Genomic DNA, 125300 nt, shown 5'->3' on the forward strand with positions numbered 1-125300 from the left:
GCAGCCAAGGATGTCGCTTTAAAATAGCGCTGAGCCTGGCACATCCTGGGCTATATTGGACGGCAGGAAGAAGCTTTGAGTCCTGTCTGGCAAACTCTGTGTTGGGGTGAAAGCCTGGGTGCCCATAGAAAGGGCTCCGAGTGCCACCTCTGGCACCCGTGCCATAGGTTCGCCACCACTGGTATAGAGCATGTCCTATATTCTCCAGTATTTTCTGTTCTGTATGCTCCATAGAAGTCAATGGGAATCTATACAATACAGGTTGCATACGTACTGCATACGGCTGGGCACCGTATGCTGCTGTATATACATGTAGTATCCAGAATCAGAGGGAGGTGCATTCAGTCAGCCAGCCAATAGGCAGCCATCATTTTCCAACACACCATATTTTATACGAATATGGTGACATAGGTGCACAACATGCAATAAAGTGTTGCATTTTTGCACTGTGTGATACTTTAAGGGGAGAATAAAAATTTAAAACAGAGTCTTGAATGAATACCACCAAAATAAACCATGGACACATACTCATAGCTCCGGGCATTGTGACCAGCAATCTTCTTATATTTGTTAGCCTTGGCCTCCTTCCTTCTAAAATAAACTTTTAGAATTTCCAGAGCCCCTCAGTGCTGTAGCTTCACAGGCTGTTACAATGAGCAGAGCATATCTGCCCTAACCCTGTACTTCCTGATGCTGCCAGATTCCACAGGCAGAGAAAGGAGGGAGAGAGCAGGGGTTTGGTGAGACATGTTTAGTTCATTATAACTGCACTGAGGGATTCTGGAAACACCTACCAGATCCCCTCATTAGCATATTTTAAAAGTTGCTTTTTAGAAGGAAAGAGGCCATGGATAACAAATTACCATAACCATGGTGCCTTGATCTATGCTTGATTTTGATGGTACATTTCCACTAATGCCGGTTTTTAGTGGACAACAAAAAATATTCAAAGACATACGGTACGTTCCATTAGTATTAAAATTGCTCCTTTAATCTATGTAATTTTCTTTGCAACATGAAATATCTTACACATGTGAAGGTGGACAGGGAGTTAAAGTAACAAAGGAAACAATTATATATAGAGAATATTAGGTTAATTGAATTCATAGATATTCATTCAAATTATGCTTTATGGTGAACTCATAAAAGGGTTCAAAGCTTTATATGACTGCCAATTGTGATATATGGCCGGGCTGCACACAGATAGAGTAACGCTTAGCCTTTTTTGTGCTTAATGTATAGACTTAAATAATGAACTGAAAATTAGAAATCTCATTCTATTAATAAATGTGACCTATTGTATTCAAATAGACATTTAAAGAGACATTTTTGTATAGAGAAATGTAGGTGCAATTATCATACAATATGCATTCTGTAAAGACATGAAAAGTCTAGAGAAGGCAGAATGAATCATATAAGCACAACTAGCGCCCTTGATTTGTTATCCGTATTGACATAATTTCAGGAATAGATGATTAAATGGTACATGACAATACAATTAGGGAGAAAAGGAGAAGGTAAACACAGAACCTAAATAACAACATTAGGAGACATTAGTTCTGAATGAATTGAATATTCACAAGTTATAATCTGAAGGGAGTTAAATGTACGGATCGGCAGGATGTTTACTTATGTGCTGTTGTCTGACGGCTTGTGCTCGTGATTTGTAGCCTTCCTCAGGTACCTCTGATGTTTTCAGTATGATACCATTACAAAACTTGGACATAAGTTTTGTAATTTCTTCAGTCGTGAAATAAGTTGTGATACATTTTCGGAAAAATGGTTTGGTGCCTTTCTTGCCCAGTCATTCTGTCTCCATGCTATTAACCTCTAGATCAGTGATGGCGAACCTATGACACGCGTGTCAGCACTGACACGCGTAGCCATTTTTGGTGACACGCGGCCGCCCAGCGCCCGCGGTCCACCCCCCCTCCATGTGTAATGTGCTGTCCCTGTGTAAATGTCCCGCCCCCGTCCCTGTGTTTCTGCCCCCTGCTTACCTGTCAGGCGCCGGGTTGGTCCGCCCACCGTCTGCAACTCCTCCGGCTCCTCCAGGCTGCAATGCGCGCTGCTCGTCACGTGACTGAGGCGACCGTACGTCAGGTCACTTCAATCACGTGACCCGAGGCGCGCGGTGCAACCTGGAGGTGCCGAGCCGTCTGCAGTAAAGCTACAGGGAAGAAGACATCACTGGGTAAGTATATAAGTTTATTATTATATTATATTTAAAGGTAGGCGGCTAGGGGTATTTTTTGTAGTAAAGGGAGGCAGTTAGGGGTATTTTAGTAGTAAAAGGAGGCGGCTAGGGATATTTTAGTAGTAAAGGGAGGCCACTAGGGGTAATTTAGTAGTAAAGGGAGGCCGCTAGGGGTAATTTAGTAGTAAAGGGAGGCCACTGGGGCATTTTATTAGGGAAGGAAGGCCGCTAGGGGCATTTTAATAGTAAAGGGAGGCCGCTGGGGTATTTTATTAGGGAAGGGAGGCTGCTGCAGGACATGTTATTAATAAGGGGAAGCCCGCTGCAGGACATGTTATTAATAAGGGGAGGCCGCTGCAGGACATGTTATTAATAAGGGGAGGCCACTGCTGGACATGTTATTAATAAGGGGAGGCCGCTGCTGGACATGTTATTAATAAGGGGAGGCCACTGCAGGACATGTTATTAATAAGGGGAGGCCGCTGCTGGACATGTTATTAATAAGGGGAGGCCGCTGCTGGACATGTTATTACAAAATTAGGTTTTTTTTCTAAACGTGACACAGCACCCGAGTTTTGCTTGTTTTTTTGGCGAATTTTGACACACCAAGCTCAAAAGCACTGCTCTAGATAGATTTTGATTTGAGCTAACACATCTGCCCAGCGGTTTAGCAAGCATCTCTTGGCTACTACCCTGTTTCCCCTAAAATAAGACATCCCCCGAAAATAAGACCTAGTACAATTTTGTTCAATCTTAGAAATATAAGGCCTCCCCTGAAAATAAGACCTAGCGGCAGCCATTGCGGCGGACCCCCATGTCGTATTTTAGTATTAGTAGATTTTTTAGATGCTGCAAGAGGTTGTGACATACGGGAAGAATAACAGAATAAAATCACTGACTGTTGCAGGACAAATACGCTACAAGCTGCTACATGGACATGCTCATTTAAGGAAAGTTCTATTGCTAAAGATGAAAGATTGGGGCCAAAAATTCCAATAGTTCAGAGTTTGGAGAGTAATAAGGATGTTTTAGAAGTTTATTTTTTTTTGTTCACCAATAAATGTAAATTCTTGTTCATGGAAAAATAAGACATCCCCTGAAAATAAGACCTAGTGCCTCTTAAGGAGCAAAAATTAATATAAGACACTGTCTTATTTTCGGGGAAACAGGGTAGCAGAGTATTATGTACAATTGGTGGCAATGACTCTCCGCTCTACCCATATAAGAACTATAAAAGCTGCTAAAAAGGAAAGCTAAAGCATGAAATGGGAGTGTGGTATAAATCCCATTTTGGAGATTTTGTTATTCTGTCGGATGTGTATCAGATGCTGTTGAACGCATATATGGCTGCATGCATTAATATGTAGAAGAACTGCCCCCACCTTACTATCCATACTGTATATGTCTACGTACCCCTGCCCAACCCTGTAGAATACAAGATGGAAAATCATTTACTCTCAATTGCTTTTCCCAACACAAGAAAGTGAGCAGGTTCTCCTCTTTTGTGCCTATGAACATGTATAATATTGATATGGATCACCTTATTCCTGAGCCCCTTAGATGTCTAGCAAATGTGTTAGTGGATATTTTGCTTGCTAGTTGTACATTGCATGGCAGGTTTTTTTAGATCCTAGATCCTCTTTTCTCATATTTGTGGCATAGAAACATATGAAAGAAATGTGAATGCAAGTATTTACCCAAAAGGAAATGTAGGAAGAAGCAACAGGTTCTCTTTAAAGGGAAACCCGCAGCAGATATTAACCCACTATGCTACCACCGATATGTTATCAAGTAGATTAACATGTTCCTGGTTTCTTTCATGGCCAGTGGAATCATCCAGAAAACAAATTTGAGGTGAGATGTAAATTGATTGTTATAGATGCAGTAGCAGAGATTTTAGCACTGAAGTCAATCTGCTGAATGTCATTGTATTTTTTCTTTGTTAAAAAACAAAAATGGTGGTGTGTGATAAATCTCTGTATGGGAGAGACTTACGCCGCGTAAGTGTAAATGTGACAAACCCATGCCAGTGTAAACACAGTGTAAACGCCACTTAAAATGTAAGCGTAAGAGTGACGCAAAAGCAAGTTACATAAAAGCGTAAACGTGATGAAAAAATCCCATATGTGTAATTCTAAATGCAATTCAAACACAGAGCAAATACCACATAAAGGTAAATGCAAAACAAGCTCCATGCAAGTGTAAAAGCAACCCAAATGCCATGTAAACAACGCATATACGCAAAATACAGACAGTGTAAGTGTAACTGCAAATCAAACGTCATAGCGTAACTGCTATGCAAATACTTCGTAAGCTAGACAAAAACACAATGCCGGGTGGGCGCAAAGCAAGCTTAAACGTAAGTGTACATGCTAAATAAATGTAAACGCCACATAAAATTCAAATTAAATACAAAGGCACGTAAACAGTATGCAAACGTCACGCAAGTACAAAGTAAATGAAAAACCTTATATAAAGATAAGTGTAACCGTGACGCAGGCGCCACTTAAATGCAATGTAAAAATAATATAAATGCAAACGCCACCAAAATGCAACGCAAATTCAAGTGCCATGTCAATTGCCTGCCACTATTTGGAAAGTATGAGAGAAGATTAGCATAACACACGTCTCCTGCTCCAGTCCCATCTCCTCCTCTCTGACCAAACACAGATTATAAAATAAGTTACCGGGACTGATATCTACGCAACAATGGGGGGCTAGAAAGAAAATTCTAAGTGCTCCTGAATCTATGTAGCTGCCCCTACAGAATGGTATGATAATCTCCATATAAGTAATGTGGTGAAAGGTCCTCTTTAAGTCTCCAGTTCAAGCCCATTCACGGTCTTCCTTTTGAGGTTTTTAGCAAAAAAGAGATATTGCAAGAGAACGGTTATATTGGGGGTCATTTACTAAGGGCCCGATTCGCGTTTTCCAGACGTGTTACCCGAATATTTCCGATTTGCGCCGATTGTACCTGAATTGCCCCGGGATTTTGGTGCACGCGATCGTATTGTGGCGCATCGGCGCAGGCATGCACGCGACGGAAATCGGGGGGCGTGGCCGAACGAAAACCCGACGGATTCGGAGAAACCGCCGCATTTAAAAAAAAATTGTGCCGCGAAAATTTCACTCACCTTCATCCAGGATAGGCCGGTGTATTTCAAGGCATTCCAGCGGATTTCAGCGCAGCAGCGCCACCTGGTGGACGACGGAGGAACTACCATCATAAATCCCGTCCGGACCCGAATCCAGCGCAGAGAACGCGCCGCTGGATCGCGAATGGGCCGGGTAAGTAAATCTGCCCCATTGTGTACAGTTACTACTGACAGATGAAGAGATGACATCTAAACAGTTGAGCCACCCTGTCGGTGATATGCTGAAAAGAAAATGACTGTACCATTAGGGCATAAAAGTTAAACCTTTTTAAAATGTTCATGCAAAGACAGGATGTGATTATAGGGATATTATAAACAAGAGAAGATAATCAGAGTTTATTTAATGTTTGTAATATGCTAGGTGCGTGTGAATAATTACACTCCATCATCCAAGGCTGAATTCATTACTTGTCCTATTTTTGAAATGTGTACTTTTGCTTTTATGTGAGTGGAGATGTGTGCGTGATGTGTGATACATGACTGCACTTAGTGCACATGTTGCTGAAGATCTGATGAGAATGACAAAACAAAGAACATCCTTAAACACAGGATAATGCTGATGGAAATATTCGGGATGGCAGAACTTCCACTACATAAACATCTGGACTCATCTCAATTTACATTCGATAATTTGCCATCTGTCTAAATGTTCTTTGTATTGTTTGTTTGGTTTTTTGGATTTTTTTTTCTTGATTTTGTTCTTTACATTTTGCTTACATATTTTTTTCCTCCTATTATAGTTGTTTGAGGTTTAATTAGTATGTATTTCATTGCCTATGAAATGAGATGCGTTTATTGTGTCTGGATATGTACTGACCACAAAAGCATAAACTGCCAAAAGTAGACATGCAACAATAAGTCTGTACTTTTATTGTAGGAAAGTGTAACCAAAAAGTTTAGACCTTTGAATCAATTGTACAGAAATTAATAATGCAGGTAACAACTGTACTCTTATACTTATATACTTCATTAAGAAAAACAGTCTCTCTGTGCCTTTTTTCTGCTTCTTTCTCCTTTTGAGAGCAACATATGTGAAGTCCATCCACTTCAGACAGATAAGGACATGATCTCTTTTCATACCTAGAGAATGTTTCCCTTGATGATTCAGCTCTGTAAGGAGAATAGAAGATGCAGTGATAAAGCTAAATCATTTTTTTCAATGTTCTCAAAAATTTTTGTTATGCTTTAAAAACAGTTCCATAAGGGAGGCTGTGACAAGATCTCTGGGCTCTTTTTTCCATTAACAGTAGAGAGGACACCTATTACCTCAATATTTTAACTTCATCCATTATTATTATTAACAAATCATCAGAATTGTGTTTGGCTCTTTTCTATAGAATAATAGCCTTTGAGGGTTTTTTGACCAAAATATGATGTCACTTAATCAGTTCTAGCCTTACTTCTAACCACTTCCTTACTGGAGACACTCAATTACTTGGAGTTTACAGAAAATCAATTCAGACAATAAACACTGGAGCTTTGTGTCTTTGCTTATGCATCTTGTAACATGCCAGCTGGGTGTCAAATCCTAAGTGAACCGTCTGCATTCCAGGAAGTAATATATATGATGTTTACTTCAAGGGAAGTATAGGCAGAATGATATCTATGTCAATACTTTATAGCTGAAAGGTATAACAACATTCACTTCCTCACCTTTATTATCTTTTTTTCAAATGTGCCAAGTGTTATTTCTCAGTCTGAATCAGGTCTGAGCAGCTCTAACACTATACACAAAGGCGAGGACTGTAGGGACAGTAGAGGAAGACTTCTTGATGCAACTGGTCTATTGACTGGGAGAGTACATCACTCTACTGCCCAAAACTGGACCAGATAAGATCACTACCACAAGGCTATGAATGCGGTGCTGTGCCTATACATATTATAGGGAACAAAGATGCTCAGGGTCCGATCGCAGACTGGAAGCAAAACACCATCAGTCTGTGATGACTGGATTTTGTGTTTTTGAGAATAGGAACAGTAATAGTAAAAAGCGACCACCAGAAGCACTGACAGGAGATTGTGCCACTACCTCCAGTCTATAGACACAGAGGGGGTCATTTACTAAGGGCCCGATTCGCGTTTTCCCGACGCGTTACCCGAATATTTCTGATTTGCGCCGATTTTCAATGAATTGCCCCAGGTTTTTGGCGCACGCAATCGGATTGTGGCGCATCGGTGCAGAAATGCACACGACGGAAATCGGGGGGGCGTGGCCGAACGAAAACCCGATGGATTCGGAAAAACCAGCGCATTTAAGACAAAAAATTGGTCGCACGCGCCATACTTACATGCACCAGGAAGAGATCAGTGAACTCCGACGCAACTCGGCGGACCTCGGCGCAGCAGCGACACCTGGTGGACATCGGGCGCAGGATCTTCATGAATCGCCGGAAGCAGCCGCGGCTGGAACGTGAATGGACCGGGTAAGTAAATGTGCCCCATTATCTAGAAAATGAAATGTAGAAACAGGGACACTATAGACTCAGGAAGCACATTGTACTAAACAATAACTTACCTCACGCTTAGATTACACAATATTTTTGTATTTTGTGTCTGCATCCATGATTTTTGACATTCCGTTTCTGTTTATTTTTATGTCTGAAGAAAAAAAAATTGTTTCCCACAAATTCCCCATCAACAGTTAACACTCAAGGAAGACTTCCCTAACAGTAAACAGATCACATAAGGACTATCATCTGTGTGCCGTCCATTTTATTTTGGGGATCCATAAACTTCTATGAAAGTGCATGGACCACATGTGAGAAAAAATAATGCTGCCATTATTTTCACACAGACCACAAGTCACTGAGAAAAGATGGACAAGTGAAAAGACACATCGGAAAAAACCTCCACAGCATATGAACCGGAAAAAAAACTCATCTGAAAAAGCCCTTATTCTGATACCAAAATATTGTTTCAAGGTATTACAGACTTCTGTAGACAGGCTAAGAAGACCCATCTTGTATACATTTCAAATTTTCAAAGTTTCAGAGTACTTACCTTTCCCGCTGTCACACCCTGCAGAAGCTTTTTGTCTTCATGTGCATAAACTGTGCTGTCAATTTGTCATTTTGGTTTGACGACTTTGCACAGTAGATCACAAGTTTACAGCTATAAAGAGTAGAATAGAAAGGAGCCATTGATTTTATTTACAATGTTGCAGTGTAGATGAGAGTGAAGCAGGTTGACAGAACTTATTCTTTCTTTAGGGTATTCAGACATTTTCAATGCAGCATTTGAAAAAGCTCTTAGCAGGTAAACTGTATATGAGTTTATCAGCAATTTCTTCAGAACTTATTACATTTGTCAAGGAGACCGCTATTACCTTGACATTAGGTTATACATACATTGTGCCACAGCAGCTATGCTTGGCTCAATCCACAGCTGTCAGGTAGTGCACATGAAATCATGCCTAGGTACATCAGTAAAACCTAAAAAGGCCTGTAGATACTGTAGACCTTTTGGATGTCCCTTCAGCTTTGTCTTCCCCTCCATCCTCTGCCTCTATACTGTTTACTTGCACTTTTCATGTCACTCAATTGACTTGTTTACCTTGCTGCTTCCAGTCTATGACATTACATTTAGGCATGACCTAAAGTTTAAACCTTTTGCTAACTTCTGTTTCACAAACTAAGACTTTGGACAATGATTACATTTATTTTAAAAATTGTATATATTCTAAAGCAGATTAGATCATTGTAAAAGAACACTGTTCAAAATTGGATAAGACTTTTAGGGTGCATTCACTCATGGCATTTTGAAATTAGAAAGCAAAGCCCAGCGCAAAACAGCAAATTCTGGTTACCGATTGCATGCTTTTGTCTGGAAACGCATATGTGATTGGGCGGATCACCGCACACAGGGGTTTGCCTTGGGTTTCAAAACACAAGGCAAATGCCACATATGAACATAGCCTCAGATACCTGAAAGAGTTGCTAAAATGTTGTGCTGTTCCAAAGTGACTGAAACCTTCTGGCAGCATATTTAAGGGGTGACCTTAACAAACATAATAAAAAAGATGGTTGTTAGAGTTGAGAGATCCCTAGTGCTGTCATTCTGCTCTCTCCTCCCGATACCCCGACAATTCTTATCTGCAGAAGACGTGCACTGTTATATACATATTATGCTGTACAATGTACATTGAATATGTGTGCAGCCAGGATAAGACCAAGTACATGTCTTCATTTTCTCACTACACTGCAATAACTGGTATCCTGGTATGGATTTGGACTGCATATTTCCTACATCACATTCCCATCAAGCAGATGCTGGATGCACTGTAAAAAACAAACCTAATCTAAGAAGGACTCACCTCTTTGAGCATCTTCTGATTTGGTGATTCCTAAACAATGTAAGCTGTGGGACATTTGTAATGGCCATATTATTCAGTTAAAAGATGGAGTAGTATGTAGTAATGTAGTGCTGCACTGTACTATGGCTATACAGAAGCATCCAAAAGTCAACAAAAAGTATAATTACAGAACAGAAGCGTAGGTTCTAACCTTTTGGCATACACTATTTACAATTCTTTTATGGGCAGAATATAGCCGTATACATCTATGTTCCTTTAGTGACATCAGGTGTGTAAGACAGAGAATAAGAAATGTCCTTAATCTCTGAAAGTAATTATCAGGGACTATTCTCTTACAATCTACATTACCAGAAAATATATAACGTGCTTTAAAAGAAAGTTTTCTTGCCAGACATTAACCCTAGAAACGCTGCATACATATAGTAGAAGCTTCCTTAACTTACCATGCAGAACAGAGAAACATCTCTCAGGCTATGTCCAGGGATCTCACCTCGGCTTCTCCTGCAGGGCTCAAATCTGCCCTCTATGGGTCACTTAGATGGTAGCAGCTGATGAGTTACTTGCTAGCTTTGAATCCACACAAAATATTAATTAGTCCCCCCCCCCCCTCCCTTTCCATAAGCCTCTCCCAGCTGCACTTATAGGTTGCTGTGATTCCCTTCCCACACACACAACTCCTCCTTCAGCATCTCCAACTCTGCACAGATTCCTCTGTGAGCTCCAGAGCTGAGCACAGGAGGCTTGAAGCTTGTGTGTCCACAGCTGAGGACATTCATGTACCCCTAGAAATCCTGTAGGAGATCAGGCTCTCCTTGCCAGTAGGCTGCCCTGTCCTGACCCTTCTCCCCAGCCTTACCAAGTGCTTGGAGCTGTCCCAGGTGCTGAAATCTGCCACTTTGACCTGTTGTGCTGCATCTTGCAAACTTCCCTGGATGTGGCCAGAGGAGACCATGGATATGCTATGGCAGGCTAGCCCTGCAGCAGCCTGGATTGTGGATGTGAGCTGCTGATGGTGCACTGGAGATGTGAAGAGGGTGCACATATGAATGTCTCCTTCACTCATTCAGGGCTGAGGAGGAAGACAAGGGATGTGGTGGATTTCCTCCAAAGAGTCTTTTTGGCCTCGGGAGATGTTACTGATCGCTCTTTTGATTGCTTTGAAGGAATCTATGGCAGCACCGACCCCTACAGCTGAGGATATAAACCGAGGAGTAGTAAGTGACCAGCTGTAATGGGGAGGGATGGGGATTTTGGATACTGTTGCATATGAAGTATACAGTGATAGTTGTTCATGTTAAACCCTGTGTTTGCTGGGAACTGGGATAAATCTGTTCTTTTCTGACAAGGAAAGGAATAGAAGAGCAAATGCAACTTTGGGAACCCATTAGCCTGCCAGTGAATAGGAGCAGATCTCCTTAGATAGAAGTGCTGCTTGGCCATGCAGAGATCAATCTGCATTGGTAGATGTGAGATTGAATATGGAAGCAGAAGTGCAGGGGTTAAGGTCTCCCCCACAGCTGCTCAAACAAGGTTTTACATGGCAGAGCACTGATAACTGCTAAATAAAGGCAACACTATCCATCCATCCATCTATCCATATCACATGTATCACATGTAAGATTTAACCCCATGTAGGGTCGGACACTACAAATGAGCATCTGCAGTTTTCATGTATGATTCAGATTATATGATGCGCCTTCCAAACACTTTGGTCAACACTAAGTGGTCAGTATTCGATTATAGGAAAGTTATGTTTTTAACCCCACAAAGACCAAACATAGGTTTTAATTTTTGGATAGTGTGCAGGTAATTCACTGCTCACACACATGTTTTAATGAGGATGATGTAACTGTGCAGTCACTGTAGATCTACATGTGCAGCAATGGGTTAATATGGCTGCTTAGGCATTCAATAGATGAGAATACCACCCGTCAGAAGCTTCTCTTCATACTTGGTGGCACTTTGCATTTAGGATATGTTCCTGCTCCACCTACATGTCATTAACATAAAGATGTCCTGAGTTATTACCAAGCAATTCATCTTTAGTATGCTGTAGAGATAGTTTCATTGACAAAAGGGGACACATTAAAAGGACAGCGAGGGGATCACATCCCTAAATTGGCTTACTGCCCCGGGCCTCTCACTAAGGAGATTGAATAAGATAATAGTCCTTCAGCCTGTATAATTATATGCATCTATATTTCCAAAATTTTAAAAGCACTTTCTAGATACAACCTATTGAAGAGTAATGAATAGCATTATTTCAAAAATGTTCTCTTTGACCTTAGTGCTACACATCTGTCTAGTTATGTGTTACCTCTGTACTGTCATGGCAATGTTGCTCGGCATCCACTTGGGGTAAATTCATGTACTGTGTTTATGATTAAAGCCTTTTTAACCATTTTACATTCCTCTTGAGTGGAGGTTACTTTGTGGTTAAAGATTTGCACCCTTGTAGTAAGGTCGCCCTTAGCTCACATTGATTATTTTACCAGGTAGTCTGGCCGAACCGTGTTATTTAGGTCACAACAAATGTCAGTCAGGCTGTGGACATATCTGTAGTCCTGGTGTTCATTAATCTTTTATCACCTTAGAGACCTGTATCCCTCAATACTAGACAAGGCACAAGCTGTGAGTGACTCTACAAGATGCTACATGCCCAGACAGCTTTCGGCAGATTGGGTATAATATGACTTCTTTTTCAACCACAAATGATTTCACCCAGATTTACCCAGCAGTTACATCTGTAAGAAACACATTGCATAAAATGTCCTGTAATAATAATCTGCATAGGAACAAATAATAATAATTAAGCCATTAGACATGGTCCAGCTTTATATCTGGCCACAAATTGAGGTAACTCAGAAGCATGCTTCAGATAATAACACATATAATAGTTGCCTTCCTTTTGAACTACATTTTTCAAAGAATGTCATAAGCCATTCAAGATCTTTATGAGAGCACTTCTAAGGGAATATAGTAAATTCATTTTTAATGCATTTAATTAAGCCTGAAAAATTGTCTGGATTACTTCTAGAAGAGCTACATTGCTAAAGACAAGTCATAGAATCAGTTAGCTAATAAGTAAGCTGAAAATGTCTATATCCTTAAGAAGGTTAGAGTTTTTCTTGATATTTTGAGACAATCACTGTCGTCTGATAAGCGGAATGTCAAGAGATTGCTCTGACTGATTTTTGGACCACATGTTGATAGATGCACCTGCCCCATCTGATGTCTGCCAATGGAAAAAGGGCAGCGCGACAAACATATTTTGCTTGTATTGTACTTTATGCTTCCTATGGACGTTCTGTGTCAAGCTGACTCTATCAGTGCCATGCAGTGTTTCTATGATGTGCTGTTGAGTAACAGATGGAAGTTCATTTTAACACTAATCTTAGGCAGACTAGACCTGGTGGGTAATTTGATCAAGAAAGAAGCAGAGAAAAGAACAGCTTAGTGAATTATCCAGCTTTCCTAATATAAATGAGGCCCCTTGCTGTTAAGAATTATACTAACTTGTAAAATTCAAGAAGGATCTTCCATAGTGGCTCCCTTAGTTTTATTGGAGGTGCCATGCTGTCTAAACAAGTGAATAAACAAGTGAAGGGCAATGTTTCTACCCATGGTGATGACTGTGTAGATGTAGTACAAATCTTTTGATGGGAACATCTGACTTGGTGGTAAGTGAGGCTTTCTGCCCTCCACTTCCTTGTAATGGTTTTGGAAATGAATCTGAAGAAGCTTTCAAGGATTTCCTTGGATGTGTTTTTGTTTTCATCGAAAATCCTGTCTTTCAACCGTTTCTGAAATTGGTTGTTTTATGTAGAGACGCAGAGGGCATACATTATGAGTTGGCTGCACCCACCACTTCCCTCATTCACCTTCAGATGTGACTGGATTAAGGTTTTCTTGGTAATTGACTAGCCAGACTTGGCAATAATTGCTAGGTGCCCCACAGTTTTCTTCAGAGAGACATGTTATAAAATTGGAGACAAAATCAAGCTTAGCACAGCTCTGTTCTAATCACTATCCCATCATGTGCCTAGTAACCGCTGGTTAAAACCTCACAGCAGTCCTTCAGTTGTCTTCTAACTCTTTCAGATATCAATCACAGTTCATTAAACTCCATTGAAGCCCAAGGGAATGGGGACATATTGGTAGATATTGAAATGATGCTACTTTCAGCGGCAAATGGGTTAAACCATTATTATCCTGCAGCTGAAATAATGAAAAAGAAGTCACCCACGCAGCCCATTCTTTAACGGGTAATAAGGCAATAATGAAAAAAATATTTGTCTAAAATGTATGGAAAGAACAGTCATAGTATAAGATATCAACAACAAAATTGAGGTAGAACTATGCATTTCACATTCTTTATATTTATATGTGTGGAGCATAAGATTAGGTGATGATTCCAGTAAGATATGGCATGTGAAGAGGTGGAATTATGGTCCATCATGTTATGTTCTGCGCTAGATTGTAATTGCAAGATCAGAGACTAGCAGAGAGCCCTTCAAAACTGAATGGGCTGGAGCTAGTTATATATGAAAAAGATCAATCTCAGACTACGGGTATGATATTACCGAACTGAACCCATTGGATTGTAATAGGCTTTTCAGCCCTTTAAGCCCTTGGTCTACTTAGAAATGACTGGGGATATGTAAGTTAAAGAAACTTTGATTTTCGAGATGGCTGAAATCAAAAAAGTAAATAGTTTTGTAACAGTTTTATTCTCAATATCAGAATATCAGACTTAGAAAACACAAAATACCAGCATGTCCTATCATCCATGACTGTTTCAGTGCTACAAATCATGGGAGGTGTTCTGTCCTTCTCTATGTTGACACCACTTCAAAGAAATATATACATATATACTATTAGGTATGTTTTATGTTATGGTTTATGTAGGTACAACCGATGCTATATGTTCAAATAGAACATAAAGCAAGACCCTTTAACCTAATAATGATGGTTTCCAATAACAATAAAGAATCAGGGGCTTAGAAACACTTTCCACAATGGTGGTTGGCATTATCAGAGGCATAGTAGAATGAAACCCAGTGGATATGCTCTCTGTTGTTGGGTTACATTCAATGGGATATTCTCTATGTAGTTAGATTACACTCAGTTGGATATTTTTTCTACATAGTAAGGTGACTCTAAGTGGGAAAAGCTTTATGCAATCGGGATATGATTTTCTGTGTAGGCAGCTTTTCCGTGTATTAGTGTGACTCTTAATGGAAAATGTTCTATGTAACTGGCTGACACTATATACTGGATGTACTCTATTTAGTTGGATTTCACCCAGTGGGATCATTTCTATGCAGTAGGGTTATCCTCAATGGGATATGCTGTAAGGACTATGGTGAAACTCAGTGGCACATGCTCTGTATGACACTGTGATGTGTGCTTAGTGTACATTTGTCACATAATGTTACATATGTTACAGATTCATCTGTAACTGAAGTATATTTAGAACCAGTAGCTAAAGATTATTCTATAAAGCATGTGACATACATATAGATACATACTGTTATACTGGTGTAAGCATAACTTAAGATTCATGGAGCACTTCTGACACATCTCTTGTCCCCCCCCCTCCTTTAGAGGGGGTAATGTATGGGGTATAAGCATATATTTAATTTTATTCCTCACTTAGCTTATAAAATTAGTGCTTTAGAATGGGTTTGAAAATGAATACTGTTTGTATTTTTATCTCTACCAACTTTTACCTCGGTTGCTAATTTATATAAGAATATGCTTAAACTTGGTTGTTGATCTAATTTGTGCAATATTTTATACTATGTTTCTCAGCCAGGGTCCAATAGGTTGAATCTTACATTGGAGTCTTTTTAGGGGTCCAGGTCATGGCAATGAGATTTTAGTGAGAGAGGAAAAGAAATAAGGGTTCCCTGGAACCTCTGTGGTTATAAGATTAGGAATCTGTTGTCTATGATAGAAAAGCATTAGTGACTTACTATTTAAAAAAGTTAGAGGTTGTGTCTGATATTGTAGTTCTTTTCCATGTTATTAAGTGCAAACCACAATCAAGGGACAGACATGGCATTATTTTTGGTTTAGAAATCTCTTTAAGAGTAACATTATGATGATTTTAAATACTAGGCACAATGTCTGTTTTCGGTGGAGATAAATGGAAATAAATATACATAACCCCTACTTTTTCCTCAGTAGAGTTCATGTGTGCTGAATTTCACTGTGATAGCATGATACGGTGTTTCATGGGTTAATACTTCTGGCTTATGCTACATAGCGGAATGGCCATGCATATGACAGGCCCAGGACATTCTGTCACTTGCATGGAGCTTCTGTGTTTCCTCTGTAATCCAGACTTTTCTCCACACTGGAGGATCAAGCAGCAGGTAATTGGCCCTGTACATAGCAGACAGCGGAATTGGATGGCGAGATGTCTTGCATACATTCTAGTATAGTGACACAGGGTGTATCTATCAGCTCTAAATAACAAGTAAAGCAAGTGCCTTCATGGTGCACATAGTGTCTGTCTTTATAAATCATCAATGTTCTTTTACATCCGGTAATTATTTCCTCTGTAACATGGAAACTCCATAGTAATATGCACGGAGAACAGCCTAGATGTTGGACATGCTGATAAAATCCCTGCTGATAAGTGGTATATCCAGAAGATGGTGAGCGAAGTCCAGGCAGAGCCAATTTTCTTTCTTATTCTTGTGCCAGTCCCAGAAATGATGAAATTGTGTCTTATTATTTCATGGGTTTGTAAATGGTTTGTAAATTCAATTTAAGATGCCTTTAAGAATGTGATCTTGCTGTTACTGTGGAAATTACTGAGGAAATGACCTTTTGTCATGAGGTGAAGTCAGTCCCTTGGATGAATAGCATTTTTTGTGGGAAGATGCATTGGATTGTCATGTCACACACACAAAAGGACATGTCCCCATGGTGCACTTGTCAGCTTTTAAGTAACACCAGCATCTCTGACCTGTGTTATGTGTGGCAGGACACGTTCATTTATTATGCAGCCATGCTTGCTTAGCTTTACTCCCATTGTCCATCTGGGAGAAGATGCTCTTTCCAAACAGGTGCCAGATGTATTGGCTTGCTCTTTATGTAATTAAATTCATCTGTCAGGCGTTAGTGATGTCTCCTACAGGAGCCACTTCCAATGCTGAACATGAAGGCTGGAGATTTCATTGTCTCCCACAGCCAAGGTTGATTTCACTCCTGTTGGCAACATGCCCCAGGCAGGAGATAAGGGCAAGACCCAGAATGGGGTGGGTTTTACTACCCTGTGGCTTGCCAAGCGATCTGTTCAGTGCAGAAGGTGCTTGTTCAAACACTGCTAATAGAAAACCACAAAACATTAGCACTTCACAACAGCAGTGTGTTGGCATGTAGAAAACCCTGTCCAGTCAAAGCTGCGACACGCTCCAACATCGACAGGAAATGAGTTCTGAAACAAAAGCCAGCATTACCAGTTAATGCCGACCTCTGAGTTTTGGGCTCTCTTGTATTGTTAAGGTGTAATCTGAGCAAGCAAAATATATCCAGATCATGTCCGACTTATCAGGCCATTTATATTCAGAAAGATAAATCAGTGTAATGCTAGAAACGGCAGATGGCTGAGCCCCATGGCAATGCCAGCACTGTCACTGACCCCTTTATGCTCTGAATAAAGATTCCTTACACTCAGCATGTAGACATTCAGTCAATCTATATTATGGTAAGTGTTGTCTGATGAATGATATAGAGCGATTATATAGAGAGATGTGGGAAACCAGTTGTCAAAACATACAGCTTTGTGTGAAGATTAAGATTATATTATATCACACAAAAGAAATGTTATGAATTGTTCCATTCACCAAGACCAAGACCAAGTGAATCTCAATCACAGATATATACCCTTTGTGAATATATCCTTTGAATGCTGAATATATCAGTATCAGACAAAACCTTGCTGGTGATCTGTATTATAACAAAGAAAGTTCCACTGGAAGTCACTATAATATTGTAGTTCCTACAAATAAAAAGAAGATAAAGGTGAAGCACTTTGGAGAGTAGATGCCTATAGTCCAGAATCTTGTGTGTGGGTGTATGTGCATAAGTAATACTGTATACCATTGTATCCATTTATTATATGCAGAATACTGTGTGTCGTGATAACCATGGTCGGCAGAGTCTTTCTTCTCCCTATTGTGCGTCCTTATATACATGTTGTATTTATTCTTTGCTGGGGTCTGAATCTTGTTTTTTACAACAAATGCACATATGGAACAGATTGAACATATGGCTGTGTCAACAAGCCCCGATACACACCAGTTATGAAATATCAGCAAAAGTAATGAAGATAATGGGTGGTGAAACCAAACTGATTTGCACGCAGAAGAACACTGCTTTGGTGGTCACTTCTCACCCATTCCTGCTGAGGGCTTGATAGGAGATGTCACTGGTATAGCAGATTTGTAAATGACAATTACAAGCCAAAATAGTCAGATAAAACTATTTTACTAGCCTTTAGAAATATTGGTTTGGAAAGGTGTAGATGTATTAAATGTGTCTAAAAAGTTAGACTAGACCGTCGGACTCATCAAAGTCTCTGATGCTAGAAGATCTGGCATACTTTAAGACTGTCTTGTCGTACTTTGCAATTCCAATAATTTTTGGCACATACAACTTTCCAACAAAGCTGCATAGTGATTTTAATTATATATGAAATTCTTGTCTTGTCTTCTCTCAATCTGTAAATTTCATTAGCTGTAAGTTTCTTTAAATTAGGCCCTGACCCAGCTCATCCCATCTACCAACGTGATAGTAAGACATTTCCCTGATCATGTCAGATCTCTTAGAAAACGGCATTGTATAGATATGATTGACATATACAGTCATGAGGAATAATTACTATACTGTTCTGTGGTTCTGCATCTCATTACGCACATTGACAATGAAGCCAGGAGTTCCCAGAAAGTGCAATCCTATGAAAGAAGTCATTCTGAATACTATTTACAGATGACTATATATCTATGAATCACCAGTATCTTAGCAACAAACATCCTTGTACTGAATGCAAAAAGTTACGGAGACCTCCCACATTCCACTAATTCCTGTAAAGTGACCGCATTAGCTCATTCTCCCTGACCTCTTTGCTGGGTTTGGACAGCTGTATCCAGAGAGACACACAATAGGGGATGTGACTGTATGAATAGAGATAGGAGAACATTATGGATGGTGGGTCATCACTTGGACATTCTTACTTAAAGTTTCTATTATTAGAGAAGAGTCTGAACTATTTATACATGTTAATAGGAAACTAAAATCCTGTGTATTCCCTTAAAAAAGAATCCTGGTGTCTGGATTTAGGGTGCGTTTTATGAAACATAATTCGTTCTTGAAGAAATCAGCAGTAGTATTGCTTTTTCTTTATTATTTTGCCAGTAAATCTCCACCATCCTTTGCTCTTCTTTCTCACCTGACTGTATTGCTGTCACATATCTTCTGTCATTAGTATTCCGCTAAACTTCACAGTTAAGCTTTTACTTACCAGAAACATATTGTAATTATGTGGAATAATATCTTTATCCATATGTAGCAATTTTCTTAGCTCTAATGTGAGGCACCAGAAGGATATTTCAATTTTGATGTGCCCAAAGGGTAACTAACGACTTGTCTTTGATTCTTAGTGACATCGCCACTTGTGTTTAGATATTTTTGTCTCTAAGAATTGTCCCTGGGTTTTATTGAGACCAACTGCAGAACATCATGTTTCTTGTTCTGTCAGATGCAATTCTCGCTATCTGGTTTTTACAATGGCTGATTTATACGTTAAAATTTATTGACTTAAGATTATTCAAAGTTCAATCATGATCATGTCATGATGTGAAAGTCAGAATTATATGTCTCTATACAGAGCATTGGATGGCTGGCAGTAAATTGTCCTTGGAAGTTGTTTTCAAACGTTTTCCATCTAGGAATGAAAAAAGTCTCTATAAAGAGTCTTTTTGTGGAGAAACTTGCAGTCAGAATGTCAATGTCCTAGTCACCCTTCAACAGTTCACATTTACACTGCTGTACAATAGAAGACGGCATAAAATGCAGATCAATGCTGCACCTTGAACTGCCTCCAAATCAGCTGTGCAGATGTATTAAACTGCGCTATGTCCTGAGAGACTATGTTATACAGGCTTGCTGCAACTACAATAAACATATACTCAATAGGATGAGGCTGATCTTTGCAGTGATGAAAATTCTATAATAGTTTATGGCTATACATATATAATTATCCCTAACAACCAGCCTTCTTTCACCCCCACTTTCCAGAATTTCCACTTTTTCAGAATTATTTTACATTTTTTTTAATCAGTCCTACAAGCAGGACCGGATTAAAGGGAGGGCACCCTGGGAACCCCACCACATTACTCATAAGAGGGCCCCCACCAAAAATGAATGATAGTCAGCTTACAGCACTGAGCTGACTGTCTCTGTAAGAGATGGTCAATGGTGGTGCCAACACGCTACATGTGCGACTGCCTCGAAAGCTGTGACAGTGTCTCTGTCAGTGACAGCATGCCCACACAGCAGTACTCAATCACATTCTGCATGCAGTCTGCTTTTCCGGAGCTGCGCTACACTCAGCGGGATACCTGCTCCCTGCTTACTACCTAAAACTAATATGTTGAATTGGTTGCCAGCCATGTCCTCCAATGAGGAGATAGAACTCTCAGGGAAGCAGTGTCACATGGGACTGTGTGGCAACCAGGACAATTAGTCAGTACTATTACCAAATGTAAGTAGGAGAATATTCTGAATATTAATGATAATTTAGGATACTAATGTCTACCCCTGTCTGGGCAGCATTCAATGGGGGTCCCCACCAGATTTTGTACCCAGAGGCTCAACCTAATTTAATCTGGTGCTGCGTATAAGGGTTTGTTTTTTGCATATTCATTTGAATTTTTTATTGACACCATTTTGGAGAAAATTAGCTTCTCCAAATCCTGGGGAAAAGGTGTTGAAAAATATAAATCTAACACAAAGGCAAGTCTGTGCAGGGAAAGAGTTAAAGCTGCATTGGTATTGTAGATGATTCATTTATGTGCATCAAATGAAGCATCAGTAAAGCCCAATACATATATTGTCTTAAATATGTAAATATATTCTCATGCTGTTATAATATTATAATCTGTTAGTGTCAGGTTCGCTAGGAAGAATGCTGGGAATTCTGGTTCTTCTGCTGGTGCCAGCAGCGTTCTCCGACCCCCGGCGCGTATCCGCACAAACTCCACCTCTCGTCCCGGGCAGCGGCTGCTAAGATCTCGCGCTGTCTAGGAGTTGTGTTCGGAACTGCTGGGACTTGTGGTACCTCTGCATGGTGCCTGGTTGTTCTGCACCATGAGGGGTTAATTCCCAGCAGCTGTCCAGCTCCTATCAGGTTCTGGAGGTGGAGTTCTGGCTGCATAAATTGCAGCTTCACTAGTCACCTGTGCCAGTGTTTGAAATCCCTTCATCACTCGCTTGCTGCATTAGGTTGTATTGCCCTGTATCTGTATCTATGTTGTTGTGACCTCGGCTAGTTTTTGACATTGACTCTTTGCTTACTGATTTTGTTCTTGACGTACCCTCTCGTTGTAACTCCGGCTAGTTTACCATTCTTTTGTGTTTTATGTTTGTCAGTCTGTTTGTGTTTCCCTTCCCACACTTATCCAGTGTATTTCGAGTCTTCAAGTAGTCGCCCCACGGTTTAGCGTGGGGGGGCTATAGGAAGGGACAGAGGTTGGGACAAGCTCAGGGCACACTATCCCCTGTCTTCTGTTTTACCCAACCCTAACAGTTAGCTTCCTTGTCTTTTCTACAACTAGCGTTGTTTGGAGTTTATTTTGTCTGTAAACAAATAAACAAATTGTTATCAATCCTTACAGAGTTTTATACTTGGATTTAGAACACCTCAATATTCATACAACCCACAGTAATTTTGGTAGAGATACATCCAAACTCAACGACCCTTACTTTTTGCAAAGAGCAGGCCCAATACATATTGGGGCAAATTTACTTACCTGGTCCTGTCGCGATCCCCAATTCGGATGGTCCAACGAAGATGAAGTCCGGTGAGATTTGAGTCCGGCGGACCCTTAGTAAATGAGCCTCATTGTTCCATAGATCTGGATAGGTAGTAACTACTTTTTTTTTGTAACTTACATTTTTATTAATGTTTACAAAATAATACATAGCATATAAATATGATTCATGAACATGTACAAGAAGGCTCCATTACCTCACAGGACATATAAATAGTTGTATTCCATACATAGTATTCATGCTCTTGTTACGCGTAGTGCAAGTACAAGTACTCACTATAAGGTTCATGTTTTCATGGTTCTTCATAAAAATGGAGTCAGCATTGAACAGAAAAAAAAGAACTTAACAAAGCTAAACCTAACATTGCCTACACTAGGTTACAGGTTTGTGCATTCTATGATTTGCCATACAGGTGGTCCCCCACTTAAGAACACCTGACTTACAGACAACCCCAAGTTACAAATGGTTCTCTGGATGTTAGTAATTTACTGTACTTTAGCCTTAGGCTACAATAAACACCTTTAACAGGTGTAATAGGTGTCTGCAATGAAGCTTTATTGTTAATTCTGGTTCTTATGATAATCCAAAATTTTTAAAATCCAATTGTCACAGACAAAAAAAATTTGGCTGTGGTTACAATTATAAAATGTACAGTTCCGACTTACATACAAATTCAACTTAAAAACAAATCTACAGAGCCTATCCTGTACATAACCCAGGGACTGCCTGAATTTTGCTGTTCAGTGGTTCTCCAGGATGGAAATTTAAAATAGGGGAGATAGAATCAGCTAAAAGGGTCATATTTTTCCCATTAGATTTAAAAGTTTTACTATATCCTTGGTTGCAAGCTATCATATGCCCCCTTTGGATAATTGAATCTTATCTTTCTTTCAAATTCAGCAATGGTAGGGAGAGTTTCACTTTTCCAATTAGAAGCAATGGCATTTCTTGTTATGTCAACGGCAATGGTTATGTCTTGACTTGTTAATTGTTCCATGTTTAGGGAGAGTATGGCAGCCCCAGGGGACCTGGGCTTTGGTTATATTCTTAAGAAGGTTAAATATTTGGAACCAAAAATATGTATCCTGGTACTTAAAATACATGTTGGAGGAGCAACTACTCCTTTTAACATATAAGAGTCTCACTCTTCCTCCCATCCCCCTTATTGGGAAGTAGGTTACAAAAATGAACACTATGATGACTATGTAATTATTCACCTATTGGGCAATAGAGTAATATACTGATAGGTTTAGCTAATTGTTGGCAACTCTTTATGTACCCTGATTTGTATTACACCCAATGGCTAGCATGTTTGTAGCTTGAGAGCTTCTATATATGGCTTGTATATGTATTTATGACCATCACCACACGTTTCTAGCTTATGTATTGATCATATGTATTTATTTAAATTAGGTATATCTTGATTTATTAAAGTATTTGGTTTTCATGTTTTGACCGCGGGGTGATGGTAGGTCCTTCATGTACTGTATGTGTTCTATGTGCATATGGACTATATAGTGGAAAGTCAACTACTTAAGAAACCTCCCTTGCTGATAATCCTGCATTTCTGTGGCCAGCCATGGTTTCCATCAGTAAAATTATCTTTGGTTGTCCAAGATTAGAGAAGACAGACACAGACCAGGTTAGGTTTGCAGTGGTCTTAGCATTATTTAATAAGACTGTGTTTTATACTCATTCTTGCATGTATTCATTGACTGCTCTATGTTTAGATTCACAAGACAAACCAGACAGAATTAAGCAATTGTCCGATGATCCTAGACACATGAGGAGACCATCACAGCTGAGCAGCTCAGTCATTCCAGTCTTCTAAACCACGCAAGGGACCACATTCAGGTTTTGCTGCCCTGTGCTGTATGTAGAGGCTTCATTAAACTGACCTTTAGCTCATTCCAATCCAGAATATTGTGCTAGTATCTTACTGACCATGATCTAAAGCCATACATCCAAGGCAGAAAAAGCCTTGTGGAAAATGAATCAGTGATGCTCACATGTAATTGTATAGCACCTGTGACTATGCTCAACAAAGGTTATATGTTATATTGCTGCACTTTTCAGCAGTAGATAGACTACTCAGCACACGTAAACGGCAAGTAATGTCATTGTTTTTGTCTGAATATCACATAACCGTCTACTGGAATGCCCATATAGTGGCTATATATATTTATGGGACAGCAGTCTATCTAGTGCTCAGATTGACAGCTTCACCTTTTGTCTCTTTGTTCAAGCCAAACTTGCATGTGGTTTGTTTTTAATGAGAATGTGTTGCCTATTTTTGTTTTGACTCAAAATTGGCCAGCAAAACATATCACCTATTAGGGCAGATTTATCAAGCTGTCTAAAAGTCAGAATATTCCAATCACAGCTCAGCTTTCATTTTATCAGTGCTCCTGAATATTCTAAAGGGGAGCTGTGATTGGTTGCCAATGGCAACTAAGAATATTCTGACTTTTAGACAGCTTGATAAATCTGCCCCATTGTATCTTCTATTTACACACCATGAATATTGGGGGGATCAATCTTCACTGAGTTCTCTAACAACATTTAGTGATATGCTTTACAACAGCCTCATGGCCATAGGCAGCAATCGTCCTTACATCACTGATAACGATCTAAGGAGAGTTTTCTAGCCATGCTCTTTGTAGCTAAAGTAGGAGATTTATTAAGACTGGTGCATTGCCCTCTTACACCCTCTTTTTAAGGCTGTGCCAGTATTCTGGTGAAGATTATAGCAAACTTGGCTTATACTCAACACAGCCACAACAGTGGAATGAAGGGTACAAATGGGCAAAAAGTATCATTTTCCTAGGTGAGCAAAATAAACTATTACTTTTACATGCCTTGTATGCGAGAAAACTGGTCACGCCATGAAGGTGTAGATAAATAGAGATGAGCGAACACTAAAATGCTCGGGTACTCGTTATTCGAGACGAACTTTTCCCGATGCTCGAGTGCTCGTCTCGAATAACGAACCCCATTGAAGTCAATGGGAGACTCGAGCATTTTTCAAGGGGACCAAGGCTCTGCACAGGGAAGCTTGGCCAAACACCTGGGAACCTCAGAAAAGGATGGAAACACCACGGAAATGGACAGGAAACAGCAGGGGCAGCATGCATGGATGCCTCTGAGGCTGCATAATCGCACCATTATGCCAAAATTATGGGCAACAGCATGGCCATGACAGAGTGACAGAATGAAGCTAGATAGCATCTAAAACATCCAATAATTGACCCTGACACTATAGGGGACGGCATGCAGAGGCAGCGGCAGCAGGCTAGAGAGTGTCATGGCGACATACCCTAAATGGACTCAGGCTTCAAACCAATGGGTGGCAGAGAGGAACCAAAGGAGGTGAGCAAGAAGCGCTCAAATAATATCGGTACATGATAAAAGTTTGCCAGTATATTTTGTGGATTACACAGCAGGGTGGCGACAAAGTTAACATGGAAGCCATGAAAACAACCCAAAATTCTGCCTGACACAGCTCGTTTGATAAGGGGACGATGTATGGAGGCAGTGAACTAGTAGTAGATTAAAGGTGCTGCAGTTAAAACTATGTTAGTTGGATCTTGGCATGGAGCTGGCGCTCCGCTGCCAGGCGAGCTTTCGCCAATCCAAGCCCCTGTCTATAGGCTACTCCCCAAACAGCACTTCTAAGAACCTTTTGTATAAGATCAAGTGTAGTAGCGTTCTTATAAGTTTAGGATATGGCGGGTGAGGGGAATGTAAACAGATGCGCAAGAAGCGCTGAAATAATATCCCTAAATGGTAAAAGTTTGCAAGTATATTTTGGGGATTACACAGCAGGGTGGCGACAAAGTTAACAACTTTGATGTGGAATGCCCTGTAATAGCTCTTGGGCGGTGTGCCTTTTATCGCCTAGGCTCAGCAGTTTCAGCACCGCCTGCTGTCGCTTAGCGACGGCACTGCTGCTGTGCCTAGAGCTACCGACTGATGGCGCCATGCCCACGGATGGTAATTCGGAGGAGGAGGAGGTGGAGGAGGGGTGGGAGGAGGTATAGTAGGCCTTTGAGACCTGGACCGAGGTAGGCCCCGCAATTCTCTGCGTCGGCAGTATATGACCAGCCCCAGGGTCAGACTCGGTCCCAGCCTGCACCAAGTTAAGTGTAGTAGCGTTCTCATAAGTTTGGGATATGGCGGGTGAGGGGAATGTAAACAGATGCGCAAGAAGCGCATGATGCGCATGGAGCTGGCGTTCCGCTGCCAGGCGAGCTTTCGCCAATCCAAGCCCCTGTCTCTAGGCTACTCCCCAAACAGCACTTCTAAGAACCTTTTGTATAAGATCAAGTGTAGTAGCGTTCTTATAAGTTTAGGATATGCCGGGTGAGGGGAATGTAAACAGATGCGCAAGAAGCGCTGAAATAATATCCCTAAATGGTAAAAGTTTGCAAGTATATTTTGGGGATTACACAGCAGGGTGGCGACAAAGTTAACAACTTTGATGTGGAATGCCCTGTAATAGCTCTTGGGCGGTGTGCCTTTTATCGCCTAGGCTCAGCAGTTTCAGCACCGCCTGCTGTCGCTTAGCGACGGCACTGCTGCTGTGCCTAGAGCTACCGACTGATGGCGCCATGCCCACGGATGGTAATTCGGAGGAGGAGGAGGTGGAGGAGGGGTGGGAGGAGGTATAGTAGGCCTTTGAGACCTGGACCGAGGTAGGCCCCGCAATTCTCTGCGTCGGCAGTATATGACCAGCCCCAGGGTCAGACTCGGTCCCAGCCTGCACCAAGTTAAGTGTAGTAGCGTTCTCATAAGTTTGGGATATGGCGGGTGAGGGGAATGTAAACAGATGCGCAAGAAGCGCATGATGCGCATGGAGCTGGCGTTCCGCTGCCAGGCGAGCTTTCGCCAATCCAAGCCCCTGTCTCTAGGCTACTCCCCAAACAGCACTTCTAAGAACCTTTTGTATAAGATCAAGTGTAGTAGCGTTCTTATAAGTTTAGGATATGCCGGGTGAGGGGAATGTAAACAGATGCGCAAGAAGCGCTGAAATAATATCCCTAAATGGTAAAAGTTTGCCAGTATATTTTGTGGATAACACAGCAGGGTGGCGACAAAGTTAACAACTTTGATGTGGAATCCATGAAAACAACCCAAATTTCTGCCTGACACACCTCGTTTGATAAAGGGACGATGTATGGAGGCAGCTATATGGACGACTTTTGGAGGTAGCAATGGAGACAACGTGTGGAGGCTGCTATGGAGACAATTTAATTTGGATAGTGCCTGTATGTGGCAGTCCCAAACATTTTTCAAACCAGAGGAGCAGGTAGGTGGCCCTCCAGTAAAATGGGATAGATTGAGTGCCTGTATGTGGCAGTCCCAAAAATGTTTCAAACCAGAGGAGCAGGTAGGTGGCCCTCCAGTAAAATGGAATAGATTGAGTGCCTGTATGTGGCAGTCCCAAAAATTGTTCAAACCAGAGGAGCAGGTAGGTGGCCCTGCAGTAAAATGGAATAGATTGAGTGCCTGTATGTGGCAGTCCCAAAAATTGTTCAAACCAGAGGTGCAGGTAGGTGGCCCTGCAGTAAAATGGAATAGATTGAGTGCCTGTATGTGGCAGTCCCAAAAATGTTTCAAACCAGAGGAGCAGGTAGGTGGCCCTCCAGTAAAATGGGATAGATTGAGTGCCTGTATGTGGCAGTCCCAAAAATGTTTCAAACCAGAGGAGCAGGTAGGTGGCCCTCCAGTAAAATGGAATAGATTGAGTGCCTGTATGTGGCAGTCCCAAAAATTGTTCAAACCAGAGGAGCAGGTAGGTGGCCCTCCAGTAAAATGGAATAGATTGAGTGCCTGTATGTGGCAGTCCCAAAAATTGTTCAAACCAGAGGAGCAGGTAGGTGGCCCTGCAGTAAAATGGAATAGATTGAGTGCCTGTATGTGGCAGTCCCAAAAATGTTTCAAACCAGAGGAGCAGGTAGGTGGCCCTCCAGTAAAATGGAATAGATTGAGTGCCTGTATGTGGCAGTCCCAAAAATTGTTCAAACCAGAGGAGCAGGTAGGTGGCCCTGCAGTAAAATGGAATAGATTGAGTGCCTGTATGTGGCACTCACAAAAATTGTTTCAAACAGAGGACCGGGTAGGTGGCCCTCCAGAAAAATTAAATGCATGAAGTACTATAGCAAGAGCCAGTGGGCCCTGTCAAAAAATAGCCAGTTTCCTCTGCTTTACTGTACAAAGAGGAGGAGAAGGAGGAAAATGAGGAGGAGGAGGAGGAGTGGATCAATTATTCAGGTTGAGCTTCCTTCACCTGGTGGAGATTGGAAATTCTGAGAAATCCAGCCTTTATTCATTTTAATAAGCGTCAGCCTGTCAGCGCTGTCAGTCGACAGGCGTGTACGCTTATCGGTGATGATGCCACCAGCTGCACTGAAAACCCGCTCGGACAAGACGCTAGCGGCAGGGCAGGCAAGAACCTCCAAGGCGTAGAGCGCCAGTTCGTGCCACATGTCCAGCTTTGAAACCCAGTAGTTGTAGGGAGCTGTGTGATCATTTAGGACGATGGTATGGTCAGCTACGTACTCCCTCACCATCTTTCTGTAAAGATCAGCCCTACTCTGCCGAGACTGGGGACAGGTGACAGTGTCTTGCTGGGGTGACATAAAGCTGGCAAAAGCCTTGTAAAGCGTACCCTTGCCAGTGCTGGACAAGCTGCCTGCTCGCCTACTCTCCCTCGCTACTTGTCCCGCAGAACTACGCACTCTGCCGCTAGCGCTGTCAGAAGGGAAATACTGTTTCAGCTTGTGCACCAGGGCCTGCTGGTATTCATGCATTCTCACACTCCTTTCCTCTCCAGGGATGAGAGTGGGAAGATTTTGCTTGTACCGTGGGTCCAGGAGAGTGAACACCCAGTAATCGGTGCTGGAATAAATTCTTTGAACGCGAGGGTCACGGGATAGGCAGCCTAGCATGAAATCTGCCATATGCGCCAGAGTACCAACGCGTAAGAATTCACTCCCCTCACTGGCCTGACTGTCCATTTCCTCCTCCTCCAACTCCTCCAACTCCTCTTCTTCTGCCCATACACGCTGAACAGTGAAGGACTCAACAATGGTCCCCTCTTGTGTCTCGCCAACATTCTCCTCCTCTTCCTCCTCATCCTCCTCCACCTCCACCTCCTCCGATATGCGCTGAGAAACAGACCTCAGGGTGCTTTGGCTATCAACAAGGGAATATTCTTCCCCCGTCTCTTGTGACGAGCGCAAAGCTTCCGACTTCATGCTGACCAGAGAGTTTTTCAACAGGCCAAGCAGCGGGATGGTGAGGCTGATGATGGCGGCATCGCCACTGACCATCTGTGTTGACTCCTCAAAGTTACTCAGCACCTGACAGATATCAGACATCCACGTCCACTCCTCATTGTAGACTTGAGGAAGCTGACTGACCTGACTACCAGTTCTGGTGGAAGTTGACATCTGGCAGTCTACAATCGCTCTGCGCTGCTGGTAAACTCTGGATAACATGGTCAGTGTTGAATTCCACCTCGTGGGCACGTCGCACAACAGTCGGTGAGCGGGCAGTTGGAGGCGGCGCTGCGCTGCCCTGAGAGTGGCAGCATCTGGGCTGGACTTCCTGAAATGCGCACAGATGCGGCGCACCTTCGTGAGCAAATCAGACAGATTGGGGTATGTCTTGAGGAAACGCTGCACTATCAGATTTAACACATGGGCCAGGCATGGCACATGTGTCAGTCTGCCGAGTTGCAGAGCCGCCACCAGGTTACGGCCGTTGTCACACACAACCATTCCCGGCTTGAGGTTCAGCGGTGCCAGCCACAGATCAGTCTGCGCCGTGATGCCCTGTAATAGCTCTTGGGCGGTGTGCCTTTTGTCGCCTAGGCTCAGCAGTTTGAGCACCGCCTGCTGTCGCTTAGCGACGGCACTGCTGCTGTGCCTAGAGCTACCGACTGATGGCGCCGTGCCCACGGATGGTAGTTCGGAGGAGGAGGTGGAGGAGGGGTGGGAGGAGGAGGAGGCATAGTAGGCCTGAAACACCTGGACCGAGGTAGGCCCCGCAATCCTCGGCGTCGGCAGTATATGAGCAGCCCCAGGGTCAGACTCGGTCCCAGCCTCCACCAAGTTAACCCAATGTGCCGTCAGCGATATATAGTGGCCCTGCCCGGCAGCACTCGTCCACGTGTCCGTGGTCAGGTGGACCTTGTCAGAAACGGCGTTGGTCAGGGCACGGATGATGTTGTCTGACACGTGCTGGTGCAGGGCTGGGACGGCACATCGGGAAAAGTAGTGGCGGCTGGGGACCGAATACCGAGGGGCGGCCGCCGCCATGAGGTTGCGAAAGGCCTCGGTCTCTACTAGCCTATAGGGCAGCATCTCCAGGCTAAGCAATCTGGAGATGTGCACATTAAGGGCTTGGGCGTGCGGGTGGGTTGCACTATATTTGCGTTTCCGCTCCAGCGTCTGGGGTATGGAGAGCTGAACGCTGGTGGATGCTGTGGAGGATCGTGGAGGCGACGATGGGGTTTTTGTGGCAGGGTCCTGGGCAGGGGGCTGACTAGCAGCTGACACAGGGGAAGGAGCAGTGGTGTGCACGGCCGGAGGTGAACGGGCTTGTTGCCACTGAGTGGGGTGCTTAGCATTCATATGCCTGCGCATACTGGTGGTAGTTAAGCTAGTAGTGGTGGAACCCCTGCTGAGCCTGGTTTGGCAAATGTTGCACACCACAGTCCGTCGGTCATCCGGTGTTTCCTTAAAGAACCTCCACACTTCTGAAGATCTAGCCCTCGCTGCAAGAGCCCTCACCACGGGAGCTTCACTAGTTGACAGTGGCGCTGATGCACCAGCTCTGGCCCTGCCTCTCCGTCTGGCCCCACCACTGCCTCTTCCAACCTGTTCAGGTCGAGGACTCTCCTCCGTCTCAGAAGCACTGTGTTCACCCGGCCTCTCAACCCAGCTTGGGTCTGTCACCTCATCATCCTCCGATCCCTCAGTCTGCTCCCCCCTCGGACTTCCTGCCCTGACAACAACTTCCCCACTGTCTGACAACCGTGTCTCCTCATCGTCGGACACCTCTTTACACACTTCCACTACGTCAAGAAGGTCATCATCACCCACAGACTGTGACTGGTGGAAAACCTGGGCATCGGAAAATTGCTCAGCAGCAACCGGACAAGTGGTTTGTGACTGTGGGAAGGGTCCAGAAAACAGTTCCTCAGAGTATGCCGGTTCAAATGCCAAATTTTCCTGGGAGGGGGCAGACTGGGGGGGAGGAGGCTGAGGTGCAGGAGCTGGAGGAGTGGCGATTTCGGTGACATGGGTGGACTGCGTGGAAGACTGACTGGTGGTGGACAAATTGCTCGAAGCATTGTCAGCAATCCACGACATCACCTGTTCGCACTGTTCTGGCCTCAACAGTGCTCTACCACGAGTCCCAGTAACTTCAGACATGAACCTAGGGAGTGTAGCTCTGCGGCGTTCCCCTGCTCCCTCATCAGCAGGTGGTGTCTCACCCCGCCCAGGACCACGGCCTCTGACCCCTGCAGTAGTTGGACGCCCACGTCCCCGCCCTCGTCCTCTACCCCTAGCCCTCGGGTTAAACATTTTTAAAATGAGAGTTATAACTTTATTTTTTTTTTTACTTTTTTTTGTTTTTTTTTGTGTTTTTTTTTGTTTTTTGTGTTTTTTGTTTTTTTTTGAGTTTTTAAAACCAAACAATGCTATCCTATTGCTATGGCTATTTTCTAGCCAAGTATCAAAGGAAGCACAGTACTATGCCAGATGAGATGACACTGAGTTATTGCCTAATAGAAATCCAACCCCTACTGAATTTTGCCACTTCGGCCTTTGCTATGGATATGTGCGCCACTAAGCGCAGAACACAGCGGTCGCAAGTCCCACTACAAATTGCTCAGAATTGGCAAGTACATGCACTGCAGAAACTACAGCCACCAGCAGATCAACCAGAAATCAAATATATAGAACGCTACTGTAGGCTTCAAGATCAAGAAGCTGTTTGTATTCTCCTATGGCTATTTTCTAGCCAAGTATCAAAGGAAGCACAGTACTATGCCGGATGAGATGACACTGAGTTATTGCCTAATAGAAATCCAACCCCTACTGAATTTTGCCACTTCGGCCTTTGCTATGGATATGTGCGCCACTAAGCGCAGAACACAGCGGTCGCAAGTCCCACTACAAATTGCTCAGAATTGGCAAGTACATGCACTGCAGAAACTACAGCCACCAGCAGATCAACCAGAAATCAAATATATAGAACGCTACTGTAGGCTTCAAGATCAAGAAGCTGTTTGTATTCTCCTATGGCTATTTTCTAGCCAAGTATCAAAGGAAGCACAGTACTATGCCGGATGAGATGACACTGAGTTATTGCCTAATAGAAATCCAACCCCTACTGAATTTTGCCACTTCGGCCTTTGCTATGGATATGTGCGCCACTAAGCGCAGAACACAGCGGTCGCAAGTCTCACTACAAATTGCTCAGAATTGGCAAGTACATGCACTGCAGAAACTACAGCCACCAGCAGATCAACCAGAAATCAAATATATAGAACGCTACTGTAGGCTTCAAGATCAAGAAGCTGTTTGTATTCTCCTATGGCTATTTTCTAGCCAAGTATCAAAGGAAGCACAGTACTATGCCGGATGAGATGACACTGAGTTATTGCCTAATAGAAATCCAACCCCTACTGAATTTTGCCACTTCGGCCTTTGCTATGGATATGTGCGCCACTAAGCGCAGAACACAGCGGTCGCAAGTCCCACTACAAATTGCTCAGAATTGGCAAGTACATGCACTGCAGAAACTACAGCCACCAGCAGATCAACCAGAAATCAAATATATAGAACGCTACTGTAGGCTTCAAGAAGCTGTTTGTATTCTCCTATGGCTATTTTCTAGCCAAGTATCAAAGGAAGCACAGTACTATGCCGGATGAGATGACACTGAGTTATTGCCTAATAGAAATCCAACCCCTACTGAATTTTGCCACTTCGGCCTTTGCTATGGATATGTGCGCCACTAAGCGCAGAACACAGCGGTCGCAAGTCTCACTACAAATTGCTCAGAATTGGCAAGTACATGCACTGCAGAAACTACAGCCACCAGCAGATCAACCAGAAATCAAATATATAGAACGCTACTGTAGGCTTCAAGAAGCTGTTTGTATTCTCCTATGGCTATTTTCTAGCCAAGTATCAAAGGAAGCACAGTACTATGCCAGATGAGATGACACTGAGTTATTGCCTAATAGAAATCCAACCCCTACTTAATTTTGCCACTTCAGCCTTTGCTATGGATATGTGCGCCACTAAGCGCAGAACACAGCGGTCGCAAGTCTCACTACAAATTGCTCAGAATTGGCAAGTACATGCACTGCAGAAACTACAGCCACCAGCAGATCAACCAGAAATCAAATATATAGAACGCTACTGTAGGCTTCAAGAAGCTGTTTGTATTCTCCTATGGCTATTTTCTAGCCAAGTATCAAAGGAAGCACAGTACTATGCCAGATGAGATGACACTGAGTTATTGCCTAATAGAAATCCAACCCCTACTTAATTTTGCCACTTCAGCCTTTGCTATGGATATGTGCGCCACTAAGCGCAGAACACAGCGGTCGCAAGTCTCACTACAAATTGCTCAGAATTGGCAAGTACATGCACTGCAGAAACTACAGCCACCAGCAGATCAACCAGAAATCAAATATATAGAACGCTACTGTAGGCTTCAAGAAGCTGTTTGTATTCTCCTATGGCTATTTTCTAGCCAAGTATCAAAGGAAGCACAGTACTATGCCAGATGAGATGACACTGAGTTATTGCCTAATAGAAATCCAACCCCTACTGAATTTTGCCACTTCAGCCTTTGCTATGGATATGTGCGCCACTAAGCGCAGAACACAGCGGTCGCAAGTCTCACTACAAATTGCTCAGAATTGGCAAGTACATGCACTGCAGAAACTACAGCCACCAGCAGATCAACCAGAAATCAAATATATAGAACGCTACTGTAGGCTTCAAGAAGCTGTTTGTATTCTCCTATGGCTATTTTCTAGCCAAGTATCAAAGGAAGCACACTACTATGCCAGATGAGATGACACTGAGTTATTGCCTAATAGAAATCCAACCCCTACTGAATTTTGCCACTTCAGCCTTTGCTATGGATATGTGCGCCACTAAGCGCAGAACACAGCGGTCGCAAGTCTCACTACAAATTGCTCAGAATTGGCAAGTACATGCACTGCAGAAACTACAGCCACCAGCAGATCAACCAGAAATCAAATATATAGAACGCTACTGTAGGCTTCAAGAAGCTGTTTGTATTCTCCTATGGCTATTTTCTAGCCAAGTATCAAAGGAAGCACACTACTATGCCAGATGAGATGACACTGAGTTATTGCCTAATAGAAATCCAACCCCTACTGAATTTTCCCACTTCGGTCTTTGCTATGGATATGTGTGCCACTAAGAGCTAAACACAACGGTAGCAAGTCCCCCTGCTAATTCCTCACAAAATGGTAAAAGATGCAAATTAAAATAAAAAAAGTAGAACGTTATTGTAGCCCTAAGAAGGGCTGTTGGGTTCTTTGAGAATCACTCCTGCCTAACAGTAAGCTAATAGAACACCCTAACGCTTTCCCTGAGCAGCAGCAGCTCTCTCCCTAGCGGCATCCAGAGACAGAATGATCCGAGCAGCGCGGCCAGCGGCTAGTCTATCCCAGGGTCACCTGATCTGGCCAGCCAACCACTGCTATCGACGTGTAAGGGTACCACGTCATGCTGGGTGGAGTGCAGAGTCTCCTGGCTTGTGATTGGCTCTGTTTCTGGCCGCCAAAAAGCAAAACGGCGGGAGCTGCCATTTTCTCGAGCGGGCGAAGTATTCGTCCGAGTAACGAGCAGTTTCGAGTACCCTAATGCTCGACCGAGCATCAAGCTCGGACGAGCATGTTCGCTCATCTCTATAGATAAACTGTTACATCTACTGTCAGTAGTGCAATGATGGTATTCTCCACTTACGATCCATCCTGGGATATAATCAGGTGACTTCTTCTTAGAAAACCACTACAAAATTAGCAACTCTCCCTCTTTTATTATGTTAATAAGCCTCCTGAGTAGAGACAGAACTGCAGAACATAGTACTTTTTAAAGTATGAAAAGTAACATGGAAAAAAAATGTCTGAGCATTCACAGCACCACCTTGGGTCTGGTTTCTCCAAACACTATCGGTCATCCCGTATTACTAGGAAATGTTACGATATGTGCAGCTCTACTTTTGATCTTCAGCAAACCTAAGTTATTACCCGTTGCTGGCATATGAAAAGGGTTTGTCCAAAAGGGACACATTAAAAACTAAATTTGATGCGGAAAAGCTTGTTAATATTTAATTGATCGTGGTAAGCACTAGGAAATAGTGCATTTCAGCAAAGTAAAAGCTAGAACGTGAGAGACCTATGTCACATTAATCATAGGAAAAGAGCCTGTCTGTTAGTAATGCAGTGCATCTCAAAGCTCAAGTTCTTTGTTGTATAAAATGCTATTATACACGGAATAACTAATGCCTGCGTTCATTTACAATACACGCTGTTTTAATTCAGCATTAAATGCAAACACAATATTCAGATTGCTCTTGTTATTTAGAACTATACCTGCAATCTACGTTTTACCGTAACCGTTTTTGTTCTTCACCATTTTCTTTAAATTATCTTTTGATCCAATAATTTGTGACCTTCTTCGGCTAAACAATAGCATTCAGCATCAGCTCGATAAATATTACCATAGCTCCCTCTAGTGGATATCAAAAAGATATCAGCATAGTCAGTTTCTAGCTTCAACCAGTTCTATTCTAGATTATATTCCCATCACATCTACCTTGAAGCTGGGATCTTTTATTTTCGTCTCTTGAACTGTCACTGTTGCTCAGGATGTTAAGCAGAGGATGTTCTTTGTATAATGAGAGTGTTTAGCCTTTCGAATTCCAAGTAGTTTTTTTCCTCAAAAAACTTAAGTCCAGATGTACTAGCTTCTTCCCTTTTTTTGTTTTGCAGTGTAGTAGTGTATCCAAAATAGAGAATACAGATTAAATTATGGTCTCTGTTAGAAGATATTTGAATATGTATAATGTATTCCAACGTCTGTTATTTATACTTCATTCTTCCTCTTTGACTGCTTTTTTTTTTAAATATATTGGGTAAAGCAATGATCCTGGAATTCTGTTTAACTATAGTTACAATAAGGGAGTCCGGGGTAGTCTAAGACACACCTCCCTTCTTCTCATTGGTTCAAGCTCTTCAGTAGTCTGAGTATAGAGAGATGATTTATATTACTGTCCAATGCCAAGCTCAGAGCTGACATAGGCAGCAAAAAATATTGGACAATGTCCAGCCCAATAGACCCATAGCCCTAGAGCAGTAACATGAGCAGTTTTAGAGATATTTCATGAATCCAAGGTTTTAAACGTTGAGGAATAAAGAGCTATTGGTCTCTCCCAACCCTATAACATGACCTTTTCAGATTGTCTGTAAAAGCTCTTCAGTAGTCTTGGTTTAGAGAGACAATTTACAAACTGTCCAATGCCAAGCTCTGAGTGATACAAAGAATACTGGATGACACTTGATGTCTAGCCCTATATACCTACAGCCCTAAGCAGTGGCCGTTTTAGAGATATTTTGAATACATGTATTCAAGGCTATGAATGTTGAGGAATAAAGAAACTTCATTGGTAAATATGATTTGATTGTTAAATGTGGTCTCATTGGGGTTTACAGATGTTAGAACTTGCAGTTCATTGAGTGAACCAGCTGTCTGAGTATTGCTGACTCTCCAGGGTCCTTCACCAAGTTTTTCAGATTACTTGAGCAGTAGCCTCAGCCAAACTGTTTAGAGCTTGGCAGCAGCACAAACTATAATGTTGATTCCCAGTAGTGAAAAGCATCACATCTGTATACCTTCACTACTGCAATTGCAGAACTTAAAGGGAACCTGTCACCAGGGACCTCATTTTCACTGAAAACAGATTGTAAAAGCCCATTACACCTGCAGTGCAAAAATGCCTCTCTGCCTTTTCTAAGCATTTGCATTACAATATAATTGTGTGCTATAACTTACTCTTGCATCCTGACTAAACCCTGGGGTAGGCACAGGGGCTGGACTTTGGTTTGGATGCATTTCAAAAAACAACATGTGACTTGTCTGAGCTGCAGGCTACCTCCATCTTTGTGCTCCTGTACAGCTATGTCCCTCCCCCACTGATGTCATCTCACCAGGCTGTGACCTCTGACAAGGAGCAGGAGGTGGAGCTGTACAGGAGCACAAATGTGGGGGCTAAGAACTGAGGAGTGAGTAACACAGACACGGCAAATGTCCCATGGGACTAAGTAAGTAAGTTATAACACACAATTATATAGTAATGCAAATGCTTATAAAAGGCAGAAAAGCAGATTTGCATTGCAGGAGTAATGGGCTCCTGCAACCTGTCCCTGGTGACAGGTTCCCTTTAAATAACTAAAAGAAATATATTGCTTAAAGTAGTTTATAGACACTTTAACCACTCGTAGTGCCACTATGCAAAACCATGTGTTTCTGGTTTACTGAATGAATAAATTAAGTGAGTGTGCCAACCCTTAGCAGCATACATCCTTTTTTATAGTGATAAAGTTATGGTAGTTACTAAACTCTTACTTGACCGGTCAACAGTCATCAAGGGATGTATGGACAGGGCATGTGTCTGCTGTATGTTACAGCAGACACCTGACACTAACTGCCATACTCAGTGCTGGCTCTGAACGTGGCAGTCAACCTGTTGGGTCGAACCAGAAATGCCACCTAATCAGCGCTGTTGCAGCCCCCGTGACATTACTGCAGGGTTACTGTAATAGAGAGGCAGCATATTCAAGATTAACTACAAGTAGTATTGCAGTATCTTGTATTAGTGCTCAGACTCCACCTAGGGTTCAAGTACCCTTGGGGGCCTTAAATTAGAGTACAAAAAAGTTAATAGAATTTTTTAAAATATGAGAAAAAAACTAAAAATTTGAAATACTCCTTTCCCTGGATCACATTTATAAATAAATAAGACCATTAATATTTCTGCACTATCAAAAATGTGCAATTATTACAAAAGATTATACCTTGCAGTAAACAGCATACTAAATAATAATGTCCAAATTTAAATTTTTTTTGCCACCCATAAAAATTGGAATAAAAAGTGAATTGTCATCTCACACCCTGCCCCACCACCACCCAAAAAAAGGATAGCTGTGTACATCAAAGTATGAAAAAGAGTCCAACTATGGCTATGCAGTTTTGCATAACTATAAATTTAATACCTTCCTAGTGCATGCCACAGAATATTTCATGAGGATCTCTACATATGCATCTCTGTAACCTGAAAATTATAAAAGATATGGCATGTAGAGGAGGGGAATGAAAAACTACAATATAATATCTTACTAATTATATAGTAATTCTGGGGTATCTGTTCTTAAAAAGTTGAACTGTTTTTTTTATTATTCTGAATAATAATTTAGTATTATACATAAATTAGCAACTGTTACTGGTTAGGGCTGTGACCATTCCAGCACTATACAAATAGTCCAGTGGATAAGGAGGAATAGTAACACCCACTTGTCAATTTAATTATAAACATCCAACAGGTATTGCAAAGGAATAGCATACAGTGTATAAATAAGCAAAGATGCCCCTGAATTCATGGTAAATTCAAGTATATATTATAGTAGACATGGTAGAAGTGGAGTCATGTACTCCTAGTCTGTAAACCACATGCATATGCTTAAATGCTCTAAATAACGTTATTTGCACTTTTTAATAAATACATAGATGTCCAGAAGATAACTGTATCTAAGAACCATTGAAATGCATTGTTCATATGTGATTGCTGGAATAATTATAGTAGCAGCAGGGGATGAGAATACCACAGGTTTTGTCGGCATTGGTAGTTCCAGTTTATTGTGCTGCTGCTAATGCTTTTGTGAGAAATGATATCAGTATAAAACCAAAATCTAATGATTTAAGAATTATATGGTCAAACCATGTTCATAGGTAAGTAGAATATTTCTATTTCATATTGAGGTTTAAATTGCAAATGGGGTGGCAAATATTTAAGAATATAAAGAATGTTGCTGATGAAAGGTCTTTTTTTTATGCCCTGAGTGTAGCAAAGTGGCTCATTGATGCCCTCTTGACCTTCAAAACCCATGGCTACTGTCGGCCCCTACAAAGGAACCTGTCACCAACATTTACCCCTCTAAACTAGCAATCACACAGGGTAGGGCATGGGATATACCCTAGCACAGGGGCGTCGCTAGGTCAGAAGAACCGGGGCTCATGCCCCAGACCTTTTTGATGGTGCCCCGGATCTCCCTGAGTCAGCAGGACATTTGTCTCGCTGCCCGGGCATCCTCTCCTCCCTCATCACAATCGGTGTCCTCTAGATCCTCTGGAGGACCTGTGATGATGTCACCATCACATGACCTGCAGGGGGAAGCAGTGCTCAGAGCTGTACAAGTGAAGTGAGAGGGAGAACATAGGGAGATCATTACAGGAGGGCTGTGTGTAGGGACATTACAGGGGAATCTATGTGGGGGCATTACGGGATGACACAAGAAGGGCATTGTGTTTAGGTACATTACTGGGGACTGTGTGGGGGACATTACAGGAGGATATTAGAAGGGATCTGTGTTTGGGTACACTACTGGGTGACATTACAGGGGTCTGTATGTGGGGACATTAAAGGGGTGCTGTGTTTGGGGATATTACTGGAGACTGTGTGTGGCGGACATTACAGGGGGGCTGTGTGTGGGGACATTACTGGGGGACATTTCAGGGGTGCTGTGAGTGAGGTTAAAGCTTGTGATAGGTTCCCTTTAAATATTTTGAGCAAAAATAGAAAAAGACAATTAAAACGGCTTAATATCTGCAGCGCCACTGATGCCATTGTCCAATTTGTAATGTTTAGAACTGTGTGACACAAGTTAATGAGTTCTGTAGAGGCTTGAGCTGTGTATTAAGTGAAGAGGTTTCCTTCTTACTTTCAGTCTCACAAGTCCTGCTAGCCGGTCTTCAAAGTGAGAGGCAATGTTATCATTGCCTGCAGCATGAATCATACCTCAGCTGTGAGCTTTCTACCATTAGATAATAAAGTCTAACTATGGAGCATCGCTACTGGTTAATAGATTGCATTGGCCAACCAGTGGACTCATTATCAAAGAAGCCTATTTTCATATTAAATAGGTTCAGATGTTACAACATCCCGACTGGCTAGTTTAAGAGATGAGTAGTCTGAGTAACTTAAATGACATTGCTTCTTGAATGATGAGGTGTACTGCTCTGAGAGGCGTGCACTCCCTTAGAATGGCTTCAATCAGACAAATGTTACATAGGCTTATGTCATCTACAAGCCCAGGACTTGTGCAGAATTAATAAGTGAGATTTACCTCTTCTTGTGCATAGAATCTTAAATGAAACATCTGTCCTCAGACTTTTTTTCCGCTGTTCAGTTAAAAGCAAAAACCGTCAAGGTACATTGTTGCATAAAATTAAGTGTAAGGCAATTTTAAAAATGTTTTTCAGAAGATAAAATAAAGTCTTAATACAGTAATTCTAAAATAAAATGGTTAACTCTAAGTTGAGTTTAGAGGAAACCTTAATAAAAATCAAAGGTCTCCATTGCAATGATTTATTACGCTTTTAGCCTAATGAGTATTTTTACGCTGGTTGAACTCCTATTCCTGGAGGGAAGTGATTCAGTGTTTAACTATACAGACGTTCCCCTACTTAAGGAGACCCGACTCAAAGGCGACCCCAGTTAAAGACGGACCCCTCTGCCCAATCTGACCTCTGGTGAAGCTCTCTGGATGCTTTACTATATTCCTAGATTGCAATGATCAGCTGTAAGGTATCTGTAATGAAGCTTTATTGATAATTCGTGGTCCCATTACAGCAAAAAAATTTTAAACTCCAATTGTCACTGGGTTAAAAAAAAAAATTGTCTAGAACTACAATTATAAAATATACAGTTTCAAACAAATCCAAAATTGATTATACACACATTCTTTAAAGGGATCCTTTATAAACTAAACATATGGCCTTGTAGGTGACCTGCCCTGTATCATGAGCATAACTTTATTAAGAAAATGCATAACCAGATTTCAGAGAATTCTTAATTTTTGATTTGTGTCAATTTTTGATTATGGGCCTTGTGAGATCTGGCATCCTAATAAACCTTCTGGTGCAGCCACTCTTGCCCAGTTTTATAGGGGTAGCAGGGCTCAGCCAATCAAGGCTGAGTGGGAGGAGCTGGGCAGTGAATTTGGGCACGAGACAACACTTGTCAATGCTAAAATGAAAGTCTGCTTACCACCCAACTCTAAATCTTTATTTCAGCCATTTTGAAATACTGATGCAAATTACTGAACAGCATTCTGTGAAAGTTACTTTATGCTGTTCATATGCTGTACATGATCCACTGTTACTCGTATGTGCTGGTGATCTCCTAATTTCCATTACCTTGGATTGCTGGACTTTAGGGGAGAAAAGAAGATTTATTAAGGGAATATTTTTCAGTTTGTCTGTGTTGACATAACTAGTACCTGATTTCTCAATCCTTCCATGATGTTTGATAAATGTGGCACATATGTGGATGCAACACTTTTTTTCTGAAATACTTTTTGTTTGCAGTGCCATCCCCCAACTGAAGAGATAGTGAAATAATAATTTTGAGATTTTGAGGCCACTTTCCTATCACTTTTCAAAACCAGAGTGCGAAGCATTAAAAATGTGTCATATACATTTAGCATTTATAAGTTTAAAATTTGCATTTTGTAGAGTTTTTTTCAACACTGAGTAATGAGAGGGGAAACAGTTAATTGTTTCCTATAGTGGAGACCATTAATTATGGACATATTTACAATATGAAAATCATCTTTTGACTGGACTAGATTTTACTCTGCATTTGAAAAACATTTGGATTTCTTTTTATGATAGTTTACTTTGATGAGAGAGCATCTGAATATAGCAGTTCCTCAAGAGGATTCACACAATTATTATAAAAGTCTGCCTATCTTTTTACCTTTTATCTTTGAAGTAATTCTGAGGATTGTGCATTAAGATACTACAAGATGGAGAAATCAAGAATAATAATGCAGCAATTGTTCTACACATATAGGCAGAAGAGGAAATAAGAGAGGGAAAGTTATACTTAGGTGATAGAATGTTACCTTTTCCTGTTATCATTTTCAGCTGATTTGTCAGGAAAAATCGATATGAAACTTCAAAAGAGAGAAATCTGAACAAGGAGCAGAAATGTGAAAATGTAGGACCTATTTGAAGTACTTATATACTGCATTGTGCAAAAGTCTGAAAAAACTTCTACAAAGTAAGAGTGCCTTCTAACATAGAAGTGGTAATATTTAATATTTAATGAAAATATTTTTTTAAGTTACAAAATTAAAAGTAACTAAACCAGAATAAGCTAAATAATCAGGTTTTAGTGTGAACCTCCTTTGCCTTCAAAGCATCAGTTCTTCTAGGTACACTTGCTGATGAATGCTGAATGTTGATGTAACAAACCTGTCCAGCAACAGCGCAACCACAACCGGACTTGGCACTAGCTGGGGATATAACCGCCCCAACTTTCAGGAACTTAACTGATGGTCCCTGAGTGACCCTACAAGGTGACAGGAAAGATTTACTTCGTCTGGCAGCTGCTGGATGGTGAAGCGGACAGGTAACACTAAAATAGACCAGTGTTCACACTAGTCTGCAGAAAAGTGTGAAGCCAGGACCAAACAAACCTGGGAAAGGGGAAACGGGGTCACACCAGGAAGTACACAACACTGATAGACAAACAACAGATATAGGCAGACAAGCAGTCGGACAGAACCGGTTTAAAACCAAGATGGCGGCAAAGGTACAAAATCTTATAGCAATGGAATGGTTGGTAAGTGTAGCAGAGGTGAGATACACAGAATAGCAAACAACAAGATAGCAAGAGAAAAGACTGAATAACCAGCACCCTCTGAAGGAACTGGGCAGGATATAAATGGAGTAATGGACGCTGCCCCTAGCATTGACTGTTTCAGCCGCCCATTACTCAAAGCACAGCAGACAAAACAAGCTAAAACTCTTGGAGTGGTTTCAAGCAAGAAGTCTGAACCTAATCTCATTCAGAACAATTTGCAAGTTCTGACAGTTGAGCAGATTTCTGGTGTACAAGCCCTGAAATAGGCACAATTTCTACAATACGACCAGGAATTACACCTGCTACCTCCACCAAGTAGGCATGAGGCATGGAGGGTGAATTCTATGCCAGGCCAGAACTGCCCCACCAGTGTAGTGCCGCTGCCAGACAAATTCAGCAGGGGGAAGGGATACACTTTACTCCTGCATATGATAAATGTATAAATGTGCCTGATTGAATGTAAGTTTGAACACCAGGGGCAACTCTAGCAGACATAACAGTACTAACTACCACTTAATCTGTTAAACTTTTTATGCATATGTTCCCCATTCATCATATGGCCTCCCATTTCCTAGCAAATGTACAAATATATACCAGTAACCGGCAAGTGTTCCATTTACTAATGTAGGTCTGAGGGGAATGTAATTTATACGTTTTTTAGTAGGGAGAACTTGTATTTGACATCATCTTATTTGTAATTTGAATTTATGTTTTCCCCAGAATGTAAAACATATAAAAATTAAAAGTCCATCATTTCTCTTCATGTTGAGAATGGGATCCAATCCTGCTCTGTTCTACATAGTACATTCCCTCTATTATCTATGATTGCTGGGTGACACTGCTGAATAGCACACATTGAATAATGTTGAATTAGAAATGTCCATGATTTAATATACGAATGTATGTAATGAATGAATATGTATCGTCTTCTCAGAAATCTACTTTGTGTGTCAACTACCAGGAGAGATTCTACACTGATTCCTCTAATCACCCATCTCTTATGTGACATGATTTTTTGCTTTGGCTTTCTTCTTATTCTGACATATTTGCTTGTCATTTGCCTTTCTTTCTCTTGTTTCTTGCTCATCACCAATCATTTCTCATTTCAGTCACACTGAATTCCCTATTGAATTGTAATAATAAGCTTTATTCTAGTTTCCTCTATGTCATCTATTTTCAATTCTTCCCCTTATGACCCAGTTTTGTACATGGTCTTGAGTCTTGACCTCTGTGGCATTTGTACTCTTAAATCCACTTCTTACCACTGCTATCCCATTTCCTTTGTAGGTCACCCTTGGCAAAAAGATGGGATATTATTCTATTCTTTGATCAAAGAAATAAGACAATGCAGAGAAACAAAGGAAAGACGTTAATACTAACTAGTGAATAATCTCTTACCGTCTGTATATGGCAGACGGCATTATGTGCAGAAGATTTAAATCCTGATAATTCTTCAGTTTCCTGATTGATTTGGATCATCTAGATCTGACAGCAATACCAAAGCTGAAAATTAGAAGGAGAACAGGCTGTTGTATTAACCTCTCACAGCCGGACATCAACTTCTTTTATCTCGGCCACTGATCTTTTAGAATTGTAATACTTTGTTCTTAATAAGTTTAAGATTCCAGCCGTTCATTTAAAGACTTTTCTGCTCGTGCCCTGGGACCTATTGCATCAATTAGCAACATAGTGACTGGTAATAGTAAAAAAAATATTTTGACTCTCAAATAAACTTTCATAGTTCTATGCAGAGAGAAGTGGTGAAGGGGAGTTAGAGCTGTAGCTATGTGGGCTATAGGATTAGCCTCCACTATTAGGCACAAAGGCTTCTCCACCACCTAATAGGATTCCAGCATTATATATGGCACATGATAGGGGGTAGCCCATTACAGATTTAGCATTGGGGTCCTGGAGCTTTAAAGGGGTATTAACAACTGGTAATTCACATTTAATCCATCTTCCATATACATATCTTTCTTTGGTTCGATGTACCTGTTTGAAGATTATATCCCATTAATGTGATCATGTGGTACCTTGGAAATGAAGGAAAGGTGTCTTTGGATACAACCATCCATGCTGTAATCTACAAACAAATAAATTATTTTTGCATATGAAATGGCCTGGAGTTACTGCATGTCCCTCAGCTGTCCTGTCAGAGTTTACCTCCTTAAGGCCCCTTTCACACTTCTGTTTTTCACGTGCGAGTTCTGTGCATGCTTTTGAACTCTAACCCATTGTAATCAATGGGATTTTTCAGACTGTTTAAATCTCCATGCTCTACTTTTGCAAGTCATGCGCGTGAAAAACACACCATACAAGTCTAAGGAGATGCACTCTGACTGAAAACTGATTGAACTCTGATGCAAAATGTCAGTTTTTCACTGACCAAACCCTGATCGCACCCTGATCAAACTCTGACGTTATCTGCAACGCAAGTGTGAAAGAAGCCTAAGTTACATCTCTTGAGTGGAGGTCCCAGCAGCTCTGAGGGAACTGCAAGCTAGAGATACACGCTGTAGATATGAGAGTTGTAAGATACTAAAGATTATAAGCCACAAAATGACCATAAAGAGTGTCATTTCTCATGTATAGACATTAAGCTACTGATTTCTTCAACACTTGTTTAAAGGTTAGGTAAGCTAGTGAGCACTAGCCTTGTTCAGATGGCTGTGATGCAGATGCTTTGTAGTAGGAGGCAGCAAGGGAGCAAATATAAACATTTGTGCCCCATTTATAGACGTTACATGTGCCAATATATTGCTGTCTGAATCATCTCTCATTAGCCTGTCTGAATTAGTTCTTATTAAATATACCAAGCATTGCACCAATAGCAGTTGTTTATCTTTGTTGATGAATAAAGTGCAATGATTGATCCGTCACAGGGCACTTTCTAGGTAATTTGTTATAAAGGGCGAATCTCAATTAATCGCGCCCAACCACCTCCCCTCACCAAGGTTATTAATATATATACAATGCATCCTGATTTTTAGCATTAACAGCCCCTCGCAAATTAAACATATTAGAGACATGCATTTATGTATGGATTATAGTGTGTACAGCACTATCACACTATCTGAGCTTAGACATAATTCATGATATTGTGCCTATCATGAATTATTATAATAGTGATTCACATATTTACTTCACCAGAACAAACCTTAGTACATAAATACAGCACCAGCACTGAGTCAATACATAAGTACAGTACTAGAACCAAGCTTCATACAGAAACATAACACTGGGACCAATTCCTGTACCTAATCCATGCTGTCAACCCTGTAGATAGGTACTGTGCCCCCTGTATTGGCTATATACTTACCCCCACCCCGACTTGCCCAGTGGAAGAAATGGATCTGATCTGTCACATGGTCTTACTTCATGTTGATCACTGACACATTTCTAAGAAATATTTTTTGTACACAGGTCACATAGAGACCACAAAGCCTTCCTTCCTTTTATTCCTTCACTTCACAAATAGTAAAAAGAGAGAATACCTGCTTAGTAAATATGGATATCATGTTTTTAATTATGGGGTTGTCCCTTTAATGACACTTTGCTGCCTATAGCTGTATTATGACATTAATTACCAGCAATATGCTTTCACACTATCGGCAAAAAGAAAGCATCAGTCCTAACAAAGTCCTAACAAGAATCAGCGTATTCACATCAGAAACTAAATGTAATTTATTACCACCGTCTTTGTTACCGAGAGGAAAAAATGAACAGCCCCATTTGTCAATGACAGCAACTGCAACCAAATGCTAACATATTATGGAAGCTATACAATAGCTTTGTCTGACATATAAAGCATCTATGAATTCAAAGAGAATATCATGCCCATAAACTGGAAATGTTATTAGAATTATTTGCATTGTGTGATTTCTATGAGAAGCTATGACACCTTGGAGACGCTTGCAATTCATTTCAGAGTTTCATCTATTAGTTTTCTGACCATTTCATTGACACCGCTGATACACTCTTCCTAGCAATGTCCTATAATATTCTCCCCTACAGAGATCACCCACCTGAATTCTCAGCACATAGAGCATAGCTGTCACTCAGACAATGCCTGCCTAGGGCTGCGCTCTTTTGCCTTTGTATCAACATAGCACTGCCTGGAGGCAGAAGCTTAAAAAAGGATCCAGAGAGTTGATTATGTGAAGCTTGCTGACAACGGTGGGCAAGCAAGGTTAAAAGCTTCACATCTCCCCACCTGCCTCCATCTACTCTTCAGACAGAATCCATTTGGCCCCAGAGTTTTCATATCTGCAAACTATTAACTATGTGTTTGCACCTTCTAATACAGGCGGCCCCCTAGTTAAGAATACCCAACTTACAGATGATCCTAGGTACAAACGGACCTCTGGATGTTGGTAATTTACTATACTTTAGGCTACAATAAACTGTTATTATCAAATTATCAAATGTGTCTACAATTACCGTATATACTCGAGTATAAGCCGACCCGAGTATAAGCCGAGACCCCTAATTTTACCACAAAAACCTGGTAAAACCTATTGACTCGGGTACAAGCCGACCAATGGGAAATGCATTGGTCACAGCCCCTTCACCCAAGTATATAGCCAGCAGCCCCCAGTAGTATATAGCCAGCAGCCCCCAGTAGTATATAGCCAGCAGTCCCCCAGTATATAGCCAGCCAACCCCTGCCCCCCGGTATATACCCTGCCAGCCCCTGCCCCCCAGTATATAGCCTGCCAGCCCCTGCCCCAGTACATAGCCAGCCAGCCCCTGCCCCAGTACATAGCCAGCCAGCCCCTGCCCCAGTACATAGCCAGCCAGCCCCTGTGCCCCAGTATATAGCGTGCTAGCCCCTGTGCCCCAGTATACAGCCTGCCAGCCCCTGTACCACAGTATACAGGCTGCCAGCCCTTGTGCCCCAGTATACAGCCTGCCAGCCCCTGTGCCCCAGTATATAGCCTGCCAGCCCCTCTGCCCCAGTATACAGCCTGCCAGCCCCTGTGCCCCAGTATACCACCTGCCAGCCCATATGCCCCGGTATACCACCTGCCAGCCCCTGTGCCCTGGTCAATAGCCTGCCAGCTCCTGTGCCCCGGTCAATAGCCTGCCAGCCCCTGTGCCCCGTTACCGAGCCGGACCCCCGCCCCGTTGATGTAAAAGAAAAAATAATCAAAACTCACCTTTCCGGCAGCCCCCTCGGGTCTTCTGTGTGATCCCGCAGTCAGCGGCAAATCCGTGCCGTGCACAGCGCTGGCAATATACTTTTATTGTGCTATTATTACTATGCTGATGGGTCTGAAGGGCTCCTGGGGATATCAGAGGCCCTCTATGCTGCAAATTCACAGGTTGTAACAGTTTGCAGGAGCATTTCCCCCTTCCACTACGTGCTGAAACTTCCCCTGCTGGAGTGATATTAGATCAGGCAGAGGATAATAACAGCCTGTGAAGCAGCAGCATGTACGGGCTCTGGTTCTGCACTCAAGAGCCCTTTTGGCTCATAATTTTAAAAGTTGATTTCAGAAAGAAGGAAGCCATAGATAACAAATATAAAAAGATTACAACAGTCACAGTGCCTTGATCTATGAGGAAGTCTCCCTGGATTATCCATGCTTGATTTTGATGGGAGATTTTCTTTAAGCACAATCATTGGATGCCTTAATTTGACTCCTAACCAATTCTCTTCCATTGTTCCATTGTAGATTCTTTATTCCTTCATGCCTCCAGCAACATATATACAGTATATTCAAATGGAAAGAGACATCCCCAATCCCAGTGTAGTGGATGAGTTTATCTTCCGATCAAATTAATAAAATATGTCATTGATATTAAAATATTCCTTTATAGTAAAGGTGGACAAAGACCAATGATATTATAACATTAAGGATAATTGTATCATTTCATAACTGAAATCATCCGAATAGCCAATAGTTTGTCTACTATTCTGACAGATGGTTATTTTAGACACATGTTGATGAATTCACCGAGCAGTCTGACCATAAGATATCTGCTGCAGTTCAAAGCACAAGTAATCTAAATTAGATTTCAAGAGATTGTGCAAAACACAGAAAACAAATAAAATGTTTTGTAAAATCTGTGTATACCCAGATACTGTGTTCATGATCAGATGTGATACCTTAATTCACAGTAACATGATACAAGGGCCCAGATTTATCCTTAGTTATTTGTAGAGTGCGCCAGATTATTGATGCCTGATGCCTGATCTTCAATAATCTGACGCACCCTGCAGGTGCCAAATGCGCCTAAACTGAGTGTACCATTTTTTTTCTGGTGCACTCAGTTTAAGTGGCGTGTGCCACAATTATGTTGTTATGTTGGGACTTGAAACATACATGTGGCAGCTGGTTCAATTTCACTCCGAAACGCCCCTTTAGGTGCAGAGTTTTGTGTCGCAGTGGACACGGTGCAGCCGTGACAAAAAACTGGTGCAAATGCATCATAAATAGATGTATAAACAGATTACGCAGTTATTTGTGGGCGAACTGCGCCGAAAATCAGCATGGCCAGTTTTATAAATGTGCCCCGTAGAATTAAAAAGTTACCAAAATGACTGTAGATGGCCTCAACATGCAGGGTGGTGTGAGATAATGTTTGGTGTGTGCTAAGAGTAGTTTTTACTTTCTTTTGCGTAATGCGTGCATAAACCAGCCAACTAGCCACTTAAAGCCACTTTCACATGAGTGTTTTTTTCAAAAGTATTTGTGCATCAACCCAGGAATAAGTCCAAACCTGAAAAAGATTCCAAATCTTTCCATGATACATGCATATAATAGTGGTCTTGTTTTATTGCCACTGTAACTATCTATCCAAACCCAAACTTGTGTATGAGCATTTATTGAAAAGTGACCTTGCCAAGCACCAGCTCACAGCTTAAAATAAGCAGAATAAACTTGACATTACAGCGTACCAGTATAAACTGTATATGTACTGTATATCCTCTGTTACTACAGGTTTAAACATGCTCATCTACAATTGTGCAGATAGAACAGAAATTGCTATGAGTGAAACTACTGTGACGCACTGTGAAGCTCATATATTACTAGATACTCTATTATCAATTACTTTAATGTTGACATTGTACTATATAGTTGAATATATATATCACAGTTGCTTTGACATTCAATGAGCATGAGTTACAGCACTTTCTATAAGTGACCCCCACTGTGTGGAGTAACATAAATTTCTAGTGACTGTTAAGTGGAAACAGTTTATGTCCTTATAGAGAACCTGCCATCTCCTGCTGTGTAAGTGAATAAATAAGGTACAATGCAAGCTACTAATGATCACAGTCTTTTCGACTCTGTCAGTAATCTTCTGGAATGGAAATTTTTTTTCAATTGGTTGTTCCCGTTTTCTTACTTGGAATTGTCTTTTACAGACTTCATCAGTTCACAAGACTGATTTCATGGTCATTCGGTTGTCCTTGCCAAAGGCAAAATGATTTCTCATGTTCACACTAGTTACATAAATATTACCAGGCAAAGGATAATTATGGGTGGGGTTAGGTCATAGGACCATTGTTATGTAAAAATGCCTAAAAAGTAATAATATTGAGGAATGGCAAAGAAATATATTTTGTGTGTGCGGCACTACAGCTATAAAAGGGTGTGCAGAGAGGAAAGAGAGGAGAGCAAAGTGCAATGGACCTATATTCTGCATCCATCCCCTTTCTTATATTATTAGCAAGAACACTTTGAAGCACCTAATAGCCTTACACAGCAAAATAAAATCTAATACACCATGATAGATTGAAAAGTACAAGTTACAGTTTTGATAAAGTGGTGTCTCAAAATACTGTCACATTTCTATTGCTCCAATTTATGGCACTGCCATCAATCTTTCCATGGCTTATGCCAACATCATCATAACATCACAATAAGAAAGTAGCCCAATGATAGAACAATGATACCAAAATAATAATAATATTCACATTTAAATTTAACCTCCCTATGAGATCATGTAAAATAAAAATATACACTTTCTAATAAAGCCTGAAAAATCTATACAGCTATGTTGCAGAATAGTACAATGACTCGTATGAGTCTTGTTATATGTAGAATAGACATTTATGTGATATTAAAAGACACAAAAAATTTAAAGAGAACATGTCGACATACACTCACCTAATAAACCACTACTAGTATGTTGTCAAGCATCTCAACACCTCCCAGATCATGTTTCTTTCATGGACCAGCCTTGTAACATCATCCAAAAATTCTACTTTGAACTGAGATGTGAGACTTGACTTCGGGGCTGAGCCCTCTGCCTCCATGACTTTGTTCAATAAATTTCCATACACTTCAAAGTTGATTTTGCTGGTTTATGCCCCCACGATGTGTAATAAAAGAAACATGATCTGGAAAACTTTAATGTGAATGACAACATACTGGTAGTAATTTATTCAGTTAAATTCTGTTAGATTCGGTTAGTTTCTCTTTTATTTGATAACCAGAAAAATGTTTGCAAGCTTTTACAGCAGTTTTTCATTCATCCAGTTTATGAAGGAAGGCCTGAGCTGTGCCATATAGAGTACCAAGATATTGTAATTGAGGTAATACATCATTACCGTAAGTCAGAAAAATGATACTCAGCTTTTTCTCACAGAAGAATAAGAAACAGACTGAAGTTGCCCATACACATTAATGGAACATGAAAAGAAATAGAGATTTGCTAGATATTCCACTAGCGTAATAAATATCATGTAGAACCACCGCACCATAAACAATACATGATAGAGAAAGAGAGCAAAAGCCGGTGTGTATAGGTTCAGAAAAAAAAAATTTAAACAAGTTTATTGAGCACAATAGATGACAAGCATCAGATGGAGTAAAACTAATTAAAAGTTTACAAAAGACACATCAAAAATACACATGTGGACCCCACCTAATAACTAAGGTCTAGTACAACCACAAGTGATGTCAAGTAAAAGACTGTCCCAACTGGTAAGTTACAAAGTGCTGTATGGAATAGAATTATCTGTCCTGGAAAATTATACAAAGTGCTAAATGCAACACAAGGGTAAACACACAGTCATAGCATGGGGAACCCCAACCAATATAAAGTCAAATGAAATATAAGCAATAAATAAAGAATGAGGCTCCCTAATGTCAGAACCAGGTTCACAGACACCAGATACAAAATAACAGAATCATGGGATGGGACAGGAGTACTATCTCAGGCTTGTGACTGGAAGCACCCCATGCGACTTCCTCAGGGGTAAGTCACATTAATTGTGCGTCAGATGAAAGCAATTTTCAAAATACCCAACTCCTGACTCTCTCCCAGTTACAGATTTTTATTATTTTACATTTCAAAATGGCCTTTTTTATTTTCTTTTGATATGTCTAAATTTATGAAGCTGGGTGGAGTAAGAATAACATTAAAATTACATTTTTAAGTGAAAGATCATTGGAAAACAGGAAATATAAGTCTGGGAAGCTTATAACATCCTACAACTTGTAGGAGGGTGATTTGAGAGCTGGTAGGCTCCTTTTAAAAGGACAATGGGGCAGATTTACTTACCTGGTACATTCACGATCCAGCGGCGCGTTCTCTGCGGTGGATTCGGGTCCAGCCGGGATTCATTAAGGCAGTTCCTCCGACGTCCACCTGCTGCGCTGAAGAGCATCGGAACGCACTCAAGTACACCGGCCTATTCCAAGTGAAGGTAAGTGCAAGCTCCGCGACACTTTTTGTTTTTTAAATGCGGTGGTTTTTCCGAATCCGTCGGGTTTTCGTTCGACCACACCCCCCGATTCCTGTCGCGTGCATGCCAGCGCTGATGCGCCAAAATCTCCGATCGCGTGCGCCAAAATCCCGGGGCAATTCAGGGAGAATCGTCACAAACCGGAAATATTCGGGTAACACGTCGGGAAAACGCAAATCGGGCCCTTAGTAAATGGCCCCCAATGTTGTCAGTTTTTAACCCACTAAACTACCATCTCCCTGATAGCCTAGCGTTTCCTTTTTTATTTTAAAATTCACATCCAAAGTCATAAGCAAATAATCTGAAAATAGCCTGAGAAAAGCCCATTTTAGAGGTTTAGAGGCTCTAGGGCTTCATTCAATCTTAGTCTCTGTAGTACATAGAACCATGCTTTTGGCATCATATTAAATATAATAATCTTATCTTTAAAATGGCAGGAGTGTGGATCTGTGTACTATAGAACCAGAGATACAGATAGGTAAAGACAAAGTTGGAAATAAGAGTTGCAGATAAAAAAACATCCAAGTTTCCATCCATCTCCAATTCTGCAGCTCACAGAACCAGATGCAATTTGAAATAAGGGATTGTTATCTTGAATATGATACCAAAAGCATGATTCTAGGTACCATAGAGCCCAAGATAGCGGCACCTAGTAGATATGGGATAATAGTGGTTCAATGACTACAGAATACATGGACAAACTAAACATACAGAAGAAATAGGGAAAAGATTCCTCCAACAACTGATTAAGAAAACTAAAAGCATGTTAATCTATAAAATAGTGAGGAATATCTGTAGAAGATATTTTTAGATCAACTAAAAAAATGTTTGCCTTTTTGGGTCAAGCTGTTTATTAAAGGCATCTGAATTACAGTTCCCCTTTTAGCCTAAAAGTAACTCATCTACAGCCAAAAATGACTATTTTAAGCTCAATTACATGATTTTAGGGATATTTTTTTTTATTCCAGGTAAATGGCCAAGATCTAACATAAAAGAGAGAATTCTAGAAAGGACATGTATGACCCTACTTGAGGGTTCTGGTAGTTTAGTGGGTAAAAGCAGGTGACAGGTTCCCTTTAAGTCTGTCATACTGTGTCCAGGAAAATGTTTTTCAATATCCTTCTTTATCGTGGATTATAGTTTCTAGTAAGTTTTTCCAATAATGTATAGATTAATTCAATGCACTAGCTATTATGTACACTACATTGAAGGTTATACAGGAGCAATTGCCATTATGTCAAGCAGCATCACTTTTGCACAGCCATATATACACTTACCGGCCACTTTATTAGGTACACCATGCTAGTAACGGGTTGGACCCCCTTTTGCCTTCAGAACTGCCTCAATTCTTCGTGGCATAGATTCAACAAGGTGCTGGAAGCATTCCTCAGAGATTTTGGTCCATATTGACATGATGGCATCACACAGTTGCCGCAGATTTGTCGGCTGAACATCCATGATGCGAATCTCCCATTCCACCACATCCCAAAGATGCTCTATTGAATCGGGCCCTTAGTAAATGACCCCCATTGTGTCTTCAGGCTAGAACATTTGTTATTTGCCATTGATATGTATAGCAGGGGCACTTTATGGCACTAAATTATGATTAGGAGGTTAATGACATTATCAAAGTTTAGCGTCTGAAGGAAGAAGAATGTAACATACAGAAAACGTAATTGGTCTGTTGCAATGACTGTATTGTTCTCTGAACAACCTGCTGGGACCCACTTACCTTTTCCTAGAGGTTGTGAATGTTGTCTTCATTGCTATGAATATGTTATGCACCAGGCACAGTTGTCATACTTAGTGCATTTATGAAAGGGGTTATAAAATTCATTAGTTCAGCTCTTGGTGATGGTATAAAGCATGCAGACATCCTCCAGCTAATCAATAAGCTGTACGTCTGATACTTGGCTCCGCTTATATCTCTGAGTGTCAAGATGAAATACTCATTTCATAAATAATAATAGCAGATTCCCTGGAGATGGCTCCATGCTGTTTACTCCCGTTTCTTAGCTATGATGTGAAGATGAAACATGCAAGTCCACATTGATCTCCCTATATTCTTCTTCTCAAAGAATGTGCTATTGTGCACGGTGGCACAGCAGGGGTTACTAGGATAGTTATATGCTATTTGGAATCCTTTTAGTCATGGTTGCTTGAGTAGATGCTGTTGGATTGTGTCATATAGCCTTTGATTGGTGTCTTCAGAATCGATTTGCCATCTGACTGGGATTCTACAGCTATATATGTTGAATAAAGAAGAAAGAATGTGGGGATTACATCTTAGAGAGGTATTAGCAGCATGAAGCGAAATCGAGCGCATATTTACCATTTTCAGAATTGTTTTGAGGATGTTTTAACTGATTGATTATGGGGGATTTCTTTGCTTGTAAATGATGCATTAAAGGGCTCCTCACTGCCAATATGTCAAAGAACTGAGAGGAGAAATATGATGAAGTCAGTTTAACCGGATAAGAACCTGGCCCTTTTTTGTTTTTTCATTTCCATTTTTCACTCCCCACCTTCAAAAATCTATAACTTTTTAATTTTTACATCTATAAAGCTATGTGATGGCTTGTTTTCTGCGTAACAAACTGCACTTCATAGTGATGGTATTAAATATTCCATGCCGTGTACTGGGAAGCGGGAAAAAAATTCCAAATGCAGTGAAATTGGTAAAAAAAAACGCATTTGTGCCGTATTCTTGTGGGCTTGGATTTTACGGATTTCACTGAGCGCCCCAAATGACATGTCTACTTTATTCTTTGGGTCGGTACGATTACGGGGATACTAAATTTGTATAGGTTTTATAATGTTTTCATACATTTGCAAAATTAAAACCTCCTCTATAACTTCTTCATACTTCATTGTACAGAGCTGCGGGTGGTGTCATTTGCATCTTTTTATGATGTTGTCAATTATATCATTTTTAGGACTGTAGAACCTTTTGATCACTTTTTATAGAATTTTTTATATTTTTCAAAATACTCCATAGGGTACCTTAACCCTAGGTTGTTAGATTGATCCTATCATATACTGCCATACTACAATATGGCAGTATATGGGGATTTTACTCCTCATTCATTACAATGTGCTGATAGCACATTGTAATGAAAGGGTTAAAACGAGACCGCCTTGGGTCTCCGGAAGATGATCCTCGGCAAGACCCTCGGCTTTTTGAAGCTGCCTAACATCCACGATCGGTGCTATTGCATATTGCAGCAAAGACTTACCGGCTATGGAGAGGGCTCGGCCTGCGAGCCCTCTCCATGCACAGGGGCCCGACGCGCGCCGTGAATAGTAGATCTGATGGTAGATTTCTCCTGCCTGCCTCTGCCCTAATCTGTAGTTTAATAATCCTGGAGCCTAACCTAACTTTCTCATGGTAGGTTTCCTTTAACATATTAGACTAAAGCTTCTGCGTGACCAATCCTAACAGCAAGGAGGATTGTTTACCAGAATCTCACATGGATCCAGGAGACATTTCCAGAAAGAGAAAAGTTTGTTTGCTATACAAATGTCAGTTTTGAAGAATTCGTAATGGACTAAAATTAGAAAACCAGGTCTGTACTGAATATGTAAAAAAAATTTATATTCAGTTTCATTATTTATTCCAGAGGAGGAGAATAACATGTGTTTCTTTCAATCTGACTTAGCCTAAAAAGACATTAAAATGCATGCATAAAAATTCAGAAAGTCCAAATTAGGTCATGCTATGAGGATCTTAGATCTTTAAATCTCTGAGCTATATTTGCAGTGGTAGCTGTAGTAAATAAATTCTCTGAATTCTTCCAAAAATGTTCAGCCCATACATTATGTTCTGAGCATAAAATATTTTCATCATAATCCATTTCTCCACAGTTAAACTCTCTCACAGGAGATATCCCTCTCTTAATGTCTATCCTCCCATTTCTTAGGATAGAAGTATTGTCATCCTTTCTTTTTGTTCCTAAATATGCAAAAGGACATACTGTCTGCCTCTTTCTCAGAGAAGTCTGTCTTAGATGACACACATCAGATACATCTAAGGGTGCTTTGTTATTAACCAATGCAACTGTACCTGCATGGGGACTTGTGCATTGCAGATTTTCTAAATTATAAACTGTCAAGACAATGCACTCACCCACAATCTCTCTCCCTGCCTACTTGTCAGTCCCATCATAATCCCACAGGTGGTAACTGGTCAGCATTCCCTACTCTGAGTATATCCTCAGAACAGATGACAAAACAAAGAGACAAAAGGACACAAGCGTAGTCAGTAACTGTGATAAAAAACCAAGATGGGTGCTAGGTACAGAATCAAAAGGCAAAAGTATGCTTTTATGGTACAGGGAACGTCCAGAAAAAAATGCTAAAAACCATAAACAAAAATTAATGATTTTTTTAACCACCACCAAGAAAGAGTTAAGAAAATCTGATTACTAGTTATTGAACCCCCCCCCCCCCAATGATGTACCTGAAAAGTGCATCTTATCCGCCAAAAAAAAAAATCCCCCGTATTCAAAGCAGCAGATCTACTGTGAATGCCTGACCTTCCGTTCTATGCCTGACCATGTGCCCATACAGCAGTTTACCAACACATATGGGGCATCCTCATACTCAAGAGGATTTGGGTATGAAACTTTGTGCAGTATTTCATCATTTATTACTTTGTGATGGATTCATTTTTGGCCAAAATTAATATATTGTCTAAAAAGAATTATAGCTTGTAAATTACACCTCCATTTTGTTTTAACCCCTGTGAAACATCTAAAGGGTTAACACACTTCTTAAATGTTTAGAAGTTTCTAAAATGGCTAAAATTTACAGGGTTTTACTGTTATTTAGGCCTCTCAAAATCACTTAAAGCTGAGCAGGTGCCTATAAATAAGGGTTTTGGAGATTTTCATAAAAATTTGAAAAATTGCGCCCACAGTTCTGAACCTCCTAACAGCATAAAAAGAGGGAGGATGCATAAAAAGCCACACTGATATGGGAAATGTAAGTCATAAAATAACTTGGGTGCTATGACTATCTGCCTGAAAAGCAGTACATTTTGAACTTTGAAAATGAATAATTTTTAGAAATTTTTACCAAATTTCCATTTTGTTCATAACTAAACGCAAAAGATATCAAAATGTTTCTATTACTTTGAAGTACAATATGTGATTAGAAAACAGTCTTAAAATCCCCTGGATATGTTAAAGCATTACAAAGATATAACCTCCTGTAATGACACAAATTTTTAAAATCAGGCTTGGTCCTAACCCCCTTAAAATGGCTTAGAACTGAAGGGGTTAAAGGAAATCAACCACTTTGTAATATTGTATAAAAACCATGTAAAAGGTGAAGACCGGCACAAAGAAAACAGATTAATATCCAATGGTGGGTGCAGGCCCGAAGGGGTCTGACTCAAGATCCCAGGAAGATCCCCTGGTTTGTGTTTAGATACTTTTTCACAATCATATGTTCTTTAGACATAAAAGCAATGTATTTTGCCAGAAAACGTCTTTATACATTTTACTGATTAGGCTCTGACACTCTGGTAGATCTGCTTGACTACTAATTATGCACACTTTTAGCGTGCATTAGATTCCGGCCACCCATTCCCCTTCCTGAGAGCCTGACCTTGGAGCTTTGTTCAGCTCCTAATGATGCACACCCAAGGTGTGGATTAGAATCTACCCACTATGATTCTGAAACAGTATCTAAACACATACCAGGAGGTATGTTTGGTTTAGATATAGATATAGATATATCACAAAGTGGTTGATTTCCTTTAAGTTGACTGATGTACAGTAAATAATTACGTTGGTTTAAAAAAAGGGGTGCCTAATGGGATGTGATTAAGTTTGAAGAATAGCTAAAGTGCCCCATGGTTAACAGTGCTATGGGCACCATTCTTTTTGCATTGCTTCTGTGCTATGAAAGTACATTTTGAGAAATATCCTTTATTCTTTTCATTTTGGGGTTTTCCTGTCAAAGGAAGAGAAGACAAATGACTACATGTCAGCTCCTAGTGGCACTGAGCGCATGTAGATTGTGTAATTTGTTCGGGCTGAATGAGAATGTACAAACCAAACAATATATTTTTGGACAAATTTAAAGAGTTCCCGTCACTTTAACAAAGCTCCACATCAACCATAGAGTTTTTGAAATATGTAACTGCGCTTACTTTATCAGATTGCATCTCACAGTAAGTGATTCTGCATGATATGGACACATTTTACCTGTCTAGAAACACTAGTAATCTTAAAGAATGATCTAAACATTCAGTTTGCAGTGTGCATTTGAAGGTAAATTATAGGGTATAACTGATATTTATGCTTTCTCTAAGAAGTGATATACTGTAATTGTAATCTGGAACAGTTTCTATAAAATTGTGGCTTTGCTGACATTCTTGAAATATAATTTAAAGGGGGTTTCCCGATTTAGATATCCTAAAGTTCCAGCATAAACTCATTTAATGAAGATAGTGATGTCACAGTACAAGTATGGAATAATACACACAGTGATGTCACAGTACAGGGATAATACACATAGTGATGTCATGGTACATTGATAATGTACACAGCGATGTCACAGTACATGTATAATAATGCAATGATGTAACAGTAGATGGATAATAAACACAGTGATGTTACAGTACAGAGATAATAAATACACGGGTGTCTCTTCACAGGGATAAAACTGTTATATTACAGTACAAAGATAGTATGTACAGTGGTTTTCTAGTGCAGGGATAATGAACAGAGGACAGTACAGAGATAGTAAATCAGTGATGTCACAGTACAATAATAATCTACATAGCAATGTTACAATACTAACAGTAAGCTGGATGTTGCACAACAGGAATAACATATCTCAGAAATAATCCAAAAAATAATGCTTTGAGGGGATACACAGATCCATAATAACATAGAGCTAAATTAAAGTTTTCATGCCACCTTCATCTTTAACTGTATCTTATGTCTGAGCCTTGTATAATGGGCCCCACAGCAGCCGCTATCCATGCTACACTTGTAGTTATGCCCATGAAAGCATCTCCTTTCTTAAAAAAGAAGTATAGAAGTATAAGCTACATCTAAACAAACCACAAGCCTTCTGGAACAAAAGCCTTGCACCGAGGAGACCAAAGTAGAGATCTGACTTCAATGCACATTTTCATGTTTGGTGAGACCAAACACCTCATATCAACACAACTGTGAATGCGATGATTATTAGACCTTTCTAGAATCAATTGTCATCTCTAACAGCTATAGCTTGGCTAACAGTTGTTTATACAACAAGTCAATGGGGGTAGGACCACATATTATTGCAATCACATCAAATTTCTGTCTTCAAAATGTCTCAAAATTGTCACATTGGCTGATTTGTGCCAAATTTTCCAACTTTCTCCAGACAACCTCCAGATTTGTTATATGAATCCACATGTAGTAGACAGATTTATGAAGTTTTTCTTCACAAATTTACTAATCTACTCCAGTCCCCAGTGGCGCAGGAAAATTTTAGAGACCAGTTGCAACTTTTTGCCAATAGATATTAACAACTCATGGACCAAAATAAAACTACATTTATCAAACTGTGTGCAAAATACACTAAAAGAGACCTAACAAGTACCCAACTGGGGCAACTGTTGTGTCTGTTCACCACTAAAGATGTAGCGTGGGCTGTGGCAGTCATATTATGGCAGTTCATGGTTGACTTCTCTCTGTGAATCAATATCTGCCATATTCCTACATATTCAGCAAGTTCAGAGATTGAAATGGGGTACAGTAATTTCCTGGAGAGATGAAGGGTTGGTGATTCTTGTTCAGTTGTTGCTGATGAACAGATTGGTGGACATTGTAGAGGGAGAGGGAAGGTTCTTGTCGTCCCTATTATTATCTTAACATATAGCAGTAATCAGTTTGTTAAGTTTGTTGGGATAGGTTAGTAGGCTAAGGTGTGTGGGCTAGGGTTAGTGGGGGTAGGGTAAATGGGTTAGGATAGGTTTACTGGGGGTTAAGGTTATCAAGGAAAGGTTAATGGAATAGGGTTAGGTTTTTTCATGCAACATGAATTTTAGTAGATGTGTTTAGGGCTTATTTGCACAACAGAAAAAACAGCCATGTGAGGTCCATTCTTTTTTTAACTACACGAAATGCTCTTAGGCCTCTTGCACACTTGTGTTGCAGATCACGTCAGAGTTTGATCAGGGTGCGATCAGAGTTTGGTCAGTGAAAAACTGACATTTTGCATCAGAGTTCAACCAGTTTTCAGTCAGAGTTTGTTCGGTGCCTCAGTTTTTCACTCGCATTATCAATGCAATTTCAATGCTTTTTTTACACGCAGATAACGCACATGAAAAATGCAAGTGTGGAAGGGGCCTTAGGGAACCAGAGCAGACAGACAGGTGTGGTACAATTCAAGGCTCTTAGGGCGGAATGAAGCAGTGTCCACACTAACAAAACAGAATGAAATAAACCGATAAATTAGTGCATCCTCAACCTTACCTTATGATCAGGGGATGACATGGGTATAAACATAACACATGGCCTTTTATTCTAAGGAAAAAGTTACTGTTATCTTAAAAAGTAGAATATGACTGCTGTATAACCTTAGCTGAAATCCTGCCCCCTCATGAATACGCCGGACCGCTCTCAAAGCGTACGTTTCTAGTGTACTTCGCGGCAGTGTCTGCTAGCGTTATCAGAGGTTTCCGATAATGCTCACAGTGTAACTCTGCTGCGTCTGTTTTAGCACTAGGAGCTAGTGCCGTTTTAATTCATCTTTAACCCCTTCCCGACGCGCGCCGTACTAGTACGGTGCGCGCCGCGTCCGGGTGCATGGAGAGGGCTCGCGGGCCGAGCCCTCTCCATAGCCGGTAAGTCTTTGCTGCATATTGCAGCAAAGGCTTACCGATAACACCCGCGATCGGTGCTAGCACCGATCGGGGGTGCTTTCACTACGATCGCCGCCGGCAATGCTGCATGGGCGCCGCCATCTTGCCGCGGATCATCGCTCCCCGGGGGAGCGGTGATCCGTTGCCATGACAGCTTCGGGCCTCTGTCTCGTTTTAACCCATTCATTACAATGTGCTATCAGCACATTGTAATGAATGAGGAGTAAAATCCCCATATACTGCCATATTGCAGTATGGCAGTATATGGTAGGATCGATCAGACAACCTAGGGTTAAAGTACCCTAGGGAGTCTGAAAAATAGTAAAAGTTAAAAAAAGTTAAAAAAAAAAAAAATTATAATAAAAAAACCTAAAAATTCAAATCACCCCCCTTTCCCTAGAACTGATATTAATATTAATAAACAGTAAAAATCATAAACACATTAGGTATCGCCGCGTCCACAAATGTCCGATCTATCAAAATATAATAACGGTTTTTCGCTGCGTTTAACCCCTTAACGGAAAATAGCGTCCAAAGTCAAAAATGAAATTTTTTTGCCATTTTGGAAAATATAAAAAAATTAATAAAAAGTGATCAAAAGGTCGCACAGTCCTAAAAATGATATCAATGAAAACGCCATCAAAAGTCGCAAAAAATGACACCACCCACAGCTCCGTACACCAAAGTATGAAAAAGTTATTGCCGCCAGAAGACGGCAAAATCAAAAAAAACATTTTTGTACAGGAGGTTTTAATTTTTTTAAATGTATGAAAACATTATAAAACCTATACAAATTTGGTATCCACATATTCATAGCAACCCAAAGAATAAAGTAGACATGTCATTTGGGGCACACAGTGAAAGCTGTAAAATCCAAGCCCACAAGAAAACGTCGCAAATGTGTTTTTTTACCATTTTCACTGCATTTGGAATTTTTTTGCTGCTTCCCAGTACGCACCATGGAATATTAAATACCATCACTACGAAGTGCAATTTGTTACGCAGAAAATAAGCCATAACACAGCTCTTTATGTGGAAAAATAAAAAAGTTATAGATTTTTGAAGGTGGGGAGTGAAAAATGGAAGTGAAAAAAATAAAAAAAGGCCAAGTCGTTAAGGGGTTAATAACCAAATTAGAATTGGTTTGGGGTTAACATCCTGCATGCAAGACCACATATTTCCAAGTAAGTTGCCATCTGCTCCTCTATTTTTTTTTTGCTGATTTCCTTGTAACAAGCCAAAACATCTGTAACAGAAGGAAGATATTCCTTCCCAAATCCAGCGTTCCCAGCATGGAAGCCCTGCAGATAATGTGTGCTTATTACTGTTATGGGAGGCGTACTATCTCCAAAGCCCACACTCTACATGTGTTTTCTGCTCATCTCCTTTGCGAAGGTCACACTCCCTAGAATTTGTTTGGCTTGAAAACATAACCATGTCAGGTAATTCTCCACCTATAGGGTATGTTTCACTATTTTCCTTCCTTTTAACATTATAGTACTCTCCCTAGAACACTTTTCAGTAAAATTTAGGCGATACAAAGAGGGTTCATTATATGTAATATAACATATGAACTAATAGTGGAGTGTGAATTCCAGTACAGGCGGTCCCCTACTTAAGAACACTCGACTTACATAGGACCCATAGTTACAAACGGACCTCTGGATATTGGTAATTTATTGTACTTTAGTCCTAGGCTACAATAAACAGTTGAGACAGTTATCAAATGTATCTGTAATGAAGCTTTAGTGTTAATACTGATTCTTATGACAACCCAACATTTTTAAAATCCAATTTTCACAGAGACCAAAAAAGTTCTGGCTGGGATTACAGTGATAAAATATACAGTTCCGACTTACATACAAACTCAACTTAAGAACAAACCTACAGACCCTATCTTGTATGTAACCCGGGGACTGCCTGTATTTGGTAAACCTGCCATATGAGATGCCATCTGCTATGTTTTAGAAATAGGGTCTTTAGATTATTTGGACTATCTTTATAGATCTGGTAATGATCTACCTAAGCCACAGAACCACTTTTGCAGGTTTTTGGAGAAGCCAGCTAAAGGGAAAATGTACTTTTTCTGCCAAAACATGTTGGTTCCTTCATAGAAATCCCTTGTGTCATATAATCCTAACCTTTAGTTCCTGCACTTTTAGAATATATACATCTTTTATTGGCATAATAAAACAGAATGAAGAATTTGCTGCGAGATATTGTGAACTTGCACAAATGCCAAACAAGATTGATAGGCAGTAAACTTGGTATATAAAATCTTCAATTTCAATGGCTGGAAGAGCATTTCTTAACATTTCAAGTTCAAGGCAGGTTTCCTCAAGAGATATTGCATATACTGGCTAGAGTCCTGTTGTTTTGGTTTGGATTTTACTGAATTTTCAGGAGTATCATGGTATACAATTAAAGTGACCAGAGAACTTTATACCATTTTATAAGCTTGGATATTGATCTTGAGCAGAGATAACATCATCCATTCCACTGGGTAATTATAAAGTCATCTAATAAAAGTATTAGAAATAGTATTTTCATCTCGGTCTGAAGAGATTGGAATGGACATAATTAAATAAGGTTATCCTGGTGGGAGACTTATTAGTGTAGAATTCAGGAGCCAGACAGACAAATCTAGGAAACAGCGGGATCACATTTCATCTGATATTAACAGAAATTACTGGTAAACTTTAGATTATAGTGGTCATGTTTGAACATGGAATTGACTTTTTGGACTCCTGGGATTTGTTCTTCCTGTGTTATGTCAGCAGCTGTCATGTTACAGGGGGACTACTATAAGCAGATTGTGTAATGTAAACTTGCTATTGAGCAGAACATATTCACTGAGCTCACGTTGGCACTTGCAGCTCAAGGTGCAGCATATGTTAGTGAGGAACAGTGGCTATAAATAAAGGTTTTCCTGCTGCCATAATATGCTGTATTCTTGCTGACTTCATGTTGCCTCTTTCTTTGCTTCTTGTTTTTCTCTATTTTTGGTTCTTTTTTATGTTTGTTTTAGGTCTCACCCTCCTAACCATATCTTAGTTCTGTAATCCTATGACAGACTTCACACGATGGTCATGGGGACCTATATATGGCCACAAGCTTGCACTCGGATATTCTTCCCCATAGACGGCAATAGGCACACAGTGGCTGTGCACGAGAGAAGGACAGAATATGTTCTCTCTCTTTTCTCTCTGTACGGCCGTGTGCTGCTATCTCCTATGGAAGGGATCACCCCTCCTCCCATGCCGTGAGCACTATGGGCTATAGTCATGTGAATGCGGTCTTAAAGTTTAGGTTCTATTGCATGGTTTATTAGAGAGGCATTTCTTTAGAGGTAAAAAGAAGCCAGCAGTCAATGAGGCACAGCATGGACATTTCACAAAAATTTGATTTGGACCCATAAATTGCATCGATCGGGGACCGTAGCAGCAAAAGCGGCAGACAGAAAATCCTTGGTGGTACTCAACTCTCAACCAGAGCAACCAAATGAATACAAAATAGAAATAAGCAGGTCTTTGGCTTGAGAAGGCGCATAGTTGCGTGAGGAGGCCCATTGCCTGCTGTGTCTGGTATCCTCCCCGCACTGCCACATGGAACAATAGAGTTTTTCTGCTATTTTCATCCTACTCGGTGAGTGCCACTGCTTATTTCTATTTTGTATTCATTTCTTTAGAAGTATTGCTGCAGTGTGTGGCCACACACTGATTGTCTACAGCAGTGGTGGCAAAGCTATGGCACAGTTGCAGTCGTCTTGTTAGCTTGAGAGGGCTCACGGCACCCAGCTGCAGTCCCAGGCAGCCCAATAAATGCTGCTGAGTACTATTTTCAAGCAACAAATCCTGGGTTGGCTGAGACTGCAGGAACCGTAAGAAGGTGCAGGCATGGTCAGATTGTTATAGGAGCTATTGGAGATCCTGTTCTATGCACCGAAATTCTACAAGCTACAATAATAATTAAAATTGTCTTTCATTTATATTGTAGTCCTTATACCATTGAAAGCTGTGGCAAAACATGGAGCAAAAAGTTAGTAATAAGTTGAATTGTTGTGTTGAAAATTTTTCGATAAATAAGTGGTTTTTGGGTCGGGTTTGGGCACTCATTCCCTGTAGGGTTCCCCATCACAGTTCTACAACATGATTTAAGAGCTCCATGTGTCTCTGTACCACCTCCTACACACAGATCTGTCTGTATTAGATGTTGTGTGGGTGTGTTTACTTTTCCACCTAAATAAGTAAAACTTTGAATGGTATTATAAATAATATTAATATAACATAAAAATTACACAGAGTAAAAACAGTATGGGAACAAGTTAATATGGATCATCATTCCTGATAATTTGCCATTGATCTGAGCTCTGTAAAAAAACAATAAAGGTAGTATTAGACCTCAGCTTTTTACTTGCATGAACGTATGTTCCTTTTACACCAGTGAAAATTATTGACACTGCTCAAAAATTATGTGAGGCTTCAATAAGCATGGCTTATAATACTGCAGGGAGTAAATATGTCTCGCTATCTATTTGCTCTGTCCTATTACCTAGATTAGTTCATTAAAAAGTCTACATCTCTCCAAATTGACCTTTTTCTTTTGATTGTTGTGACTTCTATTTGACAATTTGACAAGCTGTCAGGAAGCATGACTTCTTCTTTATGTTGGTCCAAAACATCATGTAATTACTTGTTTTTCTAAATGCATTGCTAGAGTTGATCAAACAATAGTAGACATTCTGTTTGTTGCCATTATACAAGATTAAAATGATTTGCAAAAGTCATTTCCACACTAATAACTTTTACAGTTAATTGCTCATCAGGGATAATTAGGACAGTCTTTGAAGATTCACTTCAAGTGATATGATTATTAAAACAGAATTTATCAGCTGCCATTGTGTCTGTTCACTAATGTCTTACTTCATGTTAATGGATATCTGTACTTATTTTAGTTGAATGCATTGTCTGATTGAAGATCACAGAGTGCATTGTTTAGAAAGGGCTTTCAGCAGAGTCCATTCATCTATAATGAGGTTATGCCAATGGCTAACTGTCTATTCAGACTGGAGTAGGTCATTAAATCCATTGTTAAGTATAAGAAGAATTCCAAAATGAAGAAGTACCTGCCGTATTTGACAAAATGCCAGTACTGAAGCACTGAGCTTTTGTGCGCATGCAGTGGTCATAAGAAAGCAGAAAATTGTCTCACACTTGAAAATATTGTTGCTCAACTTCAGAATTTCACTCCATAGTGTTCTATTCAAGCTGCATATTTTAGGGAAGCTGTCAGCACCTGAATGGATGTGAGCAGAAGAATAATATGGGTGACTCAAGAGAAGGCTACAAGAGAACCCATCTTCCCTATGAAAGAATCATAAGCCCAATGGGAAAAAAAATAACACTAAGATTAAAAGAAATCTGAATTTTGAATTATTTATTTTGAGTCCAGTAAGAATTGTGATATTAATAAGGGAAGCACCTGACAGCACGGAGCCCATAAGGAGCACTGCCATGCAGACTATTTTTATGGTGATATTCTTCTCTCAATGTTTCTATGGGAGAATATTTTATTACATATGAAATGCAATGGAGCTGGATATCATGAGTCAGGGGCGCATAAAGGTACAGTAAAGGTCTCATGAAACTGTATGCAAGATCTGGTACAACTCCTTACAAATTGGAGCCTTAATATAACAATATGTGCCAATGCTGCCGTTTCTGATCTGGTGTTGTCATGTAAGATGCTATTTGATGGCAGTCAATGGTAAATGCCACCGCTAATGATTGATTTCAGCCACTGGTACTGGATAGCTATTTTATCAGCTATAAGTTGGACAACCCTTTACACCTTAAATTGGAATCCTTGGAAGCCTACAATTTTGGCAGCTCTAGTAAGTATACTCTTGTGTGTGTGGGTTGGCAGAAATTATACTTAGCTGACAACTATCTTGTGTTATTTGCAGCTTAAGCGGAATTCTGACTTTTAGAAGGATTAGAGAAAAAAAAAAGTTAGGTGTGAAATAAACATGTTCTTTTGGTTATAAATTCTTATAGTTTATATAGGATCATAGTGCATAATAAATTAAATACTATCATAAGTATTAAAGGGGGTTGAGAGATGTTCAAAAAGTTGGCTATAACCAGAAATTGTGATAATAATTGTAACATTAAGAAAATAGTCAGTACTGTACTCTCCCATTTGTTCCCCTGCCACCTACGTAGCCTACACTTATGTCCTCTCCATCAGGTTTTGTTTACATGGCTTCAATAATGATGTTTTCCCCGTATCCTCCACATTAGAGTCACTGGCCTCAAAAGCCACATGGGGTATGTGACCACATCATGACAGCAGCGATGTGTACAAAGGCCAGGAGGGCTGGACCAGAGCAACGCCATTGGAAGTGGTGATAAGTCAGACAGGTAGACAGGTATTCTCAATGTTTCACTATCCCTGTACTTTACCATAGAAGTGCCACATACAAATATGCAAGAAAATATATACAAACATTAGTAAGACAAAGGTTCCCTGACTGTTTTGGAGAGCACTTTATATTAAGAAGACAATGACCCAAAGCACTGTGTGTATTTAGCATCACGGGATACTAAGTATGAGTGATGGATGAAATGGCCAGCTGAGCCTGGAAATGGGTGGAAGGATATGTCACAGATGATTATTTTCATCTCCATATAAAACATCTACACAAATGGCTTCATTATGTAAAGTAAACAAATGGGAGGCAGCAGGGAGTCCTACAATATCTTGGACCTTCTTCTATCATAATCTCAGTCTTATAACTCATTTACTAATGATCTTATCTAAATTACCTGTAGAATTATATCTCTGGTTCTTTGAAATAAAAAGTAACTTTATACTGTGTAAAATGAAAAATAATCGGGAGACATAGATTGCAGCCAGGAAATTTATTAATGTGCATTGAACCATTGTTCTGGTAACAAAGGAAATCTCTTCAGAATTTTTTTGTCCATCTATTGTTTATAGGTTATGTAAGAGCGTAAGCAGTAAAATATTTACTGTCGGAACATCTCCGTCTTTAGCTCCCATTCCACCAAGGAATTCTACTGGCAAAGTTCTCACTTATTCTGCATGTTTTAATTCTTTACACATTTCATTCTTGTTGTTAGAGACAAACTCAGCCATTAAAGTACATGACAACTTGAAGACTGTAAGCTGTTTTTGCTGAAGAAATCCTGGGTGCTCAGGTGATGTGGGCACTTTATTAATATGCATCACCAGCTCTTCCACAGACTAGTAGAAAAGTACAGTGCGTCCCTTAGGAGCATGGAAATCTACTGCAGCCCCTGACAATACTGTTGCTAGGCATTAGACCAAACAGTTTTGGGCTCTGTCTAGCAAGGTTAGTAAAAATTAATATCCATCATGAGTCCTAAAATTCTGAGTTTTATGTTGTAAAAGATGTTATTAACTCTATATTAAGCTCAAAACAGTCCACATTTCACCGGACATCAAGCATTTAGCAAACACTTAAAAATTACACTTCTGAGATATAATGAAGTACTATGCAAAGTCAAAAGTTTACATCAGTACTTTCATCAGTATTTGTACAATTGCCCTCAATTGTCTGACTTGGGTCAAATGTTTTGGATATCCTTCCACAAGCGTCTCTCAATACTTGGTAGGAATTTTGTCCCATTCCCCATGACAGAACTGGAGTAACTGAGCCGTATTTTTGGCTGCCTTGTTCTCACCTGCCTTTTAAGATCTTTCCATAAATTTTCAATATGATTGAGAAAGGGCTTTGTGATGGACACTCCAAAGCATTGATTTTGTTATCCTTAAAGAGGACCTGTCATCCATATAAAAGGCACTAGGAGCTAGTCCTACAACAGATGTAGCTGTGTATCAGAGGTTTCCAATAACACTAGCAGTGCAACTGCTACATCTGATGTAGCATTAGGAGCTGCTTGCTCCTAGTGCCATTTTTATAGGAGACCTCTTCAAGCCACTTTGTAACCAGTGTGGTAGTAGCTTTGGGTCATTGACTATTTGGAAGACCCATTTGCACACAAGTTTTAACTTTCTGGCTGATGCCTTTCCCCATGATGCCATCTATTTTGTGAAGTGCACCAGTCTCTCCGGCAGAAAAACAACCCCACATCATGATGCTGCCACCCACCACCCCCAACTGGGATGGTGTTTAAGATTTATAACCATTTCCTCCAAATGTAACGATTGGCATTATCACCAAACAGTTACATTTTTTTTTTTTCAGCACACAGGACATGTTTACAAAAATCCAGGTCTTTGTTCCTGTGTGCATGGCTTTTCATGTTTCTTTTGGAGTAATGGCTTCTTCCTGGCAGAGTGGCCTGAAGTGCTGCTGCTTCTATTCTTTATGCATCATAACAAAATATATACAATGCATAAAAACACTTTTGATGTTTGAAAAATATTTCTTATTTTGTTCAAGAGTTTATCACATATATGAAACATTGGTGCTCCATTATGCACAATTCATATTTGTCAAGCAGGAATGCTTTCAATGCAAGAAGGCAAAATAATGGGTTTCTGTAGGGCACATGTTTCAAACTTTTGGCTTGCCTTTTTCTTTAATGTTTGAGACTTTTCATGGTGCTTGTGCTTATTTGTGACTTTTTTGCCTGTGGATGTTTCATTGTCCTGCTGGAGAAACTTCTGTGGAAAGGGTTGTCCCGAGTTAGAAAAAAAGTTCTTCTTTTCTAAACTTTTCTGCATCTTCCCTGATCATAACTTGTTGGAATTGTGGAAATCTATGTAAGTAAATGATTTTATGTAAAAATTGCCAGCAAACTTCGCATAATTACTTGGGCTTGATCATGGCCCTGTTGAGACTCCCCTCTATCATATAAATCTACAGCCAAATTTATTTGACTTTTAAATGAAGGTTTATTGTCAGGCTTTCTTGCTGTCAGTAAGATAAACAGTGTTATACTGAACTATTTTTCGTTAAACGATTCCCATGAGATCTCTACAATGGCATTACAGGCTGCTCATTAATCTGTAGTGAAGGCAGAAATTATCAGCGCTGCTGTAAGAAGAAGCATGGCTGTCTCCAGTACAAGGACGGACCTTTCTTCCAAATTAGTTACTTTTCAGAAACTGCAACAGCAAACTGTTTTCAGTTATGTAGAGTCTTGAAAATGTTAAACACCTCATTTTTCATGATAGAAGGCTCAGTGGGTGGTTATCTAAATTACTGGTAGGTTGGGAGTAGTAATCCTCTGCAGTCCAGTTAGTTTTTAATTATATAAGTCTCATGAGTGTGCTTAAATATATACTCAGAAATAGTTCATAAATCACTTGTTAAACTATGTGAGGCATGAATAGCTTAAGGAATATTAACACATAAATGCACAAATATATATACATATATATATATATACATCTCAGACATGACTCCCATTATTCTTCTTGTTTCAGCCAGTTGTCTTGAAAACAAAAATGGATAGTAATCAGTAAAAGACGTGATTAAGACCTGCTTCTTTACTAAGGCTACATTCACATGAACGTAAGGGGGACGTATATATACAACCAACATATATATGGCATATCTAATTCCCCCATACACTTCAATGGCCTCACAGTGCCGTATGGGAGCGGTATGGTGCAGTACACTTGCTCCGGCGCCGATGTATGCCCGCTGCACTACAGTAGGGCGGGCATACATCGTGTGAATGTAGCCTAACCTGGAGTCAGATACAGAGTAGTTAAGCCAGGTCAGGCCAGGCAGGTGAAGTTAAAGCAGCAAGAGAAACAACACATAAGGCCCTATGCACACAACCGTAATGGTGAAGGATTTGCCGCCGCCCACCATATGCTACACTCTAGTACATTCAGAGGCCAGGCACACTAATTGGAGGAGGAGGTTGTCAGCATTTATCCAGCATAAAGTTTGCAGAGCCATCATCAAAATAGTACATCTAGTATAGCACTTTATCATTGTAATATATATATTACTATATAATATATGTATTATCATAAGTATATCCTGTGGGATATATGTATGTAACACAAATTATTCACTTGAAATTGTCTCCATGGAGGGGCTAAAACGTTGCATCTTTGTCACTGTTGGTGAATAAACCAAAAGTAAACAAAGAGGTCTGAGATAAAGGATGGGAGCCTAAGGACCCATTAATATGTCATTAATACTGTTAAAGTCAGGTCTTACCCTGGCTGAGACACGTTGGCACAAGCCCTACCAGTCCCTGATAGTCACTGTTAACCATGTTAGTTTTTTCACAAAAAAAATTTGCAATAATATATGAAGTGTTCAAAATGTAGAAGAAAAAATGACAAAGATTTGTGTGATAAACATAAAATGTTTCAGCTAATTGGAAAAAGTTACCCCGTTTTCTTCCCAGTCTCATCTAAGCTTTGAAACATTCTGAAAATTGAGTTTCACTCATTTCACAAAAACATTCACATTGTCCTAAAACGTCAGATGAAATAATGTACATCCTGGTTCTGAACATTTTCACATATGCAAATTAAGAAGGTAACTGTAGGAATGAAGTTATGACTCAAAAAATGTTAAGTTATACTTCTCGACACAGAAAACAATATTATGTTAGAAAAACCTAAATTACTACAACAATTAACATTTTTAACTGCATTTGTCAATCTGGATTACCATGGAAACTGACAAAGACCTGATTATAACAGGGGATACTGTAAATGAAAATGGAAACCTTTTGTTCTACTTAGACAACAGCTGGAGTCATGCTGAATAAATACCACTGGAATTCAGTGGAAGGAAACAATGGCATTAAGATCATGAAACATAACGTCAAAAATAAATAATCTTAATGCAAAAACAGGGAGATCTGCTCTAAATACTGAATACATCAGAATAATTCTTCTTAAGAAATGTAAGATGGAATTGAGTAAACAGATGGGGTCAGTCACAAGGGTTACATTTGACATTTCTCTCAGTAACTCTGTCAGCAATTGCCTTGCTGTGAAATGAGAATATAGCAAGAGAAATTGTTATACGTTAAATGAAACAAAGCCAGTCATTAGAAAAAACTATTATATCAAGACGAAAACGAGCGAGACCAAGTTCTCATCAAAATTATTTGTTTGAACTAAATTCTTTATGGAAAGAAAAGAACAAATGAAAAATGAATATGTATTCAGCAGCCTTTACCCTACCCTTACAATGCCACTACAATGCCAAGCTGCAATCTTTATTGGATTCACTTCTTATTCCAAAGTGTCTAAATGTATTTACATCAAGATAAATGGGCAGTGGCGTAACTTGAAGCTGATGGGCCCCACTGCAAAGTCTGTGCAAGGCCCCTGACTATAATGTATGGTTTATAGTAATAGTCTTCTCATATGGGAAAGTGACACCTTATGGGCCCATAAACCTTTAGGGCCCGGTTGCGACCGCACCCTCTGCACCCCCTCAAGTTACGCCCCTGTAAATGGGTTTGTTTAAGCTGTGGTGTTTAACCGGTTAATGTTTCAAGACATACATGATCGTCCTAATTTTGGCACAGATCACTCCACAACATTGTCATCAGCAGCAGTAACATGCAGCCTGGGTCCTGCTGCATTTGCCCTCAACAGTGAAACCACCATTAAAGGCAATTCAACTCCCTTACTCTATAAGGAGTTTGAAGAAAAGGCAGCACAAAAAAATCTAAGTTGAACAAACTGTTTTTTTAATGCATAGGTGGCAATGTTTCGGCTCAGCCATAAACTGAGCCTTTCTCAAGTCACCTTTTTGTGCTGCCTTTTCTTCAAACTACTAGAGGATCCCTTTTTGCTTGTATTTGTTTATGGCTTTGCACATGTTATTTAGTTTCTGATAAGGACATTTGTTGTGCTGCTTTGGATCTCTTATGAACAATTACTCTATAAGGGGATTGGCATGTCTATGGTAGCTTATTGGACCCAGCCAAAGTCTAATAAGCGTTACACCAGTGTAAGCTGATATACATTTCACTGAAAAAGATAAGTATTACAGTATATCATATGAACTATCGTATCGTAGCTATTCTGTAGCGCTTTAAAAATAATAGGAGACATATACAAATAAACTACAACATTACAGAGTACAAACAGTCATAAAGAACAATAGGAGTGAGGGCCCTGCTCACAAGAGCTTACAGTCTATAGGGAACAATTCATTTATTCTTTTGTGACAATGCAGGTTTAATATTTTGAATCTATTTTGCCTGTACAGTGAATAATATCAAAAATAATTATAGAAATTGGCTGCATCCTAATATGAAATATTGGGGATAGAAGAATCAGATCGTTTCCCTTTCCTATTCAGCAAACAAGCAGCTGTCAGCTAAATAACCTCTTGGCCAACAGCTTCTAAAGTGTTTAGTTAGGTCCAAAAGTAACAGTGAATATAGCAAGTGCAGTGCTTCAAATAATACAGGAAAGAAACCTACTGCTGAGAGATTACATTATACCAGGAACCCGCAAATGGCTTTCAGCCCTCGGAAGGTGTTGATAAGTTTGCGATGTGTTACAAGTGTGGTAATAGCCATTACAATGATTTTAAGAAATGTTTCAAATGGACATAACATTATGCTGAACATGGATTTACTGAGTTCTAGATTGCAAAGCGGCTAGGTAAAAATAGGCAGCTCGGATGGGTCATTAGATTCCTATCTGCCTACAGATGCAATGTTCCTGTGATATGCATTCGCAATCCCTTTACCAGAGTTCTTTGAAGCAAACATAGTATGCAAATGTGAAAAGCATTGTGATGTATAATACTTATCATTCAGCTTATCCCAGGAGTCAGTTGCACAGAGATTTCTCCCGATAAAATAACCTGCATTAAATTATTTTCTAACTTTATGTATTTTCTGCTTTTGTTACTAAATAAAATACATTTAGATCCTTACTAAAATCTAAGCCTTACCTGGTGTACATTTCATTCCACTGTGCGAGCACTGCGGCAAACGTAATAAGAGACAGCGTCAGCAGAGGGAATAATAAGCTGACTCGATGCACCACTTTTAATAAATCCCCCCTGTCTTCATTGGATTTGAGACTTTTTGGTGAAAAGTCAGACGGTAGGTGACCTTAAAGGCATGTGGAGACTTAAAGCCATAGATGCTCCACTAGGGAATTCTGGGAAGTATGCAAATATGTTTTCCAAGGTGATAAATGAAAAACAATGCCTCCTTTTGCTACCTTGAAAGGCAGCCCCCTTAAATAGTCACAAATTTTGCACAAGTCCCAGGAGGGGACTGGAATGAATTTGCTCCTAAATTTTCAATATATTGTACTTCACGGAGGACATTCATCATAAGGCAGTGCCAGTATATGTTAAAGTCCTTGTCCCTCTGCCACTGCCAGATACATCAAGGTGTGAAAAAGCACTGGCTGCAGCAAGTGCACTGGCAAGGGGCAGGAACTTCCCATGCCGGCCCACTACACCACTCCCCCTGACACCCCTCCTCGCCACCTTGCAGATGCAGGTGACATAAAGGGGAAAATTATTGCAATCCCTGGAGGTTTGCAAGAAATTGGGATTATTTCAGGGCTTCTACACCACAATACTGGTTTATTTTATTACATTTAATAAATCTATCCACACCCACAAAAGTAAGACAAGCACCCACCGCCACGAACCCCCCAACACCCCCTATTCCCCGTCACACATATACGTTCTCCTAGTGCTCAGTTTGCCATCATGCCATATTATTTGTTTCTTTTTATTTGTTTTTATTTTAATCGATTAATTGTGTATTATGTGCTACGTTGTTCTCCCCCCATTTCATGGCTCAACAGTGTGTACAAAACAATTTCCCAAACTGGGAGTTTTATTGTATTGTATTGTATTTTTAACCTGTGGCTATTATAGAATATTGCTGCCACCCTATATCTATTACATTATGTGACTTTTGTATACATTATTATTTTAATTTAAAGTAGTTTACATGATTATTTCTACTAATACAAAAAATAAATATTTTTAGAGTAGTGCTGGGGTCACCCTTTAATAATTTTTGCATCTTTTTACAAGGGGCCTCTACTCTTTCAGCGGAATGTCTGGTATTGTATTATGTTAACCTGTATTTTTATAAAATGGTGGAATTCTGTCACATGGTAACAGGAGGGCTTTCTGATTGGCTACTCACCCAGAAACTTCTAAAAGGGAGAATGCTTAAAGGAAACCTACCACTGCTGATGGTAGGTATTGGATGTAAACACCGGGCACCAGCTCAGGGTGAGCTGGTGCCCGGAGCTTACCTTTGCTAGTGTTTTAAACCGCTATATCGCGGTTTAAACACATTTTGATGAACAGCCCCGAGGTAGCTGGTGCCCGGTGTTTACATCCAATACCTACCATCAGCAGTGGTAGGTTTCCTTTAAGTCTATAAAAAAGTGTTCCTCCTTGTGTCTAGATAACTTAGTTTTGTGTATTTCCACCACTATTGTGTACTTCTATTTAAATAATTGCATATCTGCCTGAAAGAATATACTTAAAATAAACCAAAAAGTCTTTATTATAAACTAGGATGAACCAACCGAATGTAAACACCTATATTAGGATTCCATGGCTTGCAGTTTTAGCTTCTAACCATAGGGGGAACACTTTCTCTCATGCCAAATTCTAGTGCTGATCCTATTGCCAAATATACTGCTCAGATTCCCCTGTGTTAACCCTCGTGTCGCAAAAACGCCAGACCTAGACTAGGTAGTAAAAAATATACCAATGGTAGTATGTAGCTTTTGATAGATTGCTCCAACTTAGAGCATTCCATTATATTAGTGGCACCTGATGTGTTTCCTCTCTATCCTTTCATGGAGGAGGTCAGACATCAGATTGCTGGCTAGCATTTGTCCTGTTGCCTTCCAGTCTAACTGTCCAGAATTGTTGTTATATTGACAAAAAAGCCAAGTACGGAATTGGAACGCATTTATGAAATAGCATATTTAACTATTCACCAATTAAAGAAGACTTCATACAACAACTATTATCTATTGCTGACCAGTTTGATCATCAAAGTGGAAATACCCAGCACAAATACCTAAGATGAAACCTACCCGCACCTGACGGAGGATTCTTCAATGTGTAGTAGTCGGATCTCCATTGTTATATACAAACACTACAATGAGTGGTGCTTGTATAGCACAACCCTTTCACCTCACTGTGCAGACGTCACATTTATTGTGGCCCTTTTCTCTATTCTTACTGTACCTAGAAGAGTGTTAGTGGGAGATGAGAAAAGGAGTAGTTCAGTTATCAGGAATGCAGGGTTGAAGGCTACTGTTAGGAGAGTAGCCAGGAGTTTGTGACCCTCTGAACCACCATGGGAGTTGATGGGCACCTGGTTTTCGCCAGAACCCGCCGCAAAGCAGGATGGACTTGCTGCGGCAGGGTGCCACCAGGTCGTTCCGCAGGTGCAACTAGTCTCGCGGTGGCAGTCAAGGTGGGATTCAGGAAACAGTCCAAGGTGGGATGCAGGAGACAGTCCGTGCCCGGAATGACAGCGGGGGCTCGACGCTGGAAGGAACCCTGGAACCCCTCAGCAGGGACATGGAGCTGGCAGGAGGGCTGTGTTATCCTTTAGCATTTCTCTGTGCATTTCTCTTTTTATATGTTTCCACTCACTGCAATTCAACCAATAAATTAATCTAGACTAAGCTGGCATGAATGAGCAGACCATCGTCCCCGATTATAAAATAGTTCAGGAGTCAAACAATATGCTCCGTGTTACATAAATTTCAGATGTGTGATGACAGGTATAAGTTAAAGGTGATCTGTCAGCAGGTCCCATATTTGATTCGATTTTGCTTGCATACTGTGAACCTCATGCTCCAATGTGTCATAAGACATGAAAGAAAGCGACTGCCCTGAAACCTGGAAGTCCTTTCTTTTGGTTGATGCAGAGAATTTATTGTAGGTAACTTAACCCAAAGCTGCCCCTTCTCCACTTGTCCCTGCAGCAGAAGCCGTTGTCTGATGAGACAAGAGAGATCTTCTTTTGATAAAGTGTTCATTCCAAGTACACCGTGTTCCACATGAATTCCATTTGTATAAGGTGCATAATGTACTGTTTACAAAGCAAGTGATATACAGCAAGGGGACTGCTGGCAAACACATTAAAATACCGTAATGACTAGATTTTATGCTTCCTAATTTTCCTAACTTTCTCTAGATTGTATAGTGCCTGGTGGTGAGCTCATATCACCGGCAGTAATTCTAAGTACCGACGCGTGCACCATAGGCAGAGTGACAGAGAATCACGGCGCATGCATGTAGTCTGCATCGGGATAGGAAGCCACCCTTTTCCAGCCCTGGGATGGCATGGGGATGGGAATGGGGATGGCGTGAAAGGGAAAATTATTGCAATTGCTAGTGTTTTGCAAGTAATCAAGATTATGTGGGGGCTTCTACAACAGTTTTCTGGCATATAAACCTTGATAAATGTCCCCAAATGTTTCCATGACCTTGGATAAGATATCATAGGAATCTGCATGTAACATTTCTCTTTATTTTGACAAATATAAGAGAGGAGGCAGAAATATTGCACAATGAATCATTGTGAATCATGGGAATCTTTGGTTGAGTCAGTAGAAGGGCAGATACAAATGAATAAAGAGAACAGGATATTTTATATGAGATGAGAGAATATTCAAAAGCTTTCTGTTATACAAATTTATGGTGAATGTATCATGGAAAGGGAAGAATCAAAGAACCTCCAGAGACTGCAGTGTCTCCCTTGTCAGCTGCACTAAAATAAGACTGAGATTTGTAATCTAATGATAATGACATGAAATCTTCATCCACATGGTTATCGATAAATGTGTCGTTAATAAGCTGACATGACCCAGTAGGTATCGGCAGTGCTACTTGTGTACCAACATCTTCATCAGATTCAGCTATTAACACTGCAGCTATCTTACACCTCTTTTGACAGCTCTTCCTTTATCTTTATGGGTAGCATCATGCCTGTCATGTCAAGGCACCCATGCTGCTACTTGTCTCGCTCTGATCACATTTTCTGGAATCTACATCTCACTACCAATATTCTTCCTCTTTTAATATGCTGATTTCTCCCACCTTAACTTGAGATTGTATCTCCCTTTATGAGCACATTATTTCTATTGATTTAATAATTTATATAATTAATAGAACATAATTGGTCTATTGATGGGTTAGCAAGCCAGTGGATTGTGGTATTAATTGGATTTTTTTCCCATGAATAACGACCCCCCTCTATTTTAGATTAACATTTTATTTTAGAAGACAAAGAAAAGCTTAAATGCAAAAATCATGATTTTAGCATTTAGTTTTTACTTTAGATCAGTTAGATTAGTTCATTTAGTATTTTACTTTGGTGGTTTGGGCCTTCATTACAATAATTATGTCGTAATCCTAAAGCCATAATTTTTTTTTCCAAGTGTCTATGTGGGCTTGTTTTTTTGTGTGTGTTTTTCTCTTTCCAACATGTCTTTTTCACAAATGGTGATGGAATCACCAAGATAGAACATTTAGACAAACCAAGGAAGGAATGTGTTAGAACAGGGGAGGCTAAAATAGATGGCAGAATGCAACAAATTTGCTAGTGTTGCTAGACTGGTGGCGTAGATAAAAAAAGAGATCGATAAGGTGAACATTAAAATCTGTGAGCTCTCATAATTGATGATCGTCAGTCAGAAAGCTTGTTGGTCTTTCTTCAAGGTGAAGAGAATTATGCTTTAAGTTGAACACTGAAAGGAAATCTACCATCGGGATCTACTTTCTCAAGTAGTTCCCAATGCAAATTACACAGTAGTGCAGAGGATAACGCACACTGCTGTCAAGTCTCCCTGCAGAGACTTTTACAGGCTGTTACACATTGTTGGAGGTATTGATTGCAGGAGATAGGGAGATGGGGGAAGGGCATCAGTCACAGTGAGACAGAGGGATACAGAGACTGAACTGACCCTGCTCCCAACCTGTGATGACTTTTCATATTCCTCCTGTTATTACCAGGTTGGTTGTTCCATTTTCTTATGAGCTTCATATTTATGTTATATTTTGTGCAGTCCTGATGGCCCCTTCTGTTTATTCTGTCTGTCAGTACAATAAGAGAGGTATCAAATTTGTATAGTTTATGTTCTAGTTTAATACCTTTAAAAATGTAAATCTTTCCCACCATTTTGGGAACTGTACCATCTTTTGCTCACTTTACATTTCAAAAGAGTTACAAAATTATGAAAACTTGGCGATTTGGACATTTCTTTCTGTTAAGTGGTTCACCATATGGAATATTTTTAGATATTTATATACCTGAAATAGGGGAGACCTAACATGTTGCTTGTTATTTAAATTTTTTTAACTCTGTTCTATAGAAGGTGGGGGTCTCATGAATTGTGGGGCACATTCTTCATGAATCTGGCGCTCCCTGCAGTGCCCTGACAGGGGGCAACAACTTTTCTTGGTGCACGTTTAACATAGGGCATGCAACACAATTCTGTCAGACACTGCATAATAAATGTGGCACATGGTCTGACTGTGCACCGAAAAGCACAAAATTTTGTGTTTTGGGTATAGAACAGCTAGGACACATTTGTCACTCACTTTTTATGTTTGAACATAAAATAATATGCAAAGTCCAACAGAAAACTGCCGCAGGGACTTTAATAAATTTGGGCCATTGTGTATTTTGTTATACATAAAATACACAGAACACAAAAAAATATTTTTTTTTTGCCTCTGTGTACTACCTTTAAAGTTACCATTGACTAGATTCAATCTATTTCTATTTTTAGCCAAAACCAGTAGCACATCCAGCAGAATGGACAAAGTCCTCCCTTTATATTTCACAGTCCTTTTGAATGAATTTACAGCTGAAAAACCACCCTTAGGCTTATCTTCTTACGAAGCTCCTCTGCATCACATACCTAGTCCTTTGAAAAACAGAGCCAATCAAAAGGATTTTGCTATTCAGATCACCTCTAGCCATATTTAGTCATTTAAATATGGAGGAATTATTTTTCATGCTTGTTCCATTATTACACCTAGTGATCTGCCAAGCTTTAATAGCTCCCATCAAAATCCTGTCATGGTAAAACCATGCCTAAGTGCCCAGAGTGTCATCTCAGTAAGTGATAAGATAAAGGTTTTTTGGTTATATAGAAGGGTGGACAAGTAGCAGCAAATGGGTTTTTTCAAAGCTGAAGATAGAGTCAAAATTATATTTGCACACTTAGTGCAGTGACAAGAATCTAAGTGCCATCAATATTGTCTATTTTTTGCCTTTTAAGCCAGAATATGGCTAATGGTATCACAATAGCTCTGTAATGTGGAGGAACTAGATTCAGGCACACAGGCAAAACAGTGAGCCCTGACACTGAACCCTCCCAAACAAGCCCTAACTGCTTACTCGTTTAATGGTAACCGGCGGCCAGTAACTGGGCATCAGTCCCTCCCTATGCCAAAGAGCAAAATAGGGACACACACAAAAAATGATAAGAATATTCAACAGAGCCAGGTCACAACAAATAGGGCAACACAGTACCAATTCACTAGACATAAGGGAAGTCAAGAAAACAAGCCAAGGTCAGGAAATCAGAAATCAAAGATACAAGTATCAAGGCAGGAATAGAGCTGATAAGAAACTGTTTTAACCAGCAGAGAATCAAAGGTGAGCAGGGCTGATATGTGATCTCAAAGCTGCGTCCTCCAACGAAATTGGGCCAGAGTTCAGAGATCCAGTCAGCACAGAGGAGTGTGAAACTGTCAATCACCCAGGGTTAACTTCTTCTGGAGCAAGCTATGCTGCAGGACAGGAACAGCTGTGATGCTGAATCAATTAAAACAGAACAGCAAGTAAACCCATCTTCACACTACAGAAATTAAGCAAAACACAGAGAAAATCAGCATCTCCTCATTCACAAACTATAGACCGAGGGTGACGCTGACCCTGATGTTACAAGCCCTTTCTTACTCTATTGACATACTGAAAAAACTGTTATCCATATTATAGTTTATTGTCATAGATGTTAATTGCTTCTGCTTTTTTTTTACAGGATTGGTTGACAAGATTTGGCTATTTACCTCCACCGGATCCAGTTACCGGTCAGTTGCAGACACAGGAAGAGTTGTCCAAAGCAATCAAGGCAATGCAAGAATTTGGAGGACTAAAACTTACTGGAATACTAGGTGAAATTAGTTTCTACAAACCATATTTACTAGAATTTATATATTCCAATGCAATAATAAGAACTTCTGGTCCAAAAAGGGAACAGGTTCCAAATATGCCTTTGTCATGTATCTTCCAGTGATTTTTAATAATTTCTTTAACATTATCTGGCTTCCGAGCTAGCAGTTTGTGGTGAGTTGCAGAGGGAATGGGGGTTCATATTGCACAAGTCGTCTTCTACTCAATTTCTCCTCCCATCATTTCACCTCTCCCCTGCTCCCTCCCTTGCTCCATCACTTATGTCAGTTAACTACAGCCAGCAATTCTCATTTGAACTGCCCCGTCCAGGACTCACCACACACTGCTGGCAGGGAGCCAGGTTATATTAAAGAAGCATATAAAAAACTGTGAAATTATTCAGATGCATGACAAAGGCATTTTTTAAATAAACATGCCAGAGGCTATTAGAACCTGTCACTATGTTAAAATAAATATACAGAAAGAAGTCAACGCAGAGCAATTTTTAGATTTCCAAGTAAAGTAAAAAGTATGTAAAGACAAAATGGGGTTCCAAACAGTTGCAGTGTCTACTGGTGACCAGAACCATACTGGACTGAATAGATACAAAGATTAAAATGGGAAAAAAAACAGAAATATAAGGACGTGTTACTTTTTTACATTAAAATGTTGCATTTGTCTACACCCTTGGAAATAAACAACCCTTTCTGTTCAATAAACTTTATTGAGAGTTAACACATGACAAAGTTCAAGGCATAGCCAGTATATCAAGTACATTCTGTGTCTATACATTTTCTTACAATGTGAGAAACGGGCGCCAAATATCCATCAATTGAAATAAACAACCTTTTAATATAAGGAAGTAGCACGTCCATATATTTCTGGTATTTTTTCAGCATTTTATATCATGTAAAAATGACCTTCCTGATGACAGGTCCCCTTTAAATGAGCTTAAAATTAGGAAAATACAATGCAGATTCCAATATGCCACTATGTATTTAACAAATAAAATTGTGTTTGTCACTGTGGAATGATGGACTTCAAATTGTTTTGAAATTGCCTTTTAATATGCCAGAGATTAATAGGCAGAAACAAATCTGACTGATCGAGACCAGCAAACTGCCAAAACTACTGCCTTTATAGCGGGGGGTTACACCTGCTGATGATCAATTAGTAAAGGACATTTTATAAGCAGCAAATGGTTGTTATTTCCTCACAATAAAAATCTTATCACTGGTTTATATCAGCCTTAATGCTCCTGGGTAGCTTCCAGCAGGGTGAATACAGCTGTAAGCTAATGGTAGATTTTCTTTAATTTCTATGGAAACATTAAAGGACATCTACCCCCAGATTACTGGCGGTAGAGTGTCCTAATTAGGCTGCTTGTTCCGTCTAGGGATAAGGGGACTGTTTTTACAGGTTTTCTGGCATCTTTAAGAACGGAATATTAACGTTGTAAAGCAGCAGGAGGTGCTCAGGATGACGGCGCCCGAGTGCTTTTCGGCTTTCCTGACTTTTAATTTATGCATGCCCCCTGCTGCAAGCCTCCTCCTGATGTCCGAGGATGGATTTTTTGCCTTTTTATTGGTTTAGAAAAAAATAATGTGCTCTGACATGGTCTGTAACCGGCAACCCTAGTGACAACTTTCTCTCTGCTTAGGTTTTATATATTTATCACCTTTCTATTAGGAGCAGTTCATCATCATGCCAACAAAAAATGTAAAACTAAAGATGGGGCAATTAACCATAGATCCAGGCATCGTGACTGTGTCATCTTTTTGTATTTATTATCCATGGTCTCCTACCTTCTAAAATCAACTGTTAAATTATAATGAGCTAAAAGGGCTCTGGGGGGTTACTGGCTGTTACACTGTGGTGGAGCATTTTCCCCCTTCCATTCTGGAAGATAGCAGCAGGCAGAAGGAGGGGGTGAAGTGAGTAGGGTGAAGGAAGAGACAGTTTAACAGCCTGTGTAACAGGGTGTCTTCAAGTCGATATAGAAGAAAGGAGTCTATGGATAATAAATATAAGAAGATTGCCACAGTCATTGTACCTGGATCTATGAGTAAGTGACTCTGGTTTATCATGCTTGATGTGAATGGTAGATTTCCTTTGAAAATTGCATGAATAAACTGCATCGAAATGACATGTGTGAAAACACTCTTAAGAGACAGTGAGGAAACCCCTGTTTAGGGGCAATACACAGTTTCATTCTTTCTCTTCTTAGCAGAGGCAAGGGCATAATCACAGCTAAATAATGGCTGCACATGGCTTAATTGAGAGTAAAGATTTAGGAATTCGAAAGTAATTAACTCTTTAATATGCGCTATGTGGATTAGCGTAACATATAAAGCGAGTTTATTCCTGGCAATCTTATTTCCAAAGATGTGATAACTAAATCTGGAAATGACTAATAATCTTATTAAAATCCCCCCCAGAAATTAATGTTCAAAATGTACCCATAATTTATAGCTGAAATAAGCAGCCAGGAATCCATTTATAAGGAGACATATGCATAGAAACACAGCGCTTGAAGTTTAGTATTATACATTGTGGATTAACAGTCCATAAATTTGTATCATAGAAATGTATTTTTTTAAAGCCACCAGGCACACAACCCTTGGCAAATTGAATGCTAAATTCTGCCTCCATAGTGACCATGATCTACTCACAAATTATGCAACCAGAACATTTCCCCCTGAAGGGCCATCTGAATAACCATATGGCAGAGAAGGGAATGTATTGTTACCTCGCTCTGCTATTGACCCCAGTGTGTAGGGATTCAGGTAAGCCTCCAGCTACCACCCGGACTCAATCCCCATTCATATAGTGGGTGAATCACCCACACTATATTCCACCATTGATTGGTGGAGGCACCTTTAAGAGGAAAGTGGTGGAGGCCCTGGGGTGTGAGGTCCAGGAGCCCTCCCCATAATCTTACCCTTCCTAAAAATAAAAACTTGCTACTGCTTAGCAATGTAATTCAATAGCTAAGCTTGTGGTGAGTCCCTGGGGAGAAGTCTGTGAGTGCCTGTAAGTCTCCTCTTCTCCACACTGATGCAGTAGTGATGTGTCATTCAAGACTGTTGTGTCTCTATGTGAATGATGGGAATCGGCTCCCTGTAGTGAGCCGATAGCTCCCCAATTGGCACCCCCAATTGGCTCAGCACAGCCTCTTTAACCATATTATACATTTAATAGGGAGCAGTTCAGGAGCCAGAAAAGCTTGCTTTTTGTTTTAGTGAGAGGAGCCTAATGATCTAGCTCACTAAAAAGAGCCATAATTCTCATCACTATGATGCAGGTCTCTTACCCCTCCCCACTTCCTGTCATGTGCATTGAGCAGGCAGGGGAGAGAGGGGGATAGTGTGGAGTAGAGGAAGAATGCATGAGCAGACACAGGCACACATAGCCTGCTGCTGTCCCAGGACTCTGGCGTAGAAGCCCTGAAATAAGAATGTTCCTTCTCCTGGGTTGGTGCACTAGCTGCACCCAGAGGGACAGCTGGCCTATCATGCACTGGCAGATGAGTATATGAACAATACCCCCCAAAAGATCTGTTCACATCTCTGCTAAAACTTTCTGTTATTCTCTTGTGTAATGGAAAACCATAACAGAAACCAAGTCCTGAAGGTAAATATAAGCCCTTTTGTCTTTATTAGTTTGCAATACTGGCTTGAATGTAAAGGTTCCCTACTTTATGATTCCACTATTTTAAAAAGACAAACTACGGCGCAATTTTTCCATCATAAATTACAGAAGCATGTCATGAGAAACCTTTTCATACATGCAAGTCTGAACACAAAAGAATAACAGAAAGCCGAAATGTGAACTAACCATTAACAGTGACATTTGGGATCGTAATGTTTCATATAGTCTTATCCTTATTGTCCTCCTTGGACCCTTCTCTTATTGTTGCACTTTGGAACAAGAAACCAATGGGCCACATTGCCCATTTCTGCAAAAAGTGAGTGATTAATCAAAAGTGGCAGACGGTCTCCAGTAATCTGGTGCAATCTGCACTGCTCGGGAAGTGTGCACCAACTGTTTTGGTGCACCTTTAACATAGAGCGTCCAACAATTTTGTTGCAATAATAAATGTGTTGGAATGTCCGACTGCATCGGAAAGCCACTTTAGGTATAGAATTTTGTGCGGCCATGACATTATACTGGTGCCAACACTTCACATATATACAGTTTGTAGTAGAGTAAAGATCTAGAAATCTAACAGAAAGTCATTTTAAGGACATATCAGCTACCCTTTCCACAAGCTCTGTCTCCACAATGTACTGGACATCTGAAAGTAGAATCCTATATGTTACAAAGAAATATGTAAATGACATCATTAAACCTAGTTCTGGAATTACCTCAAAAGTTATCTCATTTTCTTAAATACTTTGTAGAAGGATTAGGCAGAAGTTGCTCTATAAAATCTGTTTCTGCACAATTCCTTCCTGAATAAAAACTCTCTTAATTATTAATTAGAAATTTACAATTGTGTAGTTGTTCCTCTTTGATGTATGGAAATACAGCAGCTGCCCGCCTCTCATTGCCATCCATAAACAGCATGAGTCAGAACAGCATGTCTACTATTATATTTATCTGTCTAGGCCATGTTTGTGACAGAGCCCGCTTCCTCAGAAATAGGCTGCTACTGTACATTTATTATGGGCCTAAACAGAAACTTAACCTTTAAGGACTGAAATATACAGATAATGTACAAAGAAAAAAGAATGATCAGATGACCTTATATTTATCTTTCTGCTTTGGAGACAGTCTGTCAGTATTTGAACTCACAAAGGTTGCCAGGCATGCTGGCAGATCAGGAGGTGAAAATGGAGAATAAGCCATCATTTGAAGCCCTACTATCCTTGTCTGCCAGACAACTTTCCTATATGTCAGCCCCCAACTGAGCGACATATACATGATGTGTCCCTAGAAGTCACCTCCAGAAAGATTCTATACTATAGATAACCAATGCAATGGTGTTATTTCCTACATTATTTCTCATTTGTAAATTATGCTTTTGAAAGTAGTGGATTTACTACAGCCATTCCACTCCTTTAAGTAAAGCCCAGACAGTGTGACTCCTGAGACCTCCAGTGATACAGTGTTGTTACTGAGACTGAACGTGCAGTATCTTCCGTGTAATCACACTGTGTAAGAAGCTGGTAGCTGGGGTCCCGGGAGTTGAACTCTTGCCTATCAGATATTAATGATGTATTCTAATCATAAACTATAAATAGTATATTTGTGTTATACCCCTTTAATTACATTAAATTCCTTCTCATCACGTGTACAGTAAATAGAATGTTACCAATTACTCAAGTTTGCAACTTACACAAATAACTTAAATCTTGGTGCCAAATATATAGAAGTATTAATAAACCCCAATTGGTTTTATTATAGATGAGCACCTAAGGCTGAGTTCTACTCTAGAAGCAAAACTTGAGTAAAACCATTCCACAGTGGGCAACACTCCACTTATTTATAATTAATCCTATTGGATTCCACCTTGGTTTATGTGATTTTATCAGATGGCTGCCGATCAGCACTATTTCTGCACTGGCCTGCCTTATTACACAAGCAGATTCAAGAGAAATGATTGCTAAAGTGATGATTTTCCCAGCATGCATTTTAATTGTGTGCCAGTATCACAGGGTGAAGTACTGCTGGTGAACAATGATTTTCTGTTGAAATTCTGCAATTGCTTGGGACTATTGGACGGGCTGATTATCGGGAAAGACTATTGGCTCTAGATAATAGCCTGTAAATTCAATGGGTCTAATATAGCCCTAGCAGTCCTGACACAGAAAGCCTTCATGTAGCTACGGGCATCGTGGAGTTATCATATCCCATTCCATATTGCAGTAATTGTATGTACTACATGCTATTACAATTCCAAATAGGCCAAATGTATTGACTGGAATGTTTTCTATACTAGTGAATGATGTTAACAAGCTTTTATTGTTTATAAATCAATAACCTATGTAAAATCAGTCGCTTCTATAATTACTCTAAAAGCATTACCATTTGAATCATTAGTCCGAGACTCGTGTAGGAGTCTGCAAATCCCACAGGAAGTCCATTCATTTCTTTTAAACTTGAGTGCTGTTCAATAAGTACTCTGTCTAACAAAAGGATTAACAATGAGTAATGAAAGACAATTACTTCACTAAGAGGCAGCTTTGTCCCCTGACATACAGATGAGGCCACCTTGGAATTAATGAAAACCCCTCGTTGCTCTCTACCTGACCTGTCCCAATCAGAGGCATCGAGGAGAAAGCGGAACGTCCAGGCGGTGACAAAGTGGAGCAAGAGGAATTTATCATGGAGGTGAGAGTCACTCTCATTTTTATTGTGTCACATCATGCAGTGTGTAGAACAGTAAGGATTCCTAAGCCTGATGACACTAAATGTATTTGTAAAAGTTCTGTTATTGGACAGGCTCATTTGCCAAAAAGACCTACTTTATTATGAAGAAAGGGCAATGTATTTTTATATTTGTGTGTACCACTTTTAATGATTTAGAGTGATATTGGGTGGGCCACAAAAACGGAATACGTACAGTTGTTACTGCACAGAATATTATGGAAATGGTTTTTGGTTGGCAGCTATGTTCTACAATACCATATTAAGTCACACATCTTTAGGTCTGGTAACCATGGATACACAAACAGCCCAAAATTTTGTGAATTTAAACACCCTGACTAACAATGCTTGCTGTTAAAGGGTTACAAGATCTCCCCATTTTACCTAAAATTAGCTGCCATTGAGGCACTGTACCTTAATTATAGTTGTTTTTCTGGTATGCAAATTAGCTTTCCTGACTCATGTCTCATCGCTGCCCTGCCTTCTTGTATTTAGGGACCGTCTGCTAATATTCAACTACAAACATAGAAAGCTCTATTTACTTATAGGAAATATTGTGTATTGTGTTACATTCATGTCATGTGGCCAGATTGACATCATCACAGGTCATTTAGCCTTCTAACAATAGCAAACTGTACACCATGATTTCATGTGTTCAGATACATTCATGGGGTACAGTTTGCTATTGTTAAGAGGAAAAGGACCTGAGATGATGTCACCCTTGTCAAATGACAAGAACTGCTGAATACTAAGGAGGCATAAGGCATGGGGAGGAGTAGATGAGAGGGGCAGGACACGCCCCCTCTGATACCAGTAAATATAAGATAAAAGGTGATTTATGTGGATATAAGAGAAACAATCTTCTGCTAAAAGAAGCGTGTAAGTTAGCTAATAGGGCTCTATAAAAACCTGTCACTGACTGTACTGTCACTGACTGTACATGTGAAAATGTGGTGACAGGTTTCCTTTAAAGTGTACAAAAAGTATACCATCACACCAGAACAGTCAGTTCTAACCCCTCATGTTTTATTCACAGCTCACCAACAAAGAAAATTTGAGAGGAAGAAAGCCAACAGCCTATTAAGGGTTAATGAAATTGCTAGTCTTTATTCAATACATAGGTGGCCATTTAACTTTTGTAAGGACATTCGTGCGTCTTTTTCCTTGTTTTTACTGACTTTTGGACTTGTTTGATTTATCTTAGAGGTTAATATATCAGGCAGCTGTGCCTATATGGTTTTTGCAACTTTTTATTCAAAAGATGAACAAAAGTCTTAAACTCTTCTTCAACTTCTTCTAAAGTTTTTCCTATGCATGATCAGGACTGGAGTTTATTTGTGACTTTTTAAACTCGATTTGAGACGATATTGCAACTTTTTCATACGTTCACATCTGGATTTTAAAAGATATATCAGGCGCAATACTGAAAAATTCTTCTGAGTTTAGTTTTGCTAAGCTAGTGAAAAAGTAGCAAATTTAGGCACAAATATATCAAATATGCACATAAAAGTCGCAAAAAGAAAAGATAAAAAAGAGAAATGACCCCATAAAGTTAACATAATAATAAAAACTCTGTATCTCAGGAGAGACAATAGGAATGAACCAGGTAGTATGCCTAGGGATACTAAAAGCCATTGATGTTAAAATATAAATACAGTGATGTTAGTATGTGTCATAAAGCCCCATTAAGAGCCTGCATTATAATATGCAAATACTATAATGTACATACACAGATTAAATTGAGAGTCTATACGCTAAACCAAAGCTGTAATTTTTCCTAAATAACTAATATATAAAGTAGAGGGACAAGGCAAGGGCCATATACTACATGGCGTTCCACCCTGACTTGCATAGTACCGTATATACTCGTGTATAAGCCGAGTTTTTCAGCACAAAAAAATGTGCTGAAAAACCTCAAATCGGCTTACATGCAAGCGACCGCGTCATACTATGCGCCTGCCGGCAGATAACATGGTCGCGCCCTGCCGCCTGTTACAGAAGAAAGAAGAGGAGCCGCAGGGAAGCCAGAAGAGGAGCAGCAAAGACATCGGGGGAGCAGCGCTGCGCATCGGGGCCGCCGGAGGGTGAGTATGTAAGCTTTTTTTGTTTTTTAAGTGCTAGGCTGGCTGTATACTTCAGGGGGCAGAATGGGCTGGCTGTATACTGCAGGGGGCAGAATGGGCTGGCTGTATACTACAGGGGGCAGGCTGGGCTGGCTGTATACTACTTGGGGGAGGCTGCGCTGGCTGTATACTACAAGGGGCAGGCTGGGCTGGCTATATACTACTGGGGGCAGGCTGGGCTGGCTGTTTACTGCAGGGTGCAGAATGGGCTGGTTGTATACTACAGGGGGCAGAATGGGCTGGCTGTATACTACAGGGGACAGGCCGGGCTGGTTGTATACAACATGGGGCAGAATGGGCTGGCTGTATACTACAGGGGATAGGCAGGGCTGGCTGTATACTACATGGGGAAGGCTGGCTGTATACTACAGGGGGATTGCTGGCTATATACTGGGGGGGCTGTGACCAATGCATTTCCCACCCTCGGCTTATACTCAAGTCAATAGGTTTTTCCAGTTTGGGGGGGGTAAAAATAGGGGTCTCGGCTAATTCTCGGGTCGCCTTATACTCGAGTATATATATGGTAGGTCTTTCTCAAGCGGTGGTATACATAGAATGGGCTGGCTGTATAGTGCAGGGGGCAGAATGGACTGGCTGTATACTACAGGGGGCAGAATGGGCTGGCTGTACACTGCAGGGGGCAGAATGGGCTGGCTGTATACTAAAGGGGGTAGGCTGGGCTGGCTGTATACTACTGGGGGCAGGCTGGGCTAGCTTTATACTGCAGGGGGCAGAATGGGCTGGCTGTATACTACAGGGGACAGAATTGGCTGGCTGTATACTACAGGGGGCAGGCTGGTCTGGCTGTATACTACAGGGGGCAGGCTGGGCTGGCTGTATACTACAGGGGGCAGAATGGGATAACTGTAAACTACAGGGGGTAGAATGGGCTGGCTCTATACTATTGGGGGCAGGCTGGGCTGGCTGTATACTACAGGGGGCATAATGGGCTGGCTGTATACTACATGGGGCAGAATGGGCTGGCTGTATACTACATGGGGCAGAATGGGCTGGCTGTATACTACAGGGGATAGGCAGGGCTGGCTGTATACTACATGGGGAAGGCTGGCTGTATACCACAGGGGGCTTGCTGGCTATATAGTGGGGGGGGGCTGTGACCAATGCATTTCCCACCCTCGGCTTATACTCGAGTCAATAGGTTTTCCCAGTTTTGGGGGGTAAAATTAGGGGTCTTGGCTTATACTTGGGTCAGCTTATACTCAAGTATATACGGTAGGTCTTTCTCAAGGGGTGGTATACACAGTTTTTATTATTATTTTAATGTGATGTATTGTATAAAGATTATCAATTGTATTAACTCTAACACGCCCATTGGCTTTTTTCCTCTCAAACTTTCTTTGTTTGTGAGCTGGTGACCATGGAGGCCACAGCTTTATGCTTTGTGCACTATACACCAGTTTTTAGATTCTGAAGGCATCGTTGGTGCATCTTATGTAAATTATACTGCAGTAATCTGTGAATAAACATGCCCAGTCAACAATTATAATTTAAAGACCTGCAATATAAACTTTATTATAAAGTTTACAAACTCATTTGTATAGTCATTAAATCAAGTCATTTTCTGTAAAAATGTGGTATATTATGCAGGAGGCAATTCATAGGAAGAGCAGATGAGTAGATTAATACATTGAATTTGTCTTACAAACCACATTTAAGTTATTATCCATTCATTTTGCCTGCTTACACTAGGTGGTCCTACTCAGTAATGAACAGCATTTCCGTTTGCATACAGAGATAGCTATCAATTTCTGAGCAGGACCACCAGGCTGCTTCCCTACGATTTCATTTTAAAATGCAAGTCTGGTGTGTGGATGCAGCCAGAATTAAATACATTCTCACAATACAAGTCGCACTGAATCTGATCAGCTTGTCCTAGCACTCTATAATGTGCTGCAGACAGATAGGATATTATATATAATCTCCTCGGCTCTTCCTGCTCTATAATGTGCTGCATCTGGTTACTTTAAAAATCTTAACCGACAGCATTAGAACAGGAAATCTACCATTAAAATCCATCATGATAAACCAAGGACACTTATTCATAGGCCCAGATGTATAAAAAGTGGTTCTATCTGCCTTATTGCAGTTTGCTTCACTACTGTGCAGGATGCTCCAGATAATTCAGTAGTGGTGCATAGTGTTCAAGGAAACCTACCATGAGGAAGTAGAAATAGATCTGATGGTAGATTCCTCCTGTCTGCCTCTGCCCTAATTTGTCATTTAATAATCCTGCAACCTAACCTAACTTGTTAAAAAATTTACTTTAATAATATGTCAATTAACTGCAGGGGCTACTGGGGCGTGTACTAGCCAGGTGAGCCCCAGTAGCCTCTGCAGTTAATTTACGTATTACAAAAATAAAATTTTTAACAAGTTAGGTTAGGTTGCAGGATTATTAAATTACAGATTAGGGCAGAGGCAGACAGGAGGAATCTACCATCAGATCTACTTCTGATTTCTCATGGTAGGTTCACTTTCAATGGTCTGGCTCTTTCGGCGCTGCAATGGAAAGTGTGCACCTTTTTCATTTTGGTGCAACGGAATTGTTTCAAGTCGCAGTAATAAATGTGTTACAAACTCTGACCAAGGATGACCATGCCCCTTTAAGTGCACAGTTTTCTAAAGTCTCGCACAAATTGCAGCTGTGACACAAAAGAGGTGCAAACAACACTTTATAAATATATGGGTAAGCTCCAAAGACATTCTTTTTAGTGCACAATTAGTCTAAATACTGGCACAATGATATATCTGGGCCATAGATCCAGGCACTGTGACTGGTAATCTTCTATGTATTATCCAAGGCCACCTTCCTTCTAAAATTAACTTATGCTAATGATCCAGATGGGCTCTGTGGGGCATTACAGTAGCCCCTCTGTGCCGTTGCTGCACAGATTGTTACTGTGTCACCCCCTCCCCTTGCTCCATCAGCATCCCCCCCCTCTGCCCTCCAGATCCCTTCTGACTCATTTGCATAATTTTAAAGATTAATTTTAGAAGGAGGGAAGTCAGGGTTAATAAATAAAGAAAGATTACCAGTCACAATTCCTGGATCTATGAGTAAGTACCTCTGGTTTATCATGGTTTATTTTGATGGTAGATTTCCTTTTAATACTACACGTTTTGATGAATTAAAGAGGCCACCCATAAAAAAATCACTACTCATTACTAAAGTAAGCAGCTTCCAGCGCTATCTCCGATTCAGCAGTGTTACACTGCTAGCGTTGTAGGAACCCACCAATAACGCTAGCAAACACTGCTGCAAAGTACAATAGACACTGCTAAAAGTAGTCAGGTGTATTCATGAGGGGGCAGGGCTATGGGTGGTGATCAGCACTCACCGCCGGCCTATGGAGTGGGCGGTCCGGGGAAGAGGCAAAGCCTCTGACCGCCCCCCCCCACCTGAAGTTCCTATTGTACTTTGCAGCAGTGTTTGCTAGAGTTATCAGAGGGTTCCGATAAAGCTAGCAGTGTAACACTGCTGCATCGGAGATAGCGCTACTAGAGTAAGCAGGCCCTAGTGATTTTTTTATGGGCGACAGCTCGTCTTTCAAGGAAGTCTTCCAGCTCCCACACAAGTATAAACCAGGCATGATATAAGATGATAAACATATAACCACTTTTACTAGACAAATGGTAAAATAAAATAAGGAGATCCCTTGTTATGCATCTAGAATCACATTGACCTCTAACATAAAGTGGTTTGATACATAATAGATAGATTGGAATGTACCTTTATGTAGGTACATACTGCATTCAAGTCCTTAACCATTATACTCCCCTGGCATTTGGCACGCTTCCTTTTATAGAGTTTTCTTCTTTATTTTGAAATATTATTTTCATCCGTCAGACAAAGCAGTCTCCCTCATTGTGACTAGGACACGACTTGTAGAGGAATTCATGTAGCAAGAGAGCCCCCTAGTGGCATTTGTCTAGCAATGCATTTAGAATCTGAAATTTCAACCGATTAAAACCAACAATTTATTTGCGACAATTGGACCTGTATATTTTAATGAATATAAGTAAGTTTATAATTTTAGCCTAGTATTAAAACCTTCCTACCTGCACACTGGTGCTAAAGCTGTCAGTAGTAATATATGGTTCTTCTGAAGGATTTACAAATAGTAATGTGAACGTTTGTGCCAGGGTATGCTAATATTTTAATAACTGAACAAATTTAATGTAAGCATTTTCCTGTGATGAGATTACCTGGCCCATGCTAATAATGGCATAAAGATTGTTTCATTAAATTTCTTCCAGTTTGTAAAAATAACTTGGGTATTGGGCTGTGTTATAGTATTGCACTTAGTAAGTAGTTCAAAGAGAACAACTATTCTGATTACTCGCTACAATAAATGCTGATATATCAGACTTCAATATGTTATTTAACACAGTAGATTTAAAGGTAACCCAAAACTATTATATAAGTTATGTCAGTACTAATATTTTTAGGGGAAAAATATATAATCTAGGGACTCTCTGCTGTTGGACCCACCGAAATGGGCAAAGTGGTGGATCACAGGTTCCCATTATTTAATTTACACTTCTGGGTTTGGTTCATACTGTTTAATGAACAGAATTTCCATAGAAGCACCAGAAAAAGCTCTGTCTGTGTTTTATTGACTTCCATGGCATGTCTGGATTGTAGTACAACAGCACTGATACCCAGAAATCCATGTACAGAGCAGGGGGACTTACAATCCCCGATTTTGCAGATTGCAATAGCAAGGACCCCACACACAATCATATATTTATCCCCTTTTTAACCCTTTTAATTACATATGCTGCGTTTTGGGGCTAGAAAATCCCCTTTAATACATTTTAGAGTGATCCCTCCCAGCATACTTCTCCACTTGTGCCAGTTCAGTCTAGTCTACATATTTGTGCTTATTTTATGTCATGTATGTGAACCCCTATTCCAATGTACCGCACCATAGAAATTAATAGTGTCTTATAAATACATAATAATAATAGCATGATGTGACCATTGTAAACTTGACTATTAAAAGTGATTTCCATGAATAAAGTGTACTTCACAACCATTGCTTTATTTAGATACAAGAGCATCCATTTTCACAAGATTGGTGGGGGTCCCTTTTCTCAGAGAAAGGATAACTTATATCCGCTGAAAAAAATAGTAAACATTAAGTATATGATGATATGTACGGTGTTAAATATCAAGTAAATGTTTCCATTTACATAACTACATAATTTACAAAGTAGTAAATTACATCAAGAGATATAGTACCACATAGAACCCTTATCCTGTCTATAGGTGTCAATCTGTATGGAAGATTAGATTTCTTGATATTTTCATGGCTATCCATCTATTCATATATTTAACCTATTCTTGTATCCTATAGGGTTAGAACATTCCCTAAGGAGTCATCACTGGGTCATGACACTGTGAGGGCCCTTATGTACTATGCCTTGAAGGTGTGGAGTGATATCACACCACTGAACTTCCATGAAGTGGCTGGGAATAATGCAGACATTCAGATTGACTTCTCCAGAGCTGACCACAATGATGGCTATCCGTTTGATGGACCAGGTGGTACTGTAGCCCACGCTTTCTTCCCCGGTGAACAGCACACCTCTGGTGACACTCATTTTGATGATGAAGAGTCATGGACATTCCGATCATCAGGTATGTCAGGGTAAGAGAAACCATCAGTCCATAGAATTGCAAGGCTATTTTCTATTACCAATGATTTTATTATTGTAAATAAAATATAATCAATTTTACTGCAACTATTTTAAGTAAAATATGGAAGGCGTGGGATTGCAGCGGGATAGCTGCAGATAGCAAATTCTTTGAATGGACATAGATGTTAAATATTTATTCCGTCAGTAGTTCTGCTGTATTCTTTAAAGACTATATACAATTGTGGAACCCATTTTCTAATGCTCTGGGATGTCAAATGATCTTCATGAAAAATTCTATACTGTTTTGTGATGCTACTGTACACTGTAGATCTTTTTGTCTCCATAGTCAAGGATAGAAAAATAACCCTGTGTATTCAGGTCCTTACAATAAGAATTTATGAAAAATATTGGTTCCATCAAACACTTTTCATTCTAGAATTCTTCTTTGAGAGGACCACCCACCAGAAGAAACAAGTTTCTTCTATACCAAATGATCACGTTAATAAAATGTATAAAATACATGGGGACAATAAAGATGGTAGTTGCAAAGCTATACAGTCTTTAACATTTCAATACAAAATATAAACACAACATATTAATAGAAAATACACAGCAATACAATAGACAATAAATAATTATTACATATTGCATTAGCGAAACTCGGAATACAAATAACCCAAAAGGCATCAATATATCACTATCAAGCATTTAATTCTCCCCTCCCACTCCAGAGGTGTCGGTGCCTCACTCGATCTCCAGTGAGTCAAGTGTAGTTACATAGGATCTTACATGTCTAATTCCAAGTAAAATAAAAGTAAGCCAAATTGATGACATATATATGTATGTATTTATTACACTTATTGGTTAAATACTACAAATCTCTTTCCAGACATACATGGCATGGACCTGTTTGCTGTTGCAGTACATGAGTTTGGTCATGCGATTGGCCTGACTCACATTTCTGATATGGAATCAATAATGCGACCGTATTATCAAGGGCCGGTGGGCGACCCTTTAAAATATAATCTGCCTTATGATGATAAAGTCAGGATCTGGCAGCTATATGGTGAGTTGTCGTATATATCTTTATGCATCACAATAACACTTTTTTGACAGATGCAGTGAGATAAACACGTTTTTGTTACACAAAATCTGTCACATTTAGGATACATTTGTACCATTGTAAGGATACATGGGGTGGATTTGCAGATTGTCTTTACAATGGAGGGATAGGATGTATACCTCTGTATACACATACAGTATGAGACATTGTCCTGCTATCTGGGGGAGGAGTGAACTTGAAGCCAGTGATTGGCTGGTGCTGATGATTATCCCAATAACTGTCCTTATATAGTCTGTTATATCAGTGGGGACCTCCCTCTGCGGAAGCCAATTATAGATGCAAACTAAAGCCTTAAATTGCTATTGCTTAGCATATAAATCACTCATCAGAAGCGAGCAAGATAGATAGACTGGGCAGATGGGGATAAAATGAATGCTTGCCTGTATATGTCTATGGATAGGCTCAGTGTATACGCTGGGAGCTTTCCTGACGTATATACTAAGCTTATCATTGGAGCAAGATGTGATTATAGCCATAAAGGAATTAGAAAAAGGGGGTCTACATTTTTCCCATAAACTTACACTTCAGCCTCATTAACATCAGGATATCAGTGTGCATCCCATTCCACATTTCCCCAGCCATCAAGTCAAACTTTATCAAACATTTTGTGGAAATGTGTTTTAAAACTAAATTTAAAAAATGTGCCAGTTTGACACATTTTACACTCAGGTTTAGCTAGATTATATTTTGAAAGATACACTTAGCATGAAAATATTTTTGGAAAATAAGTAAAATACTTGTAATATATATATACTTCACCACATGACAAAATGTGTACACAATAAAATCAGCAGCACATAGGCTCAGCACAAATCCGATTACTATGCAGAGTTTTCAACTCATGATTTCATGACTTGGTGCACTGTATGTGAAATTAGTTTTTGAGGAAGATGCTGTGTCTTATTTTCTGTTCCAGTGTCCTACATGGCCTCTAATCCTTCACCCTCTCTCACCCCAGGAGTCCGTGAGTCTGTATCCCCAACAGCAAAGCCTGAGGTGGCCGAAGCTGAAGAGCATCCCTTTCTGCCTGATCTGCCAGAGAACCGCTCTAGCATCCAGTAAGACGTCACTAGTTCCAGACAGATGGTCATCTATCCACTTACACAGCATTTCATGTTCAGTCAGCTGGGTCGCTTTATTTTTGGCACATTACAATAAGTTGTTTTCCACATAAAGAACATATTACACTCAGTTATTGTTTGGTACACAGGTAAACATTGCTATCAGTGCATGAGCTGGAAATATCTCTAAGTATGTGACGTAAAAATAAAATGATAATGACCCAACTTTAACCCCTTGCCACTCCATGACGTTCTTCAATGTCATGGCACAACTTTCACTGGCTGAGCTTTCTTCATACACCCTGGGCAATCGCACATGTTAGCCATTTACATACCCCCAGAATAGCCACCTGGGGTATTTAAACACCAGAGACTCATAGGTGCCACTATCTTTTGCCAGATCGTTATCTCCCCTTGTCCCCGTGACATCATCGGAGGGCAAAAATCTGTTGCCCCAACAGCCAGGAGTGTATGCGAGACACCCAGGCATGTCATTCAGCACGATCTATAATATTATGCCAGTGGCATGGATTAGTAGTACTATTGCAGTACATATTAGGATAGATCTGATCCCCTATGGTTCAAATAACCTAGGGGGTGTAACTATACAGTATTAAAATAAATCTACATTTTTAAAAGCTCAAATCCTTTCCTGAGATATTAAGCGGTGAACCCCGTCATGGAACATTGCGCCCAAATTGCCACTTTTTGCAATACAAAATAGTCCCCACAATAGAAGCAATGAAAACGCCTTTTAATTCTGCAATACATGACACCTGTTATTAGCCTCAGAATGTGGCAAAATGACAGAATTTTTGTTGTTGTACAAAAGATTTAAGTTTTTAAATCTACTGAAACATAATAAAAAAAAACCTATACAAAATTTGTACCAACCCAAGGAATAAAGGGGACGTGTCAATTGGAGTTTACAGTGAAAGCAGTAAAAACAAGACCCACAAGAAAATGGTGCAAATGTTTTATTTTCTCAATTTTACCACATTTGGATTTTCTTTCAGCTTCCCAGTACATGGAATGGAATATTAAACACCATAATAAAATTGGTTATGCAGAAAACAAGCCCTCATATAGAACATTTTTCTGTGGGGAGTGGAAAATGGAAACGCAAAAACGAAAAAAAAGTCTGTGTCCTTAAGGGGTTAAGCTGCATATTATCAATGCATGGCTATAACCAGCAATTTAATGTAAAAAGGTGTCCATCAACAGAAGGGGCCCATCTGAAAAAAAAATGTTATGTAGATACTTTGCAATAAACCTGAAAAGAATATAATGGACAGAGATACTCAAAAGGGAAAAATAATTTGTAGATAATAATTGAATTTGGTAATGAGGAACCACATTCTCAACTTTATCTGTAGGGCTTCCATTACTGCTTGAAAACTCAGTGTTATGATTATAACTATTGTTGGAGATATTTACTGGGTCCAACAATAGGACAAAAGAACAAGGAACTGAAAGGCCCCTTAATAGTGCCTGGCTCTTCAGACAGTCATGGCTTCCCTGGTTTGCAGAATATTGGAGATGTCAGATGAGTCATCAGTGCCTCTCTCCACATATTGGCCAGCTGAATGTAGTGACTATTCGGCCACAGCATTTACTGTCTGGCAGTGTCACACACAGTGAAGAAGAAACAGAAGGCAGGACAGGGCTGGGGACACGGCGGGAATAAAATACTAATTGGTTGACTGAATGCAGTTGAGAGGACAGGGCCATCCATCCACAGGCACCAAAGCAGCTGCTTGGTCTGACGTTTACCCCATACATCTGCTGTCATGTGGCATCTACAAAGATTTGATTGTTTGCTTGGTACAGTGAAGGTTTAGCTGTGATATGTATGCCATTGTTATGATAAAGTAGTATTGAGATATATGCTAGTCTCTCATCAAGTTTACTGCTTGAAAGTAGCACAAGGCCTTAGCAGCATCTTCCCTGAGCTTAGCTTAGCTGGCATTATTTACTAACTTTTTTATTTCACAACCAAACTGCTCTAAAGTTGATGATCCGTAAATTACTTTAGATTCATTATTTAATGCATATTTTGTATTGAAAATCAGTGTCATTGACTCTACAAAGTAAACCATTATATTTACACCACAAAGTATAAATTCATCTAGGAAAGCTCCCCTATAAGATTGAACAGCAGAATCTATTTATTATACAGAACAACCAATAGATGCATACTGAACTAGTATATGCCAAATGGATACTTCTTTGTGATACACTGTGTAAATGAGGGTCTATGAATACATTTGGCAGATGCCCATGGAGTTTACCCAGGACATTTGATTACCTTGAAATATAAATTCTGTCTGAACAGAACCTAAATTCTCTTTCAGGAATTTTTGAATTTCCTTTCCCATTTCTATTTCGTTTCCTTTACCCTATAATTTCAGCATGGCAGTAGATTACATTGGAGTTGATTTGAAAGGACTGAAGGCACTTATTCTAAATAGTCAGGGAAATTCTGAGCCAAACATTCTGTCTATGTAACAAAGCCAGGATTCCTGTAAGCTCCTGGATACCATTGCTGTAATCTTCAGCCATGCTTCCATCTGGGGATATGACATGCTTTTTCAAGCAGGTTGTGGAATTTCTGGAGATGGAGACATTTACTTCAATTCATTCAGTATCTAGAAACAGCAAACAAGATTCAGAATCCTGAACAGGGTTAAAGGACACCACATTAATTATCCTAAAATCATATTTTTTATTATGTAAATGAGGTCACCCCTGTTACACCTTCCCTCTCCTCCCCCTGCTCATGTCTGTGTGTAATGCATAGTTAATTATTGCTAGTGCTTGTGCTTTATCTTCTGCCTGTAAGACACATCAGCTGCACACTTAGTATTTCGGAGTAACATCATGTCAGGCTGTTATAATTGCTATAGGAAGCAGCCATGTGTATAGGAGTATCTCATACACACACAGGCTGCACCAGCACCAGGAAGCACATTGAGGAGCCAGCACCAGGAGTGTCACATAATTATGCAGGCTATCAGCCATGTGTATAGGAGTATCTTATACACACAGGCTGCGGGGGGCGCCAGCACCATGAAGTACATAGAGGAGCTAGCACCAGGAATGTCAAGTCATTGTACAGGCTGTCAGTCATGTGTATAGGAGTATCTCTTACACACACAGGCTGCAGGGGGTGTGTCTGCCTGAAGCAGGAAGCACATAGAAGAGGCAGCACCAGGAGTGTCACATCATTATACAGGCTGTCAGTCATGTGGATAGGAGTATCTCATACACACAGGCTGCAGGGGATGCCCGCAACAGGAAGCACATAGAGGAGCCAGCAACAGGGGTGTCACATCATTTTGCAGACTGTCAGTCATGTGTACAGGAGTATCTCATACACACACAGGCTGCAGCGGCCACCAGCACCAGGAAGCATATACAGGAGCCAACACCAGGAGTGTCACATTATTATACAGGCTGTCAGTCATGTGTACACAAGTGTCTTATACACACACAGGGTGTTAGAACCAGGAAGCACAAAGAGGAGCCAGAACCAGGAGTGTCACATCATTATACAGGTTGTCAGTCAAGCACTGGGGGATGTGGTTGTGCCTCCCACTCATGAATAAGCCGGGCAGCTGAATATGAAATTGACTTATTGGACCCATCTCAGGTCATTTGCATACCGCTTTAGGACCTGATTGCTTAAGTTTACAGGCATGTAGACGGACACAGTAGGGATAGGGACAATGCTTTCTAATGGCAGCTCATGAAAATATATTTAGCTTTGTGGGATTCAGGTTCTCTTTAAGAATCATTCTGCAATGCATTTAGATTCAACCAATACCTGAAAATATACTGTCACATATAGGACTGTTCATCAGACAACTTTAGACTAGTCTTATTATACCACATTTATAAAATAAAGATTTAAAAATCAAATAGGATTTCAAAATTGAATGTATCATTAAAGAGGCTTTCATCATTATGAAAATGTCACACATAAATTTTTTTCAACTTTATATTATTAGCATCAAATCTTTAAATATTTCCCTTTTCACAATGATCCAAGGCCTTTTTTAGGTCATGTCCTCTTTTAGGTCATGTCCTCTGTAGCTCATGTGTCAAACAAGGATAGGATGAGCAGAGTACACTCATATTAAAATCATTTATAGACATGATTTCCTGTAGTACTACTTAAGAAAGCAAGACAACTAGGGTGGCACTGGCAGATTTTATGTTTGTAACAAGCACTGGCACAGGATGTTGAACTACACATTTACATAAAACTGTAAACAGCAATCAGGGCCGGCTCCAGGTTTTAGTGGGCCCCTGGGCAATAGAGCCTCGGTGGACCCCTTTATGGGCCGCCCTCCAATAGCCACACTGCCACCATTACCCCGCGTATCCACCCTGCCCCCCCAGCCCTGTTGCCACACTGCACATTGTACCCCCCCTCCAGCTAAACTGCCCCCTAAACCTGTAGACACACTGGGGGTCATTTATCAAGGGCCTGATTCGCGTTTTTGCGACGGGTTAACCACATTTTTCAGTTTTGCGCCGATTTTCCCTGTATTGCCTCGGGATTTTGGCGCACGTGATCAGATTGTGGCGCATCGGCGCCGGCTACACTCAACGGAAATCGGGGGGGCGTGGCCATACGAAAACCCGACGGATTCGGAGAAACCGCCACAATTTAAAAAAAAATAGACATGCGGTTACCTTCACCCGCAATGGATCGTGTACTCCGCTGGACCTCGGCGGACTTCAGCGCAGCAGCGACACCTGGTGGACTTCGGAGGAACTGCCTTAGTGAATCGTCGGAAGACCCGAATCCAACACAGAGAACGCGCCGCTGGATCGTGAATGGACTGGGTAAATAAATCTGCCCCACTGTACCCCCCCTCCAGCTACACTGCCCTCCTCCCCCCATAGACACACTGTATCCCCCCCCCTCAAGGTACACTGCCCCCCGTCCCCCCTCGAGCTACACTGCCCCACTCCCCTCAAGCTACATTGACCCACCCCCCTTCCAGGAAAGAAGAAAAACTCACCTTACCTCGTTCCCCGAAGCAGCGCAGGAACAGCGGCCATATTTCTTCAGGATGTGCCCACTGTACGCGCCAGCTTTGGAGCCAGAACACCTGATCTGATAACATAATCATGTGCGCCTGCTTCAGAGCCGTCGCATACCGTGCGGAGCGCAGCTTTGGAGGAACGAGGACAAGTGAGTTTCGGATTCTGCTTCTATGCTGCGCTCCCGACAAGCGCAGAGTCTTAAAGCAACACTGGTACAATTGATCCGGGGACCCGAGTGGACCCCTCCAGCACCCCGGGGCCACGGCACTTGCCCAGGTAACCCGGTAGTGCTAGCGCCGAGCCTGACAGCAATATACATACGGTAATGTACATACTGGTTTTTTTCGGTGTCTGATTTTTTTTCCTTTATACTCTATAAAAACTGTCCCCATACTAGCAGACCTCCCCTTTAAAAGATCAAGGGGGTCATTTATCATATGCTGACCTTCTGATATAACCGGTGTCACACAATTCTGGTAGTACCCGGCGTAGAATTGCGCTATAACTTGCAAACTTTGAGGCCTGAATGTACGTATGCCGTAGCTAGTGTGGACACGTGGGCAGGTTCACTTTGCCAAAAGCCGCACCCCCTTCGCACCGCCCCATGCCCACTTGTCTTGGAAATGGCTTGAAGGAAGAACTAATTGTAATTGCTGGTGGTTTGCAAGTAATTGTGATTATTTCAGAACTTGTACACCAAGTACAAGTCCTGATAAATCTCCTCTCAATTTTCTTTCCAAATGTGGACAGTCTGCTCAAAGAGGTTTCAGTGCAATAGAATGATATTTCATTATCCTTGTTGTCCAGACAATGAGTCATATTATGCTAACAGACAACGTACATATTTACATGTAATATTTGTTCATCTACTTTTCTAAAGAGCCCTAATACAATACAAACAGATAAGGATTTGTATGTATCTCTCCTGCCAGTCCCTGGTCTCTGGGATAAAGGACTTTACACCATCTCTTCAATGGGACTATGATAATCTATGATATTTCTCTGTGAACTGACTCATTTCATTAAAGCACACAAAGTTCAGCCCATCCTTAGGAAAGTTAATATTACATTAATAAACAGAACAAGCTAATTCCTTCTGTTCTGCACACTTATATTTAGCAGCACTTTTTCGATCCATGCACACCTGTGTTCAGCAGTTTCCAACATGTACGTTGGTTATTTATAACGGGAAAAATAGCATAGCAGTTAGGATACATTTTTCTGCTATAAATAACGGAAGCTATCCTTCTGTATATTGAAGTTATATTTTTCTATAAAGGAGAAGCGCACTGGAAACCCCCAACACAGATGTGAGTTGGCAAATTGCAATGTACATAAAGAAGAGGTTGAATAGGTTAAAGGGCATCTACCACCAGGGGCTCTGGGGGTTTTAATGGAGCCTGGAGCCCCTCAGGCTCATTTGCATACAGTCTTTCATCCTGGTGGTAGATGTCCTTTAAGAGACTCATTCCCAAAACATTCTCTTGACCATTTTTATGACTGTAGGAAGAGTACTATTTCTGCCCGCTGGAGGACAGTGTATCCCTCTATCTATAACACTGGATTAACCTGTATATAGAATTCACAATAATTGGCATATAGGTGTCAAAAATACAAAACAGGACACCCTGGCCAATCATAGCCATAAGTGCATGCTAATGAGCCAGGCGGACATTACCAGAGCCCCTCCGTGCTGCATCTCCTGTGCTGCACAGCCTGTTACATTTTCCCCTCCCGCTGTGTGCTGAAACTTTCTCTGCTGTAATGAGATCAGGCAGAGGGAGTGGTGCAGTATTGAGAGAGCAAGTGCAGAGGTGGTGGTGGGAGGGGGGGTGAGACAGCGTAACAGCCTGTAAGCTGCATCAAGGAGGGTCTCTGGTAATATTGCCCATAGCCTTTCTGGTTCATTAGCATAATTTTAAAAGTTGAAATAGTGCAGTCTATTTTTTCCCATTTATTCATTATACTTACAACATTTCAAAGATAAAAATGCTGTGTATAAAATTCAAAAACCTCACCCCACAAAAATATATACATGCCAATGTTTGGCTTATGTGAAAATGATTTTTCTCTGCACCATAACTTTAATTGAAATAGCTTTAAAGAGAACATGATAGGCACATCTAGGCCCCCAAACTAAAGAGCCTATCTAATTTACTGTAGTGAGAGGCTCTGCATGATGATATTGAAATGAGCAAATTAGTAAATCAACACCCCTATCCCCATTCTGCATTGTAATCCTGTGAATTGAGTCAACACCCTGTCCCTCCTCCACACATTTGTGGCGCAGGCTGCACTATACCCGACGCAACACAAAATTATGCACTGAAATGCTCAGTTACAGTCCAACAGAAGTGTGTTGCACGCCCCATGTTAAAAGTACACGAAAAAAAAATGGTGCACTCTGTTGGAGCATTGCAGGGGGTGCCAGATTCATGCAAAACGGGTGCCAGAAATCATGAATCTGGCGCAACTTGCACACCACACAGGCAAACAGCACATAGTGCAGATTGGTCTGTTTTTAGTAAATCTGGGCCATTACTTTTAGATTTCATCCCATAGGTCCAAAATGCAAACTCCGTCCCACATAAGATTTAATTTGTCCTACACACAGATAAATCAGTATTTTACTACTCTTCAGTGTTAGATAGAACACGGAAGATACTCAATACTTTTCTGAGCTCATTCCAAAGCCAATGAATTAATATGCAAAGACTGCTTGATGCCTGAACTGAAAAACAAGAATATCACTTATGCAGTGCCATAAGGGATCTGATCTATTTGTTTGGATTATTAAATCGGATACTCAGCTGTCACAGCGGAAAAAATCATTGAAATGCTTTTAAGGAAATGTTCCAACTCTGTCATAAATGTCATTTTATATATTGAGTGCTGTGAAGTATGTGTCCCTCTAAAGATCTCCCCTTTATTCGATATTTGTCAGATTAAATGGTTTCTGATCTTTTAATAAAATGTAGAGTAGTGCAGTTTTTTAGTACAAAGCTAATACTCACCTTCCAACATCACTTTGCAGCTTATAAATAGGATAATGGAGCCTCTATTATATATTATAGAAGTCTCTGGGCATGTGCCAGGTGCTTTAATGCATTCAACAGAACACCAAGGTGACTTAGAATACGTGAAATCATTTATATCAGGGATATACTGTTTCATCATTATAACGCTATTGCTGCAGAATCTCTCAACAAAAATGTATGTTTTTTTTCTCTCAGGCTAAGAAAGGATGAGCCTGACAGATGTAATACACACTTTGATGCAGTAGCTCAAATACGTGGAGAAGCATTCTTCTTTAAAGGTAAGGTTCCTTGTCTGATGTCAGATACGTGAAATAGTTTGGCTTTTAATACTATAGATATTGGAGGTAACTATGATGATAAAGTAATTAATACCATTATTATATGTGATATTATGTGATGTGCTGCATGTACCATTTTTTTGCTTATGTGTGTAACAGGCTTTTCCTTCTTTATCAGACATTAGCAGTATTATTTGACATAAATAATTCGACCTACAAAGTGAGGTCACATAAGAGAGATGATGTACACTAATATCTCTGAACAGAAATTATGAAAAATTATGAAAAGGGAGGCCTTTTTTGCACATTGTGATGTCACACCATGGAAATAATGCACACTGTGATGTTTACAAACAGAAATAACAATCTATTTTTTAACACTTCATTTATACAAAAGAAATGTCATACACTAGAAATAGAAAAATTACAAACATCATGCTGAGCATACAGTCAGATTAAATAAACACTTATCAAAAGTGAAACAAGAACTTCAATCAATTTCCAGGTCACCCCCTCCCCACCCCCCACAAGGAGCATGTAGAGAGAAAAAAAATGATAACCTATTTCACTAACTTTCGCAATAGGTCTGCTCTTTGTTATTATGGCCAACTTCAGCACCAAGAAATCCAGGCTACTTTCCCAATGAGCTGTTGTAGGTAGTACCAAAGTTTTCTAATTATACAATATAAGTTTCTTTGCTATAAGTAATCCATTAAGCACGTATAGAACTGCAAGCTTGTCTCCCACTTAACCCATTCTTATACCCAGAACACAAGTCTTAGGATGCTTTAGGATCTTTACCTGAGAGATCACCCGTCATCTCTCAACCACTTCCACCCAATAACAAAATAGTTTTGTACATCTCCACATCATGTGCTAAATCAGCACTTAGCAAGTTACACTTAGAACAGCAGACATCTTTGCCTCTCCTAAAATGGTTCAGTAATTTTAGAGTATAATGTACCAAGTGAATTAAAAATAATTGAGAGAAAACAGATGACTTATTGCCCGCAACCCTATCAATCATATTCAAAACGTTACTCCATTCTTCTAGAGACAGATCCTTCAGGGCTGCTTTCCATTTAACACATCTAGACAATGCTCCTTTAGTCCTAATACCGGGTTTTACCAGCCCATGTTTAAAATTTAATGTCCTGACTTTAGTCTTTAAACCCCAAATATGTCTCCTAAATAAATAAGACCCCTCGGACACCACAACTCCATTATCTCTAAAGCTTCAAGTGACCACTTACCATCTCCCCACCACGATTTCTCCTTACAACATCCATTAATAACAATAAATAATTACAATTATAATAACATAACACAAATGGGATACATTTTAGCACTTCTGGTTGTAAATATTTTTGAGGCCACACTACTATATTTGTGCAAATAAGCTTACTTTTGCCCTAACATGTAACATATAAGAGGCAGATTCAAATCAGGCAAATTCTGTATTTGTACTGCTAAAAATATCCCAAACCAAAAAGCACTAAGAGTATTTCTGGTCCAAAATTACAACTTTTATTAAACTTAACACATTAAAAAGGTCATATAACAAACAACGCATAAAAACAAATTAGAAAAATGGAACTCCTATATATAGCCATCAGGCTAGGAATACAAACAGGAGTAAATTACTAATATTGCAAGTGCTAAAGTGCATATAAATTGATCACTGGGTAATAATCACTAAAGATACTATTTTAAGGTGCATATACACAGATAATACAGTACAAAAGACAAATTCCCATATCTTTATGCTGCAATCATGGTAATTCTAGTTATTGTCTTATTGCATATATCCATTAAACACTCCTTAGTCCTAGCCGTGGTCTGTCACCCCAACGCACGTTCCGCATTACCTCCGCTTCCTCAGGGCGTATGGGAGGAGGGCACGATGTACCGTCTAGCCTGAGACTTGTAAATGTCTGTAACTTTTGATATAATACAGGCGGTCCCCTACTTAAGAACACTCGACTTACATACGACCCCTAGTTACAAACGGACCTCTGGATATTGGTAATTTATTCTACTTTAGCCCTAGGCTACATTGATCAGCTGTAACAGTTATCACAGGTGTCTGTAATGAAGATTTAGTGTTAATATTCATTCTTATGACAACCCAACATTTTTAAAATCCAGTTGTTGCAGAGACCAAAAAAGTTCTGGCTGGGATTACAATGATAAAATATACAGTTCTGACTTACATACAAATTCAACTCAAGAACAAACCTACAGACCCTATCTTGTATGTAACCCGGGGACTGCCTGTACTGCTAAAACAGCAATCCACAGTTACTGCGTAACATTGCAATCTTAACCAGACATTCCCCAGGATGCAGAATTGCTAAAGGGAAGGGGTAGAATGATAGACAAGGCCTCTTCGAGGTTAGATATTAGATATAGCGGCAATCCTAATAGGACTCTAGGCAATCAACAATCCCATGTCTGATTATACCATCCTATGAAGATATCATACTTCCTTTTTTAAACAGGAATAACAATGTAAGTAAAGTCTAAGTAAGGCCCCTTCCACACTTGCGTTGCAGATCACGTCAGAGTTTGATCAGGGGGCGATCAGAGTTTGGTCAGTGAAAAACTGACATTTTGCATCAGAGTTCAATCAGTTTTCAGTCAGAGTTTGTTCAGTGTCTCAGTTTTTCAAGCGCGTTTTCAATGCAATTTCAGTGCCTTTTTCACGTGAGGATAACGCACATGAAAAGGACTCAGGACTGAGCTCTATCTTTTCTATGGCAATTGATTGCATATGTCTCAGAGTGCAATGCCTTTTTGATGCATCTCCATAGACTTGTATGGTGCGTTTTTCACGTCCATGACTTGCAAAAGTAGAGCATGCTGAGATTTAAACGTGTATGTGCGTGGAAAAAATGCACCATACAAGTCTATGGGGACGCATCAAAAACGCATTGCACTCTGAGGCACATGCAAGTCCAATGCAAGTGCAATGTATTTTTTCACACATCAATTGCCAAAGAAACAATAGACCTCAGTCCTGAGTCCTTTAAACGCATTGAAATTGCACTGAAAAGGTGCGTAAAAAACTGAACAAACTCTGACTGAAAACTGATTGAACTCTGATGCAAAATGTCAGTTTTTCACTGACCAAACCCTGATCGCACCCTGATCAGACTGTGACATGATCTGCAATGCAAGTGTGGAAGTGGCCTAAGAGAGAGTGCTCCTCAAGACCTCCGACATAGCACAACATTTGCTTACAGCTGCGAATGACTGAAAGACCCTTTTCACTAGCCTCAGTGAAACAGGGATCAGTCAGCCAGTAGCCTGCCAATTACTTAGCATACAAAAAAACAAAAAAAGCACAGTGTAACAGTAGTAGAATCTAGTGACAGTAATATCGACCAATGTAGCCAACAAAAGGCCTCTTATTAATGAACAACAAAATACCAAACAAAAGAAAACAAGAGGAAAGGACAAGGCTTTAATGCAACAACATAAAAGTGAAAATCTTTATTAGTGAACAACAATAAAAATATATAAAATAGACTGAGAAACATCTCAGAATGGATACAAGAAAGCACGCCAGGTAATACGTCCTAAGATACATGAACTAAATATCCAATATACAGTATAAGAGACCCAGATATGTAGTAAACAATACTAGACAGAAGTAGATATCAAATAATAATGGTGTAGAGCCCTTATGTAACTGACAAGTAACCTGTAAAAATATCAGGGGTCACAAAAGCTAAATCATAAACAGTGATAGACACAAATAAATAGTACAAACTAAGTGGAAGCTAATGTGACCAAACAGAGGACATGATATTACCTGACGTGCACCCCGACGCGCGTTTCAATCGCAGCAGGCCTTTGTCAAGGGACAAAGTTCATGTATCTTAGGACGTATTACCTGGCGTGCTTTCTTGTATCCATTCTGAGATGCTTCTCAGTCTATTTTATATATTTTTATTGTTGTTCACTAATAAAGATTTTCACTTTTATGTTGTTGCATTGAAGCCTTGTCCTTTCCTCTTGTTTTCTTTTGATTGGTATTTTGTTGCCAATTACTTAGGTATAAGTCCATCCATAGCAGGGTTATATTGGGCCAGAAGCCAACCCATATATCTCTTAAAATATGCTCGTGAGTATTGGTACAACCAGGTTTACAGATAAGCAAAGGAAAGCTAGATAGTGTTTGCTGCCCCACTGGGAGAGGAGTGGGCAAGCCAACTTAGTTTGTGCGATATTCGACAGGAATCTCCCTCCAGAAAACATCATCATGGCTACACATATTTTGAGGTCTATTTTGGACACATTTGTTAAGGAAATATTATACTCAAAACGAAGTCAGCAATGAAATATAGACCCTACTGACTTATAGGGTCAATTATGAAGTGTTTAACAGGCAATAGGATAAAGGGGATGCAGAGACCTTAATGCTATCTAACAGTATTTTAAGTAGTACATGGTTGGGAGATTTTGTATTGGATCATTCTTCTGTAATATGTTAGGTACTTTTTTTACACTTAATTTGTTTATAACGTGTGTGTATTTATTCTTTTTCATAGGTAAATATTTTTGGAGACTAACCCGCAATAAGCATTTAGTTTCCCTCCAACCTGCTCAAATCCATCGGTTCTGGAAAGGATTGCCACTAAATATGGATAGTGTGGATGCAATCTATGAGAGAACCACAGACCACAAAATTGTCTTCTTTAAGGGTAAGTGTAGAAGCTTTTAAGTGATGGGAAAAAGTTTAATCTGGTAAAAGGTTCTCTTTGTGAAGGAACAATGGAAGGGGGATATGTGTGGGGCAACAATGGGATGGAGAGATGAGGGGTCCACAATTCGAGTGTAGGTGGTAAAAGGTTTGCATTAATAAGGTTCAATTAGGGCATGGGATACATCAAATTGCCCCAAATGTGGGATGGAAGGGGCAGATATAATACACATGTTTTGGAGATGTGTTAAAATCGGGCCATTCTGGAATGCAGTATTAGAAATAATAAGGAAGGTTATAACCCTCCAGGTCTCCCCAATTACGTGCATCCTAGGATGGCTTGAGGATTCATGTGAAGGCATTGCACTGACACTAACTGCTGCAAGACTATTATATCAAGCCCGCAAAATTATTGCATCACACTGGATCCAACCCACTGTCCCTACCATTACAGAACTTTGTACAAGAGTAAATAACTATATTAGACCGGAAAGAGCGGTCTATAAAAAGAGGGGTACTTAAGAAGTTCGATGCTGTTTGGGGTAGTCGGATCTCTACTCCAGGTTTACCATCTGGAGCTCTGCTTAAGATGCCATGATCCACATCTAGAACTCTGGAAAAAACAAGTTTTATATACAATAGGATCTTATTAACACTCCCGATGCCTTTCTTGGAACATGTCGATCTGCAGGACAGATCGTTATGAGCCCTACAAGTTGGTATTGGGAATGAAAAAAATCCCTGGTATAGGAACCCTGATAAAATATACGCTGCTGCACTGCTTCTCTTGCCTGGAAGGGAGGGGAGGGAGAGGGGAGGGGAGGTTATTGTTGTCTGTATTGTATGTAAAATTGCATTTTGCAATGTTCACGTTATGTTTGTAATATTCTGTTATGAAAATGGAAAATGAAGTTGGTGGTTAATAAAAATTACCTGATTTAAAAAAAAAAAAAAAGGTTCAATTTAAGGGGGATATGAGTAGGGCAACTATGCGAAGGAAAGATGAGGGGTCCACAATTCAAGGGGAAGATAAGGGGGATCACCATATGAAGGGCAAGATGAGCGTTCTTGGGATATTGGCCCCGTTTACACAATGGGGGTCATTTACTAAGGGCCTGATTCGCGTTTTCCCGACGTGTTACCCGAATATTTCCGATTTGCGCCGATTTTCCCTGTATTGCCCCGGGATTTTGGCGCACGCGATCGGATTTTGTCGCATAGGCGCCGGCATGCACGCGACGGAAATCGGGGGGCGTGGCCGAGCGAAAACCCTACGGATTCGGAAAAACCGCCACATTTAAAACAATAAAAGTGTCGCTTGGGACGTGCTTACCTTCACTTGGTCCGGCTCGGTGAAGTTGAGTGCGTTCAGATGCTTTTCAGTGCAGCAGCGCCACCTGGATCCACCGCAGAGAACGCGCCGCTGGATCGCGAACGGACCGGGTAAGTAAATCTGCCCCAATGCGTTTTCATATAAGCGATATGCACATATGCATGTTTAGCATCAATAATAATGATTTGTTTCGCTTTATACGTTTGCAATGTGTTTCAAAACGCAATGCATCATGTGAACAGAGTATATATAATGTTTCCATGTGGCATTAGGTGGGCCGCTAGAATCAATTTCACAGGTGGGACCTAGACCCCACAGTCCAACACTGGTTAGACATACCTATTGGCCGTATACATAATATTAATCAATACCCGAGCCTACCATTAAACATACAGATATGTTAGTGGATTGTGACTTTTGATACACCCAGTATTTTATCAGTTGGAAAGTATCATATACTATCATTTATTCATATACATATATATATATCCTGCATTATTCATGCCATAGAATGGTCTATTCTTTGCCCTAGGCCATAAAACTATAACGGCATGCTCATTGGGGAACTGAAGGTCATAACATTCATATTTACATTATATTTATTTAAAATGTACAATGACTTTAGATGCAGTATACACTGGATTTACTCAACTTCTTGTACTTCTTCCTCCAGAAAACCAACAGGTCTATAACTAAAATCTCTGCCAGTTCAGACCTGGACAAAAGAGGTTTGACATGGTGGAAATCCCATTCAGATTTACTAAGAAGCTGAAGCCTCTTAGTAGATCCGGGACGTTGTGCACCGGTTTTTTGAATTCTAAAATTCCAGTCTTAATAAACTGCGCTATATGTAGTTTGCCTGTGTAGTGTGTAGATTCCGAATCTCTGGCCCTCGTTCTTCATGAATATGGTGACCTCTGCACTATTCCAACTTATTTTTGGTGAACCTTTAATATGGGGCATGCAACACAATTCTGTCAGACTTTGCATGTTAAATCAAGCGAGCACCAATTGAGCACCGAAATTTCATGTGAAATTTGTGTCACACGAAGAATAGTGCAGCCGCGACACAAAAGAGTTGCGTACGACACAAATGTGGTGCGGCCCCTTCTTAAATACTTGTGCAAGCATTTTGCACCAGAAAGAATGTGCAAAGTCCGACAGATAACTGGCGCACAGCCCTTAGTAAATGCACCCCATTGTGTTTTTAGACTGTTCTAATAGTTCTGATCCTTAGATAAACTCTTATTGTACTGATGCCAGTTCCTTGCCTCCTCTCTTCAACTCTTTTAGGAGATCGCTACTGGATTTTCAAAGATAATAACGTGGAAGAAGGATATCCTCGACCCATCACAGACTTTGGATTGCCTTTGGGTGGTGTGGATGCTGCATTCCCTTGGCCCCACAATGATAGGACGTATTTCTTTAAGGACAGCCTCTACTGGTGTTACAATGAGCGCGAGCACAGAATGGATGATGGCTTCCCTGTAGACACTGCTCTCTGGAAAGGGATCCCTGCAACTCTGGATGATGCAATGGGATGGTCTGATGGTGAGTACAAGTATCTGTCATAGTCTAGTTGACACTAGTTTATTAAAGATGAAAATAGATTTATTCTGAATGCAGTAAAATGGTCCAATGCTTCAAGCAGCATAGAAAGTCACAACCTAACTTGGTCATAACGAATGGCTCAAGCTTGAAGGCATTTCCATTTGGGCTTGGAATTATACTTTTGATCACATGTACCTGTAGTATGAGATATTCTTAAATAAATCTCAACAATTACTGTCGGCAATCCCAAGGTGTGAGGACAACAAGCGAAAATGAAAATTCCAGTTCTTTTCCAAGATGACTCTGTAAACCTTCACAATTTATTAAATCTTGTTACAACATCTGTTGTGTAATGATCTACATGGTTTCAGCCAAAACTTTAGTCATGTTCTATCTAGTGCTCCAAATGCTAGTTAAAGACCCACCTGGACATCATGTGACATTCGCAAGAGAAGTTAAATACACGACAATAATACTGACATACAACATAAAATACAATAAACACAAAAATTACTGAACAACATTCAATATTCTCAATTGAAGAGAAAGGGTAATTGATACAAGGGGGCACACGTACTTACCCGTCAGCTGGGGTTCACAGAAAGTGCATTGTCCGCCGATAATGCACTGTGCTGCAATTCACTAAGATTGTGCGCCCGATATCATGTGTCGCTTCCCTGCTCAGGTCCGACAGAGTTCAGAGTTAAATCCAGCGCTCAGTCCGAATCAGTTGGAAAGTCCGACGGCACGCCACAATTTGTGTTGCATTGAATTCAGCGCAGCTGTGCCAAAAATGGATCACATTCGACACAATCCCGGTGCATACACCTGTTAAATACCTGTCCATTCACTCCCCCCCCCCCATTCCCATACAAGTCCCTCAGTGCATAGAGCAGGTGAAAGGTGGGAATTGTATTGGAATGGGGGAAGTGAATAAATTAAAATAAGAGTGTCCCAGACTAATTAGCATATTTTTTTACAACTCTATATTGCTGCGATTGCGGCATATAGAGTCATAATAAAAGAAGTCCCGAGGAACATCGTCCTTAGTAGGACACATCATGCTGATGCTATATGTCATTTACTACAAACAATATTTGAAATAATATACACATGATTCAGAATTCCTTACATGTATGTTAAAATAAAAGTCCAACATGGTTAAAAAAAAAAATAGATAAAATGCAATGTGGCTTATTGGTGAAACTCCCTAGAGAGCTGAGAAATTGGTTATACAGTGGGTATGGAAAGTATTCAGATCCCTTTAAATTTTCACTCAATTTATCACATGGTCATAAGTATTCAGCCCCTTTGCTCAGTACTGAGTAGAAGCAGCTTTTGCGCTAGTGCAGCCATGAGTCTTCTTGGGAATGATGCAACAAGTGTTTCACACCTGGATTTGGGGATCCTCTGCCTCTTCCTCGCAGTTCCTCTCCAGTTTCCTCAGGTTGGATGGTGAACGTTGGTGAAAACCATTTTCATGTCTCTCCAGAGATGCTCAATTGGGTTTAGGTCAGGCCTCAAGAGTGGTCACAGAGTTGTTCTGAAGAGATTGCTTTGTTATTTCATCTGCATGTTCAAATATAAGTCATTGTCTTGTAGGAAGGTGAATCTTCGAGGATCTCTGTACTTTAATCTTTCCTTCAGTTGCAACCAGTCGTCCTGTCCCTGCAACTGATAACCACCTCCATATGATGATGCTGCCACCACATGTTTCACTGTTGGGGTTGCATTTGGCAGGTGAAGTGCAGTGCCGTATTTTCTCCACACGTATCACTTAGAATTAACACCAAAAAGTTCAATCTTCATCTCATCAGACCAGATAATCTAATTTCTTATAGTCTGGGAGTCTTGGAGTCCTTCATGTGATTTTTTTTTTGCAAGCTGTATGCAGGTTTTCAAATGTCTTGCACTGAGGAGAGACTTCCAGCAGCATATTCTTCCATAAAGCCTGACTAGTTCACTTTGTGGAAGTTTCTTCCATTTCTCTACTGATCAGCCATTGTGATCTTGCGGTTCTTCTTTACCTCTCTCACCAAGGCTCTTCTTCCATGAATGCTAGAAGGCTGGGTCGAAGAAGAGTTGTGGTCATTCCAAACTTCTTTCATTTAAAGATTATGGAGGGCACTGTGCACTCAGGAGGCTTGAGTGCTGCAGAAATTCTTCTGTAACCTTGGCCTGATCTGAGTGTTGTCACAATTCTGTCTCTGAGCATCTTGGCCAGTTCCTTAGACCTCTTCATTCTCGTGTGCTCTGACATGCACTGTGAGCTCTTATATAGACAGGTGTGTGCCTTTTCTACTCAAGTCCAAACAGTTTAATTAAACACAGTTGGATTCCAATGAAGGCGTAGAACCATATCAAGGAGGATCAAAAGAAAATGGATTGCATTTGAGATAAATATGTGTCACAGCAAAGGGTCTGAATGCTTTTGACCATGTGATATTTCAGTTTTTCTTGTTTAATAAATTAGCAAAAATATCTACATTTCTGTTCTATTTCTGTCAAGTTGGGGTGAAGAGTATACATTAATGAGCAAAGAAAAAAAAATTCTTTGGCTGCTATAAAACAAAGATTGAAAAATTTAAAGGGGTCTCAATACTTTCTGTAAAACTGTTGTAACTGCAGCCAGCTGCCTCAGTTTATCCCGGCTAAGTGGAAATAACTGAGGTATGCTATATGTTTGCACTGTATAGAGATCCACAAACACTCTTAGGAACACAGAACCATGCACAAATGATATAGGAAAACATCATAGGCTAGCCCTTCTTTGAAGAACCAGTGACCCTATGACAAAAGTGTAGCTGAACTGTGGCTAAAAATGGTGGCTGTAACTTCTACCTGTATGATCCAACAACTAGAGAAAAAGTCTGACAAAAGAAAAGGTATGCAATAGATAATAGGAGTGCCAGTCATTATTCAAAGATATACAGGCAGTCCCCGGGTTACATACAAAGTAGGTTCCATAGGATTGTTCTTAAGTTGAATTTGAATGTAAGTCGAAACCGTATATTTTATAATTGTCGTTCCAGACAAAAAAAATTTTACCCCAGTGACAATTGGAGTTTCTAAATTTTTTTGCTAGTGAGAAGAGAGCCCGAAGAGACGTTTAGGAAGGCGCTTGGTGCAATCAGCAAACATAGAGTTCCAGGGCTTGAAGGAATCTCTTTTTTATTTCTACTTTAAAAGTAGGTGATAAAATAAAAGTATACAAACGTAATAAAATAAAATGAAATAAAATGCGACGCGTTTCAGCCCCGATCTGGGGCTTTCATCAGGCATGAAGATCGGGGCTGAAACGCGTCGCATTTTATTTCATTTTATTTTATTACGTTTGTATACTTTTATTACGTTTGTATACTTTTATTTTATCACCTACTTTTAAAGTAGAAATAAAAAAGAGATTCCTTCAAGCCCTGGAACTCTGTGTTTGCTGATTGCACCAAGCGCCTTCCTAAACGTCTCTTCGGGCTCTCTTCTCATTTCCACATCGTCCCGGGGTCCTGGTCCTCGGTGAACGTGGCATCCAAGGAGCGGCAGCTGCTGGTAGCAACTTTTCTATATGCCCATACCACCCTCCACAAGGTGAGAGTTTGGCCTTACTCTTCTCCATCTATATTTTACGGTATCACACGACAGCTGCGCTTTTTTTCTCTTCCTCTGCATCTTCTCTTTACCATTCGTTGGGACTTGGAGCTTTGCCCCACAGTCCCTCGATCCCAGGTTTCTACTGCATAAATTTTTTTGCTGTAATGGGACCAAGGATTATTAATAAATCTTCATTACTGGCACCTTACAGCTGATCATTGCAGCCTGGGACTAAAGTAAAGCATCCAGAGAGCTTCACCAGAGATCACAGTGGGCAGAGGGCTCTGTCTTTAACTAGGAGTCGTCTGTAAGTCGGGTGTCCTTAAGTAGGGGACCGCCTGTATAAGGTTTTCCTATGTGACTGCATATACTGTACGTATTATAACACATACTGAATTCTCAGCCTTGTAAGACATAAGATGCTTGATGTTATTGAACTAAGTGTTAAAAGCATTGTGTGACTAGACATTATATACAAGTCTCACAAAGACTCCATTTGTTAGAATTGTCATTTCTCTCTTTCTAATTTTCACCAATACTATTTTGAAGTACATTTTGCATTTCCTGCTGACATAATTTGATAAAACGCGCTATTGTAATAGAAATTGCTCTCATTTGTAATGCAAGTATGTGATTCTGGATATTGAACTAGGTTAAAGTGATGAGTGAGCAAATTAGGCACCGTAAACGTAATAAAAATGCTAAACAGCCATTAAAGCTATAGAAGTATGTGTTTAGAATATACAGAACTGCAAGTGCACAGCTCATTACACGGCTGCCATGCAATGGAATAAATACTTAGAATAAAGTAATTATTTTTCTTCTTAGGTGCAACATATTTCTTTAAAGGAAAAGAATACTGGAAGGTCCTGGACAATAGGATGGAGGCAGAGCAAGGATTCCCACAATCCACTGCACGGGACTGGCTAGTATGCAGTGACATGCAGTCAGATGGACCAAGTTCAGAAAGTAGTCGGACTGGTGCCCATACCAGCCAAGGTCAGCAGGATGAGAACAGGTCAGAGAATGGCTACGAGGTCTGTTCTTGTACATCTTCAGCAGAATCTTTCTGGACCAGCTTATCTACAGACATTTCATTCATCCTGGTACACCTCTTCACAGCAGCCTTGATCTCATTCTTATGATCTAATGGATTCTACCATTATGTGTAAGGACTCGCGTGGTTAACCAGAGACCCTCCCAGTGCTACGCCGCACTACAGGCCAAACATTCCGAGAAGCTTGGAAGTGAAAGATACCAAATTCTCCATGAGAAATGAACTTTTAAGGATAATGCTCTGTAAAGTGGTGCTCAAATTATTAGAAAGTATAGGATGTAACACAATAAAAAGCGGGGTTATGTGTGAAGGAGCTGCTTTTGGTACTTTGGTAAGAGCAATTGTTATATGTGACAACTCCACCTTTTCACAAACTTGATTGAGGACGTATATGTTATGCAAGTTCTGCCAAAGCCTGTAAGAAGTGCATATATCAGTAGTAATTCGCTGAAAAGAAGAGCAAATCTGGTGTCTCTTACATTCTTGCATCAAATCCGCTGTATAAAAAAGACTTGTAGGGAAACTATCATCCAAATATATACATATATATATTTTTAATATGTTATTTAAAACAATAAGATATAATTAAAGATGTAATATTTTGTTTTTGACCACTAATGTTAACTTTTTTCAGTAGGGTAGTTACATTTTCATTGCCTGCCAGCGTCACAGCCACTATAGCTAAATACACTGGTTTGCTGTAGTAGCAACAGTGGCATCTGCCACCTGTATGAATGTACCTCACTCCATTACATGACATTTATACCACTCATACATAATGGGTGAATGCTGAACTGAGCAGTACTATAACACTAAGACATGTAGGAACATCCAGAGACTAATAGTTTGCCCCCTTGAAGTTTTTCACTAGTTTGAAGGAGCCATGTGATCACTTCTTGCTGTTTTGTTAGCAGGCCTCCTGAAAAGACCCCGCAACTGAGCACTGCCACAAGTGAATTCTGTAATCGTGCTTCTTTGATTATCTGAAAAGCAGTTGTACAATAAAGAGGCACATCTTGTTTACACCATGACCAAGATGATGACTGTATTATTTTTCCACATTATTTGAAGTATGAATTGGACAACTTGTATTAGGGCCAAAGAGGCAACGTGACCACTGATACCTTAAAGGAAATCTGTCATCACTATTAGGCAGGACAGTTTCTAGGTAATTTGTTGTACTGGGTGAATCTCAAAAAATTGCCCACCCTTCCCCCGAGGTTATTAAAATATATACAGTGAGCCCCAATTTTAACCATAAACAGCCCCCCACACACACACACACAAATTAAAAATATTAGAGACATGCATTTATGTATGGATTATAGTGTATGCAGCACTACTCCCACTAAGTTAAATCTAACCAAAAAAAAAATCATTCTAACATATATAGTCCAGTGTCTCTCCTTTAATTAAACTGTACAATGTAATTTAATTAAAAGTTTGAATTATAATATTGTATAATATCCCAAATGATTTTATTATGCACAGAGCCCTCTAATTTACATGTATACAGTAGCCCCATAATAAATGAATTCATGCAGTCCCACCTTTCAATTCATACTGTGCCCCCTGTAATAAATATAAAGATACTGTGCTCTCTGTATTAGCTATACAGTGTGCCACAATATGTATCTCCAGTGTTTATACGGGAATAAACATTCTCATATACTCAAAGGAAGATGAAAAAATCACGGCTCACCCTTGGTCTAGATGTTCTCAGTAGGATCGCTTGTCCGTGTGAACGGTGCCCGGAGCAGAAGGAGGTCCTGTGTCGATGCAGGTGAAAATCCAAAGTGAAAAAACAGAGGTAGCACTCGTTAAAGGTAGATATGAAAAAATCTTTAGGAAGCTTTATTTAACAGGGATAAAAACTGCATATGAACAGTGGCATAGAAAATGAAAAAGGAGCTGTGGAGCTCCGTGTCTTAAAAAGCGGTAATCAGACCTACGCGTTTCGGATGCTATGCATTATGGTCCTTAGTCATGGTCTACCTGTTACCGCTGTGAAGGCTTATTTAAAAGAGACTGCATGTGTTACGTCATGTTACAGGGGTGGGCAATTGGCACCGGAAATAGCATAAGTACATTTAAAAGGATACATGAAAGGCATACAATGTAACCATTAATAGAAATACATAGTATCTGTTCTCTTGTTCAGACCGTATGGTACCCTAGTATTGATTTTCAGAATCCAATATATTTCCCTGTTGCGTAATATATGCAGTTTGTCCTCGCCTCTGGCTGGGGCGATGATTCTTTCTATTGCCATGGCTTGTAAGTGTGCCCCCTCTATTTAATACCATCTTCCCTTTATTAGATGTATATTCTGTGCACCTCTTTATTAAGAATCAGTACCGGTTCCAGGATTCAGTGGGTCCCTGGGCAACAGAGCCTCAGTGGGCCCCTTAGCAGTAAACTCATGTGGCGGCATTAAAAAAATATAGAATTTAATAAATTAACCTCTTAGCGCTTTATACCGTACATGTACACACTGTAACGAATCCTATGTAAAAATGCCATATGCTGCAATTTAGTAGTATTGCAGTATATGGTAGGAGCGATCAGGCCATCTAGGGTTAAATTACCCTAGAGCAGTGATGGCGAACCTTTTAGAGACCGAGTGCCCAAACTACAACCAAGACCCACTTATTTATCGCAAAGTGCCAACACAGAAACTTTATTTGTGATTTATACTCCCTTCTCTGTCACCGCTTTCATTCATAGCAGCACCCTGAGGCACCAATAAAGCAGAAAATATAAGAAATTTGGATGATCGTTGTACCTTCCCTCCAGGGTCCCATAAACAGGAAGAATTGTCAGGGCCGGAGCAGGAGCTACAATGATAATCCCGATCTGTCCACACCTTCCCACTCCTTCAGTAGTCCCAGTTAGCACTGTCACATTAAAATAGCTCTGTGCACAGCAAGTCCTGAGCTATCTGGGACTGCAGGAAGATACCTGGAGTCCTCTCTGGTGAAGGTCTGGGTGCCCACAGAAAGGGCTCTGAGTGCCACGTCTGGCACTAGTGCCATAGGTTAGCCACCACTGCCCTTGAGGGTCTAAAAAAAATAAAAAAATAAATAAATTCAATAAGATTCACCCCTCTTTCCCTACAACTGATATACAGCTAAATAAACTGTAAAAATCGCAAAAACAGGCATCACAGCTTCTCAAACTGCCTGATCAAAATATAAAAATGGTTATTCCTGACGGTGAACCCCATAATGGAAGATAGCGCCTAATTAGCCATAACGCCACCTTTACGTCACATACATTTTTTTATAAAAAGTGATCAAAAAGTGGCGGTCCTCAAAATGGTAGCAATGAAAACGTCAGCTCATCTCTTCCTACACCATAGTATGAAAAAGTTTTCATTTGTATTAAAATGCAATAAACCTACATACTGTATATGGAAAAAAACTGAGCCCACAAGAAAGTGACACAAATGCGTTTTTTCGCCAATTTCCCCACATTTGGAATTTTTTTCCCAGTACACGGCATGGAATAATAAATAGCGTCACTGAGAAGTAAAGTTTGTTATGCAGAATAAAGCCCTCGCACAGCTCTGTACACGGGAAAATGAAAACGTTATAGATTTTAGAAGGTGTGAAGTGAAAAAATGAATGTAAAACACTGCGTCCTTAATGGGTTAATATACAGCCCCTCAAATTAATACACAGCTCCTCAAATTAATACACAGCCCCTCAAATTAATATACAGCTCCTCAATTTAATACACAGCTCCTTTTACCTGTAACAGCCAGTCTCCATTAGCTAGGAACCATATAGTGGGCAGTAGAAAAATAATAAACGTTAACTCACCTCCTGCAGGTCCAGGGCTCCATTCCGCGCTTCTCTTCTCCTCTTCTGGGACCACGATCTTCAGGGCAGCATCTTCTGTGCAGCAGCAGGGACGCTGGCGGCGTGAGGTCATGGCGTTGCCGGCCTGCGTCCTGCACAGAGACGCTCTGCCTGTCAATTGCGGCACCGCCCCCACTGTCACCCGCGCCAGCACGCCAGCTCTCAATTACATCGGTGGCATAAGGTAGCTGGTGTAATTGAGCCGTGGGCCCCTATGGAAGCTCTGGGGCCCCGGCACTTGCCCGGGTAAGCCGGGTGCTGGCGCCGGCCATGTTAAGAGTACATATATATATATATATACAGGAAGTCCCTGGGTTTGCTCCGTATTGCAAAGAAACCCCCTCTAATCTTTTTCCTAGGCAGCAGGGGTATGGAGCTTTGTTTTACTGCAATATTTGCAACTTACACCAACACCTGGATTCCAAAATCGCAATCAGTAAAACTCCATCAAGGAGAATTTTGCTGGGTGTTAGAAAAAGTCACACATTTTTTGAAACAATCTAACCCAAAAAAGTTGAAAATATAACAGAAAAAAAGAGAAAAAACTAAGATGAAATACCCCCACTGTCTTGCAAGTGTATATTATACATTAGCCATAACTTTATATAGGACTTTAGAACCGCTTTTTATATTTATTCATATTAGGCACTCTTCCCCTCATTGCAGGTCATGAGGCTTCCAGGTTAACTTGCACCGGCACATTCAGGAGAAGCAAGCAGGGCATATCCAACAGCCAGTGTGCCCACGAGAGAATTGGTGAAGATCCTTTACATCAGATGTAGTTTCGGAGAAGGCAACAGGTGCAGTGTAAGTGCTGTGGGGGACATGGATGAGGCAGTGAAGGCAGAGGCAGGGTAATCCCCTATCCCCCCTATACAGCACTTCTGTCAAATTTGAATAAATATAAAAAGAATCAAAGATTTTTGTAAGTGATGCATTGTTCTAATTTGCAATATAAAGGTATGGCAGATTTCCTCTAAGTGTGTTCCGCTATAATACAACACTAAATAATAGCAGGACAACCACTATTAGATTTGCTGCTGTTAACCAGTTGCAATTCATCCCAATGTACCCCAAGTTTTAGTGTTCCGAAACTTGAAGTAGCACAATATGGCAGGGCACAGCAGCACATCCGTTTGATAAAGGATTCAGATGAATCATATCTTTAGCACAATAGACATCAGCCTGTTGCATCTTGTTAATGTTTCTTTTGTTTTTTGTAAAATAATCCATAGAATGCAAAAATGTGCCATAAAAGGGGCCACAGATAACCAAGGTGAGTTCTGACATCGATCAAGACATTTCTGAGCAAAATCTGCATGTGTTACATATAAGTCATGCTATGTATTCGCTGTGCATTTCACATCCATACACTGAAGAGGGGAAATGTGTGTTGAAAAGCTCAACAAATACACTACCATATCTTCACTTTTACATTGTTATTATTGCCACATATACTAAAATAAGAGGCATTATTATTTTTAATAACAATTTTTAATTTGGTTTTACACTTGTGTGGTATGCTTTTGGGCTACAATACAACTCCCAACTGGCGCTATCCTGCTGACTCTGCTGACAGCAAGTTCCGTCCTGCTGTCCCAGGTGGTCGGAGGTATGTCCCGGGCTACAACTCCATCCGCATCCACTGGAGCAGTAGTAATGCAGAGGGCCATCAGCTCTACGCAACCCCACCAAACCTCTGCCCCATCTGCTTGAAACAGAGGCCTACTGGCTTCAGACCTGCACACAGGCATGGCAGAGGAGGAATCAGGTCTGCTGCAGAAGAACAAAAGACAGGTACAGTAAATATTCAATGCTTATAATTTATTTCACTGCCTGTGTAATGTCAAACGGTCTGATACCACAGTCACTATTCTCCTGTCTGCTATCCAAAACTTTCAATTTGTTCCACACCATAAAGGTGTATCACTGTGTCCAGGATCGGTGGAATCGGATGCACACATAGTGCAAAACAATGGGGCTCATTTATTAAGGGCCTGAATCGCTCATTTTCGTCGGGTTTCCAGAAAATTACCAGTTTGCTGCGTTTTGCCCTGGGTTTTTGGCGCACGCAATCGGATTGTGTCGCATCGACGGAAATGGGGGGGCATGGCCGTCGGAAAACCTGAGGAATTCGGAAAAACCGCGGTATTTTAAAAAAAATGTGTCGCTTGACACGCACTTACATGCACCAGGAAGAGGATGGTGAACTCCGGCGGACCTCGGCGGGCCTTGGCGCAGCAGCGACACCTGGTGGATATCGGGCGCACAACCTTAGTGAATCCGAAATCCGAATCAACGTCGGACAACGCACAGCTGGATCACGAATGGACAGAGTAAGTAAATGAGCCCCAATATGTGTACATTGAAAGTTGTGTTTATTCTTATATACTCACAATAAAGCTATAAAATGCACATTTTATTAAAATCATAAATCTATAAAAAGCTAAAAACGTTGAGGTACTAAATGAAGGTAAATAGCTTAAAGATAGGTCATCTTACAATGTATTGTAAAAAAACAGACATCCTGTTGCAACTAACAATATCAGTAAATACTGTATGATTTATGTCCCCCAATATTCATTGACAGTGACCTAACAAGATACTAGACAAGGCTTGTTACTTCTTCCTTCCTACACAAAGTACTTGAGAATACACATACTGTATATGCTACACAGACATACTGTATATACACAGTACCATACTCATATATCATGTATACACTATATACAAAAATGGGACTTTTTCTCATATATTCTGAAAAAGTCCTGTGAGAAACACATACCTTATGGGAAAAAGCATAAAAGGAACAAGAAAAACCCTATGTGGCTAACTAGTCTTGTAAGGAAAGCAATAAGCGAGAAAGATAAAGCGTTTAAGGTGCTAAAACATGAAGGTAGCGATGAGGCATTACAGGATTATAGAGAGAAAAATAAATCCTGTAAAAAGCAGATAAAGGCTGCAAAAATAGAGACTGAGAGAAATATTGCCAGGGAGAGCAAAAATAATCCCAAATAATTTTTCAAGTATATAAATGATAAGA

The 125300-nt window shown here is 40.3% G+C and overlaps 1 protein-coding gene across 3 annotated transcripts; it reads left to right on the plus strand.

Annotated features, from left to right (window-relative positions):
- Positions 1-10333: 10333 nt before the first annotated feature.
- MMP17 (matrix metallopeptidase 17) lies at positions 10334-119425 on the plus strand. Of its 3 annotated transcripts, none has more exons than XM_072144416.1 (10): positions 10334-10878; positions 81310-81442; positions 87647-87776; positions 95317-95600; positions 96489-96665; positions 97639-97780; positions 106075-106157; positions 110714-110866; positions 113492-113749; positions 118166-119425. In XM_072144416.1, exons 1-10 carry the CDS (start codon positions 10753-10755, stop codon positions 118480-118482), a joined length of 1803 nt encoding a protein of 600 aa, XP_072000517.1. In that variant the 5' UTR covers positions 10334-10752; the 3' UTR covers positions 118483-119425. The 3 variants fall into 3 exon arrangements, with proteins under 3 accessions (XP_072000517.1, XP_072000518.1, XP_072000519.1); XM_072144417.1 differs by having other exon boundaries at positions 10335-10878; positions 97681-97780; XM_072144418.1 differs by lacking the exon at positions 10334-10878 and adding an exon at positions 79207-79270.
- The last annotated feature ends 5875 nt before the right edge of the window (positions 119426-125300 follow it).

The sequence above is a fragment of the Engystomops pustulosus genome, chromosome 1, assembly GCF_040894005.1.
Source record: "Engystomops pustulosus chromosome 1, aEngPut4.maternal, whole genome shotgun sequence".
Lineage (NCBI taxonomy): Eukaryota > Metazoa > Chordata > Amphibia > Anura > Leptodactylidae > Engystomops > Engystomops pustulosus.

Coding starts and splice junctions, on each gene's coding strand:
- MMP17 (XM_072144416.1), top strand. CDS start 10,753: ATGTGGTGGATTTCCTCCAAAGAGTCTTTTTGGCCTCGGGAGATGTTA. Junction 10,879..81,309: donor AGGATATAAACCGAGGAGTA/GTAAGTGACCAG, acceptor TTTTTTTTACAG/GATTGGTTGACAAGATTTGG. Junction 96,666..97,638: donor CAGGATCTGGCAGCTATATG/GTGAGTTGTCGT, acceptor TTTCTGTTCCAG/TGTCCTACATGGCCTCTAAT.